The sequence below is a fragment of the Lynx canadensis genome, chromosome C1, assembly GCF_007474595.2.
Source record: "Lynx canadensis isolate LIC74 chromosome C1, mLynCan4.pri.v2, whole genome shotgun sequence".
NCBI classification, from domain to species: Eukaryota; Metazoa; Chordata; class Mammalia; order Carnivora; family Felidae; genus Lynx; species Lynx canadensis.
Window position 1 is genome coordinate 6,341,837 of NC_044310.1, and position 139,889 is coordinate 6,481,725.

Genomic DNA, 139,889 nt, shown 5'->3' on the forward strand with positions numbered 1-139,889 from the left:
ACACACAAGCTGCAGAAGCACCTGGAACGCTTTCCTGCAACGGGCCCTTCTGGGCACAGAAAGACACAGGTTGACAGCCCCGCAGATGGCCCTGGCCCTCGGCGTCCGCCGTGGAGCGTCTCCCAGATGTGCTTCCAGACAGAGCTCAGTCCACTCTTGCCAAGTGCCAGCTGCCTGGGTGGTCTGGTATCCGAATGCAACCCAGAGGCCAGAAGGAGCCTGGGTTCGAATTGCCACCAATTTCCTGCAAGTTTCTTCTGGAGCTCCGGGCCAACCCACTGGTTGAGTGGGGGGGTGGGGGGGGGAGGGGGCGGGGACAGACCCCTCCCTTAAAACCAGATGTCAGCATCTGTCCTGAACCAGCTCAGGGAGACGGAAACCCTCCCCAACCCCCACCCCCCGCCCACTCCCTCCACCTCCTCCTCCTCTTCCTCCTCTCCCCTCCCCAACTCTGCAGGCTGGGTCAGCCACCACCCAGCCGCGCAACAGACAATGACCCTGCGCAAAGGAAGCAACTTCTTAGCTGGCACCTAAAAATATTGACTTGGGTTTTTTCTTTAAATAGAAAGGAAATTCGGCTCACTCCGCCCGAGTCCTCCTCCTTCTGGGTTCTGAGTGGGCACCCCGGGGACCTCACCCAGACTCAGCTTCCTGGATACCGAGCAGATGCAACCCTGGGGGCGGTGGAGCCATGACAGGGCCGAGGACAGGGAGGGGGCTCCCTCTCTCCTGTGGCAATTCCTGGAGGCGTCTGGGAGGAGCAGGCTGGCACTTGGCTGACCCGGGAGCCCAGAGCACCACTCACCCAGAGAGGTACTGGGCATCTGTCACAGGACGAGGGAAGCCAGATGACCCCAAAACCAAGAAGGGGGCAGGGAGGCTCTGACGTTCAAGGCCACCTGGCTTGCTGACCTTGCCTCCCCAGACAGAGTGAGTGGGGGAGGGGCAGAGAGAGAGGCGGAGGCACAGAATCCAAAGCAGGCTCCAGGCTCCGAGCTGTCAGCACGGAGCCCGACACGGGGCTCGAACTCACGGACCTCGAGATCGTGACCTGAGCCGAAGCCGGACGCTTAGCTGGTTGAACCACTCAGGCGCCCTTCTCGATTTGATTTGTATCTGAATCAAAATAAGACACGCAAGTAGTTTTTAAAATACCAGAGGGCTACCTACAAGCAAACCCAAACCATTTCCTGCCCCACCCCCACGCCCAAATGCTTCACCCAAGAAGTGACTACTTGTGATTCTTTTGGGCCATTATTTTGGATATCTACCGCCATATTTCTCAATAGCCTGCTCATACCACGGTTTCCTATGTCTTTTCACTTTAATATCACCTAAATGTCTAAAATCTAAGGAACTACCTAGAAGAGAATAATTCGAGCCAGATTACCCGGGTTCGAAACCAGGCTCTGCCACTTACAGCGGAGCAACCCTGAACAAGTTCTTTACCTCATCTGTGCTCGGTTTCCTTAGCTGTGGTGTGGGGTGCTGGTATGCACCCCGCCGGGGTCGTGTCAGCAGGCAGTGGACCTGCCCGTGTGCTTTGGGCCTGGCACATAATAGGCTCTCAATGAGCGTTGGCCGTTAATATTATTACATCAATCACCATCACCATCTTCCGCTCCGTGGTCTCCTTCCGGCTTCAGACTGGAGTTAAATCACGACACTGGAGTAAGTCAGTATTCGCTGTGTCCATTATTATGATTATCTAAATATTCTTAACAGCTGAGCCACGTGGTATGCTAAGATTACATTTCCTTTCTGGTATCTGTCTGTGTGTGTGTGTGTGTGTGTGTGTGTGCGCATGTGTGTGTATTTTCTGTAGCCAAGTAGTGCTTTGTCTTTTAATTCCTTATCACTAATTCCCTCCGAATCTCCTGGGCAGTTGTTCCCAAGAAAAGTTGGGGGTGGGGAGCGGGGGGACAGCAACGCCCAGGCCTGACCGGCCGGCAGCCGTGGGCAGTGAGGCACGAGGGGCCAGTGCACTGAAGGATGGATAGCGGGAGGGAAGGGGGGAGTGGTTCCTCTCCCAGCATGCCCCCCAGGGCCTAGCAGGGATGGTGCTTCTCACCCTGCGGGGAAGGTGGGGAGTGTCCTGTGTTCTCCCCACGGGAGCATAATGCTGACAGTTGTGGGGTCGCCAGGAGACGTTTTCATGAAGTCCAGCATGGGGACCGGGGCGTGTCAACCGTGCAAAGCATTCAGGACCCTCCCCAAGGACTTCTTCCTCCCTTGTCCCTTGCTTTCCAATGACTATCCTTCCATTTCCGTATGACTAATCTTGTTCAAGCAAATGTATTTAGTCAACAAATACTGATTGAGGACTGGACTCAGCCGTGTGACTGGTTTTGACCAATGCGGGGCAGGGGGGTGAGCAGACATGACTCAAGCAGAGATTGAAATGTGCTGGCACCATGGGGCTTCCCAGGGGTTTCCAGTGTGCCTTCCGCCTGAGTCCCAGGATGAGCATACAGAGCAGATCAATGAGCCAAACGAGGCAAAGTCACCCAAAGCACAGTCACCCGGTTAAGCCCAGCAGGACCAGCTGCTTCCCCACTCCCCGCTGCAGAAATGTGAGCGAGCATAAATGATCGTGGCTGGAAGCCCCAGTTTTGGGGTGGTTTGTTACACAGCAACGGCTGACCGTTACAAGGGCCCATGCGTGCCAAGGTCTGAGATAAGTAAGTATAAAATTCTCGCTGTGACGAGCGTGCGGTGGGGTAAATGGGAGAGGGGGCGGTAGGAGACAATGATCAGGTCAGGTAGAGCGGGAGCTGGGAGCAGGTGGAGAAACCAGTGGCGGCTGCAGAAAGCACACATGGGATGGAAATCCAGGTGGAGAGGCTGTGGGGCGATGCTCCCAGGCAGGAGGGAGCGTGGAACTCGGAGGAAAGCAGCAGAGCCCAGAGAGGTGGGACAGGGTGCCACACAGAGCTGGCTGATGGGGCAGCAGAAGCCAGACCACCTCGAGCCTAGGGGTGGGCGGGACAGTAAGAATCCTGGACCCTGTGGGAAGAGCGTGAGTAAGGCCCACGTGCCGTAGGTATGTTGCAAAGATCACTTTCACTGCCGAGCGGGAAACGGATCGGAGGAGCCGTGAGTGTCAGCACGGAGACGGGCGAGGAGGCCGTGGCGGCCATCCAGGGGACAGGTGATGAAGGCCATGTGCATCACTTCCTGCGGGTGGCTTTGGACAACAGGAGATGTATTCTCTCACAGTTCTGGGGGCTGGAAGTCCAAGATCGGGCTGTCAGCAGGGCTGTGCTCCCTGCGAAAGCTCTGGGAGAGAATCCTTCCTTGCCCCTGCTGGCTTGTAGTGGTTGCTGGCGATCCTTGGCGTTCCTTGGCTTGTAAACACCCCCCTCCAATCCCTGCCGTCACATCACACTCTCCTCCGTGTCCACACTCCCTCTTCTTACAAGGACACGTGCCATTGGGTTAGGTCCCACCCTAATGCAGCATGACCTCATCTTAACTTGAAGACAGTATAGACCTATTTCCATATAAGGTCATATTCACAGGTTGAGTGTGGGCAAGGATTTTGGGGGGCAAGCTCTTCAACCCCAGTACCCATGGCATAGGATGGATGTGTAGAGGAAGTGGTAGGCAGTGGACGGTGTGGGGAGTTCCTGGAGGGGGGGGGGTTGGCGTCAAATGAACGGAACGTGGAGCTGGGCCCACTGCTGGCCATCTCGGTACCTCACTCTTCTGACCTCCCTTCTCACCCTCCACCTGGCCGCAGAGCCACCCCCGGGAGGGGCCGTCCACTCATTTCCTCGTCGGGTCTGTCTCCCGTTTGGCTGTTGTTCTGTGCCTGACCCCTTCCGTAGGCTGATACGGTGGCACTTAATCTTCTCTCTGTCCCTTGGTGCTCCTGGCGCCCTGGGTTCACAGGCGTCGGTCCAACCGGGGCCAACGGACGGCTGGGGCTTTTGAGTCCCTCCAGATTCAAGTCCTGGTCCTGCCACTTGCCGGCCGGGCGACTCTGGGTGATCTTCTTCGCCACGTTGTATCCCAGCTTTCCATTTGTAAAATGTAGATAATCATAGTACCTACCTCGTGGGGGGGGGGGGGGTCACAGGAGATGATACGTGTAAAGCGCAGAGCACAGTAGCTGGCACATTATAAGCATTCAACAAACGTTAGCTTAAAAAAAATATATGTATCTGTGACCATCTTATGGGTTTGGATGCCTTAATCCTTCCTTATTGCAACCTGGTGTCCCCTAAGGAGAACAACTCAGGGCACCCCTGATGAGGAAACAGTCCAGCCAGAACGGGCATCACCAATCCCAGCCAGAATGTGCCGGGCTCTCTGCAGAAGGATGGCAGGACCAATGTTCCAAGATCTTAGAGATGCTCTTCCAGGATTCAGGATGCGAACTGGTCCATCTTCAGTCTTCAGACTGGTCTCTGTGAGACCAGTGTTAACTTCACAAGCTCCTGGCACAGAGGAGGACATAGCTCGTTCCCGGTAAGTGCTTGCTGAGGGAGTGAGGCAGCTGACCCCCTCGCTGGGGCTGGGGGACCCCGAGAGAGGCTGGACCAGTCAGTTTGGGCTCATTTTCAGGGTGTCTACCAAGCCCTGCTGTGGGGGACGGGAAGGAAAAACACGTTCCTGACTATTGGAGGTCTCTGATCTGTCATTCTGGGAACAGAAGGATGACCTTTCTAGAATCTTTATGTAGAGTCTGAAGTGAATATGAACTGAGGCCACCGAATACAGATCTCTGTCCAAAGAAAAATAGACCATGGAGCAAACTTACATAACAAGTGATTATTTATGATCACTTATTACTATCTGAAATGATCTCGCCTACCATTTACTGTCTGTCTCTCCCACTTAAATTGAAATTTTCTAAGGTCAGGAACCTGGTCTATTTTTTTTTTTTAGTCTTCTTTCTCTTGTGTACAGAGTAGTGCTGTTTAATATTTATTCATTCAGTGCTTCACTATTTAATTTTTAAAAATACTGAAGGATTAAGTGAATAAATACTTCAAGGATTGCTTTACTTCTATTATGGGGTTTTCCTGTAATATTGAAGATGTCATCCCACGGGGAAAAAACACACTGAAAGTCTCTGGTAAAGAGTTAAAACAGGCACCAAGACCATAGCCTACTCACTTTTAATTCACTGCAAGTGTTTTTGAAGAACTTTGCAACAATTGGTATCATGAGCCCAAGATCATCTCTTCTCAAGGTCACAGGAAGTCTCCTCAAGCTTGGTTATCACCTAATGTCTCATTTAAAGTTCCCCCAATTCTTCTCCACATTTCCCCTTTATACTGATGATTAATAATGTCTGATAGAGCTACACTGCAATACCATAATTTACCAGCAGGTGTCACTGTCTAACAACACATGCCTCTGTGTGAAACCCAAAGCCAGTTAAGGCCAAGAGTTTAGGAAATGAATCAATATGTACTAATTCACGAAAGCTGTAAGATCAAAGTTCTGTAAGATTAGGTCCACTGGATTTCAATTGCACTTCATGAGATAAGTGTATCTTATGTTAGGGATGCAGAATGGACCTACATTTTATTAATATGCTTCAGTGTTCTTTCTGTTCTGGTGAATCTTGCTACCCTTTCGTGTATGGATCCCATGCTTTTCCCCGGAAAGTTTGCTTTTGTTTTGGGGTTGGTTTGTTTGTTTTGTCACTAATAATATCTAAAATGTGTCTCTTGTTCTGAAATTCCTCAAAAACCTCTGATTTCATTCTAACACATTGCCCTGCACATGTTGTACTCAGTATTTGTGGGATGATTGCCTCTCCCCCAGCAAATCATGGGAAACACATAGAGCTGTTCTACAGATGGAGAAACTGAGTCTCAGAAAGGTTAAGTAATTTGTTCAAGGTCATACAGGCAGTGAATGGCAGAGCTGGGGTTTGTCTAATTTTAAAACCCTTCTCCATTCACTCCAGGCAGCAAGAGGGACCCAGAGAAGGTGGGTGCCCTGGGAGATGAGAACTTGTGAGGGTAGAAGATTCTGTTCTAAGGGCTCAAAGGTGTCCAAGGTCTCCCTGGACAGATTTTCCATCGTCAGAAAAAAACAGCTGATGTTAATTTGCTATCTAGTAATTTCTTCCTGTCATTTTCCTGAGGCAGATTACAGCAGGGAATGAATTATATGTGCAGATGCCAGTGATGAAAGGGGGAGGGGGTGGGGGGGGCAGGGGAATGGAGTTGGGGGGTGGCATCACCAGGCCCAGAGCCCCTCCCCTCCCTACTCACCCCAGTGGAGCACAGATCGGTTAAGACTTGAGTCAGTCCTCAAATTCCTGGATGTTTATCAGCTGATGTCACACTATTGCAAGATTTTGTATCTTTTTAGCAAACAATAGTATCAGCACTGATAGGATGAGCATATATCCCTTTCTGGTCTCCACAATTGCTCAACAGCGTCCCGTACCACAGAGGGTCACCGCAAGATGACCAGCTTTCCAGCGTGGTCCTGCCTACCTGCCCGGAGTCCTGGAGGAGAGAAGGAAGGCTCACTCCCCCAGAGATTCCTTTGGGAAATTGAGGTCAGCAGGATCTAATTACCCAACTGGCTCAAAGCTGAGATTTCAAGATTAATGCTGAAGGAGGGCGGAGTACGGGTGCTGAGGACTCCTAATTGGGAACCATCTATTTCAGGGCCCACACATCAAAGGTGAGGTCTTCGGCCCTAAATGAACAGATCTCACCACTGGAATTACACACAATCTGCTCCAGTCTGTCCCCAAAGGTCTCCTCCAGAATAAGAGGCGGAGCCTGGAGGACTTCGACTCATGAGGCTGGGGCAACAGCCCCAGGAGAGGACAGCGGCTGGCGAGGGGTGCACACCTCCTGTGTGACACACCCCTCCGTGCTTACTCCTCCAGGGGAGAGACCCAGAACCCAGAAGAGGCTGTGCTCTGCAGCAATCAGACTCCTCCCAGGTATACCAGTAACTAAGAAAGCCCCCGCCTTCCTGGATGTTTTCACAGTTGTCCCAAGTGCTATTACACCCTGGGCCAACGAACATCCTCGCATTGCACAGTGGCGAGAGGGGGTCCCATGCTCTACATTCCAAGGGCCCCTGGGTTGCTGACAATGGCTGCCCACCCCAGCGGTCTGGGTTCCCAGACAACTGGAAGCAGGAATGTTAACTGAGCCTCCAGAATGCCCACGGAGGCTCACGCGGCCCACAGCAGTCAGTGGGGACTTAGTAATTTTCTTAATGAAAAAAAAAAAAAAAAAAAACCAGGGGCGCCTGGGTGGCTGAGTCGGTTAAGCGCTCTGCCCTCGATCTCAGCTCAGGTCAGGACCTCATGTTAGTGAGTTCGAGCCCCAGTGCTCGCAGCGAAAAGCCTGCTTGGGATTCTCTCTGTCCCTCCTCCACTCACACTTTCTTTTCCTCTCTCTCTCTCCCTCAAAATAAACAAACTTTTGGGGTGCCTGGGTGGCTCAGTCGGCTAAGCGTCAGGCTTTGGCTCAGGTCATGATCTCGCGGTTTGTGAGTTCCCACCCCCCGCGTCGGGCTCTGTGCTGACAGCTCAGAGCCTGGAGCCTGTTTCAGATTCTGTGTCTCCCCCTCTCTCTGCCCCTCCCCCACTCGTGCTCTGTCTCTCTCTGTCTCAAAAATAAATAAAAACATTAAAAACACACACACACTAATTTCTTTAGGACGTTCCCAGTTCTAGGGTTGAGGAGGAAAATTCCTGGGACGAGCCAAGAGCCCCAAGACTCTATAAGAAGTTTCTTCGGGGGTGGAGGTCCTACAGAGGGCAATCGCTCGCGCATTCATTCAACAAACACTCACGGAGCGCCGCCTGCTGTGTGTCCTGAGCCAACGTGCCCGGGGGCCCGCGAGGTCCGGGAGCCCAGAGCCCGGTCCCTTGTGAGTACGGTCCCTGCGTCCTCCTCTCCTGTGCCTTCGAATTGCGGAACTTTAAACTGCTGGGAATTTCGGATGAGGCAAGCAAGGCCTTGCTCCCAAGGTTATTGAAACAACCCCCACCCTCCCAAGAGGTTTTAAAAATTATTATTAGTAAGCCCCCCTCCCCCCGCCCCCCCGTCTGCCCCCAGCCGCGGCCCGCCGGGTGTTGCAACCCCGGCCTCTCGCCCAGCGGAGGCTGCCCGGCGCTTCCCGAAGACGCCTCCGGAGGGACCGAAGCTCCGGTGCCGCCCCGCGCGCGCCCCGATGGCCTCCGGGTGGGGCGGTGGGGCGGGCGGAGGAGGGGGCGGCACAGGGGGAGCCCCCGCCGCCCGGCGCCCCGCGGCCGCCCCTGCGGCGCACAGCGCCCGGCGCGCGGGAGCGGGAGCCCGGGCCGGGGCGGGAGCCGAGGGGCGGGGCTGGCGGGGAGGGAGGGGCGGGGCGGCCCCGCCTCCCCCCCCCCCCCCTCCCCGGCGCGTTTCTCTCCCTGCACTTTAAAGCCCTCGCCTGCTTTTTCTTCTTTGCACAGAAGTCGCGCTCGGGCTGCCCGCGCGCTCGCAGCAGGAACCAGGCTCCAGGCGCTGGCGCCGGGGCCGCGGGAGGAGACGACTTCGCTCCCTGCGGCGGGCGCGGCCCGGGGCGCCCCGGCCTCCTCGGCCCCGGAGAGCGGCGGCGGCGCAGGCGGCCCTCCCTGGCGCGGTAGGCAGAGCCGGGCACGGGCACCGGGTGGGTGGGGGGTCCGGGCGGGGTGGGCGCGGGCATGGCGGCGGTCGGGGACTGAGTGGTGGGCGCGGGGCTGGGCGCTGGGGACCTGGTGGCTGAGGGTCCCGCGGGGAACCCTCCTCTCGCCACAGGTCCCGGGCGAGGGGGCCGGGGCGCCGCCCAGCGCCGCTGCCGCTGCGGACGCCTGCGGGTCGCGGCGGCCCCGGATCCCACCTGCGGGGGCGAGACAGGGCGGTGGTCCCCGGCGGCCGCGGCCACCGTCGCGCCGGGGGTCGAGGCTCAGCTACCGCAGACCCGGGGAGGGGACCCCGGACGCGCAGCGGCCCCCGCCGACTTCCAGGTGCCGGGGCGCCCCGGGGGGGGGGCCTCTTGCGACCGCGACTGTCCCCGCGGTGGAGGCGGGGGCGCTGACCTGCCCCTCCCACACGGGGGCAGCGCGACCCCGCTCCGCGAAGTTAGTTTCGCTTTTCCCGCCAGTCGGGACCCAGCTCTGCAGCGCGGCCCTTACTGGCCCCCTCGGGGCTCCCCCCGCCCTGTCCTCCGCGCCTCTCCCGGGGAGCCCGCCGGGCGACAACCCCGGGCGGCGCCGCCCTCTCCGCCGTCCCGGAGCCGCCGCAGCTTCTCCCGGCAACCAAGGGGGAGCCAAGGGGGAGCCGAGTGTTGTGTCAGCAAATCGATTAAAACAGAAAAACCAGAGCAGTCTGGGTGGGTCGGTGGAACCGCGGGATGGCTCAGTCTGCGCGCCCGGGGTGTGTGCGGACCTGGTAGTTGTCCTGTTCAAGTTCAAGGCAAAGGTTCCTGGAATGTTAACTGGCCCCTGGCGCCGTGGCTTGCCCTGATGGGAGGCTACAAGAGAGAGAGAGAGAGAGAGAGAGAGAGAGAGAGAGAGAGTGTGTGTGTGTGTGTGTGTGTGTGGTGTGTGCCTGAGAGCGTGTCTGTGTGCAAGAGGTCTGGTGACAGTGTGAATGTGTGTCTCTGAGCCTGCCTGTGTGGGTGTGTCTGAGGGTGTGTCCGTGTGAGATTAAGTGTGTGTCTGCACTGTGCTTCTGGGTCTGTGTGTGTCTCTGAATGTTTCTGCATGTCTGTGGGTGAGTTAGGGCATGTGTCTCTGCGTGTGTGCCTGGGGTGAGTGTGAGTGTGTCGGTGCGGGGTGAGTGTGCTTCTCTGCGAGTGAGGGTGTGCATGCCCCCCATGGTAACCTGGCAGTGGGGCTGCTGGTTACTGAGGGCTGGTTACTTGACTCCCCTTGCTCGGTTCTCAAAAGTGGGCTGTGCGGGGACCGGGCGCAGGGACACCCTGCCGGTGGTGCCGGCTCGGGAGGACCCAGGCTCCTTCTCCCTCCCTCTCTTTTTCTCCGAAAATGAGCCGCACGGTTTGGGGGTGAGTTGGCAGGGGCTGCTTCCTGAGTGAGTAATATTTAATGAAACACTCCAGCCTGGAGCACCAGAAACTGGTCATGAGCTGAGTTTTAACAGGTGGCCGTGGTAAAACAACGCCATCCCCCGGTGACTCCAGTTCGGTGTCTTTGGCAGAATTCTCTCCCGGGGTAGGACAGCTGGGGAGGGGGCCCAGAACTTCATCCCCGATTATTGAGGACAGCGAGCAAGGAAGGCGGCGGTGGGGGGGGGGGGGGCTCCTCCCTTCTGTGTCCCATCCCTATCTGATACTGCCCCTCTGGGTGGTGGAAAGTGCTAGATTAAGCATGAGAGGCATAGACAGGCATCCGCCCCCCCCCCACTCCCACCCTGCTAAGGAATCATGGAGCTGGGGAAGCCCTGTCTTACTTGCAGGGCATCTGCGTAGGCCAGCCTTTCCCTTCCCAGCAGAGGTCCAGAGAGGGTGGCTGGCTTACGCAAACAGCAGACCCAGGGCTGTGGACGGTCTCCAGACCCCTGGCTGTGGCTGCCGGTTACTGCCTCCCGTGCTGAGGTCACGGGCCAGGCACCTCGCAGCTGCCCAGCTGTCAGGTGATGGGCCCGATTAGATCATTTGAAGCACTTCTCGTTCTCTTACTGCTTTTTCTTTTGCAGACAGGGCTTGGCCCAGTAAAGAGAGGGAAAGGCAGAAAGAGAGAGAGAGAGAGTGCGCGTGTGTGTGTTTGCAGATGGGGAGGTGTGGGGTGGCCTAATGCAGTAACTTCACAAATCCTTTTCTTTCCCAGCCTGGCTACCACCAGGGAAGCAAAAAGAATAAAAGCCGTGGCCCATGGACCACAGTGGTTCTGACAGTCACGAGCAGGGGCAGATCTGGCCTCAGGGAGGTCGGGGCCGCGGGGCGATTGGTGGGGGCTGCGGGGCTCCTAGGAAGGAGTGGTCCCGCCAGGGGCCCTGGGTGATGTCACTCTGTTGCTGGGTGAGGCTGCCTTCCTTGGGCTGCTCCAGCAAGGCTAAAACCACCCTTCAGTGGGCTCCTGGGGCTGCCCTCTAAAACTCTGTGGACCCCTGGGCAATCGGCATAGATGTTTAATTTCTCCACTGGGGCCTGGGAATGGGCTGGGGGTCCAGCCGGTGGAGGCCAGCGCTGCCCCTGCTCACTAAGGGCGATGGGGTGCTCTCTGTGCTCTCCTCGCTGCGCCTGGTCCCTTCTTGGACCTTCCCTCTCCTCGGGGGAGCAGAGACTTGCCTGCCGATGCGTTTGCACATTCAGCAAAACCTCCGACTCTACTGCGTTCAGAGTTTTGTCCAGAAATTCCACACCGGTTCCTTTCAAGAAACATAATGCTTTCCCTTTTCCCAGTTATCTGATAGAGGGAGTTCCTCCGGATCTAAGAGTAAAAGTCTAGCTCATAGGCAGGTGCCGGGCATGTGCTACTAAGTGCTTTACAGGCGGGATGTTATTGGAGATGATGATGATGTTGATGATGATGATGGCAGTGATAAGAAATGGTTTTGTAGAACGTGCTAGCACTAGGCTGTGATCTGCGTCCTTGACGTATTCACCCTGTGCTTTTCCTAAGAACCCGGGGCAGCAAACTGGTTTTCCTGGGGTTGGAATGGCCACATGACTTGGCCAAAGTCTTGCCGCTACTGGCTGGTGGAACAAAACTCTAACACTAATTTTGGTGCGTAAGCTTTTACTCAGCACAGCATGCCACCGCCATCACCTTAGCCTTTTCTCCAAGAAGCGTGGGCTATTTTTTTTTGTAAATTTTAATGTTTATTTATTTTTGAGAGATAGAGAGACAGAGCGTGAGTGGGGGAGGAGCAGAGCGAGAGGGAGACACAGAATCCGAAGCAGGCTCCAGGCTGTGAGCCGTCAGCACAGAGCCCGACGCGGGGCTCGAACCCACCAACCGTGAGATCACGACCTGAGCCGAAGTCGGACGCTTAACCGACCGAGCCACATAGGTGCCCCTGCTATTTTTTTTAATGAACACTTTTTATTATGATGGAAAATTTCCAACACCTACCAAAGTTGGGAGAAGAGTATAAGGTGCCCTCACCAGCTTCAAGGGTCAGCACATACACACGCCCACGCTCACACACGTGTGCACGCATCCACACGCACGTCTACATACACGTGTGCACACTCAGGCTGGACCATTCTGAAGCAAACCTCAGGTCATCTGTAAGTAGTTCCTAAGCGTGTAAGGGGAAATATCAAGTCTCATAGAGGTGGAGTGTGATTCCCTGGGGGCAAGTCGGGGGAAGTGTATTCCTCCCGACTTGGAGTTGAGGGTCTCTCTTGGCTGTGGCAAGGTGAGGACGGCTCACTGGGGGATCCGTCTTGTTGTCCCCCAACCCCAGAGTTTTGGGGAAAGCCTCTTGCTTGTTTTGTGTTTTAAAAATCCTGTTCATTGCTCAACATGACAAATGAATCAGTCCGCTGGCCATCGGACAAACCACATCAGCTCCCCTGGGCCTCCCGTGGAGATGGGGAGGAAACCCTGAAAGACTCAGCCCTGCTTTGCGCCCCCCCGCCCCAGCCCCCATGGAGGCTGGGCCTTGTGCAGGCACGGGCGTTCGAGATCGCACCTGGGTAGCAGGGGACGTGGGAGTCATTTGTCAACAAACATGGCACCCGGCCCAATCTTAAACCCAACCTTGACCATCTTGAAGTCACCGTGCGGGTGACAGACAGGCGGAGAAGTGTGGGGGCACCTGCCACCCTCGGGGTGCCTCTGGGAAAACGAGGGAGGCGCCGGGTGATCTGGGCCCAAGACTCCGGGCATGTGACACGTAAATGCCACACGGAGGAGGAATCCAGGGTCTACCTGGTGACAAGGTCCTGACAGCTGTGCCAGCTGTGAACGGCCCTTGTCAGACAGGCTGCTTGTGGCCACACAGCTGCTGGCTGTTTTGGGGGCCTGTGATTATTCAAAATGCTTCCTTGTGTCTGTGCATCTGTTTCCTGCTGGTTGGGACGGAGGCTGGCGGTGTTTTCAAGGTGAAATCCACAGGTTTGAGAGCTGTTTGGACATGCCGATGTCTGTCAGCCTCCTCGCTAGTTTGGGGGGTCACAGTGGGTGGTGACCCCATAGCGAGGGCTGGGGGCCAGGGGCGTGGAGGTACCTTGCACCTGTCCCAGGTAGAAACGGCCTATGGGTGTGTCGGGATGGCAGCTAGGCCTGGGGCTCTTGTGAGAGGCCCGGGCTGAAGTAGAAACTTTGGAACCTTCTTTTCCAAGGGGTTAGTAGAAGAGCATCTGGCATGAGCCGAGGCATGCCTGGGGTAGAACCCTCGTTCTGGCATTTTCTTCTAGAAACAGTGTCCCCGGGCCCCTGGCTGCCTCCATTCTGCCTCTGTCTCTGCGGGTTTGACTCCCAGCGCTCCCTCAGTTAGGCGGGGTCCTGCGGATTGTTCTTCTCTGACTGGCTGGTCTCCTCAGCCTGATGTTGTCGGGGGTCGTCCGTGTTGTAGCCTGCGTCGGAACGTCCTTCCTTTTCAAAACGGAATAATCCTCCATTGTATGGATCTGCCTCATTTTGCTTATCCGTCCATCGGTGTCAGTTCAGGGCGGGGGCCACAGAGCCGGACGAGGGGCTCGGATCCACAAACCGTGAGATCGTGACCTGACCTGAGACCGAGAGTCCGATGTGTAACCGACCGACCAAACCACCCAGGTGCCCCCCGCTTGTAAAAGTGTCCCTCCCAGAGGGACACTTGCTCACGGGGTGTTCCCGTGGCGGGAGGCCTGCCTCCACCTTCCACCCAGAGACCCAGCCAGACACACGCTCACCCTCTCGAGGCACCGCGGGCAGCTGGCAGCTGTCCCGCTGGACAGCCTGGGTGGGGGGTGGGGTGGGCAGGGCCAGGCCACATGGGGTCTCGCTCACCGCTCTGTCCCCAGCGCTCAGCGCACACAGTAGGCGTCTCCTAGGTACCTGTTGGACGGGTGAGTGCGGGCAGGGCTGGCGGTTCAGTGGTTCCCAGCAGGGCTTGGAGAGACCTAATCTGGGCTCAGGGGCGGCCCAGATCCCGGCTTTCCCTCAGAGCGTCGGCCACCCTGACTGTGAGGTGTGACAGCCGCCTCATGGGGTGGCCGTGAGGTTTCAGGGCGGTGACGTGCATCAGCACTGGCCGCAGTGCACAGCCCCGACATCCTGAGGGGCTGGTGGCTTCACTCCCCACGGACTCACCCATCACCCGCCCCCTGACTGCCCAGAATGTCCCCCGTGACCCTGTGGGAGGTCCAGAAGTCCAAAACAAGCCGTCTGAGCTATTTTGGACTTCTTGTCATTCATTCTTTCACTCAAACATTGTTAAGCCCCTACATGTGTGGCCAGTCTACTGGGCAGAGGATCCGAAGGGGGGGGGGGGGGTCTCACTCTCAGAGACCTGTCTGTCTAGTGGGGGAGACCGGCCTGTCTCCCCTGATGACCTTACCTGGGTGTCGCGGAGAGGGTGACAAGGAGAGGGCAGGGGGAGGCGGGTGGGCACCCCAGGTGGGAGGATAGCAGGTGCAGGAGGCGAGCACGGGCTGGCCTGTGGCTGGGGTAGGGCTGAGTGAGGCCAAGAGGCCGCAGGACGCCGGGAGGGGCCTGTGGGGAGAGGGGCCCGGGCGCGGGATGCTTCTTGAACGTGAGCTCTGACTTGGGCTCCTCAAGGCGGTGGCTGAGGGCCTCGGGGCGACTCCTCGTCTGGGTCTGTCGTCTCTACCGTCTCGGCCACTAGAACCCGACGGCCTCCTCGTGGTGGACGCTGTTTCCTACGGTACTTTGTCTAGCACACGTTCACTATAAATAGCCGGGTTTCGACCACAAAGAGCATCTGGGCACAGCAGAGCTGGTGTGGGAAAGAAACTCGTTTTCCTCCGGTTCAGATGGGAGAGGTAGAGATGGATGGAGTGTTGGGGACCCGAGGGTAGGCAGAGGGGCCGGGCTTAGCGCCACCGGAAAGCCCAGCTGGGCGGTCTGGACGAAACGGAGGAGGAAGGGCCCGCAGAGAGGTCAGGTTGAAGGGCTGGTCTCAGAACTTCAGGCCCGGTGCTGGGCTTGGTGACCACTGGAGGCTGGCGGGAGGCTGGCGGTCCTGGTGGGCCCCCCGATGCCCCATGTGCGTATAGTTAGTCCTCATGCCGTCGGTGAGGCCTGTAGGGCGGTGCAGCCCCATTTTACAGACGGGAAGACAGATGTTCAGGGCCACTGGGGCCTGAGGGGAGGAGCTGGGAGCCCAGCCCCGCAGCCCAGCTCCGGGGTCTACACCCTCACCCGCCAAGCTCTGCCATGAAGAAGGGGAGCGGCGGAAGTGAGTGGCCAGAGGGGACAGGCTGGAAGACTGGATGTCACCGTGGCCTGAGAAATTGACATGGGGGTCACAGAGTGACAGAAGGGACCCCGGGTTTGTGGGGATATGATGGCACCCGCAGCAGAAATGGGATTGGCGGCTCATTGGAGAGCCCTTAGCCGCAGGAGGCCCCTTAATATGCTCTGCGATACTGGCTGCTTTTTTTTTAAATTGAGGTGAATTCCATACAACCTAAAACTAAGCATTCTTAGTTCTCAACATTTTTTTTCTTTTTTAAAACATGCTTATTTATTTATCTTGAGAGAGAGAGAGAGAGAGAGCGAGAGAGCGAGCGCATCCCGAGCAGGTTCCACACTGTCAGCCCAGAGCCCGACGTGGGGCTCAAACCCAGGAACCGTGAGGTCACGATCTGAGCCGAAATCAAGAATCAGACTATTAACCGACAGAGCCCCCCCACCAGGCACCCCACGTTCCCACCATTTTCATCACCCAAACGGAAACCCCGTAGCCGATGGCTATCCCCCCGCCCGCCCCCTCCCCCAGCCCCTGGCAGCCAGCAGTCTGCCTTCGTCCGTCTCTCTGCATCTGTGTATTCTGGACATTTCCTATAAATGGAATCATCGACTCTGGGACCTTTTGTGTCTGGCTTCTGGCTAATTACGTTTGGCGTGGAAAGTTCAGTGTTTCCTGAATGGAAGCTGCGTTTCCCTTCCTGGCTCACGTGGGGGCCGCTTGAAGGTGGGGGTGGTTCTGTTCAGACAGCTCGTCTAAAACGTTCACCTAGAACTCTAAACACCTGCCTTCCTCTCCGCATCCATTGCCGCCCAAGACCCAGCCACCGCCCTCCTGCTCCCAGCCATCCTTTTCATTGTGTTAAACTTTTTCCAGTGGTCTTTTTATTTTTTTATTATTTTTTTTAATGTTTATTTATTTTTGAGACAGAGAGAGACAGAGCATGAACGGGGGAGGGTCAGAGAGAGAGGGAGACACAGAATCTGAAGCAGACTCCAGGCTCTGAGCAGAGGCTCTGAGCCTCAGCATAGAGCCCGATGCAGGGCTCGAACTCACGGACCGCGAGATCATGACCTGAGCCGAAGTCGGACGCCTAACCCACTGAGCCACCCAGGTGCCCCATCCAGTGATCTTTTTAAAACGAACACCCGACAACACCCACTCCCTTCTCAAAGCCCATCAACAGGGACATTGCTCTTAGGGAAAATTCCCCAGATCCGTGATGTGGCCTTCAGGGCATGACCTGGCCTCAAGCTCACTTTGTGCAGCCATCCCCCACCTCGCTCAGCGATGCCCCATGTGTCCCCACGCGGACCGGCTCTGGGGCTGGGGGGCCAGTATCTCACAGAGCTTTTTCTCCCCCCCGCCCAGGCCACCTGGGGCTGGCGGCTGTTTCGAGAATGGATCACTGACAATATAATTTGGTGCCACTTTCAAATCCTGCCGGCCCGTCTGCCACCAGAGCCGCAGCTCTCGTGAGTCACGCTTTCTCCTTCCCTCCCAGTGGTGGCTGAGACCTGACCATCGGGCCCCAAGGGGATGGACTGTCTCTGTCTCGTTTGAGCTAGGACCCAGAGCTCTGGAGCAGGGATGCCCTGACGGGCGCACTGTTTGCTCTGTGGCCACCCTTGGCTGGGTCACCGGCACTCCAGCGGCGGGGCCCTGGCTCGGGACAAGACCTGACCTGTCGCCGCCTCGGGGAACGTTGGCTCTTCTGTCATTGGAGCCCCTGACAGCTTCTTCCCCGCCTTTTCCCTCCCAGCCTCCGGCCGGCATTTCGGGGAGGTCGTGTCCGCTCCTGTTCTGCTCGAAGTACGATCTTCCAGAAACGGTGTTAACCTTTATCAGATGGCTGCTGTGTGTCAGGCCTGAGGCCCCTGCTGCTATAGACCGAGTTCTAATTCTTCAAACAGGCCTAGGGATTAGGTATGACCTCCCCCTCAACAGAGGAGCAAAGTGAGCTTCAGAGATGTTTTCTAAGTTGCTGGAGGGGACACGGCTACGTGGGTGACATACAGCTGGCCCTTATTCTTTCTGCTCTGGTGAACACGCTGACATCGTGTAGCACTTCCTGTCGCCAGGCGTGACGCTGGAGTTGTGCGAAGCGGCCCTAAGCCCTCAAGCGTCTGTGACGGAGCAGGTAGAGATGACAGGTGACGGGCGTGTGCAGGAAACACTGGCCAACCTGCCGGGGGTGCTGGCTGGGCACAGAGAGCCCCGTGTGACTGTGCAGGAGCACTGTTCTAGGCTGTTCTAGCACTGTTCTAGCACTGTTCTAGTTCGTGGTAGGGGGCAGGGAGGTAGAGTGACCCCAAGGAGGAGGGGCTGGCCATCAGGAGGAGGATCACGGGAAGCTGCTGTGTAGCAGGGAGGCCCCGGATGCCAGGCCCAGGGGTGGGTAGGAGGTACCCTGGGCCTTCCCCACCCCAGTCACCCCAAAAGCTATTCCTAAGAAGGACGGATAAACTAGAAACGTTCGTCTCCATCCGCCTCTGCCTCCTTCATTGAACACTCTGGCCAGGTCCTCATAGGAGCCCCAGTCAAGGCCCTGGTCCCTTTGCCTGGACGCTCTGGGGACTCTCCCGGCAGACCATTAACCATCAGCAGTTTGGCTGCAGGTCTGGCCAAGGCCGGAGTTTTTGGCTGGTGTGGTGCTGCGCCGTGGCCTGGACCTCTCCTGGGGCAGGGCAGCGGGGAGGCTCCGTGAGGCTTCTGCACCTGCCGGGGCTCCCTTCCGGCCACCCAGGAAATGGGCCGTGGTGGAGGGGTCTGTCTGCTAGGCTGATCCCAGGGGCCTCGTGCGGCCCTGACATAAAACACAGGATTCAGAGGACGGCAGTTTGGGGGCAGGGGGAGCTGGGCGGAGCGTGCCAAGGTCTCGGGGCACCGACGTGGCTTTCTGGGGGACGAGCCCCTGGACAGATCGGGAGGACCTGGGAATCAGAACCTCCTTGCTTAATTACTCTGAGGACGGGGGGCTGGGGGGTGGGGTGCAGGGGGAGTCGCGTGAGGGTGTTTGCTTGTCGGAGGGTCTTGGCGGTTTGGAGATTTTGAGAAGCCCTAATGAGAAAGGTCACCTTGCATTTGTGAAGCTTGGAAGAATCACCCTAAGGGGCAACACCAGTGTGAAATGTGTTTAATTATGCATAAATTATATCTAAATGTCAGGGTCCCTTGAAACAAACTTCGTCTTCTTTGGAGAAATGTGATGTTCAAAACAATAGGGATTTCCCCGCTCTCCCGGTTCTACCCTATCGGGCCACATTTGGGACCCCAGGGTCCCAGCAAGCCTGCCTTCCTCACCACCGTGTCACCCTCGGGGGTGTCTAGACAGCTCGGGATAAGGTTTTCTTTTTTTTAATTCCTTCGTCATTCAGCCAATACGCACTGAATGCCGGTGCTGTTTCGCTGTCACGGTGCCTCCCCTGAGGGAGATGCCCGGACAGCACCGACCCAGGGGCCATGTCCGAGCCGAGGGCTGCACCAAGGCCGGGTCCCCCCATCCCCCAGGGTGTCTCCCCACTCCTGAGGTTTTGCTTCCGTGTCAGCGTTTACGTGTGTTATTTTCATGGAAAATTTGGGGCACGTGCAGGAGCCGAGGCTGGTGTCGTGAGCCCCCCATCTCCGTGACCCGGTGCCACGTGACTGCTGTTCGCGCGTCTTGTTCATGTGCGCGGGACACGCTGCTTTCTGGAAAGGTCCCGCTTTCCAGGGGATAACCTCAAAGTCCCAGAAAGGGCCGGATGGGGATCTTGTGGCTTTGGACACCACATCCCCTGGCTGCTGGTTTCCCTCAGAGCCTCGGGCCGTGCCAGAGTGGGGAGACGGTCATTGGAACCAGAACAGGCCGACTTTGATCTTTTTTTTGTTTTGTTTTGAGGGGTGCAGGGTTCTGTGCAAGACTTAGCTTTGGGGGAAATTGTTTGAACTGCTGAAAATAAGCTTAGAGGCCACTGTCCTAGAAGCAGACTGGAAGTGGTCTTCTGTCACTCCCTCCGCCACCCCCCCCCCACCCCCCGCTCCCTGGCCCGACTGCCCTCTCCCCAGAACATTTTGGTGAACCGGCAGGAGCAGATAAAGGTCAAGGTCAGGGGCCAGGCAGGATGGTTCTGCCTGAATTGCTGGGTATCGGGCACGAGACGTGGCTTGATCCGCCACCTTTTGGGTATTAGGGATGTGACCTCTGTTTTCTTTCTGCGAAGGTGGGTTTGGAGCATCCCTGGGGAACCAGATAACGTAGCTGTGTTTGGGCAAAGTAGAAAAATGGAGTCGGCTTTCCCTCCTTCAGCCAGAGAAGAAGCCAGCGCGGAGATACAGGAGCCCTTGTGATGACCCAAGTTTCTGCCTTGGTGTAATTGTTCTCCTTGAACTTTTAAAAAGACAGAAGCAGGGAGAACCCGGCTCTCCTGGGTATCAGAGCGGGATGCTGTCTCTTCAAGGCTCAGAGTGTATACAGCAGGACTTAATGCAGGATTCGATCCGAGCAGTCTCGCTGAGACGTAATCCACATGCCATGCAGCTCACCCGTCGTGAACGTCCGCTTTTTAAAAAATGTTCCTTTGTTTATTTTGAGAGAGAGTGTGTGCGCACATGCACGCACATGAGAGCCAGGGGAGGGCAGAGAGAGAATTCCAAGCAGGCTCCTCGCTGACAGCGCCGAACTCGACCTCACGGACGACACGGGACTCCGTCTCACGAACCGTGAGATCGTGACCTGAGCCGAAATCAAGAGTCAGATGCGCGACCGACCGAGCCCCGCAGGCGCCCCTGTAAATGTCCACTTTGATGATTTGCAGTGACCGTACAGTCGGGCAGCCAGCAGCCCCCATCCTGGGATTCATGACCGCTCCCCGCGTCAGGGGCTCTGCAGGCGGGAGCCAGGGTACAAGGATTGAGGTTCTGAGCCCCGTGCGTGCCGGCACCCGTGTAGGAAGTACAGTCACGGAGGTTTCTTGGGTAAGCAGCTCGTGAGCTGCGTTTTATGAGAATTGGACAGTCTCGTGCCTCGTCGCTGCACTGACGCGGCACGATCCTGGCAAGCACCTGCTGACGGCTGCCTGGGTAGAATTTGGGGCTCTGCGGAGGATGTGAGGGGGAGGTGAGCCACAACAGTGGGTGCCGGTGGTCCAAGGCTGGGTGCAAGGCTGTGCGTGTCCCCAGTGGACTGTGCCCACTGACCACCTCTGCCTCCTGGGTTTAGACCAGTTTGCTTAATGTTTATTGAGCACTTACTATGTGCCAGGCACCATGCTTGGCACTTTGCGCGCCTTAACTTATTCACTGCTCCCAAGAGTTCTGCCGAGCGGTGTTGGTTATGCGCATTTTACAGATGGGGAAACTGAGGCACGAAAAAGTCAAATAACTTGCCTGGGGTCACACAGCCAAGAAGTCAGGCTGGATGCGGCCCCAGTCTGGGCTCCACGAGGCCTCTGAGCACGTGGAGGCTCCTGATCTGGTGGGATGGGGCGTGGGTCCAAAGGCAGCAGTCATTAGACTGCCACATGGTGTTAAGGTATGTGACATGGGCGTGCCTGGGGTGCTCCCGGGGGGATGAGAACTTTCTGGAGGAGAGAAGCCTTAGCCAGGTGAAGGGGAGGGTGCAGGAGGGGCTCCCAGGTGGGGGAGGCGCCAGAAGACAGACTGGGTGAGAACTGGTTCGCGTCAGCCTGTCCCTCCTGTGTCTCGCTGGCCAGCCCTTAGCAGGTGCTCCGTGGAGACTGAATGAAGACGGCCATTGGAGAGTCAAGAAAGCAGAGATCCTGAAGCTTGTGTTTTTGCCTTTAGGAGTGACCAAAACAACTCGAAAATGCCCTCAGATGCTCACTTGACATTTTCAGCGTCTCTGCCGGGCTGAGAGTCTGCCGAACCCTACCTCCCCAGCCAGGAGAGCTGGAGCTGGGGGGGCTTCCGGTCCTGCAAACAGCCGTCCTGGAACCCTCCAGAAGGGCCTGCTCAGCAGGCTGCCCACCTTCTGCACGTCCAGGGGGCGAGATCCCAAGAGGGAGGCCCTCTTGGTTCACAAGCCAAAGGAGAGGGAAGAAATCAGGGAAATGAGGGCAGGGCCCCGGACACCTGCTTCTGTTCTTTGTCTAGTAAATCGCGTAAAGAAGTTCAGAAAATTACTATCTCATCCCCGAGTTGCCCTCGGCCAGACTGGGGTGTAGTTCTTCTTACATCGTCTTGTTTTTCTCCAAGAAAAATCAGCCCGCAGCATCAGACTTTAATTACCTTCCCTAGGGACGGTTCCTGTGGATATTTCTAGTGACAAGTGGCTGAGGTCACGCTCCTACATAAAATTAGGGTTTTAAACTGGGTCACAAACTCAGATACTCCCAGGGGCGAGGAACGAGGCCCTAGGAAGCACCCAGTGGAAGGCGATGCGGGGTGGGGGTGGGGGGCTGTGGCAAAATAGAGTGCGTGCGTCCTGGGTTAGGGAGTGGCCTCTTGCCCAGTGCCCTGGAGTCCAGTGCTCTGTAGTGTCCATTTCTTTCCCCCCAACAAAAGCCAGAAATCCAGTGTTTTTTTTTTTAATGTAGGCAAATAACTTAGTGAGTTTTTTTTTAAGTTTATTTATTTATTGAGAGAGGGAGAGAGAGAGCAGGGGAGGGGCGGGGGGGGGGCGTGGTGGGGACAGAGGATCCCAAGCAGGCTCCACGCTGTCAGCACAGAGCCTGATGCGGGACTCGAACCCAGGAACTGTGAGATCATGACTGAGCCAAAATCAAGAGTCAGCTGCTCTAATGACTGAGCCACCCAGGCACCCCTGGGTGTTTTGTTTAAAGAAACAACACAGAATAGAATGTCTGAGGCCTCCCTGTACAGTGGAGAAGGCAAGGCCAAGGAGCCGTGGGTCGCGGAGCCTGGGGCTCAGGGCTCCGGGACTAGACTCGTCCCCCTGGCCTGGCCCCTCTCCCCACCTCTCCCCCCCCCCCCCCCCGCATCCACCTCCTGGGCGAGGCAGCAGGGCTGGAAACCGACTCCACAAATTCCACCGCAGCCAAAGGGACACAACCCGGAGGGACAGAGCCCTAGAACAGTCCACCCACTGTCGCTCCCTGACGAAAGGCGCCCCTCCCTGCTCAAGAGTCCGCATGTGTCGCTGCCTGTTTGGTGCCGGACGCAAAGGACTCCACATAGACTGGGTGATCCTGACAGGTTCCGTTGCCCCCATTTTACGGATGAGGAAACTGAGACCCGCAGAGGTTCACCTGACTAGATGGGGCGGGATGTGGATTCGAGTGTGATCCCTGAGCCAGGGCTTATAGAAACCATCAGGTGTCACAAAGTCGGGACCGGGACGCAGCCAGAAAAGCGCGTTTCACCCTCGACCTGGCGCGAACGGACTCGCCCTCGCGTTCAGCCGCTCCCAGGGCGTCACCTGCAGGTTGGGGGACGGGGCGTGCACGAGGGGCCCCCCGGTGCCCTCCTGGATGGGAACCTCGAGAGCACGGGCGGCCCCACCTCCACCGCGGAGGGGACTGCTCCGCCGTTCGCAAGGTTGCTGACTAATTCTCTTTGCAAACGGTTCAGTTTCACATGCTTGAGTTTCCAGTAACTGCGTGGGTGGATTTGTTTCATTTAAGGGGAAAACAAAACAAAACAAAACATGGAGGGGGTTTTCTTTCCCAAGAAGAAGACTCACCAATTATGGGTTGAAGTGTGCGCGGCTCTGGGCACCGTGGTGCGGTCCCCGCGGCCAGCGGGCCCCTTGGCAGGCGGACGCCGAGGTGGAAATCGCTTAGTCATGAACGAGCAGGGAGCAGGTGCGGGAGGTCAGAGAGGTGCGGCGGCCCTGTGCTCTCCCCACTCAGCCCTGCAGACAGGGGAGTGGGAGGTGGAATAGGACTGGCGGGGGAGGGGACAGCCGGCCTCTCCCGCCCTGGGGCTCCCTGCACCTCCCTCCCAGGGGTCTGGCCTGGGAAGGGGACACTCCCCAGCTGGACCGGCCTCCTGCTTCAGGTGAGTGGGAGCTGGTGATGTGCCCAGGCACGCTGGGGTGAGAGGGGTCCCCAGGGGACTGAGCAGGGGTGTGTATGGGTGTGGGCGGGTGTGGGTGTGCACGGGCTGGACCAGATAACATTAGCTGCCGGTTTAGCGTGAGCCCTGGCCCAGCAGGGCAGACTTTCCTGTCGGCCTTGGGCAGGATCCTGGGGCTCAGCTGTGCCGGGCGTGACTCTCCTTTAGCTGCCGGCTGGTGAGGAGGTGCAGGCTGTGTGGCCAAAGGGCTGACTGATGGAGGGGCACCTGAGGGGGGCTCGGGGAAGTCGCCCCTTACCAAGCGATCGGGGACTCTGGGTCTCTTGGAGCCCCTAGGCATCCCGCCGCCCTGGGGGCACGAAGACATCCCTATATGACATCTTTGGTTCACGGGCTCCTTCTCTGGAGGAAGCCACGTTGGGAAACCGTGTTTAGTCTGGGTGTCGGGGCTGGAGCAGTTAGGAGCCCGACCTGGGAGTCAGGTGGAGGTGGCTGGAGTCTTGCTGTGGTACTTCCTGCCTCTGCGCTCTGGGCCTCAGTTTCCCATCTGTGACATGGGGGTGTAAAAGGACCCCATGGATGGAGTGAGTTGATATGGGTTAACTTCCAGATACTGCCCTTCCCATAACTGGGATCCAAGGCCTGAGATGGGATGGGGGGGCCTTACTTTCGATGTGCCTTCCTGCTCCCAGGAAACGTGGCTTGGATTTTTGTCATCTTTAGTCCTGGCCTTTGAGAACTTGCCTTGTGTGCTCTTTGGAAGGGAGGAGGGCAAATGTACGGAAAACTCCCAAACAACATCATGTTAGGCAGAGGGTAATAAAGGCAATGAGAGGTGAGCAGAGTCCTGGAGTACTAAGATGGGGCTCAGAGTTAACTCTCAGCAGGCGAGTCCGGGAAGGCTTCCTGGAGGAGGTGATGTTGAAACTGAACCTTAGAACGTGTAAGGACTGGAGAGAGAGAGAAGGAAGGAAGAAGGGAAGAGATCTGTCACTGGTGGAAGAGGCCGTCCGTATACAAAACCACCAGGAGAGCAGATGGTACCCAGTGTGTCGTAAGCCCTTAATAGATATCCTCAAAATCAACGATTCTGGGATTTTTAGTTTAGGTATCTGAGAACTTATTTTTTATAGTTCTGTTCTATTTTTATAGATGTGGCTCAAAGAGGCCAAGTAATTTGTCTGGGATCCAGGTTGGAAGCCAGAATCGAAACTCCTTGCCTTCCCAGGGCAAGGGGTGAAGGGGTAGAGGGTGTGTGTGTGTGTGTGTGTGTGTGTGTGTGTGCGCGCGCACACACACACGAGATGGAGATCTTCAGGTCACCGTGTGGGAAAAGACAGTTTCAAAGCCATATGCAACTGATTTCCTGTGTCGAGGGGACCGATTTTTTTTTTGAGCCCCTGAAGTTCACAGGCTTCGTGCATGGGTGCTTTTAATTCTTCCCTGACCCTCCTCCCTGTTAATTCACCCCACGTGTTTGCCACAGGCCCGTGTGTGCCAGGCGCTGTCCCCTGTGTCCTGGCCGCGGAGCGGAGCATGCGGACGGGAAACAAGGACACAGGCCAAGGCCTAAGGGGAGTCCCGACCCTGTGTACTTGCCCTTGTTGGGTTTTTAAGCCCGTGCTATTCTGGAACTTCCCAGTACCCCGGGCCTGCCCTGGAGAGCCCAGGCCGGGTGAGACGGTCTGACTCGGGCGTCCCATGGGAGCCAGGGGAAGCGGGGTGGACGGTCTCGGCCCCTGACAGCCAGGTGGGGACCACAGGAAGCCGCTGCACTCACTCCCTTTCCGGGCAGGTTCTGGGAATCTGCGGCACGGGGAGGGATGGTGTTTCCTGTGGCCTGGTGAGGGAGGGGCTGTGCGCCTGGGCTGACAGCGGGTAAGGGGTGAGGCTGGGCGTGGGCACCCGGGGGCCGTGCAGAGCAGTGGCTTAGTCGCCTCCACTCCGGTCCCTCCCAGCCCGCGCTGCCTGTAGCGTAGGCGGCACCTCCAGGCTGCCGTGGGGACAGGAGGCGGGACGGAGGGCAGAGTCCTGCACCTGTGGCCCACGCTGAGCTCCTGCCCTGTTCCTCGGTGCCGGGACCCCACCCTTCCGACCTCCGCTCTCAGGCTCCCCGCGTCCGGGGAAGACCTTCTGAGTTTCAAATTCTGGCTTCTGACCTGGACCCCGGACAGATCGGCTTTCTAGAGCCTCAGTTTCCACATCTGTAAAAACGGGCACCAGACTCACCTTGCAGAATCGCCCCAAAGACTACACGGAGATAGTGTGGCCGCTGCCTCGCGGGCTGAGAACCGTTCCCCTGTGCGTCCAGCGGTTGGGGTGGCTCACCCAGCTCGGTGCCTTTGCCAGGCTCTGGACGCAGCCGGGCGGGTCAGGCCTCCGCCCGTGAGGATTGGCCGTCCCCGGTCACTTGAGCTGGCGTTACAACACAGCGTGACCGGTGCAGGGAAAGCCAACAGGAGGGACCCCTGGCCCAGGACCCCCGCCTTGGGGAGGGCTGTCCTGAAGCAAGCCCTAAAGAGCAGGTAGGGACCAGAGAGGTGGGAGCCGAGGGGCGGCGCGAGGGGGCGTGGGCTTGGGAACCACCGCAGCCGCGTGGTGTTCACCTTGCCCGTGAACACGCCCCGCCCCACCAGATCAAGGCTCCACCTGGTGCGCTTACCCCCTCCCCTCCATCTGGAGCCTTGAAGTTACAAGGACAGGAGGAGAGACGGACAGGAGGGATGAGGACGGTCCTGGGGGCCCTCCTGCTCCACCCCCTCCTTGGGACCCCACTGAATCGAGTAAAGGAGGAGGTGGAGACCATCTTGGGTTGGAGGCTCAGTGAAGCCACCCAGCCTGCGTGGCTCGCGTGGAGTGGGGAGAAGGCCTTACCGTGTCCGCCTGGAGCTCGGAGAGGCGACCCCAGAGGTGGAAAGGGGCAGAGGGGTACTTGGATCAGGGTGGCAGGCAGTGATGGGTTTTACGTGACTCTGAGGTGTGGGCTCCCTCGGGTCCCCAGTGTGCCCGATGTGGTTTGGTTGCGGTGGTGACATTGACAGGGCCACCTCTCGAAGGGCTTTAAGTCACTGTCCAGCCTGGTGGTGGGAGATGGGACGGCCCGTTTGGAGAGAGCTCCCGAGTCCATACCTGGTGGTCCTGTGGTTGCTTGGGCTGCTGGGCTCAGGTGGGAAGCCTGTCCCCAAGCCTCCAAGCCCCAGACCTCCCGGGAGGACCCTAACTAGGTCTAGCCCTGGGCTGGCCACCTGCCTGCCTGGTCCCGGAGCCAGAGGCAGGAGACGCTCTCCTTTTCCAAAAGGCTATACGTTCAGTCCCACTGGGTCAAGTGACTTCTGTTGGGGCAGGCCAGACTCACCTGTTCGGGACGGAGCCAGAGTCCCCTGCCGGGGGGTCCCCATGTCCAGGTTGGTGTCTCTCTCAGTTTCTGGGCACCTCCCACCCCCCGCTTTGGTCTCTTTGCCTCCCTCTCGGGTTTTCCTAGCAGAAACTTCCTTCTGCAAATATTTACTGAGCGCCCACTATGTGCCAGCCATTGTTTAGGCAGAAACAAGACAGACTGGAGGGGGATAATTAACCATTGTTGTCTCTCTCCGCGAGTTGGGTGCATCTCTCTCTTGCGGGCCCCTCTGCGATACCTCCTCCCTCCCTTCCTCCCTCCCTCCTCCCATGAGGCTTTAGCTTCCTCTCACCTGTCCTCCCCCTGCCCTTTACAGACCTGGGTGTCCCTGCTCCCTTGTTGGACTGGGAGGTCTTGGAAGGTCCTGGAGAGCCAGGAGCCCCTTTGTAAAGTCTTGGGGCTCCAGAGCACACCATTGGTGGGGCATTTTGTACCCGGCGGGTTTGCTCCGTGTTCCTAATTTATCCCTTGATACTTGGAGGAAGCCCGCGCCCGCCCCCTTCCGTTTTGCAAGTAACTCAGGCCGTGGAGCGGGAGGAATGGTTCACCCCGCGTCACTGAGGGAGCTGGTGATACGGAGCTGGGACTTGTCTCCATGCTCGGGGCCTGTCTCGGGGGCGTGTGAGGAACCCAGGGGGCGCTGTGGGGTCTTGAGGGATGTGGCGGGAGTCGCCGTGACACCCTCCAGGGCAGAGACCTCGCTCGCCACTGTCCGGTCCCCTGCCCGCCTAGCACAGGGGGGCCTACGTGGGAACTTGCCGAATGAATGAATGAACGAACGAATGAGCTAGCCAACCTCTTTACCAACAACGCAAGAGTTAGGTAGCGTCTTTGACCCAGTCGGCTCATATTCCGTACTTGCCTGCTGATGTCTGTCTGTCTCCATGAGGGCAGGGGCTCTGTCCGTCTAGTTTGGCGGCCCTGGTGCCTAAGACAGTGCCTGGCACACGCAGGACTGAATCGGTCGAGTGCTTTTCAGCCTCGCTCCCAGCTGTGGGTCTGACCACACCCCCAGGTGGCCGCCCCCCACTCCCGCCGCTCGTGACCTTCCTTTCGAAGGTGACCTGGAGGGTGGGCTCTGTGCCTCTCGTTTCCTTGGGGGAGGGGGGTAGAGGAGTGATTTTTCGCTTATGTCACTGGCGTTTTTGAGGCCATACCTGCTCTCGTGGCTGGTTCAGGTGGGACGGATTTGTGGGACGCTCTCTGCTGATGAAAGGGTGGTGTGAATGGAAGGGGTCACCACCGCCCCCATCTCCAGTGGGAGACCCTCCTTTGGAACAGGCGTCTTCTTTTTTTCTTCACTTTTTTTAAGTTTAGTTATTTATTTTGAGAGAGAGAGAGAGAGAGAGGACGAGCATGAGTGGGGGAGGGCAGAGAGAGAGGGAGAGAGAGAGAATCCCAAGCAGGCTTCGCACTGTTGACGCGGGGCTTGAACTCTCGAACCGTGAGATCGTGACCTGAGCCGAAATCAAGGCTGGACGCTTAGCAGGCGCCCCCAGGCACCTCAGCTCCTCTGCTCTGTTCACGTCTCTAAATTCCTGAGTCTCTGACCGACTCCCCGGGCCAAGGCAATGGGACAGACCTCGGCTGAAAAAGGCCATGGGTAATTACAGGCCCTGGAAATACTCCTGCTTCCCTCTGAACCTGCTCCTCCTTGGCCCCCGCCCCCACACCTGACAAAAGCCCTTAAACCTTTCCAGTTCAAGTCTGCAGAGGCATCCCAGGCCGTGCGCCTTCAACGTTTGCATTCCTAGGGCTTAGCCGCTTCTTTTGAGTGTGGAGTTTCTGGGTTAGTGGCGCATGAAGCAGGAAGCCAGGGCTCTTTGCAAAGGGGGCACGGGGTGGCCTCAAGCCCCAGGGCACACTGTCGGGGGAGAGCAGGCCCTGTGCGGCTTTCGTAAACCTGCCCGACCTTTGGCCAGACCTTGGTACCTGCCGGAGAAGCGTCTGAGCAGTTCTGCCCTCCGGACCTCCAGGGAACACTTAACTCTTCAGCCGAAATTAGATGAGAGTGCCGTTGGAACAGCTTAGGCCGCGGTGAGGGAGGCAGACGGGGCAGCTCGTTAATGCCGTACGTCGTCGCCTCCGAGACCCACGGAGAGGGAGGCTCACCGCTTTCCTCGCATAGGCTGCCGATTGTCGCCAGACCGTGCCGAGGACTCCAGGACCAGCCTGATGTCAGCGACGTTAAGTGTGAATCACGCTGAGTCATGAGAGACAGGATGAGGGCACCGGACTGGCCGGAGGCCTGGCCGAGTTCACGCAGGAGGTTCGTTTAGCCGCAGTGGGTATCTCGGGTGGCAGTGTGTGGGCAGGGCTCGCTGGGCGTGGTCCCCGCCGGGCTCTGCAATCTCAAACCCAGTCGGGGACCCGCCTGCACACTTGGGGCAAGTTAACTCACACCCGGGAATAGATAGCATCGTGCAGGGAGTTTCAGCACCTGCTGCCCTGAGCTCACATCCTATTCGGGTCTTGATTAGCTCTTAGCAATGACCCAGATCCCTGGGGCTTAGTCCCTGGTTCCTCCTGAGCTCCTTCTTTGTCTTGGGCCGGTCGCCGTGGCTTCTCTTTAAGGAGCACTCAGTACGGTCCAGGCGCCGGGGTGCGTGTGCACAGGCATCGCCTAACCCTGAAACCACTCCTGTGACACAGATACGGTTATTGTCCTCGTTTTGCAGACAGGGAAACCGAGGCCCGGAAAAGCTCAGGTCCTAGCTGGGGAAGGGTCAGAGCTGGGATTGGAAGCCAGGGTGGTTACTTCCAAAGCCCAGGCCCGTCTTGGATGTGCACGAGTTTTCAACAGATGTGCGTTGGTTTCTCCCTCCCTGCTTCGCATGGTGACCTGACCTGTCTGCAAATGGGATTTAAGTCCTGATCGATGGTTGATTGAGAGGGGGTGTCCATGAATGAAGGCCCAGGGTGACGAGTGTTCCTCCAAGCTGTAGGAGAAATGGTGTGATTCCTGGGGAGAGGTGTGCTTACGGGGCCCTAGGGCAGATTCTGGGGAGGCCAGGACCACCTCGGGTTCCACCAAGGTTGAGTACTGGCAGAATATTCCAGAGGGCCAGGAGAGCCGAGAGCAAGGTGGCCGGTTGCTGGACACGATGGGCCCTGCTCTGGCCACCCCGATGGTCAGCGGGGGGTGGAGGCACAGCTGCGGGGGCCCCTGTGATGGGGGAAGCGACACGTCGGGCCATCAGACACCTCCAGCCCCCCAGCCCAGCCCCCCTTTCCTTTGTTGTCTGGCCGCGTCAGACGTCTGGGCTTGCAGGGAGGTTCCTGAATGGGCCTTGGAAATAGGTCACTCCCTTCCCGTGCTGCCCGCACTGACCCACATGTGACCTTCCCCGCGGTGACGGTGTCTGGCTGTCACTCTTTGCACTCTTTGATGCTGTCTGTAGAGGGGCTGCGAATGTCTGGGGGCAAGGGGGCCCCCCCCTCCCCCTGTCCCCCCCTCCCCCCGCCCCCCCGACCTGGCCTCGAGGACCTTACGGCATCGCCAGCCAGATGCTCCCACCGGCAGCGCTCCTCCCCTCTGCCATGCTGGAAAGGGGAAATCCACACTCCTGACCCTCTGTCTGAGCGTCCGACCTTTTCCCCTCCTCAAAGTGCCCTGGCTGGGCTGGCGGCTCTGACCGTCTAGAGGGAACAGCCTAATTCCTGCTGGGCTGGAGCCAAGAGGGACTGACAGCTCGACTTGGCCCCTCCCTGGCCCTCCAGCCCCTCTGCCTAGTGCCCAGCAAGCGATGTTCCTTCCGAAAAATCACTGGGGTTTTTCCGATTCTCCCCCCCCGGCTGGCTTGGGGAGCTGTCCCCCAGGGGCCTGCCGGCGGAGATCGCGGTGGAGCTTGGAAGATGATTCCACGAAGCCCAGGTGCCAAGGATGACGACCCCAAAGGTCGACGCTCGTCGTCTCCTGATGCCCAGAAGGCAGTACTGGGCCGCGTGGCCCCCTCGCCTGGGCCTGGAGCCCTGTCTGCCACGGACGGCTTAATTTGGGCTTAATATTTAGTCTTCGTGGAACCCAGAGGTGCACAAAGCAGAAAATGGAAAACACCAGACCCATCTCCCCTCAAGGAAGTGGTTTCTGTCTCACACCTGGCTGCCCCCGTGGCTCGAGCCCCACAGGGCAGATTCTGGGGAAGTGGCCTTTGTGGGTCCCTGAGGCCTCCTCGGCCTCCATGAGACAATGCCACGTCTGCACCACTGTCACTTCTGCGGGGCTTCCAGGGTGACGAGGGGTCAGGATCTGCTGCAATATCACAGACGGCAGGGCCGTGCAGCTCGGGAGCTGTGGGCTGTGGGCCTCCTCCCTTCCTTCCTCCCTGTGGCCGGTGGGAAATTCAGGGGGACTCTTCCTGCAGGACGGAGAACCGGGATGCGGACCCCAAGGAGCGGTCACGGGCAGACTTCATGCACGCCAGGTCCCGCCCCCTTGGCCACCTGAAATCCAGCTCTGGAATCCCTCCTCGGGTACCCTGGTTGTTCGGTCAGAGCTCCTGGGGTTTTTTGCCGTATCTTTTTCCTCCAGTTTTTAGGGCCTATCTTTTTTTTTTTAATGTTTATTTATTTCTGAGACAGAGAGAGACAGAGCGTGAGCAGGGGAGGGGCAGAGAGACAGGGAGACACAGAATCGGAAGCAGGCTCCAGGCTCTGAGCTGTCAGCCCAGAGCCCGACACGGGGCTCGAACTCACGGACCGTGAGATCGTGACCTGAGCTGAAGTCGGACGCTCAACCGACTGAGCCACCCAGGCGCCCCGGGCCTACCTTTTATGTGTGCCAAAGTAGGGGACCAAATCCCAGTGGATCATTACACGTTCATGCTTTTCTTAGCGAGTTGATGTGCTCGGTGCAGCTGGGGTGGGCTCCAGGCGGGCAACACTTTGTTCTTTTCACCGTGGGGACCCGCTGTGGGGGCTGGGCTGGCACATAGTGGGACTACACGATTCCTCGCCTCAGTGATCTGTGTCTGAACTGGCTGTGGTCACATCCGTCGCCCTCCTCTGCGGCAGGATCCGCCGTGATCCCACGGCTCACCGCGTAGTAGGTGCTCAGGGAGGCTTTGGTGGGGAACGTGGATTGCGTCGGGTGCCGTTTGCACATCCCTTGCTGTCCTTGGCGGTGTCTCCGTGCCCAGCCTCAGAGGGGTCCGCTTGGAAGGGCTTGGGTCCTGGACGCCGTGTCCCCGACAGGCAAGCCAGCCAGCCGGGTGGGGATGGGGCAGAGGGAAGACAAAGGCCTGGTTGTGCCCTCGGAGAAAACCCAAACCTGGTTTCCCTGAGGCTGAAACTGCCAGTGCCCGGCCCGCCGTGTTCCCATAAAGGGAACTTTGTGTGTGGCTCCCGGCGGGAGGAGGAGGTGGCCAGCCTGCCTCCCGGCACCCAGACTCTCCCCGAGAGCGGGTGTGACCGCCTGGGAGCCACAGCTCACTGTGATGATAACTCCTGTGATCCTTGACCTCTCTGGGCCGACACTGGCGAGACGGTCGTGTTTGGGACAATCGGTCTGTTCTCCGTGTCACGGGGCCAGCATTGTCGGATCCAGACCAGACACATTCTTTCTTGGAAACCGAGTGGGTGAGGGCGGTGGGGACGAGGCTGGGATGGGAGGTGCCCTACGAGCGGGTCTGTGCCAGGCAGACCGTGGGGGCCGCAGGAGTCCCGTCTGGAAGCACAGCCACCTGCCAGCTGCTGCCGCTGAATGGAGGGCTTGTCTGGCTACTTGAAGCTGGGACCCCAGGGCTCAGCACGGAGCAGCTGACGAGCCCACTTCTGCTCCCACTGCTGCCGGGGGCGGGGCGGGGGGGGGGGTGTTCCGGGGGAAAAGCAGCCCCTGCAGGGCCAGGGAAGGGGCCAAGGCTGCCCCCTGCTGTCTGGGTATGTGCCTGCCCTGCACACCAGGGATGGCTGGGCTGTTTAGGGGTCCGCTCTTGACGTGTTTGGAGACTGACTTCTCAAGGGATGAGGGGCCTGGAAGGCAACTTGGGGCAGAGAAGCCGCCGATCAGTTGGCGGAAGGTTCCAGAGCAGGGACGGGACAGACAGGCGGATGCCTGATACGCCTTCAGGAAGGGGGTATGGGAGCAGAGGCCCTAGGCCCTGCTTCGTGCAGGTGGCATTTCTGTGCAGCTTGGCAGTGTGGGGGGTGGCTCCGTGGAACGCAGAGCCCCTGACTCATTCAACAGGTGTTCGTTGAGCACCTACTGTGTGCCAGGCACTGTTCCAGTGAAATGACACCTGCCCTTGCGAAGCACGTGTTCTTATAGGGGAACGGGTCTTTTTTTTTTTTTTTTCTTCCTTCAGATTTCAACTCCATTCTTTTCTTTCTTAAAATGTTTATTTTTGAGAGAGAGAGAGAGGGCATGTGCACGCATGAGCATGAGCAGGGGAAGGGCAGAGAGACAGGGGGACAGAGGATTTGAAGTGGGTTCCATGCTGACAGCAGCGAGCCCGACGTGGGGTTCGAACTCACAAACCTCGAGACCGTGACCTGAGCCGAAGTCGGACGCCGAACCGAGTGAGCCCCCCTGGCGCGCCGGGGAGCAGGTCTTAAGCAGATCAGCAAATGAGTGTCATTGGAAAGTGCTGAGGGAAGAGCCGAGCGGGTTACAGGGGCAGGGGTGCTGCGGGGAGAGAACATCTGCCGTTTAAAGTAGGGTAGCTGGGAAAGGCCTCAGTGGTGAGGCGGCCTTCGAGCCGAGGTTTGGCAGAAGTGAGGGAATAGCCACCTGGGTGCCCAGGCCCCGTGTACCCAGTACCGTGCAGAGGGCTCGGGAAGTGCAAAGGCCCGGAGGTACTGGAGAGTCTGGGCAGAGGAGGCTGGTGCTGGGCCCAGGCGGGAGCAGCGAGGTGGTGAGGGTGGCTGGGTTCTGGATGGACTGAAGGTAGGACCGACAAGGTTTGCTCCTGGACAGGCTTGGATCTCTGCCCCATCCTTCGCGTATAACGTGTCCGTGGATAAGGCAGGGTTGCTCCGTCCTCCTTCAGCAGACATTTATCCGGCACCTGCTGTGTGCCAGGCTTTGGGCCGGCTGTTAGAACAGCCTGGTCCCTGCTTCAAGGATGGGGAGACAGGAAAGAAAACCAGCAGCCACGGTGTCTCCCCCTGGACTGAGCCGACCGAGGGGCAGGGCTCGAGTGCTCAGCCCATGTTTGAGGGACGGGTTAATAAATGGAAAGAACGCACAGGTACTGAGAGGCACAGAGTAGGGGCGTCAAAATGACACTGGGAGGAGGTCGGAAGGCTTTCCAGAGGGAACCTGAGTCCGCTTTCAAAGTCTCCGTGACAGAAGCCTGGAAAAGCCGGGTGTTCAGGTGGAAGAAACAGTGTGAGCAAAAAAGTGGCCTTTAAAAAGCTTGGCCTGTGAGTCGAGTAGGACTTTTCTAGTTGCAAGGGACAGAAAACCCAATCCAAATGCCTTAGGCAAAAAGCAACTGATTCGCCGAACTGTATGAAGCAGCCAAAACGTCAGGCGGTTTCAGGCGTAGCTGGATCCAGAAGCTCCGATCCTGGCATCAGCAATTGCCTCTCTGTGTAAGCATCCATCCGCCTCCTTCCTTTTTGGCCGTGTTCTCCGAAGGTCATTTAAGCGAAAGTCCCAGGACTGGTTCTGACTGTCACAGGGGTGGGTGGTGCCCTGATGCCGTAGGCTGAGCCCCGGTACCTACCCCTAGAGCCCGGGGTAGAGCACGACCTACTCCCGCCCGGGGCCGGGAGTGGGAAGAGGGAGCCCCCCCCACTAGACAGGATCGAGGTGCATCACCAGAACGAGAAGCCAGGGGTGGGCAGAGGAGTCAGACCCTCAGCCCATCTTGTTGGGGACACTGCGTGGTTTCGTCGGGTGTTTGCATTTTGGCGGGCGAGGCTGGAGGCCCGGAAGGGATGGGAGCGAGGCCAGAAAGGTAGTCAGGACCAGGTCACGAAACGCTCTTCTGTGTGAAAGTTTGACGGTCGTCTTTGAGGGCGCCCTGTGCCTGGTCCATCGTGGTCGCTCAGGAGACTAGCTACGGGGACCTGTGTGTTTCGTGGATGCCAGCAGACGGTCTGGGGCAGGGAAGCGGCCCAGTGAGAGGAGTGTCGGAGGAGCTGGTGGCCGGCTGGAAGGGCGTGCACTCAGGACCTTGGGAGCGGGCCCTCCCGCGTAGACGCCGGTGCAGGGGCGGCCCCGTCCCTGCTTCCGCGTCCTTGGTGGCGGGCCCTCCCCCTGATGCCCCCCTCCGTGTGAGGCCCTCTGGACCGGTTCAGGGGGCAGATTCGAATCCTGTCTTCAGCTCTGTCCAGCATCTTCAGCCCTCACCTTCCCGGGGGGCTGTTACCCTCCCCCCGTCCCCCCTTCCGTGAAGCCGCAGGCCGGTGTCCCCGGGGGTACGAGAGGGTGTGTTTCTAACGGCAGCCAGGTGCCCAGGGAGGCCGGGCCGCCTTTTTACTTGGGCGGCCCTGCTTCCTGGGCTGGCACTAAGCTCCCTGTGGTTGAATTTTTTTTTTTTTTTTTTCCTTTATAAAACTCGAGGGAAGATGTATCTGTGTCCCCGGTGTCTGCCCTGACTCCTCCCGGGAGCAGAGAAGATGCCACAGGGGGTCTGGAGTGCCCCCAGGCGACCCTGTGGGGACACCTGAAACCACCTGAAGTGTCCACAGAAGGTCAGCGGGGGCCATCCAAGCCGGTGCCCCTTGAACAGTGACTAAAGGCACTGAGAAGGGGAGCCATGGGGTCTCCGACTGCCTGTGGCCTAGTGCCTTCCTGGTGGGCAGGCCTGGGAGGACTGGGGTGAGGGTTGGAGGCCCAGGGCGGGAGCTGGGGGTGGGCCTGAGATCCCCTCAGAGCCGCTTGGCCCCGAGGAACCACCTCCCGGGAGGACCCACAAGGCAGCCTTGCCCTCTCGCCCTCGCTCGGTGGCCTTCGCCCCTCCCCTGCCTGGCAGGAGTGCAAGCCCCAGGCCGGCTGTTTCCAAGGGGCTTTCCTCATTACTGTAGCTCTGTCTGCATTTGGCTTAATTTGAAAGACTTGCTGCCTCTGAGTCAAAACACAAAAATCCCCCTGGATGTGCCACAGTGTTTGCTGTCCAGGGAGGAGCTGGTGCCTCCTCTGGGGCGGGGGCGGGGAGGGGGGGGTTCCTCATCCTTCCCTTCCTGTCTGCGGCCAGGGGGCTCCTGGGTCCGGGGACCCTGAGCCTCCCCCCACCCAGGGGTCCTCTGGGACAGGTGCTCGGGGCTGGGCGGGCATCAGGATGGTCACCCGTCCATTGATTAATCTGCTGCCGTTTGGTGGGAGAGACCGGCACAGCCCCCTGCCCCCCGAGGCCCGAGCCCCTTGAGGGTGCCGGCCGACGTGGGAACTGGGAACCGACAGCCTCCAGACCCCCTCTCCAGACTCCGGTCGGCCAGCGTGTGGGAAGAAATTCGGAGCTTTATTTTTTTACCCTCTTCCTGTTTAATTTCTATTTTTTGATGTGTGTTTCCTAAGGTAGGTCCCGTCAGTACAGAAACGCGAGAGCATGATGTATGCATAGTGTATCTTTCGGGGGATACGTACTTAAAAGTTGGCTAATCAGGTGCATAACCAGAAGAGGCTGGTACACTGCGCTGTAAATGGGGCTCTGGTGTGTGAAGGGAGAGGGTCCCCCCCAGGATCCAGGGAGGCAGTGGTGGGGAAGTGTGCCTGGGGTGGGGGGGTGGGGCAGCGCAGGGCCCGGGGAAGGAGGGCGTGGGCGGGCACGGGGCTGACAGACAGCAGCGTCCTGGCCGTGCTCTGTGCTGGGGCACCATGTGTCATCTCCGTGCGGGTGGATGTGGGGCCCGGGGCCTGCTGGAACGGTCTTTTGGAGGAGCGTGGGGGAGAAGTTTGGCCCGGTTCTTCCACGGTAGACAGCATTTCCTAAGGTCTAGACCAAGGGTCAGCAAACTCTAAGGTCCAGATAGTAAATATTTAGGCTTTGTGGACCACGTGCTGTCTGTTGCAACTACTCCTAGCAAGCAGGAAAGTAGCCGGAGACAGTATGTCAACAGAAGGGCACGGCTGTGTGCCAATAAAACTTTATTTACAAAAACCGACAGCAGCCCACCCTGGCCCCTGGGTCACCGTTTGCCAAAACCCCCGGACCGGATTGAGAGGATGGGGCCCAACGTGGCTCAGAGCCAGCCGTTATCACCCACCAAAAAGCAAGCCCCTGACCTCGGATTGATAAATGAGCGCTCCGCTGAGATACACTTGTGGGATTCGGGGACACGGTGTGGACCCCACAGAGAGTTTGCACACTTTGCACCGACTGCTTTAGGGCCAGATAATCGTGGCCGTGGCAGGAGGCAGGGGCACTGCTCGTCGCAGGATCACAAAGCGGCAGGTGCTGAAAGATCCAGAAGCCCTGCGGACCGGAGTCCCTTGCAGGGCCGCGGCGAAGTGTGCTGCGGGGAGAATGTCCCCTTCTGTGAGGCATGAAAGCATCAGGGTTAAGCAGCACCTGCCGCTGTCTGTCCTGTAGGACTTTTCTGAGCCTTGAAGATGCGAATGGGCTCTGTGACTCCAGAGGAGGGCAGCTCATAGTTCCGCCAACCAGAAACGAGTTTTCCAAGTGCTTTAAGAACCTCTCCAGCCCAATCCGCTGAAGAGCCGATCTCCTTTGACATTTTCTTTTATAGCCGGGGAAACCTAAGACCCACAGAGGTCCAGTGTCTTGCTCAGGGTGACACAGAGGGCTGGGGATGATGCTGGGGTGAGTTTCTCCTCAGCCGCTCCCCTCCGGGCTCAGGACGGCCACGGGTTGAGGTGCCACCCCCTCGGCCTGACACAGAGCCACACATGCTGGCGTTCTGGGGTGTGCTTCCGGCCACGGCCACGGCCACGTGAAGACAGTTCTGTCCAGGGATCACTGCATCCGTTCAGCTCTGGGTTTTCAGCTGCGACACTGTTGACGTGACAGGCAGGATCGTTTTCTTTGATGTGGGGGCTGCCCTTGCGCTGTGGGGTATTCAGGGTCCCGGTGGCACCTCGCACCCCTGATTGGAACCACCGGAAATGTCTGCAGACGTGGCCAAATGTCCCCCGGAGGGTAAAACCACCCCAGTTGAGAACCACTGCTCTTGGTTATGCCAGTACGTGTGGCCCCTGCCTCTGCTGGGATCGCTGCTCAGGGGTAGACAGTTTTGCGGGAGCTCTGACGAGGGTGGGAGCATCCCCGGGGGGCACGCACGGTGCAGGGGGCATCCCTGGCAGGAAGCTTGGAGAGTCCTGAAGGTATAAAAGAGCACACGGGTGGTTCCGTTCTCCATTAGGGTCGGGTGCCCCCCGTTGAGGGGTTCCTGGATGGGGAGACACAGCTGGAGAGGAGTCAGCCGGATGGGGGGTGTGCGCCCCGGGGCAGAGGACTCCACGCCAGCGCAGGAGGGGAATGACCTTGTGGCCAGGGAGCGATGGAATGTTCAGGAAGGTGATGTGGGACGGTGGGTGGGACTCATGAGGAGGGCGCAAGACAGTGGGGGCGGAGAGTGTTCTGGGAGGGGAGCCCGACAGCCAACCAGAGGGCACTGCCAGAGTCTGGGAGACCTTGGACAAATCGCCAGAATGACAGTGAGCTTGGGTGCGGATGGGTTCAGGGGGAGGGCTGTGGAGGACATCCCATGGGTAGTGTCACTCTACAGACAATTTATTCTCGAAATGATGGCGTGAGGCTTCTGGACTCTTTTCTGGGAATGATTCCCAGAGTCTCGGGAGGAAAATTGCCCCAAGGGACAGACAGCTGAGCTGGTTCAGAGTAGCCCACGAGCGGGTGGCCACACGCGTGTGCAGAGAAAGAGAAAGGTGTGTGAGCTGAATGGGGGTGGGGGGCAGGGGCGGGAGTAGCCGGTCAGAGCGAGCAGAGGGCTCGAGCCAGCCTTTCTGTGACAGAGTGGGCACAGCCTTTGGTACCCATCTCAGAAGTTTGGACTTGACCCTACAGGCAGGATGAAGCCACCAAAGACTTTAGAGCAAGAAAGCCACGCTGAACATCACGCACGTTGCAAGGGGATCGCGTGCGCATACTTGGGGGAGCCGTTTTCCCAAGATGCTCCCAGGAGACACGACTTGATCTGAACCCGCATGGCTTACAGTTGTCAGTTCCGCGCGGAAAAAGAAAAAATACGGGGGTTGGTGCCTTCCGTATGTAAGTTTTTCCACGAGGAAAATAGCTTCGTTGCTCCTGAGTACAATGCGCACTCACCGAATGATACGTGATATGTAAATGCAGAGAAGGAGGAATCACCGGATCCTGAGGTCCCCACGTTACCCTTCCGGCCTTGCCGGGCTGATGAGACGCACCCGTTCCTGTCTTCACGCAGGCTCGTTTGCGAGAGTACATCGCGTTCGCCTACAACCCTCTCCCCTTTGGTCTCTCCCATCCGCGTTTCAAACTGATGTTAACCTGGAGCATGTCTTTTCTGCCTTCTTTTTTTTTTTTTTTTTTTTTCCTAAGTTATAGTGAAATACACTTCACAAAATTTACTGTCTGTCTTCGGCATCGTGGGTTGCTCTAAGAGACCACCGCAGGCCGGGGGGCTTCAACAGCAGACGTGTATTTCCAACAGTTCTGGAGGCCGGCGAGCCCCTCTTCCTGGCCGGAATACCGCTGTCTCATTGCTACGCACGTGGTGGAGAGAGAGAGAGATCATCTCTCTGGTGTTTCTTCTTTTTTTTATTATTATTTTTTAAATGCTTATTTAGAGAGAGAGAGAGAGAGAGACAGAGCATGATCAGGGGAGGGGCCGAGAGAGGGGGAGACACAGGATGGGAAGCAGGCTCCCGGCTCTGAGCTGTCAGCACAGAGCCCGACGCGGGGCTCGAACCCACGGACCGTGAGATCATGACCTGGCTCCACTGACTGAGCCACTCAGGCGCCCCAACCTTCTTTGAAAGGACTTTAATCCCATTCATCAGGCCTCCGCTCTCATGCCCTCAGCACCTCCTAAAGTCCTGATCTATCCTGGGGGTTAGGATTTCAGCATATGTTTCTGGGGGATGCACGCTGGAAACCCAGAGCACCGTCACCTTGTCTTTCAACGTTTTTTTTTTATTTATTTTTGGGACAGAGAGAGACAGAGCATGAACGGGGGAGGGGCAGAGAGAGAGGGAGACACAGAATCGGAAACAGGCTCCAGGCTCCGAGCCATCAGCCCAGAGCCTGACGCGGGGCTCGAACTCACGGACCGCGAGATCGTGACCTGGCTGAAGTCGGACGCTTAACTGACTGCGCCACCCAGGCGCCCCGCGTCACCTTGTCTTTATGTGTTCAGATCAGAAGCGCGAAGCATGTTCGTGGGGTTGCACGGCCATCACACCACCCATCTCAAAAACGCTTCATCTTGTAAACTGGGAACTCTGTCCCCACGAAAACAACAGCTCCTTATCCCCCACTGCCCCCCCACCCCCCGACTGACAGTCACCTAATTTCTTTGTTTCACTTTTAAAATTCAATTTTATTTGTGATTTTTAATATAAGCAAATTTTAACTTTTTTTTAAAGCTCATTTACTTTGAGAGAGACAGAGAGAGCACACACGCGTGGGGGAGGGGCAGAGAGCGAGGGGGAGAGAGAGAGAGAGAGAGAGAGAGAGAGAGAGAGAGAGAGAGAGAGAATCCCACGCGGCAGAGCCCGATGGCAGGGCTCAAACTCTCGAACTCGTGAGATCATGGCCTGAGTCGAAACGAAGAGTCGGACATTTCAACAGACTGAGCCACCTAGGCGGCCCCAAACGAAACTTTTAACGTTTTGAACCATTTGTATGGTTCAAAATTCAGAAGGTATAATACGGGAGGTAGTGAAAAGTCTCCTCCCGCCAACTCCTGTTGCCCACACTCCCCCCGTCCCCTCCATAGCGTGTCAAATGTAGTCTTTTTTCTTGGGGAGGGGGGTCCATCCAGATCTGGCGTGCCTGCATAACCATGCGGATGACATACTCTTTCTCATGGAAATGGTGACACATATTATCTTCTATCATATCATATCATATATCATCTCAATCATTATATCATATCCTGTACCTTGCTTTAAAGAAACAGTCTTGGAGTTTATGTTGGGGCTTCCTTGCCCCTCCAGGTCACTCCCTGCTGTGCTCCCTGTCCTGGGGGCACCTCCTGGGTGGGTAGCGTTGGGGGGGCTCCCATTCCCTCTGGCTTCCAGCTGGTATCAGCCAGTGGGGAGATCAGGGGGAGGGTGGGAGAAGAGTGTCCCTGTGACGTCACCTCGGGGTGGTGGCATCCACCCACGGGCCTCTGCTGCCTTCTAGGGTGTACTGTCAGATCTAGACTCTTCTGGAGTCCCTTGTGCTTACGTTGAACGTTTGTCCTCTGGGCGTGGGGTGGGTGATAGCCCACTGCCCTAACCCCTCATAACAGCAGCCTCCTTAGGGGCTCCTTCATGCCTGTCAACACCTTTCCTTTTGTATTTTTTTGTATGGAACAGCTTTTTTTTTTTTTTTAATAATTTTATTTTATTTTTGACATTTCACTCCATTCCATTTCATGGTGGCAAGCGTCCTCGTTTACTCCCGCCCCTCCCACCCCCCCCCCCAGCTGCCATTCTACTTTTTGTCCCTAAGAATTTGACTCCTCTAGAAACCTCAGGTAAGTGGAATCATCCAGTGCTTGTCTTTTTATGACTGGTTGATTTCACTTAGCCTTATGTCCTCCAGGTCCGTACGCGTCACAGCAAGTGACAGGATTTCCTTCCTTTTCAAGGCCGAATAGTATTCCGTGGTACGGATGTGCCACAGTTTGCATATCCATTAATCTATCAACGGACATTCAAGTTGCTTCCGCTTTTTGGCGATCGTGAGTGATGCTGCTGTTGACCCGTTTGAGCCCCTGCCGTCAGTTCTTTTGGGCACATAACCAGAAGTGGAACTCTTGGCTCGTTCGGCAAATCGATTTTTAGGTGGTTTTTTTTTTTGAGGAACCGCCATACGGTTTTCCACGGTGGCTGCACCGTTTTACATTCCCAGCAGGAGTGTGCAGGGGTTCCCATTTCTCCACATCTTTCCAACATCTGTTATTTTCTAGTTGCTTTTTTATTTTCATATTTATTTGTTTGTTTGTTTGTTTATTTATTGGCGAGCACAAGCGGGGGAGGGGCAGAGAGAGAGGGACAGAGGATCCAAAGCGGGCTCTGCGCTGACAGCCACGAGCCTGACACGGGGCTCGAACTCACAAACCGCGGGACCGGGAGCAGGGGCTTCGGCAGCGGCTCTGTAATAAGCACCCCATACGGACGTCCTTGGTGAGGGCGCTTTCGTTCTTGTGGGCCCGGGCCCCCAGGAGTGCACTCGCTGGGATGATTTCTCTTTCGATTTGGTTTCTCGAAAGCGGCACCGTTTCAGCCCTCACCAGCCGTGTGGGTGCCCCTTCGTGCCCCTCCCCCCCCCCCCCCCAGCGGTTGGTGCTGTCTCTGCGTTGACTATGTAGAGACCCCGGGGGGTGCGAAACGATAGCGCATTATCACTTCGGTTCCGTGTTTCTCCGTCTACCGGGGAGCTGGGGCCTCCTTCCATACGAGTGTGTTCGCCACTTGGATTTACCTCTCCCCCGAGTCGCCCGTTCGAGTCATCCGGCCTTCTGGCCACCGTGCAGGGAGCGCAGAAACGGACGCGACGCTGTTGGCAGCTGTTCGCTTTACGTGTCGAAAATACGCGTCCCTTTTATACATTTGTGGATTGCAGGTTTTCAGAAGGAACAAAAGCTGTCTAAACGAGAGGGTCTGAGGACGGTTGGTTGTGTGGGCTGGGTCAGAGAGACGCTGTGGGCAGGGAGGCCAGTCTGGGGACGCTGGGGGGAGCCTTGCAGGTGACGGTGACTTCATCGTGAGAGCGAGGACAGGAATTGGCAGAGGCGTAGAGGCTGGGAGGAGCCCGCGTTTGAGTTGGGGCAGCTGTGTGTGAGTGGGGGGCGGGGTTGCCATTAGAGATGCTGTGTGCCGGCTGGGTCAAGGTCAAGGGGAGATGCCCCCTGGAACCTGGAGAGCAGAGGGAGACTCTTGCCAAAAAACTCTGTGTTTAGGGGGCAGGAGGCAGAATTGGCAAAGGAGCCGGAGTGGGAGCCTCACCCAGTGGGAAACTGACGCTTCAAGGTCAAGGACGCGGTCAGTATTCTCACACATGATTGAGAGATTGAGAAGATGCTGTTTTAGGCCATTCAGTTTATTCATTAGGAGGTCTTGACCGTACAAGAGCACTTTCCCTAAAGTGGCTGGGGCCTGACCTCAGCTTGTTAGATTCTGCAGCCTGAGCGTGTGGAGGGTGACAGAGGCCACGGGAAGTGTGGGTGGTGGCAGGAGAGGGCAGCGAGCCCCCGGGGCGCCCTGGGCCCTGTGGCTTCCAGCTCGGTTTCGGTATTCTTCAGCAGGGAGTGAGGACCAAGCTGCCCTCCTGGGTCCCGCCAGCCACCAGCCACCTCAGGTGTCTCACAGGTTCCCAGCCCGTGGGGGAAGCTGCCGGAAGCCGCCTTCCCGTGAGAAGCTCGAGAAGCTCGGTCTCCTCTCGCAGTGTCTGTTCCCGGAGCGGCCCCGAGGGACCAGGGGAGACACGAGTCATTTCCTGGACAGCAACCTGTCCCAGCCCCTTAGCCATTGTGGGCTCCGTCTTTCGTAAGCTGTCTTTCTCAAGCCCACTTTTATCTCCTGCCAGTTCTGCTGCCCTGACAGGTTGGCGAAGCACCGGCTCCCATGTGAGCACCCCGCGCGCGCAGGGCCCGGAAGCGGCCTGCCCGTAGTCAAGCCCTTTCTGGTCTTCTAACCGAGAGGAAGGGAAGTTGGCAAAGAGGTCTAGGGAGCCCGTTAGCCCAATCAGTGGTGACATTCTATCGCTGCTTGGGCTGGTCCCCCCTCTCTCGTGGCTCCTGGGAAAACAGATCCGTGCGTGGACAACCTTGGCCACGGTCGGCTGGGAGAGGCGGGGTGGGGGGGACAGGGATGGCTGGCCAAAGGCGTCTGCCTCGTTCATCACTGGTTCTGGTAGCTCGGGGGAGCGGGGACCCCTCTTCCCTCACTTAATTTTTCTAGGCTTCAGGTTTTTCTTCCTGATTTGCGTAGAAAACGAAGCATTTTCTATTATGGTAAAATACACATGACACAGGACAGAACTTATCGTTTTTACCACTTTCAAGGGTACAGTTCAGAGGCATTCAGCACACGTACATTGCTGGGTTGTGGTCACCGCCATCCACCTCCGGAACGTTCTCGTCTTCCCAAACTGAAACTCTGCCCCCACGAAACGTTCACTCCCCTTCCCCCTTCCGTGGCCCCTGGCGCTCTGCTTTCTGTCTGGGAATTTGACCACTCTGGGTAGCTCCTGTAAGTGGAATCATATACCACTTGTCTTTCTGGGACTGGTTTACTTCATGCCCTCAAGGTTCACCCATGTCGTAGCACATGTCATAGGGTCCTTCCTTTTTATTTTTATTAAAGACCTTTTTTTTTTTTAATGTTTACTTGTTTTTGAGAGAGGAAGAGAGAGCACGAGTTGGGGAGGGGCAGAGAGAGAGAGAGAGAGAGAGAGAGTGGGAGACTCAGAATCTGAAGCAGGCTCCAGGCTCCGAGGCATCAGCACAGAGCCCAACGCGGGGCTCGAACGCACGAACCGCGAGATCACGACCTGAGCCGAAGCCGGACATTTAACCGACTGAGCCACCCAGGCGCCCCAGAATGTCCTTCCTTTTCCGGGCGGAATAATATTCTGTTGTATGGATCCTCCGTGGCTTGCTTATCCACTCCTTGTCCACGGACGCTTGGGTGGCTTCTACTGTTTAGCTGTTGCAAATGACGCTGCTGTGAACGTGGATGTGCAAACATCTGTTCGAGGCCCCGCTTTTAATTTTTTTTTTTAATTTTTTAATTTTTTTGAGCAACTCCAGAAGTGGAGTTGCTGGTAATGGTAATTCCGTGTTTAATTTTTTGAGGACTCACCTTACTATCTCCCGCGGTGGAGGCCCCATTTCACAAAACAAAGCGTTTTGATTGAATGGTCTTTATGGTGTCTTTGTGCTTTAAAAGAAGGTGGTGGTTTCCCTGGTTCTGGGGTCAGTGGCTGGAAGGTGATCTTTGGAGTTAAGATTTGACCACCTGAGCATCACGTGGGCCATCATTATGACATCGCCTAACTCAGGAATATGTGCAAAGTGCCCCCAAGTGCCCCCCACCGACCTCTCACAGTGAAGGCCGTGTGAGCATCCAGTATTGTTTGAGGACCCACTATGTGCGGGCAGCTGTTGGCCTCTCCGTGTGTATTCATTCTTGCCTCTGTTTCTCTCAGCCCTCTGACAGACCGTATGTGTTTATTGCTCGTGTTTCTCTGGGTGAAAAATTAGCGACGCTTTCTCATGCTGTTGTTGGAAGTGGTGTTTCTTGCGTTGTTAACCCGCTGCAAACTTTGTTGACCTAAAAGGAATGTTCTCATTCTTCCTTCCTGGTTCTTAATCTACCTCCCCCCAAAGTAAAAGCAAGCAAGTAAGAGTGTTTCTTACAGCATTCAAGGAAGTGTTTGGGGGAGTGGCACACGGGAGGCCACCTCCCCCGCCACAGTCCCCAAGGCTTGAGGCATGAAAGGGGCATCAGTTGCTGTGTTTATAGAACCACTGCCCCTCACGGCACTTTTCATTAAGCAGAGCAAGTTCACCTGCTCCGTGGAAAGGGGACATTCGTGAGCTTTCCATTTGGAGCGCTTTCTGGAAGCCCAGGGGCTGGATGAACTCTCTGATGTGTCACCTGGTCCCAGTGTCGGAGTCCTGACTCCGTGTAGTGGCATTCAAGGCCATCCAGCTCCAGACCCTGTCTCCTGCACATGCTTGCTAATTATCTCCCTAAATGTCCCCGCTGTTGTAATCACAACGGGCGGGGAGTCCTCAAGGGAGGAAGGGAAAGGGGGGCTCCGAGGAGGGTCTGGGGTCTTAGTCCAGGGATTCTTGGCCCCTTCACTTCCCCCTCAGAACAGAGTCCACGCCTGAAGCTCTGGAAGAAACTTCTCCGTCAACTCAAGTGAGTTGGGGAGGGGGGCTTTCTAGTAGTTTCTGTCTGGCTGCCCTAGAAATGCTCCCTTTCAGTTTCCAGCATGTCAGAGTGGGAGTCTGAGACTCATCCCCGCTGCTCAGCCCCCCCACCCCCCAGAAAGAACAGCTCGGTGACAGGGACAGGGTGGGGGCAGAAGCTGGCCCCTGGTCCCTCTAGGACAAGCAGGGATTGGCCGGGGGAGGGGGCAGGGGGGCCGGGAGTTTGGCTCCTGATACTCAGGCGAGCCAGGGCCTCACCTCCGAAGGTACTGGGTTCTTTTAAAAGGAGGGAGGAGAGGGGCGCCTGGGTGGCGCAGTCGGTTAAGCGTCCGACTTCAGCCAGGTCACGATCTCGCGGTCCGTGAGTTCGAGCCCCGCGTCGGGCTCTGAGCTGATGGCTCGGAGCCTGGAGCCTGTTTCCGATTCTGTGTCTCCCTCTCTCTCTGCCCCTCCCCCGTTCATGCTCTGTCTCTCTCTGTCCCAAAAATAAATAAACGTTGGAAAAAAAAAATTAAAAAAAAAAAAAAAAAAAGGAGGGAGGAGACCCCTCAAGGCACGTCTGCCACCGGTGCCCCTGCCCAGAGCACAACCCAGGTGGGAACCTTGCACCTGCCCAGGTAACCCCTCTCTGGCCCTGGAGCCCCTGGCCTGCCTGGTCACTGAGCTCATTGGCTCGTTTTAACTTCAACACTTTGCCGGTTTGGGGACAGAAACCCCTCTTTGTGGGGGTGAGAGCAGGGAGACGCTGGGGGTGGGCGGAGGGGCTCCCCAGCTCTCTGCGACCCTTCTCCCCTCCGGTTGTGAGTTCTGACCCTCCTGCCTGGCTTGGGGAAGGGTCCCCCACTCCCATCCTCGGCCCTGCCCTCCTGACGAGGACACTCTGGCCTCTTGGGGCCCCGAGTGGACATTTGTGGAGGGTTCGGGGCCTGCACCCTCCCACCTCCTGTTCCTTGTGCTTCCCGTCTCTCTGTGTGTCTCTCTGTCTGTGTCTCAGTCTCTGTGTCTCTGTCTCTCTTTATCTCTCTGTGTGTCTGTCCCTCTGTCTGTCTGTGTGTCTGTTTCTGTGTCTTTGTGTATTTATCTCTGTCTCTCTGTGTCTGTTTCTGTCTCGCTGTTTCTGTGTGTTTCTGTCTCTCTCTGTGTCTCTGACTGTCTCTCTGTCTCTCGCTCTGTCGCCGGGAGGCTCCTGAGCCACTGTGGGCTCTTCTAGCCCGCGATGAGCATGACTTCTCTAAGACGGGGAAAACCTGACCCGCGTGCCTGATGGGGTAATTCCCGAGGGAAAGACAGGCAATGTGGTGGCTTTTCCTTCTGTTGGGGATTTGGACCTGCTGCCACCACGTTCCCTGTCCAGAGTTAGCGGTCTGTCCCTTGAGGGGGACACTGCGGGACGCTCCCACCTGCCCAGTGTGGAGGCAGGGGAGAGCAAGCAGGGCTTGAATCAGTGCGGGAAGATATTAAAGGTTCAGGTGTAAATCCCCAGGGGCCGGGGTGGGGGTGCGGCAGGCAGCCAGAAAACCTCTCCTTGCACGCCTTGCACGTGTCCCAACCCCCGCCGCCACCTGGGGGCAAGGAGTGCCACTCGGCTCTAACCCTTCCCGGTTTACACTGGAGTCTCCCTCATGGGGACCTGGGACGCAGCCCAGGCCCCGGCCGTGAGCTGCCTCCGCATGGGGGAGACCTGGCTGCCAGGTCCGCTCTGGCTGGAGGCAGACAGGGAGTCAGCGCCCAGGCTTGGGCCTGAGGATAGAGCCCTGGGGGGTTGGCTGTGGCCCGGGGGCAGTCCGGGCCCATCACCGCCAGCCCCGCTGGTGAGCCGGGTAAGCTGGTGAGTTTCTATTAATTTCATGGCAACTTAAACTGGTGAGTTTCTGTTAATTTCATGGCAACTTAAGCTGGTGAGTTTCTGTTAATTTCATGGCAACCTGTTTGGGGAGGAGAGAGCTGGTCATTGCCGGAGGGGTGGGGCTGGGAAGGGGGCTGAGGGAACAGTGCTATCCTGAGCCTGCCCCTGCAGGCCCGGCCGGGGTCCTCGGGGAAGTCGCCTCCACACCTGCCAACGTGGGCCCACCTGTCATTTTGAGACCTTGGCTTCGTGGCTGCCGAAGTGGCTGCCGTGTCTGCCTGAGGCTCTGCCTCCCCCCGGCTTCCTCTGCGACTTGCAGCCTGGCTGCCCTGGGCTTCCCGGAGTGGGTGGACGCAGGGCCCCTGGGTCCTGGGGAGGGTGCAGCGGCGGCGGGAGGAAGGGAACGGGTTACAGAGTGGCCTCCCATTGGGCCGCAGCCTCCCTTCTGGAGGGCTTTTAAAAACTGGCCTGTTACCTTGTAATCGTTCCCAGCAGCGAGGAGTGAGTCCGTGGAGGAGCGGGCCCCACTGTTTGTTTTGCCTTCTGTGTTCTCCCGGCCAGTGGTAACCAAGGGCCGCTTCCCCTTGGTGACGGCGGAGCTCGCTCAGGCCAGGGCTGATCTAGCCCCAGCGGAGGAGGCCTGGGGGACCCGCAGGCCCGGCCACTGCCAGGGAGGCAGCCTCCCCTCCTCAGATCTGCCCCCAGCCCGAGAGCCCGTGGACTCCTCTCCTGGCGCTTTCCCCAGGCACTGGCCCGAAACATTCCAGAACTCCGGATCCGGCGGTAGGTGTCCGGAAGACGGTGAGGCCACTTGCTGGCCGGCCGTGAGGGGCGGGTCTCGGGCAAGGTTGTGGGCCTCAGCCAGGATGCTACTTGGGGCCACAAGGGACCTGCATTCTAGGTTCTGGCAGGACCCGGCGTCCCGAGGTGATTCTGGGGGAGGTTTTTGCGGGAGACAGGGGTGCCGGGACAGACAGATGGACGGGATTCCAGCAGGTGGGGTTGTTTGCAGTGAAAGGGTCGGTGCTACAGCAGGTGTGGCCGCGAGAGCGCGTGAGGCTCGCGGAGAGTGGCGAGGCTGGCGTGGCTAGCCGGCGAATGGAGGGTATTTGGAGAAGAAGGGAGAGCTGAGGAGGGCTTGGAGGGTGGGCAGAAGGGAGCCCCTGATGAGCTGCGAGAGGAGGAGAGGTCTGGAATGCTGTTGCCAAAACCATGGTCTTCCCAGACCCTGAGTGGCCGGGGGCTTCTGGAAGCTGTGGGCCAGGGAATCTACGGCCTGTTCGTTCTAAGCCCCCCCTGTTCCGGGGGGTCTGGCAAGAGGACGAGGCCCTGACGGGCTCTGCGCATTACTTCTGCTGAGCTTGTCAGCTTCTAGATTTGGTTCGTTCGGGGCCAGTTATGTTTCAGGACTGCTTGCTGGAGAGGGCTGGGCGCCCCTCTGTTTTCCTTCTTTCTGATGCGTGTTCCCTCCAGGCTTCTCTCTGCCTTGGGGAGGGCCCGCTCCACGGTCCCCACCCCCCTGGGCCCAGATCGGCCGGGAAGGGCCCAGACTCTGCATTTTCCACCAGCTCCAGGCATGCCTAGATGCGGGGCACAGGGTGACCGTCCCCTGGCCCCTAAAGGGACTGTTCTCAAGGAAGGAGTCGGATTGTTGCGCGTGCAGAACCGCAGTCACGTGCGCCTTTCCATTGGGGGGCCTGGAAAGGGGGTGCTGTCAATCAAGAGAGGTGGGGTATCTGGGTGGAGGCCGGGGCAAGGCGCGTGGGGACCGGCCGAGCCGCGCCGTCCGGCTTCTGCGCGGATTCCTTCCACCAGCCCAGCTGCCGATACTATTAAACCTCAGTGATTCACCCTGGTGCATTGCAAGGGAAGGCGTTGTGTTACGAAAACGTGGGTCCCGGCAGCTTGTTTCGCTGACGGGTCTCGCTGCCTCAGCAGAAAAGAGGCGCTCTTGATATGGGAACGGAAACTTGGGACGGCCTTAGAAATACTCGGTGTGTCGGGCGGGAGAGGAGCTGTGGTCTTCCTCCGGCCCTGGAAACTCGCTGCCCGGCCAGGAAGGCAGTCCTGGGGCCCGCCGCTGCGCCGGGGGAGCTGTAGAGGGGTCCCCGCATCTAGGTCTGCACGGCCCACAGCAGTGAGGAGCGTGGGCCGCTTGCCCTGGGGTGGCCCCATTTCCCCGTGAAGGTCACCTGCTGGTGGTTGTATTTCATGGCAAGTCCAGCGTGCGGAGGAAACACCTTTCCAAACGCGATCTGTCTGATGTGGCCGAGGCGAGCAGGTGCCGCGTGCGTTCGCGGCCCTCACGTGTACCTAGGACCCGGGGGAGGGGGTGGGGGGGTGGAGGGGGACCTGGCCCAGCTCCGGTGGCCGGTCCCGCGCCTGCCGACGTTTCCAAAGTTTGCTGGAGAAGCGAGCACATTCATTCATTCTGGCTTCTTCCTCCCTCTGCCCTGATGGCCATCTGGGACTGGCCCATTAAATGGATATTGGGCCAATTTCCCTTTTCCCCACTTCCCCTTTCTTCCTTTTGTGTTCTCAGATGTGATAGGTGGGACGGACTCAGCCCAGATCCGAGTTGCTTTCCCAAGTGGGACAGACCCAGCCCAAATCCAGTTGCTTTCCCGAGAAACTTCCCCAGATGTGTGTGTCCCTGCCACCTGGCCTCAGTAGAGCCCAGGCCACAGCAGACTCGGGACACCACAGGCCCACCGCCACAGCTGCCACCGCCTCCTGCAGCAGGCACAGCGGGGGACGTGGGGGAGGCACCAGGGAGCATTCGGTAGAGGCGGGCAAGACCACTGCCTGCCTGTGGCACCAGCACCTGCGGGCTTCCCGAGGGGGCCTCTCTGTCGTCAGGAATGAGCCTGAGATGACGAGAGGCGGCCACCTGGCTGAGTCACGGACACCCCGAAGCGACCATTCTTCTAGCTGTTCCTCCACTAGAGACGCCCTCTCAAGAAACCCTCCCAGCTTCCCTTCCTTCCTGCCTTCTCCTCAAACCACTAAATTACAGATGCATCACCAGCGTGGGTCTTTATGAAGGGCTGGGCTTTCTGTGGGCTTCTCACTTAATCCTCAAAGCAAACCTATGATGTCAGGCAGTCACCCCCTCCCACCTCCACCCCCATTCCAGTGGAGAAGCACCTGAGGCTCAGAGAGGTCAGACAACTTGCCCAAGGTCGCCCAGCTTGTGGAGCTGACGCTTAAGCCCAAGTGGTCCAACTCCAGACTTCGTGTGTCTTCTCCGTGTTTGCAGGCACTTGGTAAACAAGTTACCCTTGACTGACCCCCTTTCAGTCCCAGGAAGTCTTAGGTAGAGGCAGCCGGGCTGCTCCGATAGGGATCGCAAGGGGGCCAGCTGAGCCCTCGGGGTCGTTATGGTCTACCCACATCTTGTAGGTTCGGGAACTGGATTTTTTTCCCCCGGCGTCCCAATTTCGACACAGTTTAGAGATCTTTATCAAACTCACAGGAGACTGAGGTATAAACCTGAGGTGATACGTTCACATACAGTAAGGAGTAAGACAGCCAAGTGTGCAAAAGATTTGTGTTCGCCTCTAAAAGTGACACGTGGGAAGCCCAGAACCAGAGCTCAGGAAAACCGGTCGAGTGGCCCTCCTGTCTTGTAACCCGATATCTCTGCTGTCACCATAGGGGGTAAGAGCTGGAGTCCTTGGGTTCACAGATTAGGCCACCGTCTTCCCGGGCTCTGGGTCTATGGTTTATTCCGGTTACGTTCTGGGTCCTCCCGCTACGGCCACCCTCAGGTTCAAGCTGCAACCTCGCATTGACTTCTCAGCCGGTCTCCCGGCTCCCACGCTGGCTGCCAACAGCCTCTTCTCAACACAGCCGCCTAAAAGGATCCCGTTAGAACAGATGTCAGACTGTGTCCTCCCCGCCCCCGCTCAAAGCCCTATGCCCGTTTCTCATCACACTGGAGACAGAATCCAGAGTCCTTACTGTGGCCCGCAAGGCCGGTGTGCCTGCCCCTCTGCATGGCTCCTCTGTTATTCTCCCAGCACAAGCATGCTGCCACCTCAGGGCCTTTGCACATCCTGTTCCCTCTGCCCAGAACGCTCTTCCTCTTGAGTAGGCTCCTGCTTTTTTCCCTCCATTTATCTCAGTCTCCGTCCATAAATTGCGATATCAGGGAAGCCTGTTCCCATCATTTTCTCTGTCCTCACTACTCTGTTTTTTCTTTGACACTTATTACTTGGCCCTGTATTAGAGAGAGAGTCATTTAACACTTATTTATTGAGCACCTACTGTGTTGCAGGCACTGTGCTAGGCATTGGGGCTGCCACAGGGAACACAACAGATAAAAATTTCTGCCCTTGAAGGGGCGCCTGGGTGGCTCAATTGGTTAAGCCTCCAACTCTTGATTTCAGCTCGGGTCACGATCTCACGGTTCGCAGGTTCAAGCCCCACATCGGGCTCTGTGCTCACAGCTTGGGATTCTCTCTTTCCCTCTCTCTCTGCCCCTCCCCTGCTCACATACTCATGCTCTCTCTCTCTCTCTCTCTCTCTCAAGAATAAAGAAATAAACTTTAAAAAATTTCTGCCCCTGAAGTTTGCATTAACTGCTCAAATGATTGCTCCCTGTCTCCCCCAGTGATTTCTACCTGTGTGTATACAGGAGGCACCTAATATTCTTGGAACGCATTCCAACCCTAAGGCACCTTATTGGGACTCGGGTGTCTTCCAAGTGTTCGTCAGCTGGACACGTACAGACCACCTCTCGGGGTGGATCACTTCTGCAGGTGACTGTCTTGCTGACTTTCTTGCCAGTTTCCCCCCGGGGAAGACGCGCTCTGGCAGCCGAGGTGGAGCACTGCCCCCTACTTCCCTGAACGCCGACCTTGCACAGCCCATGCTCTTGAATTGTCCACCTGCTTGGGAAACTCAGGGACTGAGGGACAAAGACGGGGTCTTGGGAAGCCCATGCCACGCCCCTCAGGGTTCAGCAGGTGCTGGTGGGATGGGGCGAGCCTGCGACCCCGATATTTTTTTAGACACCTACTAGATGCACACAGGCCTTGAGCGCTTGGCCAACTTGCCGGGTTTTACGAGAGGGCGTCTGGCCAGAGAGGGTCGGGGGGAGGTGGTGGTGACCGACGAGGAGGCCCAGATCTCTCCAGATCTGTGAGCAGTAATCCTCACGAGAACTCAGAAGCAGCCCATCGGAACAGGTTTTCATGTGGCGACAGGTCCAGTCAAACCGTGCGTCAGCCCGGGGCCGAAGCCCCGCGGTGCGGTCGCAGCCGACAGATCCGGCACCAGAGTCATCGACAGAGGGAGCAACACAGAGGTGCAGGTGCGCACTCCAGATAGATCCCTCCAGAGAAACTCCATCTACGGGTGCCGTTTCCAGGCGCACAGCTCTGCGCTTTTTCTTTTGGAGGAAAGAAAGGGGGGTGGGGTGGAGAGTGGAGAACTGCGCGGCCGTGGCCCAGTTCTAGAAGGCTCCTTACTCCCCACAGAGGCACGTCGTTGGCCGGGTCCCTGTGTGTGACCCTAGACCTCTTCGAGCTCCGGGCCCCCCTCCGTTCTGCAGCCCTTTCCACACCCACCTCCTGCCGTGTGGGTTTTGGGCAGGGGGACATTTTTCATCCATTTATGTTTTTTTGTTTGTCGAGGTGAAATTCACATAATACAACATTTTGAAAGAGTACGATTCAAAAAATAAATTAAAACATCGGGGCGCCTGGGTGGCGCAGTCAGTTAAGCGTCCGACTTCAGCCAGGTCACGATCTCGCGGTCCGTGAGTTCGAGCCCCGCGTCGGGCTCTGGGCTGATGGCTCGGAGCCTGGAGCCTGTTTCCGATTCTGTGTCTCCCTCTCTCTCTGCCCCTCCCCCGTTCATGCTCTGTCTCTCTCTGTCCCAAAAATAAATAAAAACGTTGGAAAAAAACAAAAAAAATAAAAAAAAAAACATTAAAAAAAAAGAAGGAGAAGCCGCAGCTGGGGAGGCCACTTCCTGCCTCATTGCCGTACCCCCCGGTGACAAGCTGGTGCCATGGGGACCTGGCAGCTGGACCCTTCTGCTTGCCTGGGAATTTAGGATTGAGTGATTTGCTACCTTTGGACTTGCTGAGGTGGCCCTCCCATCGGGCTGGCGGCCCAGCGTCCAGGACTTTCCAGGTTGACAGGACAGGAGGAGGAGGTCCGTGAGCTATTGTGGCTTTAGAAGTAGGGTTAAGTCCTTTTCTCGCCCGGCCTGCGAGGCGTGGGGCTTTACCTCTCCCTCAGCATCCTGTCCAGTTCCGTGAAATCGCACACGAGGAATGGTGATTAGGTTGCACACAAGGCCCGATTCCTTTTAGAATCCTTTCCAAGTTCCTTGGCTGTGGTCCATTCGAGGTCCGGGTGACAAGCCTTCAGTCCAACTAGCTGTGCGGGAACCTGGGCACCTTGCCGCCACTGTGGCCGGTTCAAAGACCAGGAAGCCTGGTGGGAGGTTCCCGTGACCTCCGCTTTTGTCCTACTAAAAATGGACAGACGAGATCGGGCGCGTTCAGGGTGCTACGGCCGTAGACTCTTCTACTAGAAGTGGACCGTAGGGTGGGGGCTCTGAAGTCCAAGATTTGGGGCGTATTGAGAGATGAGGTGGCCACAGACTAATGAGAGGAAGCTGCTCAAGGCCACCCCGCTAGGGAGAATCCCTCACCCCACGCGTGACCTTCACACATTCATCTCTAAAGGCAAGTGACAGAAATTCCCATAATGGGATATTACGCGGCTCCTACCACACGAAATTGGCACAGGGACTAGTCTCTTACGACTTGGAGAAAGCAAACTGGTGAGTAGTATTTGGGGGTGATCCTTTGCTCAAAGTGGACTGTCCCCAGTGGGAGGGGGACCCTTTAATTTATACTTTATACATTTCTGGATTGAGATTTCTATTGTTTGTTTGTTTGTTTTGAGACAGCAGGAGCAGGGAAGGGGCAGAGAGAGAGAGGGAGAGAGAGAGTCCCAAGCGGGCTCCACGCCGTCAAGCGTGGAGCCGGCCCGACCCGGGGCTCGCAAAACCTCGAGATCACGACCTGAGCTGAAACCAAGAGCCAGTCGCTTAACTGACGGGGCCACCCGGGCGCCCCTCTGGATTGCGATTTCTGATGAGCATGTGTAACATTTAAAAGATCTCACATCAAGACTGAACACGCGGTTTTTAAAAATCCTTGTTGTGAGTCTCAGCCTGGCGGTTCTTATTTCACATGGATTTGAGGTTCTAGAACGTTGAGCTGTCGTTCCTTTGAACCAGCTGTGTCCTGATGTTGCTGGGGGCTCCTTAGAATGCAGACCGCTGGACCGCAGCCCCTGATTCAGTGGGTCGGGGATGGGAGGCCAGGCATTCGCTTCTCCCGGCAGGTGATGAAGGGGTCGGGGGACCCCGCATCCAGGAGAACAGCCTCTTCTTCCCGGAGAAAGTTTTTGGGACCTCGACCGCTGCTCTGGACTCAGGGAGTTTATGCTTGGAGTGTTTGAGGTGGTTCATCCACAGACAGCCTTTCCCCTGGGCTCCCGCGGGCTGTCCCCGTGGCCTAGCTCTCTGCCCGGCTTCCCGCCCCCTGTGTGGAGGGCACCAGGCAGGTGCCATCTGATGGTTGCCCAGCCCCCACTACGGGCTCCGTTCCCACTGCCTCTCAAAGGCTCTCCGGCCGCTGTCTCGGCAAACGTCTGACGAGGTGTCCGTGGGTCATCGTGTGTCACCGAGGTCCCTCCAAGAACAGGGGTTCTCATCTGAACGGAGTGCAGGCGCCTGCCGTCACAACCTTGACTGGGTGCAGCCGTGGCTCTTTATTTTAATTTTCAGTCTCTGTATGAATGTAGTGCCGATTTCCCAGGGGCAGGGTTCAACTGACGTGAGCCCTTTCTGAAAGTGCCGTGAGTAATTTGGGTCCTTCCGTAGGTGTTTACAGCAGGTGCATTCTTGGTCTTTTGAGGTCAGAGGCTAGAGCTCTGGACCATGCGGGCTTTTCTCTCCAAAGTCACCCGTCAGAACTTTCCAGAAGGGACCGATACGTTTTGTTGGTTCTAGGGGCAGAGACTTCACGTTTATATCCCCGCTTGAGAAGAACACGGCTCTCTCCTGGGTGTTCCGGGGGATCTCTCCTCAAAGGGGCAGGTGGAATGGGGGGGTGGGGGGTGCGGGGGACCGTTGCCGCGCGGCCTTATCCTGCTGGTGGGAACCCCTCTGCCAGGGGCTCCGTGGCCAGGCTTGCACGGAGCACGCCCCGAGCGCGCTCACCACCAAAGCGTGTCCCCGAGTCCTGGCTCACGGGAGCGTGAAACCCTAACTGACAGGCAGAGCCGGACAGCAAGTCAACAAGCTGCAAAGTTGTCTGAAAGAATCACAGACCGCTCAGGGCGTGCTTCTCTTGCAAAACTCTGGGCTGCAGACACCGATGTGTGAGGTGGGGAGGCGGAGGGAGGGGGTTTATTTGATCTTCAGGTGAAAGGAGGCTTTATAAATGGGTCACCTTGTTCCGTAGCCTGCATTTCATTCTTTCCCCATCTTGGGTCAAGACAATGGTTTTACTGTTCTGGGGTCAATCGGACAAGCTGAGGGGGACTTGAGTTAAAAGGAGGTGAGTGTGTGACTGCCAGTCTTCTCCCCGGCGGCCCTCCTGGGTGTGTGCCCTCCCTCCTCCCCCACCCCATCCATTTGTCACCGGTCACCTTGGATGTGTCTCCATCAGAGCCGTCCCTCCGCCCATTCAACAGACTTTTCCTCAAACCACAAAACAAAGGGATGGTTTTTAGGAGAGCTCGTATGGGTCCAGGGGAGACAGGAGCCAGCCCATTTTTACTGGGCAATTTCAAATTATGAATTAGAAACCGTGCCACTGGAAATCCTGGGAGCAATCACTGTGGAAATAACGTCCCTCTTTGGGACGGCCCCGTGGGCTGTACCCGGTGATTCTCGCCCTCCTCCCGATTCTGGATCCTTCCTGTGCGTCTTCCCGGCTGAATTAAACATTTATCCTCTGTCCGCTTTAGAAGAAGTGACACACACGTGGAGAGCCTTCAGGAGTTACTTTGGGAAATGACTCCTCTGTGGAAGTGTAAAGCCAGTATTCTTTTCCAGCCTTTATTCGTTTCCGTGTGCTTAAAAATCATTCCGTTACCCAAGTAATACGTGCATCACACACAAAAAAAGTCAGTTCAAAAAGTGTTCACGGTGAATGCATCGATCCTTCCACCCCGCCCCCCTCCAGGGTTAACCGTTGTGAAAGCTTTGGTGTTTATTCATTTTAGACCTTTCTCTGTGCCTGCCCACAGATAAACATGTGCAGATAGAATCTTCTTAAATTCCGTTCTTACAGAAATAGGATCCCGTCCTGCATCTTGTTCTCCATGGAACAGCGTCACGTGAGGTTTTGTAGAAGTCAGCCGTCCGAGGGGCTGTCTGCTCCTCTCCAAGGCCGGGGGCGTCGTAGGGCCGTGAGCGTCTCTGTCCCCGTGTCCCCGTGTCCCCGTGTCCCCGTGCAGGGCTCTCGGGTTCCGTAGGCAAGATCCTGGGAGAGCAGCTGGCAGGTGATTGCTGGGTGTCATACGTCTGGATGACGGCCGCCACGTGGCCCCACGTGCCCAGGTGTGTGTTGTGGACACACCCCCATACCTGCGCGTGAGTGGCTTTCCCCCACATTCTCTCTAGACCACCTCAAGCTTTTAAACCCTGTGCATCCCGCATGGCTCCCTGAAGTGGGATGCTTTTGCCCCTTAGAGGGTCTGAGAGGCGTCCCCTTTTGCAGTGGATGAGCTGGCTTTTGACCCATCGAAGATGATGTGTGCGTAGCATTAGTGGGGGAGAGTTGGGGGGCGGGGTTCAGGAGAGGGAAAGGGGTCTCCCCAAGTCAAACCATAGGGCTCGGCGACATCTGGCCTGACAGCAGGCACTCGCCCTCTGTGCCCCACCCCCAACCCCCACCCCTGGCCCCAGAGCCTTTAATCTCGTGCACGCGATTGTTAGGTAAATGCAGAGTCTTAAAGCTTCTGAGGTGTGTTTGCTCATGCCCCTCTGTGTCCCTCTTCTGGGAAAGACGAGGCAGTTTACAGGGCCAGTGTCCCTGCCCCTTGGCTGTGATTCCTGCTTCCCTCCCACTGTGCGCTCCTCTCTGACGCCCCCAGGCAGCCCTCCAGTGCACCAGACAGAACCAGGTGCTTGGCTTTGATGTTGAGGGCGGGTCCTCCCCCCTTTGTCCCCCCCCCCCCCACGCCGCGGCATACTGGGGCCAGTGCTGTGCCAGGTTGGTGAGTGGGAGGAGGGCCCCGGCTGAGCAGAGGGAAGTGGAGCTTGAAGACTGAGGCCCCAGGAGCACCCTCGGTCTCAGGGACGGCGCCACAGCCGCTCATCAGCGTGGGCGAACTTGACCACGAGGTCAAGGTCCCCGACAAGGGAGACGTGGTGGGGTGGGCGCCTCGCCTGCTGTTCCAGGTGAGAAAGCCGTCCACGCGGCCTTTCCTGAACCCCCTCCAGTGACTTGTACCACACGGGGCCCCGTGCCAGCCGCGGCTCGAGAACGTGACCCCACAGGAGGTGCAGCTCTGTGTTAGGACTTGCACGCTCTCTGCCCGTTGTGTGAAGGGGGCCCTTTCCCTCGCGGGCTTTCCGACCCACCCTTTTGTGGTTAGTTTTCTCCTCTGACCCTGTTTGATCTTTAATCTGACTTTCCCTGTCGAGAAAAATGTCGCCAGGAGCTCCCAACCCAGAATGACTTGTCGACTCCCCGGAACCGGCAAGAGGGACAGTCCGACGGTCAGAGCTCCTTTGGACATATTTTACTTTGCTTCCACTGAAGTGCGCGTGCGCACACACGCGTGTTTCTAGGTGCGCGTGCATTCTTGCTCCTGGTTCAGAGAGCCATCCTGCTGCTGTCTCTGTGCCCGTTACAAGGGCAACACCCCACCCACCAAAACCACAGATCCCCGCCCCAGGTCACCCTGGAGTCCTGCTCACCCCTGCTCCAGGCGTGTCTTTGATCTTGGGGAAGAAGCAGGGACTGAGGACAGTGGGGACAGTATGTTACTTGGGCAATCAGAGGCTGGTGGGGCGGGAGGGGTGCAAACGAGGAATTTGTCTTGAGAGCTGGCTCGCGACGGTCTTGAGTAGTCTTGGGGACCCCGTGTCCTGTGCTTTTTGTTTTTAATTGATTAATTTATCCTGAGAGAGACAGAGACAGTGTGAGTGTGGGAGGGGCCTAGAGAGCCGGGGAGAGAGAATCCCAAGCAGGTTTCGCGCTGCCAGCTACAGAGCCCGATGCGGGGCTCGAACTCGTGAAACCGTGAGATCGTGACCTGAGCCGAAACCGAGAGTCGGACGCTTAACCGACTGAGCCGCCCAGGCGCCCCTGTGTGTACGAGCTTTGTGAACGAGAACCCCGCAGAGAGAGTGAAAGAGCTGCAGCCGGGGGCGGGGGGGGGGGGGGGGGGGGGGCGATGGCCGCAGGCCGTGTCTGTCCTCGGCCTCTCTAGTTCCAGCCTCGGCCACACCTGCTGCAGCTTTATTTCTCCCCCAGGGGGACAAGGTCTGGGTCCTCCCAATGCGTGGAGACTCACTAGGGACTCGCTGGGCCATTCCAGGCCCTGACACTCCCGTGACAACTTTAGGCCCTGAAAGGCCTGGACATCCGTGTTTGCCTCTCAGAAGGCAGGAAAGGGGACTGGTCCCAGAGCTGGGGCCTGTACTGCTTCTTCTGGTTCCTCCCTGAAGTTTGGCATCCCCTGCCGACTCCTCGGCCCAGTGTTAGCGATTGCTGCACAGGCCAAGCCGGTGCCTCTGTTACTCCGTGCCCTCCCCAGCCCCCCAGAACCGCGTCCAGGCATTTTTGAAATAACGTCAGCAGTTGGCATGGGTTTAGGATGGAGGTGAGCAAACCGTGGCCTCGGGCCAAATCTGGCCCACTGTTTTTTGGCAATAAAGTTTTATTGGAACGTGGCCATGCCCGTTCATTTACATATCCTCTGAAAAGGCTAGAATATTTACGATCTGGCCCCTCACAGAACAAGTTTGTCAACCCCGGGCTTAGAAGGGACGTTAGGGGCGCCTGGGTGGCTCAGTCAATTGGGGGTCTGACTTCAGCTCAGGTCACGATCTCGCGGTTTGTGGGTTTGAGCCCCGCATCGGGCTCTGTGCTGACAGCTCCGAGCCTGGAGCCGCTTCGGATTCAGTGTCTCCTGTCTCTGCCCGTCCCATGCTCATGCTCTTTAGAGCTCATGCTCTAATAATAAATAAAAGTAAACAAACAAACAAAAAAAGGGCGGGGGGGGACGTTAAATTTGATTTGCTCAACATTTCAGACACCTGGGTCTTGGCTCAAGGCCAGCGTCCATCATAGGATCAAGTGCAGTGACCAAGAAAATGGATAACAGGGATCTTTGTTCAGTGTGCAGAGCACAGCCTGGAACGTAAAAATAAAAACAAAAGCAGAAGTGAAATTGCCAGTTGTACTAGTCCTCTCTGGAACATTGTCTCTGTTGAGGAGAGGTGAGCTTGGGACACCCCTGTCCCAGGAGCAAACAGAGCCTCGGAAAAGCTAAGGGCGAGTCCTAGGCAGTGGCCCAAGGTGCGTGAGTCCCCCCCCCCCCCCCCCCCCGGACTGGAAGCCCCAGGGGCAGCGCTGATGGGAGCAGAGTAGGGAAGTGCACGTTGGGGGCGGAGAACCTTACTGGCTCTTCCCAAGAAGGGGCTAGTGGAGTTTCTGGAGACCCCCAGAAGGGCAGATCTCTGCGGCCACATTTAAAAATGGAAGGAAAGGGAGGCAAGGAGGTGGCTAGGCGTGGACAGCATGAGGTCTACAAGAAGGAAGTGTCAACTTGGACCATCGCCTGGACACGGGGTGGGGGCAGGCAGGTGACGGGTGAATCAAGAATGGCTCCAGGTTGCTATGGTGGTTGACCATCTGGGGGTGACCCTGAAGACGGGCTGGCCCAGAGGCAGCAGAGCGGGTGGGCCACATCCCCTGGGCGGGAGCCACCCCGCGGTGCCGCAGACAATTTACCTTGCCCCTCTTCCTTCCAGAGACTCCCGCTGCTCGAGGTCACGCGGTCCGGGGGCCCGAAAGGCCCCTCCCTCTTGGACGGTGCCCTGGGTTGCTGGCCCGGGAGGGTGGGAGCTTAGCACAAGGGCCGCGCAAACGGACTTTGCCTGCAGGCCGTGGAATCTCAGAGCGTGGTTGACTGACCTGAACAGGTCGCCCCCTGCCACTGCGAGCTTATGCCGTCTTTTCTGTTGGCTCGCTCTGAGGCCGGCCTGACGCTGTGGCCGCCAGATCCCCTCCCACGTACGTCTTCTGCCTTCCACTTCGGCCCTCCGTCTTCGGCGGAGATGAGGTGCGAGGCCCCTTGTCTAGCCCAGAGGTTGGCCGAGCTCGGCCAAGAATAGGGACCAGCTTATTCTCATAAAGTTTTATTGGAACTCAGCCATGCTCGTGTATCAACGCACCGTCTGGGGCTGCTTTCACACCACAAGGCAGAGCTGAGTAGTTATCACAGGCTGCCTGGCCACAAAGCCTAAAACTTTTACTATCTAGCCCTTTATCCGAGAAGTTTGCTGATTCCTGGTCTCGCTGAAGCAGGAGTTATATGTGTGCAGGCCCCGGCTCACAGGCCTGAGAACTCCCTTCCTCTCTCCCTTTGTCACCCCCCATCCCTTCCCCAGCTCCACCCCTGACTTGTGCCAGCTCTCCCCACCTCCCCCATGCTCCATTTCCACCCGTTTCTGTCCAGGTAGTTTATTATTTTTCTACGGTTTATTTATTTTGAGAGAGGGAGCGAAAGCAGGGGAGGGGCAGAGAGAGGAGAGAGAGAGAATCCCAAGCAGTTTCCGCGCTGCCGGTGCAGAGCCAACCTGGGGCTCGAACTCACGAACCGTGAGATCACGACCTGAGCCGAAATCAGGAGTCAGGACGCTTAACCAACTGAGCCACCCAGGAGTCCGTCTCTCCAAGTAGTTGAAGTTAATGTGTTGGAGGGACTTCTCCCCGCCACATTTCTCTCCCGCATGTTCTGCCTGCCCAGTGTCTCCCCTGACCCCCAGCCCCTTTCTCACTCCCCCACCTGTGCCCGGCATGGGAACGCTGAGGTGCTGGGATAGATCCCACCAAAGGGCAATGGCCGTTGTGCTCCAGGAAGCAGTGAAATGAGCTCTCTGAGGAAGTCAGCTCCCTCCCGTCCTCCAGAGAGCTGACTGGGGTCCCCACCAGCGTCCTGCACGGGAAGGCCACTGGGCACCAGCCAGAGGGAGGTGCCCAGGCAGAAATGGATTGGGTGCTTCCGACTTAGAGAACTGCCCCGGACCAGCTCACGAAAATACTCGAATGGAGTCTGGGGAGACATGGAAGAGGGGGTTCAGGGAAGGCTGCAGCCTGGTGGGCCCCAGTCTCTGCAATTACCAGGACCATGTTCGCACCCCCAAACCCTGGCTCTCTCCACCCCCACCCCGACACAGCCTGGCAAGCAGGTGCCAAACCCTCCGCGGGACCACAGGCGAGTCCTGGAGGTTTCAATGGCTCTCAGGACTCAATGGGCCTGAAAGCTTGAAACGGGGGGATCCGGGACATCAGGTCACGATATCCACAGAAGTTTCCAGAACCAGGGTGGCCCTCTGGCTGCAGAGGGACACCTCTGCTTTATACCAGCTTTGCATACCTTCGACACAAGAAGTCCTAGCCTGTCTCTGAAGAAATGACCATGCGTCAGGGAGCGATCAAGCCTTCCATTCCACACCAGAAAGGGGAAGGCGAGACGCTTGGTGTGCTCGCTGAGATAAGGGGGTCGGGTCCAAGTGTTCCCACACAGGGACATTTGCTCTGCCGAGAGCCAGCCTCCTAGAAGCCAGGTCACCCTGAAGACGTGGTCCCAGGGGAGGGAGGCAACTCCGGGCTTGCTGGAAGGCCCAGGAGAGACAGCAGGCCCACTGCGGATGGCCCCCACCCACCCAACCTCCTGGCCCTGCCGGCCCCCGGGCACCCACGTGTCACATGCTCCTCCTTGGTCGTAACCCTCCTGGTACTGCCAGCCAAGCGGACGGGACAGCTGCAGTGAGGTCTCTCCTCCAACCCCATGACACGGTGAAGTCTTGGAGTCGGGCTTCCTCCCCAGATGGGCTGTTGGGACTCAAGGGGCCAAACACCGGCTGCTCGTTGAAGGGTGTGGGCGGGAAAAGTGACGGTCCTCTAAGTGTTGGTCCAGAACTACCTGGGGGTGGGGGGCGAGAGTCTTCATTCTCACCTGACCGGGGGCCATGAGAAGAGTGTCACTGGTGGCCGTGGCCCAGGAGGGACACGGGACTTGCTGGGGAGGTCGCTGCAGCCTCAGGGACCAGCAGGCCGGGAGGGGGGCTTTCCGCCTACGCCCGGGTCGCCTCCCCTAGCGCAAACCCCTGCAAACAACTGTGCTAGAAAAGAGGAGGTGCTGGGAAATGGAGTCCGGGAGCTTCCGCTGCCTGTCGGGGCTTCACTTTCCCTGCAGACAGCAGGGAAGGGACACAAGCCTCCCTTTGCTTTGCCCAAGGAAGATGCCCACTGCCCCAGGGCTGATTTCAGGATCCCTGCCAACTTGGCCTTCCGCCCTGGGAAACCGTGATGAGGCATTTGGAGAGTGTCGTGTAGCCGACACCATCGAGCACGGTGCCCGGTCCCCAGGCCCGCGTCCCCGTGCTGACCGCTGGTGGACAGCCCCTCTCCTTCCTGGCGGTGTAGTCGCGGGGCCAGAGCCCGCATCAAGTGTGCTGGGAGCACAGAGGCCAGGTGGCTGGGACGTGTCCGCGTGGGTAGCCTTGTGCTCCTGGTTTCTGGGTTCCCCTTCTTCCCACATGCCCTGCTCACCCCGCTCTTTCTCTCTCCATCCGATAGGCAACACTGAGCGCGCCGCAGTCCACAGAGGCCGCCTGGAAACCTTCCTTGGGACGTCTGTCTGGGCCTCGTTGGAAAACTGGACGGGAGACCCCACGATTGATGAGTTTGCCTTGGGAGTCGGTGCAAAGGTGAAACCAAAGGCGAACATGGGTCAGAAGGTCACCGGAGGCATCAAGACTGTGGACATGAGGGACCCCACGTACCGGCCCTTGAAGCAGGAGCTCCAGGGCCTGGACTACTGCAAGCCCACCCGCCTGGACCTGTTGCTGGACATGCCCCCCGTGTCCTACGACATCCAGCTGCTCCACTCGTGGAACAACAACGACCGATCGCTCAACGTCTTCGTGAAGGAGGACGACAAGCTGATCTTTCACCGGCATCCGGTGGCCCAGAGCACGGACGCCATCAGGGGCAAAGTCGGGTACACGCGTGGGCTGCACGTGTGGCAGATCACGTGGGCCATGAGGCAGCGGGGCACGCACGCCGTGGTGGGGGTGGCGACGGCGGACGCCCCCCTGCACTCCGTTGGGTACACGACTCTCGTGGGGAATAACCACGAGTCCTGGGGCTGGGACTTGGGGCGCAACCGGCTCTATCACGATGGCAAAAACCAGCCGAGCAAAACGTACCCGGCCTTTTTGGAGCCGGATGAGACATTTATTGTCCCTGACTCTTTCCTTGTGGCCTTGGACATGGATGACGGGACTCTGAGCTTCATTGTGGATGGACAGTACATGGGAGTGGCTTTTCGAGGACTCAAGGGCAAAAAACTGTATCCTGTAGTGAGTGCCGTCTGGGGCCACTGTGAGATCCGCATGCGCTACTTGAACGGCCTCGACCGTAAGTGTCCTCTGTGCTGTCCAGTGTGGCAGCATTCCTGGATTTCTTGTGTCCCCGGGATCCTGGCTGGGCCCGGCCAAAAGTTCACAGTCATTGGAACTAAATTGTCTTTAGGTAGACATCCCAACATATTCAGATCCTCGGAGGTCACTCTTGCCTTCCTCTGCTTAAATGAAGAATTCTAGCTGGAGTCGGCCAGATTACCTGATAGCACCTCGTGGATGGATGGATGGATGGATGGATGGATGGATGGATGGATGAGTGGATGGATGAGTGGATGGATGAGTGGATGGATGGGTGGATGGATGAGTGGATGGATGGGTGGATGAATGAGTGGATGGATGGGTGGTTGGGTGGATGGATGGATGGATGGATAGACGGATGATGGATGGGTGAATGGATGAATGAGTGGATGGATGGGTGGATGGGTGGGTGGATGGATGGATGGGTGGTTGGATAGATGGATGATGGATGGGTAGAGGGATGAATGAGTGGACGGATGGGTGGATGGGTGGGTAGATGGGTGGATGGATGGATGGATGGATGAGTGAATGGATGAGTGGATGGATGGGTGGATGCATGAGTGGATGGATGGGTGGTTGGGTGGATGGATGGATGGGTGGTTGGATAGATGGATGATGGATGGGTAGAGGGATGAATGAGTGGATGGATGGGTGGATGGGTGGGTAGATGGGTGGATGGGTGGGTGGATGGATGGATGGGTGGTTGGATGAGTGGATGGATGGATGGATGGATGAGTGAATGGATGAGTGGATGGATGGGTGGATGCATGAGTGGATGGATGGGTGGTTGGGTGGATGGATGGATGGGTGGTTGGATGGTTGGGTGGATGGATGGATGGATGAATGAGTGGATGGATGGGTGGATGGGTGGGTGGATGGATGGATGGGTGGTTGGATAGATGGATGATGGATGGGTAGAGGGATGAATGAGTGGATGGATGGGTGGGTGGATGGATGGATGGGTGGTTGGATGGATGGATGATGGATGGGTAGATGGATGAATGAGTGGATGGATGGGTGGATGGGTGGGTAGATGGATGGATGGATGGATGATGGATGGGTGGATGGATGATGGATGGGTGGGTGGGTGGATGGATGGATGGATAGGTGGGTGGATGGATGAATGGATGATGGATGGGTGGAGGGATGAATGAGTGGATGGATGCATGGATGGGTGGGTGGATGGATGGCTGGATGATGGATGAGTGAATGGATGGATGGATGGATGGATGAGTGGATGGATGGATGGATGAGTGAATGGATGAGTGGATGGATGGGTGGATGAATGAGTGGATGGATGGGTGGGTGGATGGATGGATGGATGGATGATGGATGGGTGGAGGGATGAATGAGTGGATGGATGGGTGGATGGGTGGGTGGATGGATGGATGGGTGGATGGGTGGGTGGATGGATGGATGGGTGGTTGGGTGGATGGATGGGTGGTTGGATGGATGGATGGATGGATGGATGATGGGTGGGTGGATGAATGAGTGAATGGTTGGGTAGATGGATGGGTGGTTGGATGGATGGATGGATGGATGGATGGATGGATGATGGGTGGGTGGATGGATGAATGAGTGGATGGATGGGTGGATGGGTGGATAGATGGATGGGTAGATGGATGATGGATGGATGATGGATGGGTGGATGGATGATGGATAGGTGGGTGGATGAATGGATAGATGGGTGGATGGATGGATGGATGGATGAGTGAATGGATGGATGGATGGATAGATGGATGGATGGATAAATGGATGAGTGGATGGTTGGATGAATGGATGGATGCATGGATGGATGCATGCATGCATGAATAGATGCTCTTTTTTTCTGGTTGGTCTGTCTCCAGTTTTGATCTGCAGTTGACCAAAATCTGGCACAGTAGCTGGGGGTTTATTATTGAGCTGGGGTTTGCAGTCTTCGGAGTATGAGGACCTCTTACAGAAATGAAAACCAGTGTTCTCTGTTGCTCATTAAACAGGTGTAGGGTCACTCTCTTCTGGTGCTGGGGTCTTCTGAGTTGGCTCCTTCGGGACATAGTCCCCTGGAGGGATTTGTTCAGTCAGGATGTCAGGAGGCCTTTGGGGGAGGATCATGTGGATTAGAAGGAGGCTGAATCAGCAGTGATTCCCACTGGTCCTTTGGAAAAGGTAGTGGCCTTTCTCAGACCACATGTTAAATAGCCCACATGTGGCCACACTGTCCTCCTGGTTTAGGAAGTAGAGGGTTCCGTGGGTGGCTTTGTGGCTGGGACCCCATGGTGGCAGGAGGTCCCAGAGTTCCAGAACTGTCCATCCCCATGCTTGGCCCTCCCTCTTTCATGGGTCCCTTCTACCATCTGCAAACCCCACCTTGGAAAGGGGGCGATACAGAAAGCTTTGCCTGCCCATGTGCTGACCATTTTTAAGAGGCAGGTTTGGCCTGGCACCCCGAGATCTAACCCCACCCTTAGGCCAGGTGAGCAGTGGGGGAAGCCCCTGCTGGGGTCAGAAGCACAAACGCTGACTCTGGTCGTGCTGCCTCCAAACCTTCAGCTTCTCCCATGTCCCTTCCCTACTTCAGCCTTGGAAGATACCAGAGAAAATATCCGGGGACATAAGGCAGAGGGAAGTTTTAAACACTTCCCTTTGGAGGTCTCCACCGCCTCTTTCCCTCGCTCCTTGCCCCTGGCTTTGGCTGGGTGATGGCAATGAACTCACCTGTGCAACCCAGTACCCCTAGGTCACGGGACTCTTGGCAGGAGCAGTCAGGTGTGCGTCCAGCAGGTAACCGCCCCCCAGGATGTTATCTCAGACCTGGTCTAGGGAACCAGGAGAGCAAGTTCTGTGAGTCTGTCTCCCCAGGTGATGGTAGTAGAAAGTCTACAGCCACATCTGCCCTGGGCCGGGAAAGACGGGGATTGGGAGAACCAGACACATCCTGCCCAGGACCTAGGATCTCAGGAGCCCTGGCCCTGGCAGAAGAATGACCACAGCCCCAGATCGTTTCATGCCCATTCTGTGCAGCCAGACAGATGAATGAATTGCTGGGCCCCCTGTGTTGTCGCCAGGCCACTGGGGCTATTGGTCTCCATAAAGCTGTCCAGCCCCCCGGTGCCCTCCAGGAACAGGTCCATCAGTGTTGTGTGTTTGCAGGGCTCCACTGTTCCCATGGCCAGCTCTAATACAGAACACAGACCCCTGAGTGGCCCGGAGGGGACTAGCCCGTTCACCCTGGCAAGTCAGGGCACACTCAGCCCCGAACTGTTCCTCTGCTGAGTCAGGGCGAGGCCCAAAACAGTCCTGGAGGCCCAGACGGGCGTCTTGTAAAGGGATGCCCTGTCAGCTCTGCCTCAGGTGGGAAGTCGGATGCTTCTGTAACTTTTCTTGTTGGGGAAATGTACAGGGCTTGAGGGGAGTGGGGAGCGGGCGTTGGAATGTGTTGTTGAGAGTTGCATTTGTGAGCCGGGTCTCGGGTGGAGACCCCCAAGTACCAGGTGGCTGGAGCCTACCTTGGGTTCTCTTGACTAATGATGAGGACCCCTCCCTCCCCTGAAATGCCATGCTGTAGCCAAAGCCAAGTTTGCCTCCCCGATGGGCATTGAAGACCATCCCTGGGACATCCAGGACGCGGCAAGGAAAGGGTTTACTCGAGAGGCAGTCAGACGAGGAGACAGGAGGGCAGGCCTCAAATCCGCCTCCCTGAAGGGAGAGTCAGGGAGATTTAAAGGCAAGAGGAAAAGGTCCGAGTAAAAAGTTGAGCCGGCTTGTGAGTGTCCAGCTGCGATCAGTCCCACGAACTCTTTGGTTCCTGGGTTTTGGTGCCAGGCAATATCCGGACGCCCTTTTGCCTTCTCGGCTCCCCCAGTCCCAGTCCGTCATGAATGGGCCCCATTCTGCACAACCAGTTGACTTTGGAGGATGCAGATAGGAAGACCCATGAGGCTGGTACAACGCCAACAGCCGGACACACACACACAGAATAGGATAAGTGCCAGCCTCGGCCCGCTCACCCACACCTCGGTTCCGTACCGACAGAGCACCTCACACTCTCCTCCTAGGGAAGGACCACTCTGGCTGCTGCGTAGAAATGAACGGTGGAGGCGAGAGTGGCCCCTGGGAGGCCAGGGTCGAGCCATGACAGTTTTCCAGGGGAAAGGGGACCGGGGCTTGGGCCAGAGTAGGGAAGTTGAGCTTGAGATGCTCACTGCACACATCTAGATGGCTCTGCCGGTCTAGACAGTCGGTGGGACGGTCATCCGCGGCTGGACGGTGTGTGACGCTGGGACCCCGGGTTGAGCTCACCCAGGGAGTGAGCGGGCAGGGCTGAGGCGGAGCCCTGGGGCGCGTCGGTGTTGCGGGGTCAGGTGGACGGAGGGGTGAGGAGGCGGAGTGGCCGTGGGGCTTGGGAGGTGAGTGGTATCCTGGACAACAAGTGAAGGAAGGACTTGAGGAAGGACGAGGTCCAGTATGGTGACGGCGGAGAATTGCCCATCAGCTTTGGCAACAAGGCCATCACCGGTGACCTTGACAGAAGTCGTCAGGGTTGGGGTGGGGGGAGGCTCAGAAGAGGAGCAGGAAGGGCGGTGTGTTCAGTTCCTTGGGCTGTTGGAGTAAATGACCCCCAACCGGGTGCTTATTAAACCAACAGAATGTAATCTCTCACAGTTCCCGAGGCCAGATGTCCAAAATCAAGGTGCCCAGGGTTGGGTCTTCCAAGGAGAACCCTTCCCAGGCCTCCCTCCTGGCTTCGGCTGGTTGATGACTGTCCTCGCTGTGGACGCATCACTCCATCTCTGCCTCTGTCATCACATGGCCTCATTTTATTGGGACACCAGCCATTGGATTCAGGCCCCCCCCCCCACTCCGGCATGACGTTATCTTAGCTAATTACATCTGCAAAGATGCTGTTTCCAAGAGGGTCACATTCTGAGGATCCAAGTGGTTCTGAATTTGGCGGGGGGGGCGGGGGACCCTATTCCGCCCACTGTAGATGTGGAGGCGGCAATTCCAGACCACCCCCGTGCTACCTGCCACCTGAGGGGAAGGTGAGACTGCACTCAGATGGGGTGCTCATTGGGCGAGGTCAAAGGGCGCCTGTGTCTTCTGCCAGGAGGGTTTGCTTTGCCGTCCAAGGCAACTGAGGAAGGGAGACTGTCATGGCAGCCCAGGTCCGTGGTCCATGGGGGGAGCGGAGTGTGACGGGCAGAAGGTCTAGCCAGGGCTGGCTAGATAACGTCTTCTCAGGGTCACAGCCGCTGGGGCGGTCTGACTTATTAGTCTGGGAAGTTGTCTGAGCCCTCCTTCCCCACCCACCCCACCCCGCCCAACGCCACCGCACCGCACCCCAGCCACCAGGTCCTGCCCTCAGCAGGGACCAGCGGTTTGCAGAGCCCGTCAGCCCAAGTCGCTAAGCGTGGCCGCCCTCCGTGCTCACCCGGCCCTCCTGCCCCTGGGTGACCTCCCCCACCGTCCAGCCGCCTCTGACCACAGCCCATTTGTTCTGACTCCTCCAGCCTTGAGACTTTCTGGGGCTGAAGCTGCAGCCAGAGGGACTGTAGTGTCACCCTTCCTCTTTCCTGGGGAGACAGGACCCAGCTTGGGCCCTGGGCCTGCCTGTCCCCCCCGCCACACGCCTGCCCCCCGGAGATGCAAAAATGAAAAGACTTACTTGCAAGCCGCAGACTGACCGTCCCCCAAGGGAGAGTCCCTGCCTCATGGGTCCTCCCTGCTCCCACTTAGCGTCTCCCACTAAGGAAGCATTTTCCCTGCGGTTCCAGCATTTTCAAAGTCTCCCTTTTACTGCTCCCGGATAAGTAAGTTTAGTGAGGTCTGTCGTGATTGTGGGTTTGGAGACGGCTCAGCTCTTTTCCTCAGGAGACTTTGGACTTGGTGACCTCCTCCTGGGGTCCTCCTGGCCTCCCTGGGTCCCCTCCCGGGGCGCCTCACCCGCTGGTGGCTCCCTCCCACATCTCCATTCCAGCTGGACTGCAGAGAAGTGCCCTAGTCAAGGATACTAATCACCCAACCTGCAAGAGTTTCCTTCTGGGGGAGAGAGGCCACTTAGGAGGGAAGGGATTGTTCTAGACGCCCTGTCCCCCAAAACGCTGGTCACATGAGGACAACTGGCTCTCAGAGTCGGGGGAACCGGGAACCAAAGGTGCCTCATTACCCAGCCAGGGGTCAGGCCTCCTTCCCTGGTGGCCAAGGACAAGGGGTTGGGGTTTTGTTTTGCCTCTGTTTGGTGAGACCTGCTTCACGTTAAGGAGAGGTGCCCACATGCCCTGGGATGGCCGTCCTCCAGCCACGACTGTCCAGAATCCAGCTCACAGAGCATTTGCACTGGAAGCTGCTTGCAGTCACAGGGGCGGCCAAGGTGACGGGTGGGAATGGGAACGTGGCTGAATCAGGGGCACTTTCTGACGCGAGACGCCGTCCTTGACCTCCCGGACGCAGAGTTCGTCCATTTAGCCTGTGAGCTATCACAGCCCCGGGCTCTGGAGGCGTGAGCTGGGTTGCAGGAGAGCTCCCGGTCGGCGTGCTGGGCCGTGCGTGTTCAGATAGGCCACCAGGTATCCATTGCTCCTTGAAATGTGGAAGTTGGCGCATAAACCGTCCAGTTCCTCAACCTTCTGCTCCCATAAAAGCACCCGATTCACTTCCCGACTGGGCGCCCTCAGTGCCCGCCCCTCCCATTCATACAAACCATGTAAAGTTTGTGACGAGCCCCTCAGCTTCCTGGAGATGGGCAGGGTGGCCGACACACCTTGCACGACCATCAAATAAGTAAACTCTTGCCTTCCCCGCCGGGCAGCTTCCTCGGTGGGATTTCACTGGGTCCCTTACTTTGTGCGTGGAGCTCGAGGCGGAGCCCGCAGGCCCCCGTCAAAAGTGTTGAGGTGGGGAGGCCTTCCTGGGTTCTGTTAGTGACCAACTGAAATCAGGGTGGATATTTTCCCCGGCCCGGTGCCCATCTCCCTCTCCGTGGCCAGTGCACTCCTGGTCTCTGCCCGGCCTTTGGAAAGCCATCAGACCGTGGCCCTGTGCATCATCGTTGACCTCCTACAAGATCCAGGGGGGAATGACCTGTTTGTGCCCTCACGGTCCCCAAGAGTGGGCCCATCGGGGGATGCTCGGGTGACGGGTCCTAACGCATCACTGGCTCCTGTCAGCTGCACCTTCCGCAGCTCATCCTGGCAGGTCGGTTATGTCCGAAGGACACATCCTTCTGGTTTCACAACCCCCATAACTGGATCATTCAGTGTGGTCCCAAGATGGTCAGGCAGAGGAGGCTCCCCCATATCACATAGCTGCTTTCGGTGGGGGGGGGGGGGGGGAAGGAGGTAGACGTAGGTCCTCATCCGTCTGGGTAAACTGCAGGGGGCCGTTGGGAACTTCCTCCTCCCGTTGGCCTAGAGAGAGCCCGACTGCCGAATAGGCTGGACCTGGGTGTATGTTCACTTTCTAGCCCGTGGCTCTCCCCTCCCTGAGCCCGTTTCCCTGTCGGTAGGTTGAGGGGGGCTGCGGTCCCCGCCAGGCACATGGTACGTGTTCCACAAGCCATGACCGCTGCTGGTGCTGTGATGTTAATTTCAGGTAGGCTGTCACCAAAAAGAAGGCAGCTGGGACTGCGGGTTTGCAGAGCTCTTACTGTTTAGAAACATTTCTCAGTGAGGGTCCCCGTGGGATGCCTTGGACACCATTAGGCCAAGAGGGTGTGATGGGAACTCCCTCTCAGTCTTCCCTCTGCAGCCCTGCACAGCTCTCTGGCCACATTCAATGGCTCTTACTACCTTCTCAAGTGCCCTCAGCCACCAGGGGAAGCCCCTCGGGCTCCCCATGGGAGCTGAGCCACACCCGGGAGGGAGAAGGGACTGGCCCGATGGGGGCAGATGGAGAGAGCTCCTGAGTGGAGGAGAGGAAGGGCCACCGAAATCCCCCACTCGGTCCATAGAAGGGCCACTCAGCGCGTTTCCAGGTCAGGAACCACTGGGAGGCATTTCTGGCCGTCAGGATCTCAGCTGGAGGAGACTCTAGGAAGCATCTGGTCTGGATTCCTCATCGTACAGATGGGGAAACTGAGGCCCAGGCCGAGGGAGTGGTCTGCTCGAGGTCAGGCTGCTGTGCAGGGCAGAAGTGAGGACCAGATGTGAGGCCACTGGCACAGGACGCTTTACGACGCGGGGGAAACTCCTGTCTCTGTGGGTTCGCAGGTGGGAGGAACCGGGTCCTGCTCCCCGGGGAGTCTGGAACGCTTGGCCCCCAGGCATTTAGTGCATTCTCCTGCCTCCAGGCAGGGCTGCCTTTAATCATCCTGTGCTGTCCAGGAACTGAGAAAGCTTTTCATGAAAAACATTTACCATTTCAGCTCCTTCTGCCGTCTCGCTGTGGCTGGCCACCCGTGGGGGTTGCTTGCCTTCATTTAAAGCCAGGAGTTTAGCAAATGTATTATCAAGCCTCAGATGGATTCTGTTTGTTTGTTTGTTTTTAAATTTTTTTTTTCAACGTTTATTTTTATTTTTGGGACAGAGAGAGACAGAGCATGAATGGGGGAGGGGCAGAGAGAGAGGGAGACACAGAATCGGAAACAGGCTCCAGGCTCCGAGCCATCAGCCCAGAGCCCGACGCGGGGCTCGAACTCCCGGACCGCGAGATCGTGACCTGGCTGAAGTCGGACGCTTAACCGACTGCGCCACCCAGGCGCCCCTTGGATTCTGTTTTTTGATAACAGCTCTGTTGAGATGTAATTCACAGGCCATACAATCCCCACATTTAAAGCGTATGAGTCCCTGGCCTCTGGTATAGTCACAGTTGTGCAACCATCACTGTGATCGGTTCTAGAACACTTCCGTCTCCCCGAGGGAACCCCGTACTCATCAACGCCCCATTTCCCCCCAACACCTCCAGCCATAGGGTTTGCTCTTCAAGAGTTGAGGTTTTTTCATGTTATTTTTCGTATTCTGGGACACACTCGTGAGTATTAGAGAACGGTGATCTGCTTCTCATTGGGGGCAGGGGATCTCAAGGGAAATGCTGGGTTTTTCTTGGTGTTTTTTGGTTTTTTTTTTTTTTTTTTTTTTTTGTCACAGAGGAGTCTCGGTGTCAGGGGGAGACCCTGGACGAAGCCACGGATGCCATCACTTCAGCTCTTCCCGTGTCGGGGACGCTGCAGGGTGGCCCTGAGCAGCTCCAAGGGGGCTCACCTCCTCCTTGCTTCTGGGAGGAGGGCCAGGAAGGGTCAGTCCCGGGGAGACGGGGAGAGCAAGGCCCACTCTGTCCCCGGCGGCCTCCAGGGCCTGGGAGGGAGTGACTGTCACACTCCTTCTGGAGCACACAGGCTGCATGCATGGAGCCTCCCTTGCGGGAAGACGGGCCCCGGCTGTCTGGGGACACAAGGACAGAAGTGCTCCTTCAGGCTGCAGCTAGAGGTCCCTCTCAAATCCAGGTGCCTGAGGCGGCACTGCCGCGAGCCCCAGCCTCAGTTTCCCTGGCCGCGAGATGAGATGCCCCTGGCGGTGGCCGGGGCGGTCTCGAGGGTCCCGGCTGCCGAGCCTGGGCTGATGTTTCCACTCTGCCTGGCCTGGGCTCTCAGCTTCTCTCCGTCAGAGAGAGAAGAGCTGGGACGGAGGGGTTTCTGCAGACATCACACCTCCAGGCTGCAGGGTGGCTGGGTTTCCTCCACCATTTCTTCACCATCTGTCTTCATTGGCGGTGGGGTCTGGAGCCTAAAGGATGTGGTTGCTGAGCCCGGGCTGCCTGGATTTGGACCCCAGAGCGTAACCCGGCACATTAGGCCCCCTCTGCTTTGGTGCCCTCAGCAGTGAGCGGGGGGGACGGCTGCAGGACCCACGAGCATTGGGCTCACCTAGAATGATTCCCCTCCTGGACGCCCGCGTGGGGTCTGGAGCTGGGCCGTGTGGGGGGAAGGGCTGGCTTCCGTGTGCCCAGACGGATTCGCTGTGAAGGCTACCGCTCGTCCTGTGGGTAAGAGCAGGGACGGCCTGGGTTCTGACTCAGTTCCACCTCCTACCGGCACCGTGACCCTGGGCGGGTTATTTGGACTCACTATCCCTCAGTGTCCTCATCTGTAAAATGGGGATGATGATAATGATGCCTCCCTGTGCTTGTTAAGCCCCTCCGAGCAAACCATAATAAACCATCAAGGGAGGGGCGCCCGGGTGGCTCAGTCGGTTAAGCATCTGATTCTTGATTTCAGCTCAGGTCATGATCTCACGCTTCATGAGATCGAGCCCCACGTCGGGCTCCGTGCTGACGACAAGGAGCCTGCTTGGGATTCTCTGTCTCCTGCTCTCTCTGCCCCTGCCCCACTCACCCTCTCCGTCTCTTTCTCGAAATAAATAAACTTTAAAAAAAAAGAAAGAAAAACCAAAGTACGGGGCTGCATTTATAAACGAAAAATAAATAACAAACCATTAAGGGACCTGGTGTTTGTGGAGGGCTCACAAAGGCGGCCGGCCCCGGGCAGGTTCTCTGTGTTAGCTAATAACAGTTGACTTAACGTGTAGAATGGTCTCCACACCAGTTGTGTATTGAAACGAACAGTGAGAGTATCGCCAGCGTTGTCAGCATTTTCGTTCTGGAGCCACCCAGAGCTGCGCTAACCTGCTGTCCTTGCTCTGTCCCCCCCAGCCGAGCCCCTGCCTCTCATGGATCTCTGCCGCCGCTCCGTGCGCCTGGCCCTGGGGAAGGAGCGTCTGGGTGACATCCACACACTGCCGCTGCCCGCCTCCCTCAAGGCTTACCTCCTCTACCAGTGACGCTCTAGCCCCGGCATCGCCAGCACGACAGCCACCTGGTGCCACCTCACCGAGCTACCGCCGTGCCCCGCGCCGCGGGCTGGCATCTGGCCGCGGGAGGAAGCCCCTGCTCTCCCTCTTCATCCCGCCCAGCGCCCCTGCCGGACACGGACAGCTCGACCCAGGCCCCCCTGTCCCCCGTCCTGACGTTGGCAGAAGTCCCCTGCATGCCGCACAAGGTCCCTCTTTGGAAAAGGACACATAGAACAGACTCCTAGGAAGCCCTGAGCTGAGCTCCGATCTGCCCTCGGGGTGGCGTGGGCTACCCCTGCCACCTGCCGGGTCCCAGCGCCAAGCGCAGATCCCAGGGGTGCTAAGAGGTGCTCAGATAAAGGCTGGTGCTGAGGCCGGTGGGGCCACGCCACGGCAGACAACGCTCAGGACGTCAGGAACTCCCCACGGACTCCGAGGCAGAAGCAAACCAAGATCGGACCTTCCGCAGCGCCCAGCATCAGCCCCGGCTGTCAGTCCCTTGGTACCCTCTATTTATTCTTTGAACAATAACAAAAGCCATTTATTTATTCCATTTAGAAAGGAAACCTTGTTTCAGTACCCTCTCTCTAGAGTGTTCTGGTGGTCCCTTTCACCTGCCCCTCCCCGGGATATGTGTGTGCCTCACCTGCCCCTCTCGGTGGGCCGTGTCCTCACAGGGGCACGAGGGTGTCTTTGTTTGGGGCTCTGGACCTACAGTTTCCGGGGGGGCTCTGCTCCGAGTTCCCGAGCACGCCCCTCAGGGAACATTCGCCTCACGTGCAATACAAGAATCTTGGGGGTCCCGTCTGCAAGGGCTGTGGCGGCTCCCTGTGTCTCTCCAGGTGGCCACTCACCCCTCGGGCTCGGCCATCTTTGCACGTGGTTTTATTTCTTCAGTCTTCTGGGGGAGGGTGTTGCTGCTTTTGCCTTTCCTTTCCTAGCTGAGATTTCCCATGTGCGTCGTCAGAAGCCCTGGCCTTCTAGAGCCTCAACCAAGAAGGGAGGCTGAGTGGGTCTCCATCCCCAGAGAAACCAGGGGCAGGACGGGCTGGGGAGACCACAGAGAGGTGGTGCCCCACCGGAAGCCAGCGCAGGCCCCCACTTAGTGCCCCTGTCTGGGCTCTGCGCCCGAGTGGAACAGCCTCAGCTCACCACGACTCCCCCCCCCCCCCAGAGCCACACGAGGTGCAGGGCGGGGTGGGACGGGGCAGCCAACAGAAGAGGGTCACTAGCGCCCTGCCACAGCCCCCCCCACGTAGCAGCCCCCGGCCCCTGCCACCGCGTTCACCACCTTCTATCTTGAGGTCAACTCTCTTCGAATCGGACTTCTGTTCGTTTCTGTACCAGTACAATAGATGACTTTATTTGTTTAAATGTTTAATATATATACATATATATTTGTCTGTAAGAATTATGTTTTAAACAGCTGCTGTAGGGTACCTTTAAAAAAAAAAAGTCTTCCAACGGAGTATATTTTTTAAAGCACAAAATTGGTACCAAGTCTGGGTGAGGAATGTAAATTGCCCCCTTATTATTTTGAGGTTTTTTCCAAGGGCGGGGGCGGGGGGGGGGGGGGGGGGGGGAAATCTTACCTGTAAGACTTTTAAAGACTTTTCCTCACTCCTGTTTCGGGGTGGGTCATGTTCTCATGAATGTTGCACACGAGAGAGTTCTATTTCTGCCGCTCCCAGCCTTACTGCCTTGGCCCAGCCGTCTCCCACCGACGCTGGATGAATTGCGGGCTCTTTGTCATTTCTCTGCACCTCTGTCCCCAAGCTTCCCAAACCCCGGCCCCACCCTTCTTTCCCCTCAGCCCAGAACCTTGTGACCTGTACAGTTTTGAAACTCCCGTTCTATTTTATGATGGTTAATAATAGTCAGTAACCTAATAAAGGAAAGTTTATTAAAAATACAAAGCCACTTTTGACTCCCTCTCTGTGTCTCGGGGGAAGGGAAAGGGCTGTGGCCAAGCCCTCCCTGCGTGCGTCCAGTTCTCAGTAGATACTAAGGTGATCCCCACGACCCTTTGGCAGAGGGTGGGATGCCCACCGAGGCCCAGTGAGGAGGAGAATCCTAGAGAGGTGATCCTAGAATGTCCCCATCCCTTTTTAGAAGTTTGTGAGCCTGCAGCCCAGACTGAGACTTTCTGAGCCTGATGGAAAGGATTCTGCACATCAGTGAGAGCCCCTGGCTCATCAGTGCCCTATGGTTTGAGTTGACAGCGTGGGCTTTTTAAGGGGCAAGATATGAGTCCCCGCTCTGCACACTCGGTAGAAGGAGCCTGTCCCGCACTTACCTTTGTGCCCCCGTGCCGAGCATGCATGCCGCTAATGAGACTTCGCGGTGAACCTTGTCCTGCCAGCTGCCGAGGGCGGGACACCCCCCTCATCCCCTAGCAGAGAAGACAGGAGGGGCGCCTGGGTGGCTCAGTGGGTTAAGCACCCAACTCCGGCTCAGGTCATGATCTCGCGATTTGTGGGTTCGAGCCCCGCGTCGGGCTCTGTGCTGACGGCTCGGAGCCTGGAGCCCGCTTCGGATTCTGTGTCTCCCTCTCTCTCTCTGCCCCTCCCCCACTCACACTCTGTCTCTCTCCCTCTCAAAAACTAAATATTTAAAAATTAAAAAAAAAGAGAGAGAAGACAGGAGACTCAGGCTTATTCAGAGGATCGGTGAGTGATCCGTGAATCTGCGAGAAATTTACTAGATACCATCTCATGTCCTGACTAGTTTCCAAAGAATTGGCAAGAAAGAATTTCAGCTCCCCGGGGGCCTGTCAGGATCTCGCGGTGCTGTGAAAAGTGCCCTGGTCTGAGGGCCCACGACCCTCAGGACCAAAGTCCCGTGTCCCTTCCTCTGTCAGCCTCCTGGTCACCTCTCCTCGAACCACCTGCACTGGCACCACACGGGAGGTATTGGCTGAAACGCACGTTTTCTCAGAGCCCCGCCTGAGATGAACGAGATCGACGTTCCTGGGGCCAGGCCAGGGATCTGCAGTTGTCTCGAACTCCCCAAGCGACCTTGCCTAAGAGAGTTTGGAGACCATCGTCTGTGACTGTATCAGCTCTTTTGCAGGACAGGTCGCCGAGGAAAGGGAAATTCTTCTAGTGTGTCGGTGGGTTGTCCCAGCAACGAGCACAGGGACTCCCGAGTCAGACCTGGGTTCAAATATTGGCTCTGACTCTCCCTCACTGCGTGCTCTTGGATGAGCCTCCATCAAATGGCAGTCCTCACCCTGCCCGTCTCGTGGGAGGGTGGCAAGGGTGAAATGAGGCTTTAGAACAGGGCCCGGCACACTAGCGAGGGCGCTAACAAACGCTTTAAAAGCTCGTGCACTTCTGTTCTGGAAAATGGCAGTTCCTGGACCGGAATCGGTCTTTGAGAATGGTCCAACCAGCCCGAAACCAGCTTCCCGATCTTTCTTCTCGGGTCTCCAGAGATCCAGGTGGGTACTGGGGGACAGGGAGCCCTAGAGACCCTCCCCGGGTGTGTTTGGAGGAAAGGGGTGGTCTGACGTAATTTTTCGATCGGAGTTCACGTGTGGGTTGCAGTCGGGACTCCGCTAGCTTTGAAGGACACAGCAGGGGGAGGAGCGGGGTCAGGCGGTGGGCGGGGGTAGGGGTGGGATTGGGGGTTGTGGATGCCCGGGGAAAATAAGGGCCTTTGTACGGCCTGGAGACTTCTGGGGGAGCAGGGTTTCGCGTGGAAGGGAGCAGTCTTAATAAAACCATCTTGCAGAGCGGCCCATGTGGTTGTAATTAATACCCTGCCTTCGAGCAGGTAGCCGGCCTGGGGCTTGGCCACAGATGGGAAGAGCCCCCCCCCCCACCCTCCTCCTGCACAAGGCTTCCCCACCCACCCTCCCTCCCGCGCCTCCTCGGCGGCGAGATGTGGAATGCGGACTTTACTGAACCATAAAGTACGCCGGGGGAGCTGGGGAGGGGGCCGAAGACAGAGCAATTAGTTCATGCTCCAGTCCAGACACCCAAACATGGTTGGAGTCCAGCTGCAGGGAATATTTGAAATAAATGAGCTGCCCGGGGCCAGGAGTTTGCTGTGTTTTCTGTACGGGGCCATGGCAACCAGAGAGAAATCATGAGCTAGGAATTGGGCTCTAGAATCAACAAATGATGTCCTGGCCGAGGAGGCCCAGAGGAAGCCGCTCATGGCTCTCTGAGGGCCTCGAGGGGCTCAGCCGCCGGCAGCCGGGCTGGCCTTGCGGTCCTCCCGGTGTCCTCAGCGGCATCCTGTCCCAGCTTCGGACCTCCGTGTCCTCGGCGGGGCTCTGACCTTTTCTCTTTCTCTCCTTTTTTCTTTCTCTTTTCCTTTCTTGTTTTAAGAGAACAGAAAGCTAACACTTCTTTGGAACCTTTCTTCCCGGGCCAGAACGCAGCAGCCGCTGCCAGTCTGATAGTGATTTTGCTGAGCAGAGGGAATGTTCCCGGTGGAAAAGCCCAGGCTGAGGGCAGCTGGCAGGATGGAGTCGGCGCTGACTTACCCTGGGTCTGTCTTCCCACTCGACCCGGCTGCAGCCCGTCCTGGGTCCACCTTGTAGGCGGGAAATGCAAAGACCTCATTTACCCCTCCCCGGACTCTTCGGAGGGTGGACCTTCTAGCTGTCCCTAAGATTGTGTCTTGTAGAGGCTCACGAATAGCAGGACCCAGCTTGGGGGCCCGAAGCTGAAGTTCACAGGTACCTGCACGTGAATCACTAGGGCACCTTCGGGAAAAAGCAAACCCACAGAAACTCTGATGCAGCACGTAGAGCCTGGGAATCTGCGTCTTGAAACCCTGGAACCCAGTCTGACGCCCCGCCCTGGGGTCGAGGCAGAGTTGGACCCAGGCAGACCCCCTGACCTTCCCCGTTCCCTTCAGAGGCTCACTGGGGCTGTGACTCAGAGAAGCGTGGAGACTACTGGTGTGGGTGGAAATCAGCTGTCCGAACCCTTCGTTTCAGAGCGCGTGCAAATGTCCCGGAGAGCGGGGGCTGCGTGGCCAGCACCTTCCCAGGCGAGGAAGTGCTCGTGAGCCAGGCAGTCTGAGGAAAATGCCAGAGTGGGGGGAGGAAACCTCAGCCTGGGGCTGGTCCCCCGAGCGAGCCTCAGTTTCCCCAAGGCAATTAGTCCTGGAAAGCTGAAGCAGGAGCTCGGAGCTGGCCTGCAGGTCCTAGACCACTGCCCAGGCACCCTGCAGCAGGCCTGTCCACCCAGGAGCTGCCCCTGATATTTCCCACGACCTCAGCATCACCCAGGACCATGTCTCTCCCCGATCGTGTCCCCACTCTTTACAGCGTGAAGAGCAGACCGTCCCTTCTCCCTTCCACCTTTTGATAGATATTGCAAGCAAACCACGCTTGTGAGGTTCCTTCCCTTTGATTGCTGTTCCACAAAGCCACCATCGGGGCTGTGAGCACCACACCTAGAACCAACTTCAGCCAAAAAGCAAAGAACTTCACCTTCGAGCTCGTCTGTGCGTCGTCCTCGTGGCCACGGAGAGGGTCCTGGGCTTTGGAGCCGGGGCAGCCTGCGATTCACGCCCAGCTCCCCGACCCACGCGGGACGGTAACTTCCAGCAAGGCTCTCAGGCGCCCTGCTGTCCCCGTCTGTGACCCAGCAGGAGCACTTTCCTCCCGGGGGGCCTGCTGAGACACTAGGAGCTTAGGGCTGGGCGCTTCAAGGTCCTTGGTGCCAGGACTCCGACCTCACCCTTTTCCACTGGTTTTTTACAACATCGAGCTGGGGCGCCTGGGTGGCTCAGTCGGTCGAGCGTCCGACTTCAGCTCAGGTCATGATCTCGCAGTTCTGGGGTTTGAGCCCCGCATCGGGCTCGCTGCTGTCAGCCTGTCAGCGCAGAGCCCTCTTCAGATCCTCTGTCCCCCTCTCTCCGCCCCTCCCCCGCTGGTGTTCTCCCCAAACTAAATAAAATTTTTTTTTAAAATTGAGATGAAGCTCACGTAACGTCACGCTGCCCATTTTAAAGTGTATGCTTCAGTGCCGTGAACTGTTGCACGATGTGCAACACCACCTCTGTCTGGTTCCAGAACATTTTTATCCACCCAGGGGAAACCCTGTGCCCATTGGCAGTCCCTCCCCATCCCCCCGCCCCCCGGCCCCTGGCAGCCACCAATCTGCCTTCTGACTCGATGGATTCACCTGTTGCGCACAGCTGATGTCAGGTGGATCGGACCCCCTGTGGGACCTCTTGTGCCCGGCTGCTTTACACTTCCAATCGCTTCCCCAGGGGGGTGTTCCCCGACACCCTCCCCCAGTGCTTCCCTTGGTCTCGATTTCCTCATTTGTGAAACGGAGAGAAAATTTCCTCTCTTGAGGTCACCGTGAGGATTCAGTCTCCATGAAGAACTTAGAGTGCAGCCTGGCCCATCGTAACTGGTCAGTTAAAAAGCAGCTCATGTAATGACTCATATGCCACCCTCGTGTGCTCGGAAGTCTTGTGAACAAGCCTTTCCTAGGAAGGCATCTTGCCCGGAAGCTGCCTGGGTCCCGGAACCTCTGTCCTGCTGGATGGGAATGAGATCAGTTTTCTCAAAATCAGCCTCCTCATCAGGGAGGCAGAGTCCGGGGCAGTGAGGAGAGAGGTGGCCGTGCTCCGTCTCTCTGACCCCCAGTTTCCACATTGTATCAGTTTCCTGTGGCTGCTGCAATAAGTCACCACGCACCGGGTGGCTTAAAACAACACACGTTCATCCTCTCCCAGTCCTGGAAGCCGGAAGTCCAAAATCAAGGTGTGGACAGAGCCGCGCTCCCTCCGGAGGCTCGGAGGGGAGGATCCTTCCTGCCTCTTCCAGCTTCTGGTGGCTCCACGCCGCCCTTGGCTCGCGGTCACGTCGCTCCAACCTCTGCTTCTGTCATCACACGGGCTTCCCGTCTGTGTCTCTGTGGCTGTCTTGCAAGGACACCTGTCCCTGGATTTAGGACCCACCCAGATAGTCCAGGATGAACCCACCTTGAGATCCTTAATGGCGTCGGCTAAGACCCCCTTCTTCACATAAGCTCCTATTCACAAGTTCTGGGCTTAGGACGTAGACTTAATCTTTCTGAGGGCCACGGTCAACCCTCTACGCCTCTGAGGGCGGCCGCGAGGATTTACGAAATGACGCGCATGGAAGACAGACCCCAGCGCCGGGCCCGTGGTGGGTGCTGGGAACAAGGACAGGATTCCCAGCGTCATCGGCTACGGCAGCCCTCCCTTCTGCCCCCGCCTCTCAGGGCCGGTCCCACCGGAGCACGTCTGCTCTGGCGCTGATGACCATTCTTCCTTGGGGTGGGCGCCCAGGCCGCGCGTGGAAGCCACGGGGCCGGGCACAGGCCTTGCAAGTTGGCGGCGGACAGGGCACCCGGGCCCTCCCTGGGCCTCGCCCTGACCAGCCACGGTGAGGGGTCCCGGGGTCTAGGAAGACACGGGCATTGTTCGGAGGCCGAGCCGGGGGACTGGGTGGCGTCTCGGTGCCCGTTTCCCTCCATCCTTTTCGGGGGGTACCAAAGGAGGCGGCCCGCATCCTGAAGCTTCTCCGGCCAGGCCGGCTCCACAGTGATCGTACAAGGAAATGGAATGTGAACCCCAGGCTATTTAAAGAGCCAGGGAGACCGGAGGCGCGGCTGGGGCCCGGCCAAGCAGGGTGCTTCAGGCCGGCACAGGCCCCTCGTCGCACATGGTTTGATTTACTGGAAGGCCGCGAGCGACTCCACCTTCAGACGGAGAACTATTTGAAGCAGCTGCCAGATGTTGTGTCTGACTTGGGTTTTTACAACTTGCTTACTGGTTAGCAGCCTGCCTCCCGCCGGAGTTCAGCTCGCCCCGGCGGGTTCAGGGCCCCGGCGCCGGCCCACGGGCCTCTGCGGGGTGGTCTCGCTGCTCCCCATCCCCGTGCCACCCAAACCTGTTCTGCCTCGAGTGCAGCCAGGGTGGGGGCGCAGTTTCCAAAGCGTCAGACCTGCCTGGGGTGGCCGTGTGGCCCTGGCCTCGGGGTGTCTTGCCAGGACCCTAAGCTCGTGGAATGTTCTGTCTGATGTTTACTGCTGGGCCCTCTGGGACAGGCAGGGTCTAGAGCAAACCTCGAGACCTTGAGAACAGCTTTGCAACGAGGCGTCCCTTGGAGCGGGCCCTCCAGGCCAGGGTTGTCCCCCCACCACACCCCCCACCCAGCCCTGGGCGTGGCCCAGGAGTTCTGGACATAGACCTCTCCCTTTCTCTCCTGATCTATCCTGGCCCTACCCACTGATTTCACTTTGGCCACTTGAGACCGGCCTTTAAAAAAAAAAAATTTTTTTTTAATGTTTATTTATATTTGAGAGAGAGAGAGAGAGAGAAAATGTGAGCGGGTGAGGGGCAGAGACAGTGACACAGAATCGGAAGCGGGCTCCAGGCTCCGAGCCTCACACGGGGCTCGAACTCATGAACCTGATCATGACCTAAGCCGAAGGTGATCGCTTAACCAACCGAGCCACCCAGGTGCCTCAGAGACCTTTCTAAATGGAGCGTGGAAGGACAAAAGGAACCAGGGCTGGGACCACATCTCATCCAGGGGGTTCTGGAAGCTTCCCAAACCTCTGGAAATTCTGATGAACTTCCACCAGAGAGGCACCAGGAGGAACGGCCGTCGGATCCAGGCCACTGCGTCAGGTCAGAGGCCAAAGCAGTCAGTTGGGATGGGACGTGCCCCACGTGAGACGGCTGGGGTTCACGGGACTCGGGGTCGGGGGTGTTTCCCAGCCCCTCCCCCTCACCGAGGAGGCCTGTGGCGGGAGGCACGTGACTCGAGTGTTCACTTCCTGAGGCCACTTGGAATGACTTCTCAGAAGTCTGCTCCGGAGCACAGCGCGGGTGACGGGGGACGGGGCGGGGCAGGTGAGGAGCCGGGAGGGAGGGAGGTTGCTGTGTGATTAATCTTTTTGCCTGTGAAAGCACACTTGCGCCCGTCCAGGAACCCCGAACGCAGCCAAAGTGGACAGACTGTTCAGTCCCCTCCTGAAAGTGCCAGAAATGTTTTGTCCACTGCGCAGGAAAACATCCTCTGCTAGCAGGCTGGAGTCTGGCTCTCCCTGGAAGGAGCCGCCTCTGAGGGCCACGCTGGGAGGAGCCGGGCCTGGTGGCCGCAGGACACGAGGAACAGCATGCCGGCCCTGGGACCCTGCCCCCTGGGGCGCCTTTCCCAGCAGCCCTAAGGAGTCCGACTTCCTGCCACCCACCCCCAGCCCTTGCCGCCCCCCTCCATTCGGAGTCCTCCAGGAAACCCGAAAGAGAGAGGATCGTAAGCAGGGGGCCCTCACCCGCGAACCGGACACGGTGGCGGAATTTAGGAAGTTTCCAGGCTGGCCCGCTGCAGGGTGAGGCCGACAGAGATCTACAGGCCGGGGGACCTCAGAATACCAGTCACTGATCCTGTGAGGCTGGGCATCACCTTTGGGGGGGGGGGGGCCACTCCAGCCCAGCTCACGGTGTTGCAAAGGGTCAAGGAGAACTGGGTTCGAGGCAACGCCTCGAAAAGTTGCAAAGCCCACACAGGCCCAAGGCGTCGTAATAGCCGTTGACGAGAGAGGGGGAAAGATAAGCATCTTGGATATGCCTGTGCCTCCCCGGGGACACCCCTCCCTCTGGTCCCAGGGCTTCTCCTCGTGCCTCCTGCCGCCGTCCCTGGAAGCTTGGGGGGGGGTCCCCTCTGTAGGCATCGCCCACCCCCAGTTTCCAGGAAAGATGAACTGGGGGGTGGGCTGGGCCAGCAGACCTGCCCAGAGTCACCTTTAAAGGACAGGTTTCCTGGCCACCTGCGGGGGAGACAAGCAACATTTTCCTCCAGGAGGTCCTGTGGGAGTAACGAGAAAAGGGGCCACAGCCTCTGCTGTCCCGTTTGGCAAACACGTCTTGACCCCCTGTCTGTGCCGGATGGGGATTCAGACTCCGGAAAGCAGGCTTCTGAGCAAGGAGCCCAGTGGATGGGCGCAGACCGGCAGGTGTGGGAAATGGGGCTCCAGGGGGGGTTGGGGGGAAGGATGGCCCCCACCAGGAGATCAGCGCAGGGATGCCCTACCAGGGTTTTGAAAAATAAATAGGAGTTTTCGGCGGGGCTGGGGATCGAGCCCATTTGGGCAGGTTCCTCTGTGAAACGGGGGTGGTGACAGGACCTGCTCGTGGAGTGGCTCTTGCTAGGAAGTATCTGCCACACAGGGAGTGCCATTTAAGGGTTGGACATAATGGTAAGAATGCTGTCTGAGCTCACAGCCTGTGTGCGGCCCCACGAAGGAGGCTTAAACCCAGAACTTCGGGGACCCGGGTCATTTATTCTGCTTACGTCCAGAAATCCTCCCATCTCTAGGCAGCTCCTGGTCTAGGCTGTGGCTCTGACCGAACCGCCCTGGGCGCTCCTGTCTTGAAATCCAGCCGCAGTCTATGCTCTTGGGGAAGAGCCTGAGCCTGTCCGTGTGGCTCCCTGAGCCCTGCCCTCTGGGGTCCTCTTTCCCTCGGAGCGGTCGAGGTGGCTACTCTGAGCCCACGCATTGCAGAGCATCCTGGGAAAGGAGGGGGGGGTGCGGTTTGTGCGCTTCTTCTGTGCCTGGTGACGGGTCCCTCAGGCACTCACAGTGTCAGCGGGTCAGCCCAGGGACGCTGCCGCCGTGCCTCGGGGCCTGGGGGGCAGTGGACGGCAAACCCCAGCACACCCGGGTAAATCGAGGCTGCCTTCTTCCTAAGTCGTTCCTGGGCGGGAGCTCCCGCTGGGCTCTCTGCCTCCCGGGGGGTAGTAGGTTCCAAAAAAGACACAGGGGAAAAGATCTGGGCTCCACCTGCAGCTCAGAGACTCCTGGGTGGTCCTGGGAAAATGAAACCACCTCTGTGAGCCTCACACCCACCCCCCAAAGTAGGCACGAGCCTACCGTCCGCCTCCACCCAACGCCACGGGCCTGAGAACTCGCGTGTGCCGGCGAAAGCACTCACTTTGCACGCACATGCATGCTATGTCCTGGACAGTTCTGTCTGGCGGGTCCACCGTGACCTCGGTTGCTCAGACAGGCCACACACACACACACACACACACTCTCTCTCTCTCGACCCCCCGCAGTCTCCCTCGTCGGGTGGCTGAGGACAGCCCGGTTCCCTGCAGAGCTGGGTTCTCATTCGTTCAGGGGGTGCTGGGTGTGGCCCCTGGGGACAGGGTGGACCCCCCCCCCCCCCGCCAGAGCTTCTCCTATCACAGGAAGGAGAGGGCAGCTGTCTTCCAAAGCAGAGGTTGGGATGGAGACCTCGCGAAGGTGGGGCGGCGCGCCGGGTGCGAAGGGTGAGCCGGAGAAACCACGGAAGCTGAAGGAAGAGACGAGGCCTCTGACCACAGAGGCCCCAGGCCAGGGCGATATCAGGGCAACGCAGAAGAACGCATGTGTACCTTTAGTCAGTGTCGGGGTGGGAGCGGGAAGGCAGGACGGCAGGACAGCGGGACGGCATCAGATACCAGGAGAGGCTCTGTTCCTTCCTAAAGCCCCAACCCAAAGGGCCGCGGGGCCTGCTCTGCCGTGGGCTCTCTCGGTGCCTGGTTCACAGAAGCCAGGCGTCCACACAGCACCCTGAGCACCGGGCGCGCTCCGCCCCAGGCAAGCCTGCAAGGGACGCCCCAGCCTCCCCATCTCTCAGAAGCAGAAACCAAGGCTCGGAGGGGTGCTGGGACCGTCTGCTGGGGTGGAGCCGGGTCCCTGCCTCTGCCATCCCCACTGGAGCTCTCTTCTGCCCAGGTCTGGGCCCTCCAGCTCTGCCCCAGCGTGCCCACGTAGAAGTCTCAACCGCAGCTGCCTCGGCCCTTCGGAAGGGCTGGGTCAAGGCCACTCTTGCGGCCTTTTCCTCCTCGTGGCCACGCCCCAAAGGCGGAAGGGGCAGAACGATAGCAGAGGCAGGAATATCGCGGAGCTTTCGCTGTGCGCCGGCACCTTCCCAAACTCTCTCTCCCCCTTAGCCACGTAGTCCTCATCCTGAGACAGACGTTCTGTGTTCGTGCCCGTTTTACAGATGAGCACGCTGAGGCCCCGAGGCAGCCAAATGCGTCATCCAGACGGGAACTGGCAGGCTCAGGCCACGCCCACCCTTGCGGCCACATCGAACCTCGTTTTCTCTGAAAACATCCCGGTGTCCAAAAGCAACGTGCACGGCTGACCTCGCCGGTTACCTTGGCTTGCCCGGCCCGGTATCAGTTCCCAGCTTATTTTTATGAGCCGCTTAATCTGCACACGGTCTTCTGTTCTCAATAAATGGGGCTGCGCATTCCAGGATGGCCCCGAATGATAACACCCGCTGTCTAGACGGAGGCCAGCCCACTGACACTATCATAAATAAAAATAGCTTTGTGTTCTAGTCTCTCACCAGAGCCCAGGGAGGGGCAGACAGGCTCCCCGCGGGCTGGCGAGGACGGAGCTCGCCCGGCTCCCTGCCCCCAGGCCCATACCCAGGGCGCCCCGGGGAGCCCCTGCTGCCAGGGGCGGGAGGAAGGAGGCCAGGCGTTCCTGGAGGGGCACACAGGGGCCCTGGGAAAGCATTCGCCCTCTCCTTGGCACTCCCCTTTCTCCGTGGCTGGCAGCTGCTGCCTGGGCAGGGGACACCCAGGTGGCCCGTGGGGGCTCCCACTTTGGACTCCAAGGGCAGTGCTCCACTATTGGTCCCAAGGGCCGGAAGACACTGGTCTGGGAGACACTGCAGACCCAGACCCCGAGCCACTTGGGGGTTTAAGCGGAGAGAAAGGCCGGCCCTCCCCGCAGCACAGACCCTGAAGCTGGCCGGGGTCCAGAACACTGCTCAACCCAGGAAGCAAAGGCACGCGGTCAGATGCTCAGCTGCGTGCCTACTCCTTTCTATGCCGTTTCCCCTCTGTGCCCCTTCTTTCATCCATTCGCTTATTTGGCCTCTACTTACTCCTTGAACCCTGCCTCAGGACCGCCCCCGAGGAGCCCGGTGAGGGTGAGGACTGGGTGCGAGAGCAGCAAGCAGGTGGAGGGACCTCAAGGCATCCTCTGAGCTCAGCGGGGGTTGGGCATAGCTGCACACATCCGTGCGTGTGCGGAAGTATACAGGTGCCGCCCTGAGTGTGTCCAGGCCAGTGTGGGGTTCACATAAAGGAGGCTTGCCTCAGCCACCCAGAGACACAGGCCTGCATCCTGACACTTACCCACACGCCTCACATAGGTCAGTTTGGATGTGCACTGACAACAGTGTCCTCACGGTTGAGGTACCCTTGTGCAGTACACAGCCTTAACACCTGTACGAGGCGGCCCTGTGCTACCTCCGCCTGCTTTCCGCCAGGCCCAGCTGGACTGAGTCTCTGGAGCAGAAAACCTGGCTCCTGCTTGGTCAGTAACATCTTCGTTTCACCCCCTAGTACGGGCTGGAGAATCCCAGGGGGCCAGGGGGCAAGCCGAAGAAGATTTACACAGAACCAAGAGGCAGATACTTCAAAACGGACCTCTCAGAAGAGGAAGAGTCAAAGAGAGGTGGGAGCGGCAATGGGCCCCACGGGGGTCAAACAAATGATGGAGGAGGTGAGGTCGCCCTTGTGACCCTGCATCCAGGGAGGGGCCGCAGATCAAGGGTGCATCTCACCAGGGACAGGAGCTGAGGGCAAGGATGGGGGGGGGGGGAGGGGATAATGGCTCACCCAGAGGCTCCAGAGAGAGGACAGCCAAGGACCAGGGCAAGGGAGACCATACCCCCTGAATCTTGCTCCCCTCAACCCCTACCTAACCCACAGGAGGAGCCAAGACAGAGAGCAGAGGGGAGCGGGAAGGGGCAGAGCAGAGAGTCCGAACACTTTCAGTGAAAACCGAAAGTGAAGGAAACTGGAAGTCGAGGAAGGGACGATTTGACAGAGTGCAGCCGGGGACTGAGGGACTGGAGCCGTGTCAAACCACACTGGGCCGTTCGATAAACCAGCCGCCGAGCCTCCTACCTAGTGAGCGGGCCCCGTGCAAGGCGCCCACCTGCTCCACCTCCCCACGCTCTTATAGCCCTGCCCTGACTTTGGTGGGGGCGGAGACTGAGGCGCCGAGGGGACAGGCTTGTCCCAAGTGGGACTCCGGCTGGGAGGAGGCAGGGCCTGGGTTCAGACAGAGATGCTCTGATTCTTCCTCCTCGGTGGCCCACGCTGGCCTGGCACCAAGTTGGCATGAGAGCTGGTACTCAGCTCGGGGCCCCCCGGGCCCCGCGGCCTCACCCGGCACCTCCCGTGACTCACACCTCAGCCTCCCACAAGCAGTTACCGAAGACACAGAGGGTGGGAAGTCAGCAGGCGACACGCAGCCAGCCTCTATGGCCTCCAAGCTGCCTGGCCACCGGACGACCAGACAGGACACCGAGGACACCTGGAAAGACAGAAGACACTGTGAAGACGAGACCAGAAGCCAGGTTCCTGGGTCCGCACAGGGCACTTGTCAGATGCCTGCTGGTCCTCCCTCTGATCTCTCGGCAATGGGGAGCAGGCCCCCGTTTAACAGCAGGGAAACTGAGGCCCAGAGGACGATGGCGCTGGCCCAAGGTCACACAGCGAGGAGGCGGCAGATGGGACTCCATCCTGCTGGTTCGCTACCTTCCTGGAGAGCAGCTGGGGACATCAGCTCCTGAAGACTCCCATCCCTAGGGAGGGTTTATGGTGCTGACGTCCTGGGACCACGTGGGGCCACGTGGGGTGGCCTTCTGCACCCAAGTGCCTTCATCCCCCTCCCCCGACACACCGCCCACCTCCTGCTTCCCAATACTCGGCTCGGGAGGATCCCTCTGCTAAGGTGGAAGGTGGGAGAAGCCCCGGTCCCACATCTGCCCGGCCCTTCCTTCCTCCACTGCCTCAGGTGACCGATAAAACCTCCGCCCACCTTCCCCACCAAGCACCTGCCCTTTCCAGGAGCTTCCAGCGGCACCCTGATTTCCCCTTGGGGAGCCACCTGCCTGACACCAGCGTCTTCCCTGGGACTTCTGCAGGCCGTGGCGAGACAAGCTCCCTTCCCGCTGGGAACCTGAAGCTGGGGAGTCAGGACCCATCTTGCCCCCACCCCTCCCAGGCACAGCCACCCAAGAACGGAGCCGGCACAGAGACACAGAGCCGACGGGGGGGGACACGTGCCCTTCTTCGCCATCATCTGCACACCTGAAGCCGGAGGTGCCTCGAGCGAGTCCACTCCCCACCCCCCACCCCCAGATTTTTCAGGCACAGGAGCCAACAAATTCTCTCTTTTGCTTGGAGCCAGTTGGAGCTGGGTTTCCATTCACCTGCAGCGACACGAGTCCGGAGTCAGGCCCCACTGTCCCCACCTCTCCACACCCCAAAGGATGCCTCTCGGAGGCAAAACTGGCTTTGCCCGGCATCCCGAGAGAAGGAGGGCATTACCCGTGGTACATCTCAGCGGAACGGCTTCGGGCGGGTAGCTCAGCCTTGCTGAGCCTGTCTCTTCATCCAGGAGGGAGTGATACTGATTTCGAGGATGGAAGTAGATAGACTGAGTGCCCCGTGCTGGAGGGTATGTCCATCAACACCCCAACAGGAAACTGATGGTTCTTTCAGGTCATTCAAGGAGCGTTCGTTCACGAGGTGGGGTATAGGGAAACCGAGAGGGGAAAGGAGAATGTAGGGTCCCAGGGCTGGTGCCATCAGAGCCTTACCACCAGAGGCACCAAAGGCCGGAGGCCCAGAATAAAAGAGTCATGCAGACAGGACCCTTGTCGGACCTCTGGTCAGAAAGACCCAGCCACTCCATGAGGGCTTTGCGGTGGGCTGAATAGCGTCCTCCAAAATTCATGTCTGTCTGGGACCTCATTTGGTAATAGGGTCCTCTCGGATATAATTATTTAAGGATCCCGAGATGACGAGATCATCCTGGATTTGGGGTGGGTCCGAAATCTGACCGGCGACCTTATGAGAAGAGAGGAGACAGAGAGACGCAGAGAAGGCCATGTGACAAGGAGGCAGAGAATGTCATGCTGTTGTCACAAGCCAAGGATCGCCCGGAGCCACCTGCAGCCTGGAGAGGCGAGGAAGGATGTTCCCGGAGCCTCCAGGGAGGCCGGGGCCCTGCCTGACACCTTGATTTGAGACTTAGTGACCTCCTGAAGGAACTTCTGTGGTTTACGCGCCCCCGCCTCCCCCCCACCCCTCGCCCTGTCCATGGTACTTCTTTGTAGCAGAAATGAACACAGGCATCGAACGGAAGGAGCCAGGAGAATGACACCTTGCCCTCGGCCTCCTCCCTCTCTCTAGCCCGCCGTAGGGCTTCCCAGCCAGAAGGTGGAGGGCACAGGAGCCCCTTGTCCGCACAGGGCGCCCTCGAGGCAGGAAGCAGGGGAAGGTGGCGTCAGGATCCGAGAGGCAAATAGAAGACACGAAATCATACTCCTTATCACGGTGGCATCACACCCAGACCCCAGAGCAAAAGCGGTGGCTCGTCTGTCCCCCAGGCTGTGAACACAGAAGCCACAGAGACCTCGGTGGACGCCCAGCCTGCCAGAGGGCGCAAGGGGCCCTGCCCACCCCGCTTCTGTGCCGCCTCCCATAACGACCACGTAGGCCTCTGCGCATTTACCCTGCCCGTTACCACGTGTGCATCCGCGAGATTTCTCTAGACAGCCACGTGCGCCTTCTTTCCCACGTCCCATGGACCCTGTTCCAGACCATCGTGGAATAAAACACTGGAAAAGAGTGTGTCCATTTGCGGAAGAGTGCCTGGGAGGACCGAAGCAGGTGCTTGCCTGGGGAGAGGTAGGGCTCCGTCTTCTTCCCTACGATAAATACCACGATGGGTAGAAGACGCACAAACAGGCAGGACTCGGGTTTTCGTGGAAGCTCCCCCCCAAAAAAAAACTGTTCCAGAAACAGCGCGGTGACTCATAATTGCCCCCAACAAACACTTCAAGTGGCCGCTCTGGAGAGAAGACCGGCCCGGGTGCGAATGATTCCCACGCCGCGGGCCCTAATTCCAGCCCTTTCTTTCCCACCTGAGAAAATGGAGCTCATCGCGGGCGGCCGAGAGCGAGTGACAGTAGTATAGGACTCCAGGTTGCAAGTGACGGAATGCCACCTCAAACCTGGTCAAGCGACACAGGGGATCTAAAGGTTCCTGCGTCGGAAAGCTCAAGTTGCTGGGGGCTCGACTGGGGTGGTCGGGAGGCACCCTCGGCCTCCCTCGGTTCTGCGCTCCTGATTTCCGGCGTGGCCTCCACCCCTGACGTGGCCAGATGGCCAGCGAGTGCTTCAGGCTTACGTCCGTCCTCAGCTGCCTCGGTGGGAAGAGGGGTCTTCTCTCCCCCTGAGGTTTCGGGAAGAGCCCCAGAACCCCAGGCCCCCCCCGCCCCGCGGCCAGGGAGACGTGCTGTTCCGTGTCCTAGTCACCTGCGCCACCCACACACAGGGAGGGCCTGAGAACGGGGCGGGAGGTTCCCAGAGGAAGGGCCGGGGGCTGTTCCCCGGGGAAGGGGAAGGAAGGTCAGACAGGGCAGGCCAGACCTCGTGGCCCCTGTGTTATCTTCCTCCGGCTGCTTGTACCAAACGGCCACGAAATGGCTAAAAACAACCCAGATGTATGATCTTCCAGTTCTGGAGGCCGGAGGTCTTAAAAATCAAGGTGTCAGCAGAGCCGACTTCTGGAGGCTCTAGGGAAGAATCCAACGGCTTACTTTTCCCAGCTCCTAGAGGCTGCCTGTACCCCTTGGTTCGTGGGTCGTGGGCCCTTTTCCATCTCTGCACCCACCCCTGCCCGCCCCCAACCCTGTCCTCAGGCTGCCACACAAAATATCACTGGCCGGACGGCTTAAAAGACAGAATTTTATTTCTCACAGATCTGGAGGCTGGGAAGTCCAAAGATCAAGGGCGGATCTGGCCCATTCAGTTCCTGAATGTAAAAGCCTTCTTCTGGTTTGCAGCCAGACACTTTCTCACTGTGTCCTCTTGGGGCCTTTCCTCGGTGTGCACACAGCCGGTGGGGAGAGGCAGGCGGGGTGGAGACAGGGAGAGAAAGAGGGAAGAAGGAGGGGTGGAGAGAGGAAAAAACAGCCTCTCTAGTGTTTCTTCTTAATAAAGACACTAATCCCTTGGGATCGGGGCCCCACCCCTATGACCTTAATTACTTCCTTAGAGGCCCCAGCCCCAAATACAGCCACGAGAGGGCTTTGACATGCGCATTTGGGGGAGACACAAACTTTCACACCACCTCTGTCCCTTTCGGAGTCTGATAATCCAGGATAATCTCCCCACCTCAAGGTCCTTAATTTAACCACCTCCGTAAAGTCCCTCTTGCCGTGCTAAGTATGGGTCCCAGGCTCTGGAGACTCAGGACGGGGACGTCTCTGGGTAGACGTTGTTCTGTCTTCCACATCCCCACCAAGGATTCATCTCATCTAACGCACTCACTTCAAGCCCTAACTTGCAGTAGCAAATTATTCAGACCTACCTCAGAGAACTGGGGGTCCCCCATGAGCTCCTGCAGCCCCCCATCCCTTCCTGCAGCGGAGAAGGCCGCCCCTGAACTTTGACCTATGCGAATGAGCCCAGCACTCTGCCCTGCGGGGGGTGCCCCAGAGAGCCTTCTCCAGAAAACACCCCAGGATGCAAAGGAGCAGAAGTCCACTGGCTGGTGAGAGCCAAGGGGACACTGTGCCCTCAGTGTCACTGTCCCTGGAAGTCACAGGGGGCCACTCCCAATGGAAGGAGGGAGGGAGGGGACTCAGCCACTCTCTACGCTTTCTCACATCCACCCCACGTGGACTCTCGGGGCAGAACTTCAGACCCAATAAAGAGCTCTAAGATTTTATTGTTTTTAATGTTTATTTCTTTTTGAGAGAGAGAGAATGGAGGAGAGGCAGAGAGATAGAGGAAGAGAGAGAATCCCAAGCAGGCTCCGCACTGTCAGCGCAAAGCCCAACTCGGGGCTCGAACTCACGAACCGTGAGATCATGACCTGGGCTGAGATCAAGGGTCAGACGCTTAGCTGACTGAGCCACCCAGGCGCCCCGAGAGCGCTAAGATTTTAAAAAAGAAAATAGGTAACGGATATACAAAGGGACAGGAGGGGCGGGTCAGGACACTGTTCCCTGGGTCGGCACCTGTAGGACCCACTGGCACATTGGGCGGAATCCCGGTGGCCACCGCGTGGCCTGCTAGGCGCTTGTTGGCACGGAGCTGACCCCGCTGCACACGTCCTGGGGTCTCGGCAATCCTGGGAGGAGGAAGGAAAGAAAGGCGCTCCTCTAGGGTGTCCGGCAGGACTGGCGGACCAAGGCCCCCTGCTCTGCATCCTTGACCTGCCCCATAAAAGCCCAGGCCTCCCTGCGTGCTGTCAGACCAGACTCCGGGGCACTGAGCTTCGTCGCCAGGCTGGGCAGGGCCCGTGGCATTTCTTTCCCGTGGGAGGAACGGGTCCTGGGGGGCGAGGAGCTCAAGGGCACCTCCTGTCCCTGCGGGCTTGTCCCCTGGCGGGATTCCAGAGCGTGGAATCCTGCCACCGAGGCCTCGGTGACCCAGCAACTGGAAAGATTTTTTTTTTTCTTTAAGTTAATTTTAAATTAAAAAAAAATTTTTTTTTTAAGTAATCTCCACACCCGGCACGGGGCTGGAACCCGCATCGCTGAGATCAAGAGTCACAGGTTCCGCCGACTGAGCCAGCCAGGCGGCCCTGGAGGGGTTTTAAATGACTCTCCAGTTAAGTCAGTGAGGCTGAGCCTTTGGGGCCCTTTTCGGGGTGTATGAGCCCGGGCACCGCAGCGGCCGCTCGGTTGGCACAGGCCCCCGGCCAAGGCCAGCCGGCCACACCCAGGGACGAGCCAGGTTTTTCCTGAGTGGAATGTACCAGGTTTTTCCTGAGTGGAAACAGGGTTCAAATCCCATGTGCCCCGCAGGACCGAGGAGCCCGGCAGGCCATCCGGGTCCCACAGCAAAGGTGGGGGGGTTCTGGCCGGCAGCCGGGCAGGAGAGGAAAGAGGCTGGGAGGAGGGCACAGCTGTGGCTTTCTCTCCTCCACCCCTCCCTCCTTTGCAGGGACGAAGCCCACCGAAGGACACACGGGCCAGCCCCACCCGCAAGGACAAGGGACTGGCCTCCCCGTTCCCCGCTGATCCCAGGGCCGCCCACGGCCTGGACTCACATCCTCCCGGCCCTCTCCCACCCCCATGGGCTGTTTCTCCTTCGTTCCCTGCCCAACACCAAGCCAGGCGTGCAGTTGGTGCTTAATAAACGCTGGGTTCCTCTCCTCCTTCGCACCGTGACCGGAGTCTATCCAGTCCCCGCTTTGCCCCAATAGGGTCACTCGTGAGTTAGTAACTAATAATCAGCACGAACTGAGTTGCCTGCCGCTGGAGGAGGCGGCCGGGGACCAGCCAGGGTCGCGCACACTGAGGGATGGGGACCCCGCCCACGCTGCCCCGGGGAGGTGCGGCCTATGCCTGAAGTCCAAGGCCACCCTCAAACTCCCCCCCTCCCCGGGGAGGACCCTGCTGGCACCCCAATTAGAAAGGCACCCTTGTTTGCTATTTGGGGCTTCGAGCAAGCACAGCCGTGTTTTGCCAGCCGCCAGCCTGGCGGCTCAGCCCATCCCACAGCCGGGGGCCCGAGCAGAGAGCCCAGAGGAGCCCTTTGAAGTCCCCACCTCGGCTGACAACCCTTCCCTCTGGCCTCCCACCAGGGAATCCCACCGCCCCCGGTGTGGACGGACACCCCAGAGCTGGGGAAAGAGCAGCCACCTTTCGAGAACACACGCAGCCGGGCTCGGTCCTTCTGGAAGCCACTGCGCACAGTTCCTGGAGGCCGGGACCACGGCGTTCTGCAAACTGGCATGGGCTTTGGGGCACAAAAGGGGCACCAGAAGACCTCAAGGTGTCACGCCCGGGCCCGGTCCTGGCCACCTCTCACACGGGCAGGGCTGAGGGGGCCCTGGGGGAGCGAGTTTAGTGCCAGCTGCTCCCTTGCGCTTGGGGACCAGAGGTCGGACAGCTGGGATTAGTCAGAGATTCCGCACCGGGTCCTCCGCCAGCCCAGCCATGGGGACCTTCTCCAAGTGGAAACCTCGGCCCGGGCTTGGACAGGAGTTGCCTGTGAGCTGGAGCCAGTCCGATCCACCTGGCCGGAGACGCTGATGGCCCGGGCTCCTCCAGGCTCCGGGGGTCTGTAGGGACAAGAAGCTGGGCTTTGATGCCTCTGACCCTCAGAGAGGGGGCGTGGCTCTTTCCCGCTGGAGCCGGGACCCAAGAGGTGGGCGCTGAGATGCAGAGGTAGACAAAACACGTTGTCCCACCCTGGAGGGATTCCGGGCTACACAGCACGTCTGCACAGATGCCGTGGAAGCCCAGAGAAGAACCGGGAAGATGTCCCCCCCCCCCCAACACACACACACACAGGGCCAACCCTCGCGGGCCGGGGAGCCGGGCGGGAGCAGGCTGGGGCAGCAAGAAGGGGTGAAGAGGCCTCGGCCGGGGCTCGGGAAGGCGTGTCCCCGTCTGGGTGGCAGACCCTTCCCAGTGCCCGTCACGTGCCAGGCCCGGAGAAGCACGGGCCGGCGTGCCAGCCCCGCACCCGGGAGCCACAACAGGCCGCAGCTGCACCTGCCCAGTCCCCGGCCAGGGGAAGTGAGTCGCCTCCGAAGCTCCTGCAGGCTGGAGCCCAAGGGAGCACACAGGAAAGAGTTTGCAAGTTTCACGGCCACTGAAGTCAGCTCGGGCCTGGGGAGGGCCAGGGCCAAGCCGGCAGGTTCTAATTAAGGGGACCGGGCTCCTTGCAGTGGCCTCGGGGCTGGGGGTGACGCCAGGCTTGCAGAACAGCCAGCACTGTTTTGCACAGTGTCTCCCGGCAACGGGGGCCGCTCTGCCGAGAGCCGCAGCCAGCCTGGCGGCACGGCCTTGTGAGTGGCCAGGGCCGGGTGCCCATCCCGGGCTGGAGCTGGGCCACCCACTCTTGCCATCCCCTCGAGGGACTGACCCCCCCCCCCCGTCAGGCTGACCTTGGGGCACACAGATCCCTGTTGGGCTGAGGGAAAACTGCTTTCCTCCAGCCCAAGGCAATGCTGTCGGGACCCAAAGGAAGTAAGGGCAGGGCCTGGTTCTGGGCTTTACCGCTTTGAACCGCCCTGGGCAAGCATTCTGATACCGTACCTGGTACACGCACGTAGTGGTGCACCAAAAAAAGGACACATAACTGGAACCCAGTATCTAGATCGTGCCTAGCACACAGCAGGTGCTCAGAAATGTAGGTGGTTCAGTGGTACGCAGCAGGCGCTCAACATGATGCATGGAGCCAGTAAAGGAATGAAGTTTGTCTGGGCGTGGCACGGTGGGCCGCAGAAGCAGGGGCAGTACCCGAGCCCGGGCAGGACGGGCCCCAGCGAGGTTCCTGCCCCGCGGCTGGGGGGCAGGGGTGAGGGAGGGACACGGCCGGCCGCTGGTCAGACAGTGTGAGTCTGGCCTCTGAGTGCTATTCCCGGTAGTTCCTCTGATTCACAGCTGTCCCAGGGACAGTCACGGCTGTGTCAATAAATATTGGTGACTCTGAATGACCTCTCCGTCTCGCAGGGCCATTAAGGCCTTCCTGCCCCTCCAAAGACCCAGTCCGGGCCATTGTTGTTGTAGCCAGCGTGTCACTCTCCCCGCCAGTTCCAGGGCCTCGGCGAGTGAGGGACCCGGTGAGCCCGTTATCCAGGAAGCATTTGCTGGGCCCTCGCTGGACATCCTCGTTCACCCAGAAACTCCCGGACCTCCTGGGCATTCCTGGGGCGCAGATCAAAGGCCCGGAGCCAGACGGCCCTTTCCCCCACACCCCACTCGGGTGTCCCCTTCTGCCTCCTTCCGTGCTATAAAAGGACAGCAAAGACAAGCTGTCCTTGCTCCTCTCGTGGGTCACACCTCCCAGGGTTTAGATTGAACGAGAGTCTGAGTTCAAAACATTTCCTTAGCTGAGCCCCCTTTACAAGAGGCAGATCTTACAGCGACAGGAAAGCACCCAGGATGTGCGTCACCTCCTCGAGTCAACTTGGAAAATACTGACAGGATGGGGCGCCTGGGTGGCTCAGTCGGTTAAGCGTCCAACTTCAGCTCAGGTCATGGTCTCATGGTTCATGGGTTCGAGCCCCGTGTCGGGGTCTCTGCTGACAGCTCGGAGCCCGGAGGCTGCTTCGGATTCTGTGTCTCCCTCTCTCCCTGCTGCTCTCCCACCCATGCTCTGTCTCTCAAAAAGAAATAAACGTTAAAAAAAATTTAAAAATACATTGACGGGATGCTCTCCATACGCCAGAAACCACCAGCAGACCCCAGACAGGCTCGGTCCTGCCCTCAGGGAGTTTGCAGTCAGGAGGCAAAGCGGAGGGTTGAAGATGACGCGGGATGAGGGCTTTGGGGGGCAGGTCCGGGTGCCGCCGGAGGCATCACGAAGAAGGGAGCACCGTGTAACCCGACATCACGTGTAATTCTTGGTGGGATCCTGGGCTGAAGCGGAATAAGGACAGCGACTAATTTTAGGGACGATTGGAGAATTAAATCATGGATTGCACATTATATACCTCTCCCGCGTCACAGTTAAATTCCTGGGTGTGAAAATGGAATTTGGGTCGTGCAGCAGACTGTCCTTGATCTCAGAAGGCTCGTGTTTAAATATTCAGGCGTGAAGCGTCATTGCGTCTGTGATTGACATGAATATTTAGGTGTTCATCGAGGAGGCCCGCACCTGCAGGCTGAGCGGGAAGGAAGGTAGCAAGTAAAGCAGGGGGAGGGGACGCAGGACAGAGGGCAGCCCGGCTAAGGCCCGCACTCGGGGACTGCTGCATGGGGAACGAGCTGGGACCACGAGGTCTTGGGGGGGCTGCGGCAGTGATCGGCCGGGCTGAGGGCAGGCTGGCGGGATGCCGCAGGCCCAGGATGGTGGCAGTGGGTGTGGAAAGAATCAGGCGACACTTGGAAGGCAGGACCCCCAGGGCTGGGTGCCGGCTTGTACGTGGGGAGAGGGGGCGTGCAAGGGTCAAGAGAACTCCCGGTTTCCGGCATGAGATCCAGGAGAATGGAGGTGCCACTGTCAGAGGCCGAGTCTGAGCGAGAAGCAGGTTCCCAGTGGGAGGTCGGGAGCTCAGTTTCAGACACATCGAGTTTGGGGCTTGGGGGTGTCTCGGGGCCCCAGGAATGTGCAAACCGCCTCTGCCCAAATAACCGGGAGACCAGAACTCCGAGCTCGGGCCTGGGCTGGGGGACGCCGTGTCCCCTCGGCAGTGCCGGCCAGACCCGCCGGACGGCACAGAGCTGCGGCCCCGGTGAGGTCCAGGGCAGACAGAGGGAGTTCCAGAACAGACGCCGTGGCTGACTTGCCTGCGTTTGTTTCCCCAGGTTCCTGTCCATCTGCCGGGAGGGCTGGGGTCACAACGTGCTCCCACCCCCTTCCCCCCGGGGCCGTGATGAGCCAGGATTCCCAGATGCACCGGGAGGCCACCCACCTTCTGTTCCAGGTCAGAAAGGTCTGACTTCCCAAAACTCGACAGAGACGCAGCCACACGTCTCAGCCTGGGTTTTCTACCTTCCCTCGCGTTTAGTCTATTCAGCATTTAGGGCCGAGCCCGGTGGCTTGGTCAGGTAGGAGTGGGCTGGACCGACCTCAGGGATGCTGGAGGGAAAGCTCTCATCCCCACGAGGTAGTCTCTCAGCACATAGCAGCTGAGCACCTACCATGTTCCAGGCACCATTGTAGATGCTGGCTGTATAACAGTAGAGCAAAACAAAAGTCCGATCTGGAACGGTAATAGTTTATTATTATTGCGGTAATTATTCTATAATGGGCGCCTGGGTGACGCAGTCGGTTAAGCGTCCGACCTCAGCCAGGTCACGATCTCGCGGTCCGGGAGTTCGAGCCCCGCGTCAGGCTCTGGGCTGATGGCTCGGAGCCTGGAGCCTGTTTCCGATTCTGTGTCTCCCTCTCTCTCTGCGCCTCCCCCGTTCATGCTCTGTCTCTCTCTGTCCCAAAAATAAATAAACGTTGAAAAAAAAAAGTAATTATTCCATAAGGACATGATATGCTATATATAGTGATGGGTAAGTGTATGGTCAAGCCTACCATTTATTGAGCACTTGGTATATGTCAGGCACTGTGCTCAGTGCCCTCTGTCCCCCGGGACCGTCATGACCACCACTGTCTAGTATTACTTATCCCCATCCGACAGAGGAGACAACAAGGGCTCAGAGAAGCCAGGTGCCAGCGCGCCCATTAGCAGGGGGGAGTTAAGGAGTTTGAGACCCGGTCCTGGTCCGGGTCCAGCTCTGCCTTCACAGGTTTGGCCTGACCCCTCTGCTTCTCTCTGTCTTCCAGACCCTGGGCTCCTCCTTGCATCCGGATCTGACCCCAGATCCCTGCTGGCTCAGCCTAGCTCACTCAGCGGCCAGCCCACGTAGAGGGATGACTGGGGAGAAAGGGTGCTGGCCCCGGGGGACAAGTTCAGGTCGGCCCGGGAGGTACAGAATTGCCAAACGTTGCAAGGGACATACTTAGATTAAAATGTAATCTGAGATTTGGGGCGCCTGGGTGGCTCAGTCGGTTAAGCGTCCGACTTCGGCTCAGGTCACGATCTCGCGGTCCGTGGGTTCGAGCCCCGCGTCGGGCTCTGTGCTGACTGCTCAGAGCCTGGAGCCTGTTTCAGATTCTGTGTCTCCCTCTCTCTCTCTGACCCTCCCCCGTTCATGCTCTGTCTCTCTCTGTCTCAAAAATAAATAAAAACGTTTTTAAAAAATTAAAAAAAAAAGAGAAAGAAGGATGAATCCGTTGGGTGACTGCACCCAGGTCAGCGGCGGCACAGACAGGACGCTCTCCGAGTGTGCCCCTCGAGGTCTCTCCCACCCCGCCCCGCCCCCCAAGAGGCCACCCAGGCTCCCTCCTCCCATTCCAACCTGCTCAGACCAGGTGAACCTGGGACTTCTGGGCCATCTCCCAAACTGGGTAGCCACCAAACCAGGAGGCTCCCCCCTCGGGATCTCGGGTGCTCACCTGTGCCCAGGACACGGCCTCTGTGGGTGCCGTGTGGCCCCAAGGATGCCTACCCAGGGTGTCTTGGTGGGCAGGGAGAGTGGACGCTCTAGGCCAGGATTGTAAGAACCAGTCCCCTCCTCAGCTTAGACACACACGTCTCCTTCCCACAGAGCCACAGCAGGCGGGCTGGTGACTGAGTGGACCCCGTGGAAGCCTCGTCCTGCGTGAACAACTTCCATATCCAGGTTCGTGTTCCATGCTGCGCTGTTAGACGTTTAACAACCGGTTCTGGGGGGGGGGGCGGGGCAATGGTCCCACAAATATATGCACATAAGTTCATTATTAATCTTGGTCCAAATAAATGCTCGATTACCCTCCAGCTCAGCAATAGTTCGTGTGCTTGAAGATGGGGTTCTGACAAAAAGCTTAACTGATGTCTCCATTTATTTTTTTTTAAAGTTTATCTAGGGGCGCCTGGGTGGCTCAGTCGGTTGAGCGTCCGACTTCGGCTCAGGTCATGATCTCACGGCTCGTGGGTTCGGGGCCCGCGTCGGGCTCTGTGCTGCTGACAGCTCGGAGCCTGGAGCCTGCTTCGGATTCTGTGTCTCTCCCTCTCTCTGCCCCACCCCCGGCTTGCACTCTGTCTCTCTCTCCTTCAAAAATAAATAAACGTTTAAAAAAAAAAAGTTTATTTAGGGAAAGAGAGAAAGAGGGGGAAAAAAGAGTGTGCACGTATGCGTTCGCGTGAGCAGGGGAGGGGCAGAGAGAGAGGGAGAGGGAGAGAATCCCAAGCAGGCTCTGCACTGTCAGCACGGAGCCCGACGCAGGGCTGGAACTCACGCACAGTGAGATCGTGGCCTGAGCCAAAATCAAGGGTCAGACGGACTGAGCCGCCCAGGCACCCCTGATGTCTCCAATTAAATTAAAGACTAAGGAAAAGTGAGACCATGATGACGTTTATTGGCATGACACGTTCTTCCTGAATTGGATAATAGTGTTTGAATACTGGGAGAAGTTTTCCTCAATTTTTTTGTACACTATTCACAAATGACCAGAGACACAAGTCACTTCCAGGTTTAATTTGCATTATTACCCTTTTCTCCGTCCCTGTCTTAAATCTAGAAAATTAGCAGAACAATAAAGCAAGTCCTGAGATGTAATCAATTTTTATCAATTTCCGTGATGTAAATGCTTTCCACCATGGCTGATTCCAAGCCGCCAGTGTGATGTTCCTGCACGCGGAGTTAAAAAGAGGTGTGTGGTATTTCCCGTAGATATAAATATCCTTGAGAGCATAGACCATAGTAAAATAATCAGGAAGTGATAAGCTTAAGTATCTATTAGCTTTATTTTCAATTTAATTCATTTAATGGTAAGTTTGTGGACCTGAATTTTTTTTTGTTTGTTTTACTGCTTATTTTTGAGACAGAAGAGAGAGAGAGACAGAGTGTGAGCAGGGGAGGGGCAGAGAGAGAGGGAGACACAGAATCCGAAGCAGGTTCCGGGCTCCGAGCTGTCAGCACAGGGCCCGACGCGGGGCTCGAACCCACAAACCGCGAGATCGTGACCTGAGCTGAAGTCAGCCCCTTAACCGACTGAGCCCCCCAGGCGCCCCTGACTGGGAACTGAATTGTTAATGATAAGCTATATTTAACAACGTGGCTCGAAAATTCCTGAAAATTAAACATCCGCCTCCTGTGGCCAGTCCAAGCCAGCTCCGACATTCCAGTGAATTCACACTCCACTCCCCGGCAACTCTCTACGATAGGTTCGACCATCTCGATCTCACACATGAGGAAGCTGAGGCTCAGCGGCCACGGGACAAGGGCTCGCACCCAGGAGGACCCTCCCCCGAGATGCCTTCGCTCCTGCACCTGTCACTTGAGCTGGGCCGAGGTGAGCGGGACTGAGCCGCGGGTGTGCTTGGGGATTTGTTGTCAAGGAGCGAACACGCTTCCCTCAATCCGGTGTGGCCGCCAGACGTCATGGCCCCGGTGTGTAGAATCCACCAGAACAAAGCTTCAACAGAAAGCCTTCGAAGGAAGATGACGCGGCGGCAGAGAGCCCTTTGGCCAGGACATCACTGCGACACGGCACAGGAGAGCCTTGCCCATCTTTTCCTAACACAGAGGGGCCAGCCCTTCACAACCCAAACAATAAAACTCTCCAGCCAAAACTCATCCAAAAGTGTGGGATTAGGCCTCAGCGTTCCTCAACCTCAAATGCTGGCATTTGGGGCTGGACAATTCTCTGTTGTATCCGAAGGCAGCTGTCCTGGGCATCAGGAATCGTTAGCAGCCTCCCCGACCTCTATCCACTAAATGCCACTGGCACGTCCCCTACCCCAAGTTATGACGGCAACCACAAATGTCTGGACAGTGCCAGACGTCCGTGGGGCACGGGGGAGGGAGGAATCTCGCACGTTGAGAACCCCTGGGCTCGGGAAAGGCGGGGCCGGGAGAAGCCCAGCTCGGAGCGGACGCGTTGAGGGCACAGACTGATGAACGGGTTACGGGTGCCCTTCGCCCCCGAGCTGGCCTTGGACGCCGGCCGAGCAATGAGAAGACTTGGCAAATACGGGAGGGCCCAGAGAACTCAGAGCCAGCAAAGCAGCCCCGACTGCTTAGCCGGCCTTGAGACTCCAGTATGGACTTTTTCCGGAATGACAGCCCTAGGGACTTGTGCGAGGGCGGGGCCTGGACCGCGGGGCCTCTTTCGGACGGCCACCCATTCCCTCACGCCCCGGGTCTGGCATCAGTTTAACAGCTACGGGGTCCGCCAGGTGCCTGACCCTGCCGCAGAGAGGTGGAGACCCTTGCCCTCTGTCCCCGTGTCTAGCTCCCCAACTGGAACAAAAGTTCCAAGAGCACTGGGTCTTGTGGAGTCCACAGCAAGGGCTCAAGATGCACCTGTTGGCGGGGGAAGGGGAGCCGGGTGTCTTGGGGGTAAGGGAAGACGGACAGATGTATAAACGAAAGGTTTTCTGGGGCCAAGGAAAACTTCATGGACACCTGAGCCGAATCTCAAAGGACTGGCAGGACCTAGCCAGTGAAGATCGCTGGGCAGGAGGCGCAGCACGCGGGAAGACGCAGGGACGAGACGGAGCATCGCCGGCCGAATGCGCGAGTGTCCTGGCTGCTGGAACCGATTAACACACAGATTTCGTGGCTCAAAACAACACAGGTTTATTCTGTTACGGTTCTAGAGGTCAGAGATCTAGAATCAGTCTCACTGAGTGTTTCGAATCAGTCTCGATTCGTGTCCCTCCTCCCAAATTCCTATGCTGAAGTCCAAATGCCAAATGTGACTGTATCAGGAGGTAGGGCCTTTAGGGAGAGAATTAAGGGGTAACAAGGTGCTCGGGGAGCGGCTCTACTCTGAGAAGACGAGGGTCCTTACAAGAAGAGGGAGAGACATCGGAGAAAAGATCATGTGAAGTCAAAACGAGCCGGTGGCTCTCCACGAAGAAAGCCCCCACCCAAAACCAAATGCCCCGGCACCTTGAGCTCACAGCTTCCAGAACTGTGAGACGCTAAATTTCTACTGTTTAAACCAGCAGTACTGTTGGCCGTGGCGGGCCAAGCATTCTAACACCCTGGGCTAGAATCGGAGTTTGGGGGGCACTGTGGTCTTTTTCGGAGGCTCTGAAGGGAGCCCGCGGCCCTGGCTTTCCAGCTTCTGGAAGCCACCCGCCCGAATTCCTCGGCTCTGGGCTCTGGCCTCTTCCCCAGCTCCTGTCCCGGTTGTCGTCACCTCCTTCCCTGACTCTGACCCTCCTGCTTCCCTCTGATAAGGATCTTTGAGATTACATGGGGCCCGAGATAATCCAAAACAGTCTCCCCATCTCGAGATCCTTTTCTTTTATTTAAAAAAAAGGGGGGGGTCTTTTTCCATTTATTTTATTTTTGAGAGGCAGAGAGAGACAGAGCACAAGTGGGGGAGGGGCAGAGAGAGAGGGAGACACAGAATCCGAAGCGGGCTCCAGGCTCCGAGCTGCAAACCTCGAGATCATGACCTGAGCCGAAGTCGGACGCTCAACCGACTGAGCCACCCAGGCGCCCCACCCATCTCGAGATTCTTGACTCCAATCACATCTGCAGAGTCCCTTCGCTGTGTGATATCACTTAATAACAGGTTCTGGGGACTGGGGTGCGGACAACTTTGAAGGGCCATTATTCTGTCTACCGCACTGAGGTCACCCAAGGGAAGCTTGTGTGTGTGTGTGTGTGTGTGTGTTGGGGCACTGGGGGGCCACGAAGATGCAGAAAGAATCTGGAACAAGACCGTCTATACCAGAACTAGTTTTGGGTTTTTTTTTTTTCACTTTTTTTTTTAAGTAATCTCTAGGCCCACTGTAGGGCTTGAACTCAGGACCCCAAGATCAAGAGTTGCACGCTCTATGGACTGAGCCAATCAGGCCTAGTTTTTAAAAAATCAGCTTGAGGGGCGCCTGGGTGGCGCAGTCGGTTAAGCGTCCGACTTCAGCCAGGTCACGATCTCGCGGTCCGTGAGTTCGAGCCCCGCGTCGGGCTCTGGGCTGATGGCTCAGAGCCTGGAGCCTGTTTCCGATTCTGTGTCTCCCTCTCTCTCTGCCCCTCCCCCGTTCATGCTCTGTCTCTCTCTGTCCCAAAAATAAATAAAAAAAACGTTGAAAAAAAATTTTTTTTTTAAAAATAAAAATAAAAAAAAAAAATCAGCTTGAGGGGCGCCTGGGTGGCTCCGTCGGTTGAGCCTCCGACTCTGGATTTCGGCTCACGTCATGATCCCAAGGTCCTGGGACTGAGCCCCTCATGGGGGTCTGTGCTGGGTGTGGAGCCTGCTTAGGATTCTCTCTCCCTCTCCCTCTGCCCCTCCCCTGCTCATTCTCTCTCTTCCTCTCTCTCTCTCTCTGTCAAATAAAATAAGACCTAAAAATCAACGTGAACCAGTCCCTCCTGGGGACACTCAAGCCACACCCAGCAGGACAGAGTGTAGCAGCAGTAACTGGGGGCTTGTCCCTTTCTTAATAGCAGAAACATAATTCATACTGGCTTGGGGGGTGGCCTGGGGAGACCCCTCCCGGCATTAGCTCCACGGCTACCCTTCCAGGGCCCCCCCAGTCTCTGAGGAAACCTTGAGTGGACCTTCCGTCCCTGAAATCAGAAGGGCCCAACCCCAGGCGAGACAGTGGGTCAGGGCTGCCAAGAAATTCGCTTAAATTCCATCCCACCAGGCCTAGACACGGGGCCGCGCCTTTAAAGGATAACTTTCTTCCCCCTCGGGGCTGAGAGCCTGAGACGTGAGAGACAGCGACGCTCCAAGTCTAGGCTGGGTGGCCGGTCGGCAACAGGATGACAGAGATTTTCCCTTGAAAGCAAAGCCCGAATTCTCTTACCCAGTGGGTGCTTAGCAGATGCCTTTGGGATAGATTTAAGCTTTTAGAGAATGACCCCACATCTGCCTTCCCATCACTGAGAAAGAAGACGGTGACCGTAGCTCATGCGATGTCCCCTTGGGGCCTGGGGACAGCATCTGTTCTGCAGAAGCACTCCCAAGTGCCTCCTGTGTGCCTGGTACCATGCCAGGCGCTGGAGGGCAAGTGCCGACGCCAGTCACTGGGTGCCCTCGTCCCACCCTCCTACTCCCGCTCTGGTCCCGAGCCCAGCCTCCCCACCCTGTCCTCGTCCTGACCCAGCAAGCAGGGCTCGGCCAGCCTGACCTGTTTTGCCTTCTAAGTGGAAACGGGCTGTTGCAAGGGAGACTCGGCTCCGGGCAGAGCCCAGGGACTCACGGTTCACGTTCACCTCTGACCAAGACAGAAACACAGCTGCGGTCATCACAAAGCTCCTGAGAGGCTGGGGTGGTGGGGGTGACATGGGAGCCAGGGGGAGGAGGAGGGGCGTGGATGGAACGGAGAGGCGCTGAATCACACCGTCTTATTCACGGGGGCAGATGTGGCCACGGGATGGGGTGTGGGGGGGAGGGAGGAGATGGGGGCGGGGGGGGGTTCGGACAGACGGACGCTGAGAACAGGCTTCCTCGCCCCCTATCCCCTTTATTTCCGCCCCTCCCCGGGGTGCAGGGCATTTCCTAGGAAGAGCAAAGGAGGAGACAGCCCCAATCCTGGAGGGGGAGGGTGGTGTTAGGCCGGCCCAGACTGTGGGGGTAAATGAGTCCACCTCCCTGTAGGGCCACCTGGGTCCTGCTAGCAGATGCCCAGGGAGCCAGGGCAGTGGCCTGGGCAGAGCCCTGGGGCAAGTGTCCCCACCTAAGCAGAGCAAGGCAGGGCAGGGCCAAACAGACCCCGACCCCACCAAACCTCCAGGGCCAAATCCGCTGTTGATTGGCCAGCCTATGGAACAGAGATGGAAAACTCCCCACCGTGGCCAACAACTGCCCAAACCACTTGAAAATAGCAAGTCTCCCACTGGCTGGAGACTTCCGACTTTGGAAAAGTCAGGATTAATTAGCAGATTGATTGCTTTGCTGTCCCTTAAAAGGGAGCGGAGGAGGTAGGACTGGGTCTGGTGGGGAAGGTGGCCCTCGGGGCAGCGGATCAACAAGCTGGTTCCCAAGGGACGGCTCCCAGTTCGAAAGTGGCGGGGTCCCCCTGGCCCGGGATTCCGAGCAGGGGGGCACCTCCCGCCCTACCAGCCCGGGGCCAGTGGCCTAACTTCGCAGCCACATGCAGGCAACTGGGACCTCCGAGCCCAGAGAGAACGCCTCCAAAATTCCTTGGGATTTTTCTTCCCTAGTCAACCGAGTGTCTATTTATAGGCGTGGAAATATGCATGGAGAAAGGACTAGAAGGAGATACACACAATGTTACCGTGTTTATTTTCTTCTTTTCCTTACTGGATCGTTTCACCAAAAGTAAATACGAGTTTCAAGATAAGAAAAAAGATGATCGAGGTATAATTAATCTCGGTGTGAGTATTCATGCTTGTTATGGAAAGCGAAAGGGAGAAATCAGAAGTCACTCAAAGTAACTGTTAACCATTAACATGTTGCTGTCCCTCCTGGGCAGACATTTTGGCTGTGGGGGTCATGGCGGTATGTTTCAGGTAGTTATAATCGTTTTATATTATTACAGAACTTTCCTATGTGACCACAAAGTCATCATCACCATCTTCCAAAATGTCCATCTGCTGGGGCGCCTGGGGGGCTCAGTCGGTTAAACGTCTGACCGCCGCTCGGGTCATGATCTAGCAGCTCGTGGGTTAGAGCCCCGCGTCGGGCTCCGTGCTGACAACTCGGAGCCTGGAGCCTGCTTCGGATTCTGGGTCTCCTCCTCTCTCTCTGCCCCTCCCCTGCTCACACTCTGTGTGTGTGTCTCTTTCTCTCTCAAAAATAAACATTAAAAAAAAAGTCCGTCTGCTATTTATGTGTATATAATACACTATTTAGCTGTTCTCCAAATTTGCATATATAGGTAGGTTTCCAATTCTTCATATTATAAATAACACTGCTGCGAACATCTTCACATCAAAAAGTCTTTTGCGGTTGTTTTTTTTTAAAACACATTTCTTTACCTTTGTTTAATGTTTATTTATTTTTTTTGGGGGGGGTGGGCAGAGAGAGAGGGAGACAGAGGATCCGAAGAGGGCTCTGGGCTAACAGCAGCAAGCCAGGTGCGGGGCTCGAACTCACAAACCTTGAGATCACGACCTGAGCTGAAGTCAGACGCTCAACCCACCGAGCCACCCACGCGCCTCAAGTCTTTTGCGTGTTTAAGGGTCTTCGATTTCCGGATGTCGTCAAATTTTTAAATTTCCAGATGCAGGATGACAGTGCGAAAGGTTGCCACACACGAGGTGACACGGTTGACCGGGGGGGGGGGGGACCCGTGCTGGTGTCCCCCCCCTTGAATCCTAACAAACGGTATTAAGAGGAAAATGGGGAACGAGGTTTCGCTGGGGACCTCTCCCCACCCCGCGTGGTTTCTATACTGGTGGCGACATGGTCGGTGAGCCCAGCCGTGGCCACATCGGACAGGATGCTGCAGAGGGGGAAGAGAATTGAAAGATCGCTCACGGTAGTTGGGGAGCTAAGCTCTGTACAAACGAGAAGGCGGAACCACAAGGGAGAAACCCCTTGTAGCACAGGCGGGAAGGCTTCTGGAAGGTGAAGTGGGGGCTGCCTCTTCAAAGACAGTAGGATTGCCCCTGACTGGGCAGGGGAAGGCCGGACCCCGGGGGCCGGCAGCTCGGGGGGCCCTGGGCTGGGGTTAAGGCCCGAGCAGAGAGCCCTGGTCCATCAGCCTCCCTGGCAGGTAGCCACTGCCCGGGGTCAGAGGTCAGGGCCCCCAGCAGCTGCAGCCCCTGCCTCGGCTCCCTCCCCCCTGCACGGAGACAGGGTGCCAAGCCGCTGGCTCTCGCGGACACTGGCGGAGGGGAACGACCCGGGTTGGTCGCTTGTTACCTCACAGGAGACTGGACTCTGAGCCTCAGTTTCCCAATCTGCAGGCGTAGTGCCTCCTCCGCTGGAGGACTGCGCGAATCGCGTGACACGAGGCGTGTTACGCGGAGCGTGCCCCGTGCTGGTCACACGGATAGTAGATGCTGGGTAAACGGAAGCGCTTAAAGGTCGTGATCGGCACACCTCCCGCGTCCAGCGCCCAGGACGGCGGCTTCCGGGGCCCCTGGGGCTGAGTGACCCTGGGCTGCTCTCCGTGCTCCCACAGACAGCAAAGCCCAAACCCAGCGGGCCGCGGCCCTGCCTGGCTTCCTGCCGCTCACAGACGCGCCCGGATGGTGGCTTACAGCCACCCAAGAGCAGATAGTCATCCCCGAACTGGGGCAGCCCCGCCCTCCCCATCCTGGGACCCTGGGCCCTCCCCGCTAGCAGTGTCGCGTCGCGTCGCGTCGCTCAGTCACGTTTCATACTCATTTTAAAACACTGGTTTACAACTGTTCTATCACTCTGCTCTGCTCTCTCTCTGCTCTGAGTACTCCGGTGTTTTCCCTCCATCCAGCCCTGGGGGGGGGGTCGGGGGGACGCATCCCCCTCCCTGCTTTCCAGCCTCCACCCTTCCCACTAGGGAAGTTCACAGACGTCCCTGCTCTCAGTCCACATCCCACCGCCCGACCACCCCAGCAACTCACACCCCTCCCCTCCTCCTTCGCCCCTCCCATCCTGCCCCCTCCGCGCCTCTCTTCCTGTGACCCCTCCCCCACTCGTGTGGCCACGTGACCCCACCCCCATTCCATCCACCCACACCACCCAACCAGACCAAGCCGGCATCCCTGGAACCCAGCTAAAATTTCAGCCAAAGAGGGTTCTTTCCCTGCAGCAGGGTTTCTCAGCGGACAAGGGCAGGTGGAGAAGGGGGTGGTTCCGGTGGGGGCTCCAGGAGGCCAGAACGGGTATGACCAGAGTGACCTGGGCGCAAGGAGCCACACCTGTGTCCCTCCTCCGGGAGAGCCAATGGCTGAGGATCTCCCCACGGCTCTGCTGGACCGAGTAGGGCTCCCATCCCACTCGGAACGATGCCCAGCCACTCCTGTAGAGCCGTGAGCCAGTCCTGGGCGGATCTGATCCCTGGCAGCTGGGTGGCCCCACTCTGCCCCCCCCCCAGTAACCCCCCCAGGACCTTCATGGGGAGGGTGCAGGTGGGGATCAGTGCATTGGGAAACCTCCGCCCTAGTGATGGTGCCCCGGGCACCCCCACACCGGCAGCAGGCGTTTGGAATCCATCTTGCCTAGCATGGCTCACCTTGTTTGGGGCCGATCATTGTGAATTCAGCGCCACGAGGTGAGAAAAGACAAATGCAGTTCCCTCCGCTTTGCACCCTGTAGTTAGTCACGGGAGCCAGGTTTGGAGCCAGGCAGACCCGAGTTAAGACCTGGCGATGCCTCTTCTTCGCTGTGTGACCCCAGGCAAATTACTTAACCTCTCTGAGCATCAGCTTCCTCATCTGCGTCATTATCAGAGAATTTACCTCCGGGATTGTGAAAATTAAACCAGGTGCCCGTGGAGCCAGACACAGGGTGGGCAGCCAGCTGGTCTCATCGAAGGAGCCAGAGCTGCTGTTAGCCACTCCGCTGGTGACCGAGCCGGCTGTAGGCGATGAGATGTTGTCTCAGGTGCCCCTAGGCAACCGGTGGGGGCTGGGGAGCGGGGGTCGGCCAGCAGCCTCAGCGCCCTAAGCCAGCACTGAATGCTGGGACTTGGGCACTGATGCAGGCTCTCTCCTTGGCAGTCTGGAGCCCACCCTCTCCCAGACCCCAGAGATAGAAAGGAAGAGCGGGTTTGTATCAGGTTTGTTTCAACTCCGTCTCAAAGGAGCACCAGGCAAAACTCTGCCGGGCCCCAGGTGCTTTCTCCCGTCAGTGGTGCTGCTCTGCAAGGCTGTTTTCGGTGGCATGGAAGGCTAATGGGGACTCTGGCTGGTTTCCAGGGCTTTCCAGAGAAGATAACCCCCAACTTCAGCTTGAAGAACCCTGCTTTTCCCACTTTCAGTCCTTCCTGCCTTCCTCCCTCCCTCCTTCTTTCCCCTGCTTCTTCTCCAAGAAGTCCCCAGTGTTAAGTGGGCCGGCGGAGATAAATCATGATACAGGTTAGAGTAAGAGCCAGTTGATGTGAGCGGCAGAGTCCTACTTTCGTTTTCTTTTCCTCCCCAAACCTTTGCCTGGCAGAATTAAATAAGGAAGAAGCCACTCCCGTCCACCCCTACACATTCCCCAATCTGTATTTTTAACATCTTGATTGAGGTGTAATTTACTTACAGTAAGCTTCACCCACTAAAGTATACAGTTCATGAAGTCTGGACAGATGTGTAAACCTGTAAAATCACCACCACAATCAAGAGACAAACACCAAATCTATTTTACTGGCTTCCTAGGGGTGACCCATTTGTGTTTTTCGTGGCATTTAAAAAAAAATTTTTTTTAATGTTTATTTATTTTTGAGAGCGAGACAGAGTGTGAGTGGGGAAGGGACAGAGAGAGGGAGACACAGAATCCGAAGCAGGCTCCAGGCTCTGAGCTGTCAGCACAGAGCCCGATGCGGGGCTCGAACCCACAGACCGCGAGATCATGACCTGAGCTGAAGTCGGACGCTTAACTGACTGAGCCACCCAGGCGCCCCTTTCGTGGCGTTTTTATGGGCAGGTGGCAGGAACTCAGGTCACACTACTTAGGCAAAGGAGGGGAAATACTGATGTGTACAACTGGAATGTTTGTGAATAGACCAGCTTCGGGTATGGCTGGATTCAGGAGTTCAAGTGACGCTGTGAGTGTCCCTTCTCTTCAAACCAATTGTTTCCCTTTAACTGGCAAGACAGCTGCCGACAGCCCCAGACTAACATCCTATCTACTTAGCAATGCCAAGGGGAAGAACCAGTCTTCTCTGACAACCCTTAAGAGCTCTGGGAAGGCATCTCACGGTCATGCGCCCACTTCCTGGATGGGGTAAAATCAGCACCAGTGACGTGCTTGTGAGGGCTGGTTGTTCAGTCAAGCGATGTTTGTAGCTTGAAACTGGCTATGGTGAGAGTATTTACACCATGGAAATTGGCAAATGCTACCGACCAGGCCTTCCCCCGCTCCACCCTCCGGACCCATCAATTTAGACACTTACACCCCTGAGTCAGCCCTGCCTAACCCAACGGAACAGGTTCTCCTAAGGACAGAGACATTCTATCACCAAAAGAGGGGAAGTAGAGGCTGGTCAGACAAATAACAGAGGAGACCTCACAAAAGAATCTTCCAGATTTCCTCCCACCCCGAAACGGACCGGGCCAAAGGTTGAACCCACCACAGAGACAGTCTAGCCCATGTGTAGTCTTCCGGGAGAGGGGCCCAGGCTCTGCTCCTCTCCCCTCCTCCCTGCACCTCCGGGTCACATTCTATGGAAAATTAAGGAACTTCCTGAGCCCGCCGCTTTCTGCAAAGCCCTTCCAGCAACCTAGACCCATGATTTTCAGTTTGTTCAGCTATTTTAGAACAACCCTTTCAGATCAGCCCAGAAATGGGGACTGCGGCTTGATTTGAGGTTAAACAAATACGTGCCATGTATCTACCGACACTCGAGGAATGAAAAATTTCCGCAGGCATGTTCCCAAGCTCTGCGCTCCAAATTGCCCCAAACTGTGCCCCAAATTGCTGGGTTCCAGTCTAGCGTTCTCCATTTCCAAAGATATTTGTGTTGCGTTCGGCTCTACTCTGCACAGAATGCTAGGGCTGACCGTGGGTGGGGTCGGGGGGCCGGGCGCGCCCCCTCTTGGCCGTGGCAGCCTCCTCCCCAGCGCCCACAGGACCCTGGGAGCCCCTGGGGTATTTCTTGGCCTCCTGGGGAATGACTCCTCTCGATCCTAGGGCGCCTGGGCCAGACGGCTGGCCGGCCGAGGCAGGCTGCTTTTCCTCCCATGTTTTGAGGGTAGGCAAGAATGAGGAAAAAGGAGGGAGGGGGAAGCAACACCCACCTTCTCAAACAAATAAAGCTGCACTCCACGAGACAGGAACGCTGAGCCTCTCAGAACGTAGGCGGGAGAGCAGTTCGACAGAGAAGTCATCCTTCTTTTTTCCTCTCGAGGGACATGGGTCTCTGTGCCCAAGCTGGAAATCTGGACCAAGGGTTTTCAGACCTCCTCCTCTTGCAAGTGTCCTGGGGCAGAAACCGTTACGCTCACCAAATACGCCAGGTGCTCCCCTGCACGTCCGAGCTGTGCTATGTGACTAGCTTGGGCCAGTGAAACGGAGCCGAAATGATGGGTGTCATTGGCAGGCCCGGGCAATGAAAAGCCCATGGCCCATTCCTCGGGCTCTCTTTCCCGGCCACTGGGACTGCGGAAGCCGTATGTTCCAGACGGCGTGGCTACAAGATGGGGCTTCCGTCCGCCTGCGTCCCTGAGTGAGTCTGTGGGGCAGACCCACCTGTTGGCCTGCTGGCACATACGGGCCGAACAAGAAAGAAACTTCTATTGTGTTCAGCCACTGGGACCCAGGGGTTGATTGCTCCTGCAGTGGGCGTACCCCGACGGGTTCAAGCTCCCGGCACGCTCTGGTACAGTTGACCGTGTTGTTCACTGGGAGAGACCAGCGTGCAGGAGGCTCCGGCCAGCAGCCTTCACCCAAAGGAGGGCTTATGAGGGCATATTCAGGGGCCCCTATCCCACCAAAGATTTGGGGGCCTTCCTTGCAGCTTGGGCCCGGGTCTATGCCTTCCTTTGAAGGTCTGCACAGCACTTGGTTGAACACGCGTGCCTCTCTCACACCCCGGAGCGTCTAACGGGGCGCAAAGTACCCTCACTGGCGATCCCCCATGAGGCGAACGAGAGAGTCCTAACTCCGATTTTAAAGATGAGGACACCGGCGCTCAGAAGGATCCAACGTGCTGCTGAGGTTGCACAGCTAATTGAAGAACTTAACCGAGGTCTTGTGTCTCTCACCACAATACCAGTATTTCTCAAAGTGTAGCTCTCAGACTCTGAGACGGGGCCCGGGAAACCGCGTTTTCAAAGTTCCTGGGGCAGTAATTACACCAAGTGTGAGAACCCTGGCGCCGCACCAGCCCGCCTCTCCCATCAGATGAAGTCAGCGCCGGGAGGCGGGGGGGGGATTTGAGGGCGCAGCAGAGGACCACCTCCCCAGCGAAAACCACAACGGCTCTGTGTGAATTTCTCCCCAGAGAGCCATTTCTTTGGGTTAAAATACAAATAGTCCTGGAAACACTTGAGACCTTCTTATGAATTAACTCAGGTTCCCCCCCTCACCCCGCCCCGCCCCGCCTAGGAACCATTGCTGGTAAGAAGTCGCTCTATGGGGCGTCCGGGTGGCCGAGTCGGTTAAGCGTCCGACTTCAGCCCAGGTCGTGATCTCATGGTCCGTGAGTTCGAGCCCCACGTCCGGCTCTTTGCTGACAGCTCGGAGCCTGGAGCCTGCTTTGGATTCTGTGTCTCCCTCTCTCTCTGCCTCTCCCCCCCTCGTGCTCTCTCTCTCTCTCTCTCTCTCTCTCTCTCTTTCTCAAATAAACATTAAAAAAAAGAAGTTACTCTGCGAGGTAAGTTTCCGCAGGGAAAACACTAGTCAAGAGTCGAGCCCTCGCCCTGAGAGCTGAAATCCAGCTGGAGACTGCAGGGGGTGACGTCCTGGAGTCAGGAAGGGGCTGAGCATCCTAGGGGGTGGGGGGAAGTGCTCCGAGAAGAAAAACATACAGCCAGGGGAGGTGGTTGAAACCTCACACATGAGAAAGAACCAGAGTAAAGCCTCAGCCTTACTACGTGCTACCTGTGCGAACTTGCAAAACGTCCTTCGTCTCCCCAAGCTTCAAGGTCTCGTCTGTGAAACGGAACTCGTCACAGAATCCACCCGTGGTCAGGCTGCTGTTAAGCACCCAGTGCGTTTGGGCGTACAACGGTGGACATTTAATGATCCCCTCGCCACACGCCAGCGGCCCTCCTGAGTGCTTTACACACATTAACTCAATCGTCATGACTACCTGACGACATGGTTATTGTTTTACCCGTCTCGTAAGGGAGGGAACGGAGGCACAGAGAGGTAAAGCAACTTGCCCAAGGCTGCAGAGCTGGCTCGTAGGTGCCAGAGCCAACAGCTGACTGTGGATGCGTCTCCTAGGGAGGGCTACAGCCGGAGGAGGGCCACGGGGGAGCCTGTCGAAAGCTGGGGCTCAGGGCAGGGTTCGAGTTCAGGTTGAACGGCGGCCATAACGATTAAGATCACTACTGAGCCGAAGGGTGGAGGAGAACTCTACCTGTTCTCTCCTTCATCCCCAGATACTAACCCTCCTCCATGCCCAGAGGAAGACACTGGGTGCTGCCTCCCAGAGCCTAGAGACCCCCGGGTAGCCCCAGCCCCCTCTGCCCCACCCCACCCCCCACACACACACAATGGGTACCCGTATCTTGGTCGGTTGGTTGTCTCGTTTGCTTTCTTGGTGCATCCTTAAATAAACTGCAGGGTTTCAAAGAGAAAAGGGAACCGGCATTTATTGAGCAGTTATGATGGGCAAGACTCCTTATCCAGCAAATCCACGAGTCTCACGGGGCCTCACAAATTTGTGAAACAGATCTTACTGTCTCCACTTTACAGGTGAGGAAACCAGGCCCAGGGAGGCTGGATTACTTGCAGCAAACCAGGGGCATGGTGATGCTGCGGACCTTTGTCTGAATCCGAAGCCACTCAGGAGAAGGGAGGGCCAGCAGGAGCTCTGAGATCCAGCCCCCAAAGGTGAAGTTCCCTGTTCCTCGTTCGTTTCTCCCCGTGCTGAGCGTCTCTGAGTGGCTGCTTTATGCCAGGCGCCCGATCAGTGACTGTGGCAACCTGGCCTCCGCTCCATTCTGTTCAGCAGGGATGTGGCTTTCTATGAATCGTGAACACGGAGATGTTTCTGTCCTCCCTAGGCTCTGTGAGGACTGACCCTCGACCCAGAGGCTGCTTCCCAGACACAGGGGGATTCAGCCTCCTCCTGGGAGAATCCAAGCTCTGGGTGTTTCAGGAAATGTCTGACCTGCCAGGTTTCCGTGTGACTGATCAGTTAGAGCCGAGGAAGGGGGGCCAGAGGGGAGGTTTCCCGTCAGCCCAGCTTTTGTCTCTCACATGAGCCCGAGACAGACAAACCACAACCACAGACTCGACCAGCTGTGGAAGCATCGAACAGGAAACCCAGAACATCTGGTGCCCCACTTCCTCTGCAGGCTGTGCAAGTCTGGGTGGGTGTGTGTGTGTGTGTGTGTGTCCGCTGGTGTACAAGTCTGTTTGCTTTCCCACTGTTGTTTAGTGGGACGTGGATGCAGACAGGGCTGGAAACCACAGGCCTTGTGGTGACAGGGGAATCAGACACTCACTCCCCAACCCTTATGGTGCCTCCTCCCTCCCCAGACAGTGACCCAGGACGTGACCCAATCTCCCAGGCCACCCTCCAACACACCGGCACATGTTTAGCTTCAAGACACCATGCACTTGAAGAAAGGGATTTTTTTTTTTTTTCCTTTTGGATTAGGTGGTTTTAGAGGAACTTTCTGGGGATGAGGTAGGAGGGTTCTGCCTAAATATAACCTTGCCTCAGCATACAGACCCACAGAAAGCAGAGTCTGGGTGAAAGCTGTTTTTAAAACAATTTGAGGAGAATCTGTGGACAACTTCTGAGGCTGTGTGCTGGTCAGGGGGCTGTTTTCCACCAGCGCCGGTGTCCTCTGTGGACAGCCTGAGGTAGACAGCGACTGAGAAGGGAAGAAACATATGAAAAGAGAAATAAAGCCCCCTCCCCCAACTGTAGCATGAGGTTTAACTCTTACCAGTCACCTTTAGGAGGTAGGCATTATTATACCCATTTTTCGAAATCATGAAATCAAGATGCAGAGGGGATGTGAACTCACCCAGGATCACTCAGCAGAGCCCGGGCTCAAAATCAAATCTGACCTCTAGCCACATGCTAGATCCTAAATCAACTTCATTCTTTCGACGAACAGTAACAATCTAAACTGTGCCTCGCACACAGTTGATGGCCAACAAGTGTTTCTTGAATTAATCAACGACGGGAGTTCTCATTGCTGGCAGAGACTCTCATCATCACTGCATGCCCGGGGTCAGCACTGCGCGAGACAGAAGCGGCTGCTTCGTCAGTTTCACAACAGTGACACTTCATTTACCTGCAGCTCATTTACTTGGCCAGGTCGACCCTTTGCATCCTAGCTAACAACCTGAAAGAACCACGAGCAGTCAAGAGAAGTCCCAAGCCCTTGAAAGTTCAAATCCTGACTCGGAGAACTTCTGAGGCCCTCAGTCGGAGGGAGTCTGGTTACCCTTCCTTTACAACCAGAGCCTAAAACTTTGCTTGCTCATCTTACAAGCACCGGTCTGGAAAAGGAGATGGCCTGCTACGGAAACTCGCTGGCAAAAGCAATCTGGGAATTCAACTAGCATTTTCGGACTGGTAGGAGGCATTATGGATTCTACGAGGAATGCACCAGCAGACGTAAGAGGCCGACGAGAAGGGACTGAATTGGTCTGATTCTCGGATCTGTGCCCTCCAGACAGCTCCGAGAGAGCCAGATGGGACAGCAGCACCTCCGATGGGTTCCCGGGAAAGACTGAGGGCGCAGCAGCGAGCCGCCCTCGACCGCACTCGCTCACGACTAGGTGTTCCGGAGCGACAGACGCCCCAACCTGAGACGACGCCCAGCCGCCTTCACATCTGCAGGTCGGCGGGGCCCTCCTCCGAGCCGGGGTGACGTCACCCAAGCGGCGCGGGGGCGTGACGTCATCCGGGCGCGCCTCCCGCGGGGCCGAAGCCCTGAGCGCGGACTGGCAACGGCGTTGCTGTGGAGACGGTGCGTCGGGCCCCGCCCCCGAGACGGGATTGGAGGAAGACAGGTCAGCTGCTTTGGTGCGGCTCCCAAAGAGCGCGGAGGCCCCGTGCGGCGCTCGCGGCGCGGGTTCCTATGGCAACCCGGACGCAGTCGCGCGCCCTGGGGGCGGGCGCTCCCCGGGAACCCCCAAAGCGAGAGTCGGAGCCCAGAGTGCAATTTGAGAGACTTTTTTCACCTAAGGTAGTAAACATAGGATGTGCCTCTGGCCCGAATGATGTAGAAATTCAAACTGCCCTAGACTGGATCCCGTGCAGGGCTGGAGGCCCCATGAGGCTTAAATTCATCACTGAAGCCGCGTCGGGTGAGAAGCAGAATCTGACCCAGGAGACTTAGCGCCAAGAGTGGCCTAACCTTTTTAGCCTCGGTTTCTCCTCAACGAGATCTTTCCCATAAGCATATAACATATATCATTTCTTCCTAAGAAAACCTTTTGATGACTCTACTTCTCCCTGTAGCTCCCAGCTCACCTGTCTCCTTTTTTTCCGAATATCGAAGCTCCTGAAAAGAATGTCGATATTCGCGTCTCTAGCTCTCTTCCCACTGTACCCTCTCCCGGCACGCTGTTTCTTCTTATCTGCTCTGTCAGCAACATTTGAAACAGTTATCACGCTCCCCTGCATCAGACACTTTATTCACTTAGCTGGTGGGACCGTACTCTCGGTTTTTTGCGGCATCGCTCCTAGTTCCCCACCTCATTTGCTGGTTCCTCCTCTTTGCCCGGACCTCTAAATGTAGCAGTGCCCCCCTGGGACTGGCTCCTTGGTCTTCTCTCTCTTCTCACTTAGTATCTTAAGTGATTTCATTTAGTTTCATGACTTTAAAGACCGTCCCTTTTGGCTGATGAGAGCCTGGTCCTCTCCCCTGAACCTCCATACTTGGATATACAACGACCTAGCTAGCATCAAAACTTGAATGCCTAGTAGGCAAGCTCAAACTCATATTTAGAGCGAAATTCCTCAGCTTTCCCACCCAAAGCTGCTCTACCTGTGTTCTTTGTAACACAGCTTCTCAGGCTCCAAACCTTGAGTACTCCTTCACCCCACATTCAACCTGTCCTATTGGTAAATCCTATTGGCTTTTTCTTCAAAAAGACTGACACCATCTTGGACCAAGCCCCCATCATCTCTCACACGGGTTATTGTAACGGCCTCCTCACTGACCTCCTAGATTCAGCCTTCCGCCCTCTCCTCCTCAGCCTGGGTTCCCATGACAGCCTGAGTAATTCTGTTAAAAGTCACATCATGGGGCTCCTCTGTGAAGACCTTCCAAAGACTCCCTTCTCGCTGAGGGAAAGGCAAAGTTTAACCATGGCCAGAAATGTCTTGTACCACCAGGTTCCTGGAACCTGGCTGAGCCCCTCTCCTGATTGTGTCTCCATTGCTCTCTTTACTCCAGCCGCATGGGTCATTTTCCAGGCTTATTTGTTTCTGGGACACTGAACTTGCTTTTACCTCTGCAAGGAACTTGTCCTCAGATATCCCCAGGGCTCCCTCTCTCACCTCCTTCAAGGCTTGGCTCAAGCATCCCTTTCTCAGAAAGCCCTTCTCTAACCTCCTGATTTTAAACGACTGGTCTGACTCCCCAGTCCCTCATTCTCACCGGGCTCCGTTGCGTTTATTGCCTTCCAATATACCGTATAATTTAGTTATCTCATTTGTTGTCCTTCTCCATGGGAAGGCAGCGATCTTGTCTCTCTTGTCATTGCTGGGTTCTCACTTCCTAGACAGAAGCTGGCATGTGAGAGGTGCTCAGTAAGTGTCTCTTGAGTGAACAGATACATTTCAAAATTGGACAGTTAGGGACTGAGGAAAAGAGGAATGTAGTGGAGGAAACTGACAAACCCTACCTCAGCCAGGTGATTAAGATTCAAAAAAAAAATTTTTTTTTAAATCAGAATGTCATGTAGTGGTTAAGAGCCAGAGCTATAGGGGGTTGGGGTTGTGACCTTTAGGAAATTTAACCTTTCTGAGCCTCAATATCCTCCTTTTTAATGTTGGCAAAACAATACTTCGGTTTCACCCAACGATGTGGAACCCCTCCTATATGAGCAGCGAGCACTGTGCTCGTGGCTGAAACATGCTGGAGAACCTGATTGCACAGGTGTCCTTGCTCCCCTGGAGTCCGGATCCTGAGGAAGGTGTACAGACAATAGCCATATAATCATCCAAATAATGATTATTCACAAAGTGTGACAAGTGTGAAGGTGGAAAGCCATCTAGTGCTGAAGCAGGGGAGGGGTGGGGAAGAGCACCCCTGAGAGAATGACTTCTTAATTGTTTTAGTCAGCTCAGGCTGCTATAACAAAATACCACGGGCTAGAGGGCTTAACCAACTATATCCTGAGTCCTGGGAGGTAGAAGTGCAAGATCAAGGTGTCAGCAAGTCAGATTGGATTAGGGCCCACCCTAATGGCCTCATTTAAACACAGTCACCTCACTAAAGGTCCGGTCTCCAAATATAGTCACATTCTGAGGTGCTGGGGGGGGGGGGGGGGGGGGGGGAGTTAGGGCTTTTGCACATGAATTGGGGGGAGGGGAAGCACAATTCATCTCAGGGCATTGATTAAGACCCAAAGGATGCACAGGAAGGAGAGAGGGGACAACGGGAACCTTCCAGGCAGAGGAAAGAATCTGTGTAGAAACTCTACGGCTGGAAGGAGTGTGACGAGTTGGAAGAAATGGAGGGCCCCGTGTGGCTTGAGCTCAGAGTGAGGGGTCTTGGTAGGAGACACACTGGGCGTTGGGCGAGCAGAATGTGCAGGGCGCTGAAGGCCACGAGGTCTGTTACTGGTGACGTGATGAGTTGTCTTATGAAAGGATCACTCTGACCACCAGCGTGTTGGAGGAAGGCGACTCCCAGCTCCAGAGCTTTGTGACTTCCGGTGAGCATCTCTGACTTCCGGTGAGCATCTGGCACTTACGGCTCAGTAAAGAGTTAACGAGAAGCATTTTGGGGGGTGCCTCGGCGGCTCAGTCGGTGGCTCTTGATTTCGGCTCAGTCGTGGGCTTGAGGTTTGTGAGTTCGAGCCCCATATTGGGCTCTGCATTGACAGCACAGAGCCTGCTTGGGATCCTCTCTCCCTCTCTCTCTATTCCTCCCCCTCTCTTGCTCTCTCCCTCAAAATACATTTTTTTTTAATTTATTTTGAAAGAGAGAGCATGAACAGGGTGAGGGAGGGGCAGAGGGAGAGGGAGAGAGAGGATCTGAAGTGGGCTCCATGCTGACAGAGAGCCCGAGGTGGGGCTTGCACTCACGAACCGTAAGATCATGACCTGAGCTGAAAACAAGAGTCAAGTGCTTAATGGAGCCACTCAGGTGTCCCTAAAGTTTATGTATTTTTAAGTAATCTCTACACTCAACATGGGGCTCGAACCCATGACCCCAGGATCAAGAGTCACATGCCCTACTGAGTGCCCCTCAGATTGAAAGTTTCAGATGAGGGGCGCCTGGGTGGCTCAGTCGGTTAAGCATCCGACTTCGGCTCAGGTCATGATCTCATGGTTCATGGGTTCAACCCCTGTATCAGGTTCTGTGTGTGTGTGTGTGTGTGTGTGTGTGTGTGTGTGTCTGGCCCTCCCCCGTTTGTGCTCTATCTTTCCAAAATAAATAAATATCAAAAAAAATAAAAGTTTCAGATGAAATTAACACAAAGGAGAAAAAGTATAGATGAAGCAGTGGAACGCTTACCCTGTACGCCTGTCTACTGGAAGCCAAAATACAGTGGAAACGATTTGGTGAGAAGAAGCACACGTCTTCTATTTCTTTTCTCCAAGTTCAGCCAAAACCTTCCCTTAGGTGTACCTCTGGGGAACCAGTACACAGCAGGTACTCCTAAAAGATTTGGGGTGAGGGGCGCCTGGGTGGCTCAGTCGGTTAAGCAGCTGACTTCGGCTCAGGTCATGATCTCGCGGTCCGTGAGTTCGAGCCCCGCGTCGGGCTCTGTGCCGACAGCTCAGAGCCTGGAGCCTGTTTCAGATTCTGTGTCTCCCTCTCTCTGACCCTCCCCCATTCATGCTCTGTCTCTGTCTCAAAAATAAATAAACGTTAAAAAAAATTAAAAAGAAAAAAAGATTTGGGGTGAAGGGGATGGTCAGGCCCTCGGTAAGAGTGGCATTAGAGGGATGGCAAGAGGGTTTCTCACTTTGTTTCTAGAATTCGGTGTCAGGAAGCAGAAGCTGGTGTGACCACCCGCCCACCTTCAACCTGAGTGGTGACTCCACCCTTTGAGGATTTAATGCAGCAAAGACCACCCCTGCCTCTTTGCACTGGAAGGAACCAAGGCAAGCATTTCATCCCAATGGCTAAAGGGCAATGACTACCCTCTTCGACACCCTGGACAGAGGGCCATCTGCCAGTGATGGGGAATGTACAAGGCAGCCGGCCCATCCTAATTTTTAACAGAATTAATTGTTAGGATCCGCTGTATACTACGAAGCCACATCTGTCTCTCATAAGTCCTGGCCTGGCCTTCAGGAGCCACAAGGACCCCCATTCTTCCTCCTGGCGGCACCAAGGGTTCGACAATACCTGTGTGGCACCCTTCGGAGGCACCAAGACTTCTGCTCCCAAACTGATCACACCCCTCCAAAAGTGTTTCCCAACGGTGCTCTTATGAATATTCCTGTCCATAAACCTTTGCATACCTGTCTTTGGATACATTTCTGTCAACCAAGCTGTTGGGCCAAATGGTACATTCTGTAGCTTTTGCTGTATATTTCCAGATCAGTTTCCAGCAAGGGTGCTTTTGTCTACACGCCCACCAGTGGTTTACGAGAGAGAACCTCTTTCCCCACACCCTAGCCACCAAATTGGGGAATTTTAATTCTTTTAATCACTGCCAATCTGATAAAAAGAAAATGATTATCTCATGGTTGCTTCAATTTGCATCTCTTTGATTATGGGTGAGGTTGGACATGTTTTCCAACCACATCCTATACTTCTGCAATCTAGTTTTGGAGCTAAATGCAGGCCCTTACAAGTATTCCAGTTAAATTTTATCTTGTTGGATTCCACCAATCATTCTTTCCTGGTGAGATCATTTGGATCCTGATTCTGTAATTCCAACATGTTGGCCTTCCCTCCCCATCTTGTGCTATTTGCACAGTTGATAAGCAGTTATCTTTGGCTTCATCCAAGTTGTTGATAGAACGTTGAGGGGTTTAGGGCCAAGGACAGAACTGTTTGGCAAGCCGCTAGAGAGAGCCCTTGGGAGGACACCGTCCCATCTGCTGTTAAGATGCCACCTCCCATGCCCAGGAGCCACCGGCAGTGGATGGACCCCTCACCTGGGACACAAGGCCAGGAACAGATTCCAAGCCTGGACGCTCATTAGCTGTGTGGCCTTAAGCAAGTGGCATCACCTTAGGGGCACCCAGGGGGCTCACTTGATTAAGCGTCTGACTCTTGATTTCGGCTCGGGTCATGATCTCATGGTTTGTAGGATCGAGCCCCACATCGGGCTCTGCGCTGACAGTGCAAAGCCTGCTTGGGATCCTCTCTCCCTCTCTCTCTCTGCCCCTTCTCTGCTTGTGCACGCGCCTGCTGTCGCAAACTAAATAAACTTAAAAAAATAAATTTTAAAGAGTGGTGTCATCAATGCGCCACATGATTATCTAATGGCCCTTCGAGCTCTAGCAGCCTTTTTGTCACTATTTTGTCCACAAGAGGGTTTTTTTAATGATTATTTTTGAGAGAGAGAGAGAGAGAGAGAGAGTGAGCAGGGCAGAGAGAGAGGGCACAGAGGATCTGAAGCGGGCTCCGTGCTGACAGCAGAGAGCCCGATGCGGGGCTTGAATTCACGAACGTAAGATCATGACCTGAGCCAAAGTCGGACGCTTAACTGACTGAGCCACCCAGGTGCTCCTCCGTAAGTTTCTCGAGACACTGTGAAACGATTGTCAGAAGTCATTGCACTGTGGCAAAGTGCTCACCCGATTCACCGACCTAGTGAGAAACACTCCCTCAATAGTCAATATTGACCCTTATGATCACCCTTTCTAAATGCTGGGCAAACATTCCTTTGATTATCTGCTCTAAAATTTTGTATTTTGCCCATCATCAAAACTAAGCTCACAGGCCTTCAGTTTATCCAGTTTTTTCCCCCTCCCTCCATGATTTCTCAAAGTACCCTGAGACAGCAGGGGCGCCTGGGTGGCCTAGTCGGTTGAGTGTCCCACTCTTGATCTCGGCTCAGGTCATGATCTCACAGTTCATGAGTTCGAACCCCGAGTCGGGCTCTGTGCTGACAGCGTGGAGCCTGCTTGGGATCCTCCCTCCCCTCCCTCTCTCTCTGCCCCTCCCCTCCTCGTGCTCTCTTTCAAAATAAGTAAATAAACTTTTTTTAAAAAGTACCCTGGGAAAGCAGAAGCGCTCGCTGCCCCAGCTTGTCAGATCTGTCACCCTGGTCCAGTCTTCTTTCATATCGAGAAGGAGCGAGTCCCTGGGACTGCCTCCTCCCCTCCCAGCTCGGACAGAGGGCCCAGGGTATTGGGAGCAGGGTCAATAAACAGCTGGGACAGCATTCAGAGGAAACGGTTTGAATGGCTACGTTTGAGGAGGGCCTTCGTGAGACTGAAAAATGCCAACCACTCTCATCATTAGGGGAAGAAACAGCTCCGTGGGCCTGTGCGAGGGACCTCCGGCTATCCAGCTCGGGGCCGAATGCAGAAAATAAGCATCAGCAGAACTGTCTACAAACGAAATGATGACACCCCTTTGTTTGAGTTACTTCAAAATCAAAAATCAGACAAGACTATTCCGAGAAAGAAACGCTAAACATTAACCCCGTGTAACCAACGTAAGGGACAAAGTGAATCAGTCATAATTCTGGTCACTTGGCTTCTGATTGCCACTGGACCTGGGATGCAGTTAATTGACTTACCCCTCGTAAATGTACCCCTAAATTACCTACAACTATGGCCATCCGGTGTTTTCTGTGCTGGCTCATTCAGGCTAGTAATAAACAGTGAACAGTGATAACAAGGGCAGAGAGGATACTTAACCTCTTCTGGGAACCAGGCGCTGTTGTAAGTGCTTTGCATGAACTAACCCTTCCATCCCCACAGCTCCCCTGGAGGGAGGTGCTGTTTTCACTCATGATGCTTCACAGATGATGAGATGGAGGCGCAGAAGCGAGTTGAAGTGACCTGCCCAAGGTCACCCACCTTGTCACGGGCAGAGCCAAGGCCGGGAACTCAGGCAGCCTGGCTCCTCCCCCATCCGCCTCCGCTGCCTCTGCAAGTAAATGAGGAAAAGGAAGGAACCGCCGTCGGGAATCATTTCTCCCCCAGATCATGAACTAAAACTGCTTCGCAAACGGTGGTCTCAACGACCATGGGGGTCGCAACACCCCCTCCCCCCCCCCCCCCCCTTCAACGGCGGGAAAAGGAAGGCGCAAGGCGGAAAGGGGGTCGGGGGCATGGTCAAGGGCATGGTGAGCCTGTAGCCTGGGCGCACAGACTGTCGCCACAGTGAGTGCCTGCGACCCCGAAGTGGCACGTGCGGACACCGGACCGAGACTGTAGCCACGCCCACTTCATGAAGCCGGACCTGCGCAGCCCCCATCCGGTCCTCCAGGAACGGGATTACGAGACCCAGTGCGGTAACCGCTGGCGCACGCGTGCTGCCGCAGCCCCGGCCAACCCCCCCCCTCCCCCCAGCTCCCAGTATTGTCTTCCGGTTGCTAGACGACGCCTCTTTCCAGTACATTATTCGGAATATAAAAACTAAAATGTAAGTAAAGCATTTTAATACAGATCATTTCAACCGCAACGAGGCAATTGGCCCCTGATTAAATTGGCGAGGAAAGGTAATGAACTCATTCCGATCGACATATTTAGGGACCCTCTTGCCAAATCCAATTGGCAGCTTCATAATTATGGAAACATCCATGTTATTTCCACTCAACCGGGGCTAGGCCTGCCGGTATCTGATTCAATGTTTACTTCGTGAATGAGGTCAGTCCCCGGCACAGCTGGGGTTTTAGCCAAGGAACCAGAGCTGCTCGTCAGCAGACAGCGTTCCCACTAGAATCTGACCATCGTTGTCTGGGCTTCCAGGATAACCTGGGTGAGCCGCGCTCTCTGGCATTTCTGGGGCCTGGCTCTTCTCCCTGCTCCGCCAGTGGTTCCCGGGGAATCAGTCAGAGCCCGGGCTGCGGCCTGGGCATGATGAGATCACGTCCAAGTTTCCCACAGCCCAGCAATTCGCTCTGACTTGCCCCCCGCGTTATTGCAACATCTCGACCCTTCCGAGCTTCAGACCTGCCAGGAAACGGGGTAGGGTTTTGTTTGTTTGTTTGTTTGTTTTGGGGTTTTGTTTGTTGTTTTCTGTTTTCTGTGTTTTGGGTTTTTTTTTTTAAGTATTTATTCCAGGATGGCTACATTGGTGGGGTGCGAGAGTGACTCAGAGTGCCTTGCGAGCCACCTCCAAAGGGAACTATGTCCCACAGGCCGGCGCGTCCTCTGCGCCAACTCCCCACCCTGGTAAAAACAAAAACAAAAGCTCACGAGGGCTGCAAACACCCACTTGAAGAACACGCGCTTATGGAGTGGTGTTCTCCAAGGGCACGCAAGCTGCCGCCGGGAAGGCCGCTGAGGGCAGAAAGGAAAGCGAGTTCTGCGCTGTTGCGTGGGGCAGAGAAGGAGCGTGTGCTCGACGTCTCGAGAGGCTCCTTCTCAGCCTGGCAGCGATTTCTTGATCTTAGAGCGTAAGGTCCTAGGAAGCTTAGAGATGGTGATTTGGTTTGGGTCCCCACATAATCGTGGGCATCATATACCAGAACAGTTTTGCCTAGCAAGATCGGGGGGGGGGGGGGGGGGGCGCACCGGGAGACGGTTTGGGAACCGGATAGATACAAAGGCAGATTCAATAAAGACGCTTCCTCTTTCTCGACATTGACAAAGCAGGGGATGTGTCACACGGCACCTTCGCATCTCCTAACGGCGGGTCCCACGGCTGCTGACGCAGATGGAAGAGAAACTCGGAGGAGATGCCGTCCCAGATGTAAAGGGGTGAACTCTCTCTTCCTCTGACCTCGACAGAAGTCCGAGGAGGAAGACTCAACTCTCTCTTACCTAAAGGGTGAGTCCAGCTGCCACGGGAGATTTCGAAACCTCTCTCCCCACGCAGGGGTGGACATCCCCACGGGGTCCAGAGAGCCCGCCCGAGTGCAGTTCAGGTCGCTTCTCTTACACGCTCTCCTCAAGCGCACAACCTGTCCCAGACCCGAGATGCTCCCGTCACCTACCCAATACCCCCCCCCCCCACCTTCTGGGGCTTGCCTTCAACTTGTTTCATCCCTCGCTGTCACAGTTGTCACCTTATCACCTGCACGACTTTTCCCTTGAATCTCCTTCTGGCCGGTGTGGAAGATGGGGCCCTAAACGAAGTTCACGCCTTCCCTCTCTCCGGCCCGTGGTCTGTGCTCCTCGGCTGCAGCCACGCTAGCTGAACGCACCAGGCGCACATCCGCCTCAGGGCCTTGGCGCGTGCTGTTCCCCCCACCACGAGCGCTCTGTGTCACCCACGTGGCTCCCTCACTCCCTTCCTCGGGGTCTTTACCCACACGCCCACTCATCAGTGACCTGTCCCCCACCACTCTCTTCCGAGCTCCCGCCCACGCGTGGTTTCCCACGAGCTTATCTCCCCCTTGTCTCCTTCCTTATCTGCCTCGCCCACTGGAATGCCAGCTTCATGCGGGCAGGGACTTCTGACTCTCTCTGTCCTCTGTCACAGCCCGGTGCCCACGGCAGCGCTCAGCGTATCCACGCCGCGAGAGTTACTGGGCGTTCGCGGCTCGCCTGCGATTGAGGAATTCTACGTTCCTCAAGCTGAAGGCCGCTTCGTGCCTCCTGGGCCCTCGGAGAGATCGGAGGAGTTGGGCCAAGGCCTCCCTCCCTCCCTCCTCCTCCTCACCGCCCTTTTGAGGCTGTACATTCTGCTTCCCCGACAGACGCAGGAAAGTGGGGTCGTTCTAGAGGGAGACGGAGCCTTCCCCGATTTAGGAACACAGGTGTTGGCCCCGCCGGGGCCAAAGGCTCCCGCGTCTCTAGGAGCTCCTGGGAGGAAATTCATCTGAAATGTGCTCACCCTCCCTGGTGGGGAACGGGGCTGTGGGCGAGGCAGCCCATGCGGGCAGGCGGCCCTTACACAGGCTTTCCAGAAAGAGCTGGAAAGCAGATACCCGAGCCACAGGAAAAAGAATGACCTCTTGCAGCCAAGAGCCTGACTGGAAAGTCCGCGTAAAGGACACCTGGAGGAAGTGGGGGGCTCCATCACCTCCTCCGCCCGCCCATAACCCTTTCTTCCTCACTCGGCCACCCCGCACATCCGCCTTCCCGGAGGCTCACCCCATCTTTGCCGTTCGAGAGCTCACTGGGTTCTCCCAACACATCAGAGCTTTTTTTTTTCTTTTCCCTTTTTCTTTTCTTTCTTTTTTTTTTTTTTTTTTTTTCATCTTGTTTGAAAAGCCTTTTGTGAGGTTGGGAGTGACCCAAAAGTCGCCTCTCTATTCCTGTCTGAGGAGAGAGTATTTCCAGATCGGAGGCGCGGTCTGCAGGGCCCGGGCCAGGAGTCCATGAATACCGGATTATGCCTCCTACCCCAGTCTCCTAAGCGTGTGCCAGCCACAGTTCCAGAATGAACCATAAGCGGAGAAAAAAAAAATTTGTGAATCAAGAGGTTTATTATTTTCTCCCAGTAAGGATTTTGAAACCCAGATTTCCACATTTTTAAGGGTTTGATGTCATAAAATTCCCATGTATGATTACATTTTAAAAAACAGAGTCATTGTGTGTGTGTGTGTGTTGGAACGTAAGAGGTTTAGCATACAACTCAGAAAATGAATTCCTAAACCCAGAGTTTGAAAGGCACAGACACAACGGGCCATCGAGCTGGGCATCTGCTGCAACGAATCCATGGGATGTTAAGTCTGTTGTCCTGGAACCATCTGGAAATTAAATGTTAGTCTTCTGAAAAGAACCGGGACCTCCAAATGTTGTTGTTACTCTGAGTGCAGTGTAAGCAGGTTTCTATTTAAAACTTTCACACCGGCTACTTGAATATTTCTTGTTCTCCGAAGGGTACCCTCTATACCTCTTGGATTCTTTTCCACCTTCCCTTTTCCATGTTAATTTGGTTTAATCCCACCTGCTGGCACGAAGGGAAAGATATTTATAAACATCATCTATAGGGGCACCTGGGTGGCTCAATCAGTTAAGCATCCGACTTTGGCTCAGGTCATGATCTCACGGTCCGTGAGTTCAAGCCCCGTGTTGGGCTCTGTGCTGACGGCTCAGATCCTGGAGCCTGCTTTGGATTCTGCCTCCCCCTCTCTCTGCCCCTCCCCTGCTTGCGCTCTGTCTCTCAAAAGTAAGTAGATATTTTAAAATTCTGTATATAAAAAAAAGTCTTCTGTAAAAGGAGCTGGGGAGTTGTGTGGTTTTTCACCTTTGCTGCTGCAACCAGACTTAGGTGGAGACCAGACAGTCCTCCAGCAGTGAGGGGTGGAGAGGGCCTGGGAGATGGGGAGGAAAGAGTGTGTCCCTGCCTTTATGTTAAAGAGAAGGCAAGACATTGCCCAACACAGTTACACCTTAGCAGACTACTCTAGCAAGGCCCTTGGATGCCCCCTTGGGTCCCAGGGTGCCTAATCTAAATAAACTCCAGATCTGTCAACACTGGCTTGGGCCCGGGAAACCAGACCAGCCCTCAGTCTTTCTTATTGTCTAGATTGTCTAGATCCAAAGTCCTCCTAGTCCTAATTATGGACTGAGAAGCAGTGAAGCCCAGACACTCCAGGGACTGTGGATTTTGTTCCTCTGTTTATTTCCCTAATTGTGTAAAACTTCTCACTTCGGGTCTTCGGAGGGCCCTCCTCCCTGTTTCCTCCTCCTCCTCCTCCTCCTCTCCTCTCCTCTTGGGCACCGCCAGTGTTGAGGGCAGGAGCAGCCCGGGGTGACATCGGCGGGGACAGAAGCGTGCTGGGGCAGACCCGCCGTGCCCATGAACAAGACAGCACTGTGTACAGAGGCTTTTCAAGGCGGTTTCGCAGATACGGGGATGTTGGACAGCGAGGAACAGAGAAATTCCAGAGATTTTTCACGTGCAAGCGGATATTTCCTTTGAGAGTTTCTAGACTAAATAATACTCCTTGTGTCTAAGGGACGGTGGATACTGCTGACCTGGCAATGTTCTCTGTGCGCGGGGAGAGGCAGAGGAAAGTGAAGTTGCCTGAGTAAATGTCTTTACTTAGACGAATATTGGGGCTGTTCTCCCTCTGCCTGACGCGACATCCATTTCAAATATGGAGGAAGAACCTGTTGGCAGATCTCGGGAATAAAACGGGCCGGACTTCTAAGAATAAATATACCCGGGGCTCCCTATTCACCATTTTCACATGCCCCGGCCTCTGACAACCACCGATCCTTTTACTACCTCCGTAATTTTGCCTTTTCCAGAATGTTCTCTAAGTGAGATCACATCGTGTGTTGCCTTTTGAGGTCGGCTTGTTTCACTTACTATTATGCATCTGAGTTTCTCCCATGTCTTTGCAGGGCTTGATAGCTCATCAGCTTTGAGTACTAAATAACATCCCATCATCTGGATGTAGCCATGTTCATATGTATTTAATTCCAGGCTGTCTAATGGGGGCGATATTATTTATTAGTAACTGGCATTATAATAAAATCTACGGTATGACGAAAGCAAGACTTAGCTTAAATAGAACCACCTCTGTATCAGCCCTATTAATAGGAAGGCTGTTATTATTATTATCTTTCTGGTTGAAGTAAGTAAACCGAGACCCGGAGAGAAGCTGTCTTACACGTGGCAGATAGGTCAGTGAAGGGAGAGACCTATAAAGGGACCGAAGAGTCTAGAATCCCAGCCATTTGCTCTATGACAGATCAGAGCATATTGTACTGGGTTGTGTTTATGTTTTAAGTTTATATGGCGGCGGGGGGGGGGGGGGGGGGGGGGGGCGGACACCTGTTCCCAGCTCCTCAGGCTGACATGCAGAGGGGATCTGTAGGGGTGCGCTCCTTGCTTCTCTCCCTCCTCCCCCCACCCCATACACCCCTCCTCCCCCCTGTTCCTCTCCCAAGGGAGGCGGAGCTACGTTCCCACTTGGGCGGATGGGGAGGGACGGCACATGCGCACATGCGCCGAGTAGCCCCCTCGCTCCTCCCCGGGATCTCCTGGCTGCCGAGAAAGTGCCAGGCAGTGGCACCACGGGACAGGAGGCATCGGCCCGTCTGCGTCAGGAGTGCGACGTTAGCAAGGCCACTTGCCCACAGACCTCATGACACCGGCATCCACATCTCCATTTTCTCCGACGCCTGCACCTCATTGCTGATCCTGAGTTCAGTGGGGAGGATGCGCCCCCCCCCCAAAAAAAAACGTAATAATGTCATCACGGATGGATTTTAAAAGGCTCTCATCACATTATCATCCGGATTCTTTCCGGCAGCAAAGTGTCTCTACCATGACGGAGTCCGGTAACTTTGAGGCTATTGTAGGCCTGAAAGACAATATTGAGTACACCGAAGTAGTAACTTAACGTTGAAAGCACCAGCCGGAGCGTGTAGCCAGCCGGCTTCCAGGGAATCACATGATCCCCCAGAGAAATCGGACCGAAAAACGAATTTTAGACCAGAAATTCAACTACTTGCAGCCTGTCCAACAATTCTATCTAGAAAGGTCTGCTCAGAGGGGCGCCCGGGAGGCTCATTCGGTTAAGCGTCAGACTTCGGCTCAGGTCGGTCGTCTCACGGCTGGTGAGTTGGAGCCCCGCCTCGGGCTCTGTACTGATGGCTCAGAGCCTGGAGCCTGCTTCGCATTCTGTGTCTCCCTCTCTCGCTGACCCTCCCCTGCTTGCATTCTGTCTCTCTCAAAAGTAAATAAACATTAATTTAAAAACAATTTTAAAAAATTTAGAAAGGTCTACACAGATACATAGAGCCAATTTCAGACTAAAACAAGTATTAAGAAAATATTTCTCTAATAAAGTAAAAATAAAATAATAAAAACAAAGAGTAAGGCTATCTCCCATTTTTTGTCAGGTGTTCCAAAGAACCTCGCTCTTCTCTCTTAATGGCTTGATACACATTTTCACACCTCGAAGTCGGTTCCCGCTACATCCAGGTCACTGTGCAACATCCGAATTTTCCGGAGCCAAGGTCGAAACACCACAACTTACTACTACGGATGGCGAGAGTCAAAAGTGTAACGTCCACGTGTCTGATTCCACCGGGACCGTACAGGAATCAGGACAGAATCTAATTTGCCCACGTCCAATGCCTTATCTACCTGGCATCATTCGTGAGAACCCATTAATATCTGATAATGAGGAGGAGTGGGGGGGAGGATGCGGAAGGTTCCCCTGAGCACAGTCACCACCTCAGGTGGGGTCAGCTGCTCAGGGAGACAGATGCAGACTGTCACCCTGACTGATGCGTTGGCTTTCCCAGCCCCCTCCACTCTCCCTCCTTGCCCATCTCCACTGATTCTGCCTTGGCCCAGTCCTACCGATGCACGCATCGGGGGGTGTCTTCCGGAGGCCGTCCGGAAAGGCTTTGCTTTTCTTCTGAAAAAGACTGGCAATGCCCCTCGCCTTTTTCCTTCCTCCACCTGATTCTGTGAGGTGAACAACCACCTCTGTAAAGCCTCTAGTACCTTAGCGCACAAAGGCTCTCTCGCTGCCAGCCTTCCCTTCCCTGGGGGTAACAGTGGCAATCAAAGAACACTGGAAACCCTTGGAACATAATTAAGCCAAAGAAGACAGACTGTATTATTACAACTAACTGCTGGCCCACTACCCTCAGCTACTCCAAAGGGAACAGGATGTTAAGAAATGATTCTGTCTCTGGAGCGCCTGGGCGGCTCAGTCGGTTAAGCGTCCAACTCTTGATTTCGGCTCAGGTCGTGGTCTCCCAATTCGTGAGTTCGAGCGCCATATTGGGCTCTGCGCTGGCAGCATGGAGCCTGCTTGGGATTCTCTCTCTGTCTCTGTCTCTCTCAAAATAAATAAAATTTAAAAAAACATTTTAGGGGCGCCTGGGTGGCTCAGCCGGTCAAGCATCCAACTCTTGATCTCAACTCAGGTCATGATCTCAGGGTTCATGAGTTCAAGCCCCACCCTCATCAGGCTCCATGCTGACAGTGCAGAGCCTGCTTGGGATTCTCCTCCCCCCTACTCCCTGCACCTCCCCGCTGGTGCTCTCCCTGTGTCTCTCAAAATAAATAGATGAACTTTAAATATAGGTATAGATATAGATATATACTTAAATAGATATATACTTAGATATATATTTATATATATATTTATATATATTTATATTTATTTATATTTATATTATAATATAAATATATTATTTATATTTAAGTATATATATCTATATATATAGTATATATCTATATTTAAGTAATATAAGTATATATTTATATTATAATATAAATATATTATTTATATTTAAGTATATATATCTACATCTATATATCTATATCTATATAATCATTGTTTCAATTGTGGGGAAGGTCCTAACAGAGAACCGACAGGTGCCAATACCCCCCCGTTCCAAAGTCAGGCCTCTCAGCGGGGCCTGCAAAGAGCTGAGAACCTCTGACCACCCACAGGTGGGAGGATGACGAGAAATCAGAGAGACGATGTTTTCGGAGGAGTCGTTGGGTGCTTGGCACCTTCCCTCCCCTTCCCCCGAGCCCCACGAGCGAGGGGGAGGCGGGAAACCTGGTGAGAAGGGCCTCGAGGGGGCCGACACGCATGCCCAGCAGCTCAGGGGACCGGAGAGTCATGTCTGCTGCACGCCCGAGAAATCTCAATGACAAGAAGACTCAGATCAGAACAAGGAGAGGTGGCTGCTCGATCGGGTGCAGAGCCCCTGGCCCCGGTTTTCCCACAGACCGGACGCAGCCCGTGAGACAAGGGTGGCCCCAAGGGCTGCCAGGAGAAGGGCTGAGAGAAGATGCTAAGGCACTAGCGAGGATGTCCTTGTCCCCTCGGGAGCCACAGCTGAGCAATCCCCCAGCCTACGGGGACTCACCAAGGAACCCAAAAGCCCCTTCCGCTTTAAACACTTGCCGTGGCCAAAGGAAGCAGCGGCCGATTACAGGGGTGCCCCCCACCCCACCTGGCCTTGGAGGGGCTGAAGCGGCCCAGCGAGTGGCAGGGAAGGGCGTGGACAGAAAATGTGGGGAGGGAGCCTGGGTGGCTCAGTCGGTTAAGTGTCGGACCTCGGCTTGGGTCGTGATCTCACGGCTCATGAGTCCTGGCCCCGCGTCCAGCTCTGTGCTGAGAGCAGAGATCAGCTTTGGATCCCCCGTGCCCCTCTCTCTCTGCCCCTCTCCTGCGGGCTCTCTCTTTCTCTCAAAATAAATAAATAAATAAACTCTTGAAAATTTTTTTAAGACTGTGAGGAAATCAAGTGTGAGGCTTAATTGTGTATGTCCACTTGACGTGCCACAAGGTGTCTAAATATTTGGTCAAACGTTATTTCTGGGCGTGTCTGTGAGGGTGTTTCTGGGCAAGGTTAGCACGTGAGTCAGTCGGTGGACAGTAAAGCAGGGAACCCTCCCGGGTGTGAACGGGCCCCAGCCAATCCCCTGGAAGCCTGAATAAGAAAGAATTCTCGCTCTGTCTGACCGTCCCTCCGGCCGGAACGTTGGTCTTCTGCCTTTGGACTTGACTCCCAGCAGAACCGTCGGCCCTCCAGAGTCTCCCGCTCCCCAAATGCAAACCTGGGACTTCTCAGCCCCCATAACCCTCGGAGGCCGATCCCTTAGTGTAAATACACCTGTTAGTTCTGTTTCCCTGGAGGAGTCGGGCTCCTTACACTCGGGGTGAGCCCCCCCAGCCCCCCACCATTGCCAAACACAGCTTCTTCTGACTGGGAGCAGCCGAGCTGGGAGGGAAGAAATTTCACTTCAGTGACTCTCTCTGTTGCACAGAGACCCTGTAGACTCGAAGTGATCAGCGAACTGTTTGTTCTCCAGCAGCTGCCGGAGGGTCACCGGGCTCCCAGACATTTCACCGGGGGGGGGGGGATTGAAGAGAAATCAGCTCCCCCAGGGAGTGTTGAACAGGCCCTGGAGAGTGAGGAAGAGGCTTTCAATTCCAGGGTACCCGGAAGCCCTCTCTACGCCACAGCTTGGTTTTACAAACATGGCGTGTGATGTCAGCAGCTGGTGTCAAAAACAAAACTTTTTTTAATGTTTATTTTTTGAGAGAGAGACAGAGAGACAGGGTGCAAGCAGGGGAGGGACAGAGAGAGAGGGAGACACAGAATCCGAAAGCAGGCTCCAGGCTCCGAGCTGTCAGCACAGAGCCCGACGCGGGGCTCGAACCCACAGATCGTGAGATCATGACCTGAGCCGAGGTCGGACGTTCAACCGACCGAGCCACCCAGGCGCCCCTGCAGCTGGTGTTTTTAGATGGAGCCTGTTTCCCAGGTCCCTTCTCCCCAACACTAGCTTCCCTTTTTTCACCTCGGAAATGTGTGCAGATTCTAGACCACGCCACCATGTGGACTTCAGCCCTTCGGTTTATTGAGTTTAAGGAGTGGCTTCGAGGAGCACAGCATCACACGATTCCGTATAAATGTGCATGAAAGGCAATGCTCTCAAAGCCCTATCACCTCCCATCCTGCAAGATCCCCGCCGGAATGGGGAGAGCTGGCTCAAATTGAGTTTCAAGCCGCATCTCAGCCGCTGAGACGTGAGCGGGGTCCTTGCATCACACGCTGTGTCGAAACCCAGGAGAGCAGGGGTAGCTGACTGTCTCTGCCGAATTCCCAGGACTACCGTGGGGGGTTCCAAGCCCACGCGGGAAGCGTTGTCGGCCAGTGGCTGGGGGCGCAAGAGGGGGAGATGGGGCAATTCTGCTCCTTCACTCCGGCTGCCCTCACCTCGCTTGGTGTTCAACTCTTTCCAAGTTCTCCTGGCCCCTGTGCCAGGGCAGGCTAGACGCGGCCAGGATATTTATAGCGCTGGTACAGGCCTGGGCAGCTCAGTGGGAGCAGATGTTTTCTGATAGGGGGAAAGGGAGCTATTTATACTGGGAGTTGAATGAAAATTCACCGGAGAGGAGGCTGCAGCCATAGTTGATATTCCTGTCTTCCCAACACTGGGGAAAGTTCTGTGGATCCTTAGGTAAAAGGATTTCTCACCCTCGCTGCCCAGACAGCTCAACTCGGTAGAGGCTCGTTGAGTGCCAGGTGCTGGGTGGGCACTGAGATGAACAAGACAGAGGTCTTCTCCCCGGTACAGTTCAGGAGGAGACAGACCGTGGAAGCAACTCACGATGATCCGGTCCATCCCTGCCAGCCGGGAGGCCAGCATGATGGCGGCTGCTGGGTTGGGGGGAGCGAGGGGGGCTGGGTGGGGAGAACAGGCGTAGTCAGGGACAGCCACGAGGCCAGCGCCCCCTAGCCTGGCTTGGAAGGATCGGCAGGAAAGGTGCAGGGGAGAAGGTGTGGAGGCCGTGGGAATGGAATTCGGGGTGTGGAGGCTTTGCAGCCCGCCTGATGCATTCCAGCAACATCCAGGAATCAGACGTGATCTCAGGGTGGTGGGACTTCCTGAGGGATTTCAGAGGAGGGGCCCAACAGGTGAGCTGGGTCTGGGCCGTGAAGGGTCATCACCCATCGTCTGGAGTTGTTCAGACGTCACCTTCAGGCAGGAGGAGCCGGCAAAGCTTTTAGGGAAGGGAGCTGTCATCACCTGGGGAGCGACAGAAACCATGGGTCTGTGCGCAGGTTCCTCCTGCGTCCTCAGCGTCCTGCGGCAGCACCCCCGGCACGCAGTCGGTGTTCCATAAATGTCTGTTGAAGGAGCGGATTCGCGCGGCGGCATCCCTGTCTCCAGGCGGCGTGCGGGGCATCCCTGAGATGAGCCCAGGCAGATTTGTTACAAGCGGGTGGCAGCTGTAGGCACCGTCCCCAAGTTTCTTCCCACCGCCCAGCCCCGGGTCTGTCCCCGGCTCTGACTCTGCCCGCTGCGATCCCCCCGGATGAGCCCAAGTAACAGAAATAACGCTATCAGCGGAAGACTTCTCTGCGTATTCTCGCTGAAGGCTTGGGGAGACGGAGCAAGTTTACAAATGCGAGGAAAATGGCTTATTAGCCTCTTCCTTGTTCCGAAACCCCCTGACGCCGTCTCTGCCAACCTAGTTCTGGCCTCCAGCCCTGCTTCCCCTGCCTCCGGCCTCTTCACACCCCCTTCCTCCTTCTCCCCAGATGCCCATTCTTGTATTATGCAGAGCAGCTCAAGGCTTGGGGGGGCTTTTGTTTCCAGGTCCCCATTTCTCTTAACTCTGAAGGCCTCACCTTTCACCCCTTAGTGGGGTATTTTCCTAAACAAAGACTTTTTGCTCCCTGGCGAGGATGCGCGCTCCAGGAGGTGAGAAGCTCATCTTCCCGAAAACACGGCATGGCGGGGCCCTGCGTGGTGTCATTTCTATCCCTCACCGCTATCCTTGGGACAGATGTCGGAGACCAAGATTCTTTGCTGGAACAAACTTTTCCGGGCTCTTGAAACGTCTCCCACCCCAAGCGGGGCGCTTCCTCGTTCCCACATGACTCCTGCTGAGTCAGATCGCCAAGAACCCCCACCCTCGATGCCTGATGGGGCTCCTCACCCCCACTGCCCCCCAGGTGACGTCTGACCACCCTGGCCTGCCTTCAGCAAGAACCCCATTGGGTGGGATTAGCGAGGACCCCCTTCACCCCTGATGTTTCCTCTTAGTGATTTACATCCTCTGTCCCCACCCTCCTCCTTGGCTCTAATCTCCTACTTGCCCCCGCTGTATTCAGAATGGAGTCCAATCTCCATCACAGGGGTCCTTGCGCCTACTGCCATGCCCCCCACCCCTGGATTAAAGTCTGTCTTACCGTCTCGAACAAGTGTCTTTAACAGGAGAAGACTTCACGCAGAGCAAGGCAATTTGGTATTTAGTCTCTGGCTCCATGGCCGGCCCCACTATACATATGCAGAAAGACGGAGATGGAACAGGTCTACGTGGGCTGGGAGCAGACAGGACAGGTCTTCCAGATGACCTTAGATGGGAAAAGTTAAGCCTCTTGGGTTGGAGCTGGACGCGACGGAGAGGCTTACCGGCTAAGCCCCGGAGGTGATCAGGGATCGGGGAACACAATGACATAATGAGAAAGGTGCAAAGAGGGAGAAGGAGAAAATGTGGGCTTTGTACGTTTTGAGGGGAAGCCAAGAGGTCCCCCGACCCAGGTCGGGATTGTTTTCTGGGCCGGGAACGCAAAGAGCCCGGCAGTGCCCAGGCCAGGGCAGTGGAGGAGGCTTCGGGCTGGCAGGCATGGGCTGTCCCCAGCAGAGCTCATTTCCACCGGCAGCCATCTCAGTCCGCTGGCTCGCGTGGGTGTCGAATTTTCCGCGGACCTTGACTTTCTACAGAGATTGGGAACTTGCTGAAAAGCCCTGTCCTGACCCTCAGGTGTTTGATACAAACTCTTGATTTCTTCTTGGAAAGCGGCAAGGATTTTCCATGTAATCCAGACTCCCTCCCCGCCTCACTTGAGTATTTCTGTCCCATATCTGTTGGGCGCGGTCAGGGGTTAGTGGAAGGAGCCGGGAAATGAGAGAGTTGGATGCCACTGGGCCCAGCCACTCCCAGGAGCACCCCCACCCGCCACCACTCAAAGGGCGCCGACACCAGTTGGCGGCACCGAGGGAGGTGCGTTAAGACGAGGGTGCAGAGACATCCGGAAGGCCACCATGCAAGTGTGGGAAAGCAACATCAATCCCACCAGAGGCCGACCCAGGTCCCAAGGAGGAGGAAGGCAGGTGGGTGAGAGAGGTCCCAGGTCCATGAGCAAGCAGTGAAATGAGGAAAAAAGAAACAAAAAAACCCCCTAGGCTTGGGTCATGAGTTCACAGTTCATGGGTTCGAGGCCCAAGTCAACCTCTGCGCTGACAGCACATGCCTGGGATTCTGTCTCCCTCTCTCTCCTCCCCTCCCCCACTCGCTCTCTATCTCTCTCTCAAAATAAGTAAAAATAAACTTTAAAGAAATATATACAAAATAAAATATCTAGTTGGTGAAGCCTCCGGGGGCGTCCACCCGGAGGTCCCAGGCTCCCGGGAGAATGTGAGTGCGGGGCTAGGCGGGAAAACCATGTGGAGTCTGGTGAGGCCAGGAACCTGTCACTGGTGCAAACATCCATGGTGGAAGAGAAGGGGCAAGACGGGCCGCCTCGGGGAATCTCGGAAACAATACGTACCCACGGGCTACGACCATTGCCTGCTCTCAGGCCCGGCTCCTGGGGTGGGTGTGAACTCCTGTATCTACTGGGAGAGCCGGGGGAACAGGACCCCAAGGTTTTCATTCTTGTGACTTTTACACACGTAACACTCTCACACGCCATTTTGGGCCCCACATCTTGGTCACCTGGTAGGAGAGGTGAGACCCCTCTCCAAGGGGGTGGCTTCACCTCTCACCCTCTCGGGACCCCTGACTGGGCCCCCCCAAATCTCCTGAGCAGCTTCCCCTCCTGCAGTCCCGTCTCAGACAATGAGAACTGTGACAATGGAGAACATGTCCCCTCAGACCGACGTCTCCAGGT

The 139,889-nt window shown here is 56.9% G+C and overlaps 1 protein-coding gene and 2 long non-coding RNA genes across 11 annotated transcripts; 2 read left to right on the top strand and 1 right to left on the bottom strand.

The window, feature by feature from the left end:
* The first annotated feature begins 8,558 nt into the window (after positions 1–8,558).
* On the top strand, positions 8,559–76,949 carry SPSB1 (splA/ryanodine receptor domain and SOCS box containing 1). 3 transcript variants are annotated; one of them, XM_030325833.1, is made up of 3 exons: positions 8,559–8,601; positions 63,402–64,244; positions 74,894–76,949. In XM_030325833.1, the coding sequence occupies exons 2-3, from the start codon at positions 63,551–63,553 to the stop codon at positions 75,019–75,021; spliced, it is 822 nt and encodes a 273-aa protein (XP_030181693.1). In that variant the 5' UTR covers positions 8,559–8,601; positions 63,402–63,550; the 3' UTR covers positions 75,022–76,949. The 3 variants fall into 3 exon arrangements, with proteins under 3 accessions (XP_030181693.1, XP_030181692.1, XP_030181691.1); XM_030325832.1 differs by lacking the exon at positions 8,559–8,601 and adding an exon at positions 48,076–48,328; XM_030325831.1 differs by lacking the exon at positions 8,559–8,601 and having other exon boundaries at positions 63,290–64,244.
* On the bottom strand, positions 22,043–28,906 carry LOC115520980. Of its 7 annotated transcripts, none has more exons than XR_003970910.2 (4): positions 28,686–28,906; positions 27,855–27,998; positions 23,968–24,250; positions 22,043–23,136 (listed from the first exon to the last, which is right to left on the bottom strand). It is a non-coding gene; the product is annotated as an uncharacterized LOC115520980 (long non-coding RNA). The 7 variants fall into 7 exon arrangements; XR_003970909.2 differs by having other exon boundaries at positions 28,630–28,905; XR_003970912.2 differs by having other exon boundaries at positions 27,855–27,900; positions 28,686–28,904.
* Positions 76,950–126,293: 49,344 nt separating the features above from the next.
* LOC115521784 lies at positions 126,294–129,489 on the top strand. The gene is made up of 3 exons (XR_003971170.1): positions 126,294–126,560; positions 127,188–127,365; positions 128,020–129,489. It is a non-coding gene; the product is annotated as an uncharacterized LOC115521784 (long non-coding RNA).
* Positions 129,490–139,889: the final 10,400 nt, after the last annotated feature.

Coding starts and splice junctions, on each gene's coding strand:
- SPSB1 (XM_030325831.1), top strand. CDS start 63,362: ATGCCCTGCTCACCCCGCTCTTTCTCTCTCCATCCGATAGGCAACACT. Junction 64,245..74,893: donor CTACTTGAACGGCCTCGACC/GTAAGTGTCCTC, acceptor TGTCCCCCCCAG/CCGAGCCCCTGCCTCTCATG.